General features: G+C 33.9%; 1 protein-coding gene across 6 annotated transcripts; it reads left to right on the top strand.

The window, feature by feature from the left end:
* The first annotated feature begins 4145 nt into the window (after positions 1-4145).
* LOC143241101 (uncharacterized) lies at positions 4146-103797 on the top strand. Of its 6 annotated transcripts, XM_076484648.1 has the most exons (15): positions 4146-4433; positions 8568-8729; positions 8971-9074; positions 14451-14980; positions 39858-40261; positions 54124-54273; positions 59881-60015; positions 75207-75351; positions 83092-83357; positions 85490-85738; positions 86421-86942; positions 89292-89356; positions 90810-90872; positions 99576-99610; positions 102011-103797. In XM_076484648.1, the coding sequence occupies exons 5-15, from the start codon at positions 40014-40016 to the stop codon at positions 102017-102019; spliced, it is 1887 nt and encodes a 628-aa protein (XP_076340763.1). In that variant the 5' UTR covers positions 4146-4433; positions 8568-8729; positions 8971-9074; positions 14451-14980; positions 39858-40013; the 3' UTR covers positions 102020-103797. The 6 variants fall into 6 exon arrangements, 5 of the variants coding, with proteins under 5 accessions (XP_076340763.1, XP_076340765.1, XP_076340761.1 ...); XM_076484650.1 differs by lacking the exon at positions 89292-89356 and having other exon boundaries at positions 102011-102202; XM_076484646.1 differs by lacking the exons at positions 99576-99610; positions 102011-103797 and adding an exon at positions 96911-99568.
* Positions 103798-118269: the final 14472 nt, after the last annotated feature.

Here is a 118269-nt window from a genome sequence, read left to right as displayed (position 1 = left end):
TACGGGTAGGCGTAAATAAGCCACGGCCTGTCCATTTAACATCTGAACTCATCCAATAAGAATCTACGTGATGGTTCCCACGTCTGAAAATGTTTTACTAGACACTTTTCTGTAACTCTCTGTAACTTGTTACTGAATGTTTGTAAACTTCCTGAATGTCCATCATAATTTTGGGACAGCCCAAAGCTTCAAACGTGATTACACCATTGATCTGCACTCTGTCCATCGCCCAGATCTACATAAAATTGCCTAAATCGTCAGGTGGTTAACGCGCTTGACTCGTAATCCGAGGGTCGCGAGTTCGAATCGTCGTCTCACCAAACATGCTCGCTTTTACAGCCGTGGAGGTGTTATAATGTTACGGTCAATCCCACTATTTGTTGGTAAAATAGTAGCCCAAGAGTGGGCGATGGGTGGTGATAACTAACTGCTTTCCCTCTTGTCTTACACTGCTAAAATAGGGGCGGCTAGCGCAAATAGCCCTTGAGTAGCTTTGCGCGAAATTCTAAAACAAGCAAATAAACAATCCATAAAATTTCCAGTGACCAACCAGGGCACTTAAATATCAGAAATGCACTTATGAAAGCCAGACTAGACTCTAGTTATCGCAATCTATATTCCAGTAAAGGTGATTACCTGATAGAATGAATTGAAAGTGTGTGGCTTGCATGCTCAAATTCTGAATCCGTTGAATTATTTTAGTATTGAAGAACAAAGTTACTTGTCTTACTAATGTACCATTTCTATGATCAGTAATAAATGTAAACAATAATAAGTACAAACTAATACAACACCCATTCTGTATTAAACCAAATGTATGAGCATATGCATAAATTTTATTAGACATGTGATTTTGTGTTAATTATAATTCTAACTTATTTTTAAAGTTATATCTTAATTTGTCATTCATTTTTTATACTAGAGTTATTACAGTCCATCTGAAAAGTCAATAATGTGTGTGTGTTGCAGTTAAAATAATATTTAAATTCATTTTACCGTAACAGAAACAGTATACATCTGTAGTGAGATTTATTCAGGTAACTTTTTTAAAAATGTTCGTGTATGTGTTTAGTACTAGGTAACAACATATCTCAAAATATTATTAACCTTTTCACTAAGTTAAAAGTTACACACAGTTATCTCATGGAAACTTCTACTAGTCTATGTCCACTCCAAATGACAGAAAAGGCTTATTTCATTAAGATACATACACTCAGTGGCCACTTTATTAGATACACCTGCTCTCTAACGTAACTAGCCAAACAGCGAATTATGTGGCTACAACTTAATATATAAACCACGTAAACATGGTCAAGAGGTTCTGTTGTTATTCGTCAAACATTAGAATGGAGAAGATGCGTGATTTAAGCAACGTTGACCGTAAACTGATTGTTGGTGCCAGACGTGATGGTTCCAGTATCTTAGAAACTGCTGACCTCCTGGGGTTTTCACGCACTACAGTCTCTGGAGTTTACAGAGAACAGTGAGAAAAACAAAAAAAAAGAAACATCCAATGAACGAAAACACCTTGTTAATGAGAGAGTTTAGAGGAAAATGGTTAGACTCGTTCAAGCTGATAGAAAGGCCATAAATACTCAAATAACCACTTTTTACAACAGTGGTGTGCAGAAAGGTATCTCTGAACACACAACACGTCGAGCCTTGAAGTAAATTGGCTACAATAGCAGAATAATACGCTGGGTTCCACTCCTGACAGCCAAAAACAGGAAGATGAGGCTGCAGTGGGCCCGGAATCACCAAAACTTGACGACTGAAGATTGAAAAAACGTCGCCTGGCTTAAGGAATCTCAATTTCTGTTGCAAAATGCGGATGGTAGGGTAAAAATTTGGCGTAAATAGCATGAACCCATGGATACATCCTATCTTGTGTTAACTGTACAGGCTGCTGGTGGTGGTAAAATGGAGTGGGGAATGTTTTCTTGACACACATTAGGCCCCTTAATACCAATAAAGCATCATTTGAATGCTACAACGTACCTGAGCATTGTTGCTGACCACGTGCATCGTTTTACGGTCACAGTCTACAGTTTTCCAATAGTTACTTCCAGCAGGATAATGCGCAATGCTACACAGATATGACAGTGACTTCAGTGTACTCCAATGTCCTGCACAATTCCCAGATTTCAATCCAATAGAATACCTTTGGTATGAGGTGGAACAGGAGGTTTGCAGCGTGGAATGTTTCCAGCACTTTGTTTAATCCATGCTGCGAAAAATTCAGGCTGTTCTGGAGGCAAAAGAGGGTCCTACCCGGTACTAATTGGGTGTACCTAATAAAGTAGCCACTGAGTGTATACTTGTACAGGCGAATACGAGTAAATTGTTTTACACTGTGCTTATTTCAATTTTTGTGCTTTCATTGTGCTTGCACTAGGATCGTATTCCAGTTATCTGGTGTTATAAGCCCTCAGTCTTGGTGCTGAACTGTTGCGGATAGAGAGGTGGGCGTGCGTTTGATTGCCGTAACTTCCAGAAATATAGCAATTAAATATCAGTATCCTTGAATACTAAGTTAAACAACATTGTTTATTTATTACAAAGGGGAAACAGATAACATTTCGGAATTATACAAATTCCGTCTTTAGTATCTGTAGTATCTAAAGATATCTATCGTTAATAATCTCAACATTCGACGCATGATGATGGCTAGAACAAAATACGTAGCCTAGAAAACTAATGAATGAATGTTTACTGTACAATTCTTAATAATGTTATAAGTGTAACTACCAGTTTGGCCGCCAGTTTTGATTTCATTCCTTTAAGTCACATTCTCAATCCTTTTTAGTTTACGTTTTTCACATCTAAAATGTTTTTAAATACATATCGTGACTTTTTGTTAATACACACCAAGAAACCACAGCATATAGGAATGTAACACTTGATGGTAACCAATATTATCATAAGGATCGTAACCTTGTTATTTGGAACAGACCTCTACTTTACGGAACCTAACAAATTCTTTTTAAAAATGATACTTTCCTCTCTAAAACCGTATTAATACTTTTCTTCATAGTAACGCCATGAAACCTAAATTAATTGTGTTATTTTTTGTCGTAATTTGATACAATCGTATCAAGCTTCATTATTTACGTTAATTGTATAAGCTAATATCACGTGACGCTAAACATTCTTTCATTAGGATAATTTCATAATATTTAGCAAATTTATGTATAAAAGGTGGAAATGAATAATAACCGTCTACCAGCATGATTCTTTTGAAAATTTGAGCTACAAGATGATAATCGAATTTTCTTCGTCTAATAAATACAAATACTTATGTATCTGCACGACCTTTCAACCTATGGTTTTGCTGCTATAAATTAGTTCTATTTATTCAAATGACAAAAACAAAATAACAAAAACACTAAAGACGTCCAGTTTTAGTATTACGTGAAGCTGTAATAAACATTTCATATTGATAGATCATTTGATTTTTTGGTTGAATGTGAGCGGATTTTATTGAATAACTTCGAATATAAGGAAATATATATCAATTTAGATATTTAGCTATTTATTTATACCAAATTTGACATCTAATTGTAGATTGTAAAGATCTATAGGTGTATAAGTTAGGGGAGGGGGGCATCCGTAAAAGTTAAGTTTGTTTTTCTATCAAATAAAGCTTCTGTACTTTTGATATGAATGAAATGGAAAAAAATTAATAAAAATTGCAATTTTTAAACCTTGTGTATTTCTTAACGAATTGCTTTGAAATTAGTTATGTGGAGTAAAGTTCAGTCAAGCAAATCCACTAAAAATATGACAGTTTGTATTACCACATAATGAGCTACAAAATGTGGAAAATCGCTAAGATATTATTCCTGTAGTAATTGTGTAACTAAAATAAGCTGTCCTGCAGATTATTTTGATTGCACGACATACCGTCGTGTGTTTTGATACAAAGTTGTATACACAAATTTGTACTAAAATCAGTAAAATTAAAAATGAGTAAAATTTAATCATCTCTATCTGTTGACATATCTTCATAAGGCTAGAAGCTATGCGATGATAGTCATTAAGTGAAACAGTAACTTTGTCATAAATGAAGAACGTAGCATTTATAACCTTGTAGCTACCATTATATAATATTAACAATAAACAACACTGTTATGTTAATTCAAGTGCAGCATATGGATAAGCAGCATTATCAACATTAACAGCGCCATCTTCATATATTCTTAAGTTCATATTACAACCCTTACAGTAAAATCGAAAATATTTTGTAACCAGAATCAGCTCTAGGAAATAGTACACGGGACATGTATCTCGAATAAGCAGTGTCTTGAAAAAATTGAACAAAAAACTCTCATAGGTGTCGTACTAAAACGCTGAAAATTCCCGCACCTGAATCTGTTAATCATCTAGCGATGACCCATCTTGTCTTTAAAATAATGAAAGCGGAACACAGTTTGGTAAAGAACTCTTTTGTTTCCTTTAAAATATACACTAGTAATCATTCCTTAGAACTGATCATTCATTTTCTGTACTTTTTATCCGTAATCCCACTTTTGACTATTGAATCATAATTATTGATTGTTGAATAACTATATGCATATAGTATTTTACTGTGGATGTAAGTCTTACGTATGGTACTTGGTAATAATAGTAATACTACTTCTGTTAAAGTACTACTGTACGTAAACATTAATAGTAGCATCTTTCTTTCGTAATCTTGTAAGAGAAAGTTACTAGTTAACTTTAATAAAGCTAGCTTTAAGGTTATGAAGGTATATGAGGCCTAATATCTGTTTCAGTTTTTATTTTATATTAATTTTCATGTTAATGTAAAATTTTATTTAAACATAGTTGCCTGATTTATGGATTAGTCGTACTAATCGACCACATGTTGTTGTTAGACTTGTGAAAACAAATACCCATGTTTTTTATATGTATATTTTTATATGCAACTAAAAGTCACATAGAAATATACCAGCATAAAAAAGAAGTTATGACCATGTTTAAAAATTTATCATGATATTTGTCTTCAAATAGGATAATGTTATTTTTCTGAGAGAACAGTTGGCCCTTGCTGCAATGTGCAGAGAACATTAAAAAAGAATGCATGGTCTTATTGACAAAAAGGGCACTTAAAGCAATGTAAGGCAAGTTTGTTTGTTTTTATGGGAATGAGTAGTGTTGGGGGAGGCTATGGGTTGCTTCTGGCACACAAAGGTTGAAAAAGTACAAAACAGATCCTCTTTTATTCTTATTCAATTGAGTTTATAAACAAATTTTAAAAAATAAAATTGAAAGGTCAATTTTTGCATATTAACACTCAATAGCACATCTTTTTTTTTACTATATTGGCATACAAGTCACTGTCTTTGATTCATTTTAAAGCTGAAATTTTTTGTCTAATAACTTAGAGCAAGGAAAGTGTGAAATTTGGTGCATCTTTTCATAGTTGTTGACCACTTTTAAAACTAAGAAAAAAATATTACTTTTAGGATATAAGGGCAGGGATTTGAACCCACCCAGCTACTCTCTCTCCCTCTGCATATTTTATCTTTTTTTTTATTGTTTTTGTCAAGAAAAACATCAGGGTTTGGGAAGAAGGTTCAGAGAGGGCTATTAGGATAATGATACTTCGAGTGGAAAGTTGGTTATACCAAGAAAATTAAGATTTATAAAGAATTACGAGGGATATGATCGAGATTGTTTAAGAGTTTTAAAGGAGTTGATGGTTTCAGTGCATCATATTTTTGTTTGTGCTTAATGGTGAGATGGTAGGAATTAATTGGAAAGAGATATTGATACCCTCTTATACAGACTTATCTGAATTTTTTTTCTACCTAATAACTTAGCGAGTAAAGTATGAAATTAGGTGTATCCTTTAGTAGCTGTTGACAATTTTCATATGACTAAGGAAAAAAAGATACATTTGGGGCATAAGGGCTGGGGCTTAAGCTTGCCCAGCCAATCACATCCTCTGCAATTCTTCTTTTTCAAGATAAAAATGCCTTTGTATTGCAACCTTTCCATCCCAGATTCTTTTTTCACAAGCTTCAATGTTTTTCTTGATTCTGAGAAGCATATTAAGATGATTTTCACATGTATACTTATAAGATGTTTTAAATTATATTTAAAATATTGTATGCTCTTACACAAAAAACAAATACTTTGACCTTTGTCTGACTTTGAAAAAATAATAAACAAGTTTGTTTACTTGAAGTCTTAAATTTATTACATTTTGTGTTGTTTTATCAATAAAGTTTTAGTTTACTTTTAAAATAAAAGTAAACAATTTTTATATGACACTACTGAAAATAAGCCTTTCAAATTTTGACAAATATGTTTGTTTCACTTTGTGATATGCAATATGTTAGAAAGTATATTGTTTTTGTCATTCAGTATTACAAATTTCTTGTTGGTGTTCAGGCAAATTATAAAGTTATGAGTATGTATTTTGTAATAGGACTCCACAATCATTGGGGAGATGGTACTAATGGCTTTTTTCAGAGAAATGTCATTAACTTGAAAAGTGAAAGAGACTCTAAATGCAAAGAAGATGTGAAGAAGCTTTAGGATATAATTAAACAACTAAATGAGATATACTGACCCATAAAAGGAAATGAAAAGTTAAAGTGAAGTGTATGGAAAAGCAAAAATTAATGGAGAAGCAAGGTTAACATTTTTCTTTTCTGAATTATCATAATTTATGAATTTTAAAAGCTTTTTATTGTATTTCTTTTCAATACTAGAAATTATTTAACTTATTCAGATCAGGAAAAAAAAAACTAAATGATTAAGACCTTTCAAGTAATTGCTCTATAAATTTAATGAGCTCAGCATGGCTTATGAAAAACTAAAACATTGTAAGAGAATAAGAAAATTTGAGAGAACTTTCTTGATACAAAGCCATCTAAAACTGTGAGGAAAGAGCATTGAGATTACAGCATATAACACATGGACAACGAGGGAACATTTAGCCCTTTAAGATGCTGTTACACACCTACTCTTAACAAAAAAAAGTGTAAAACACTTTTTTCAAGAAATCTACTTTCTTGGTCAACTTTAGTTCTGGCCTTGTTACATATACAAGACCTTTTAGTGTACAAGTTGTTTAGTTCATTTAGTGATATAATATTTAATGATTATTTAGTTTTTATAACCAGAATGTTAAAAGTAATTATTATAAAGTTGTATGTTGTGTGTGTGGTTCAGTTGTTGTAATTTGACATCACATTATTCAAACTTCTATAATTTTCTTGTTGCCTTGAATGAGTATTGTTATATCAGTGTCTTGAAGTTTATATAAAGTTCTAGGTTTCAGTTGAGCAGTGTATATACACATAGGTGACCAAGTTATTGCAAGAATCTAAATCGGATAATGTTAAGTTAGTGAAGGCAAAGTTAAACCACATGATTGATAGTTTAGCCATAACAGGCCATATCTTAAAGTTTGTTTCTCAGTTTAACAGAGATAAAAACAATAGTGTGTGTTGTTAAAGAGTGTTCTTAAAGTTATTAGTCTTTGTGAACTTTGTTGAAAAGGAGACAATTATTTAAAGTTCTAGATACAACTGTGACAACCCATGGGGTAACATGAATTTTTCACTGTTGTGATAAGAGTGGAGTAGAAATAATTTGTTATATCATTTTGGTTCTAAAGTAACTGAATTAGCTTGTGTGAACTTTTGATAAGAAAAGAGAATTATTTCAGTCTATAAATAGCTGTGATAACCAATATTGTACAGAGGTTTTCTTGTACATTCATTTAACTTGTTTTGAATATATTATTTTAAAATAAGTAGATTGTATGCTGTCTATTTATTGTTTATATTTACTACCAACAAGTCACAGATACCTACTATAAGTAATCCAAACCCATAAATCTGAAAGGCCTCCAATGCTGCTGATGGCATCTTCTTCCATAAGTCAGAAAACCCTGTTACAAAAATAAAATTTGTATAACTAGATTCTAACATGTCTTCTCCATATTTTAAACTTGTGTGCTCTCGTTCTTTTATCTTCAGCATATAAGGCAAAGAGGATAATCTTGTAAAGTATAATGAGATTACCTTTTATCTTCAGTCACCTCTTGCTGTAAACTTTACGTAAAAAAACTTGCAATCTTATACAACTTTTGTTACTATACAATTATCATTAAACAGTTAGTAAACCTGGATGAACTGTTTTTAAATTACCAATATTTTGCATATTGCAAGGTTTCCATTGTCTGATAGGATGAGCTATACTTGGTGCTTTCTGTTCAGGAAGCAGTTGTTTTTGGATGTTGTTGTTTTTTGTTTTTGCTAAAAATAGACTTTTCTGAAGTATATTTATTTTATTTGCCTAATGGTGCTTTCTCTTTTTGATTTAGACTTGTTATTAAACTTTAAGGCATTTGAAAAGGAATTTAATTTTGTTAGAAATCATGTTGTTTATAAAGAGACACGACTTTGTTGCCCTTTGAACATGTTATTTAACAGTGTTATTATCAGACATACTTCTGGCTTTTAAAAATATTTCAAGAATTATATTTAACTGTAGTTACTTTATTAAATAATACAAACAATCACTTTTGTTGATTATTACATGTACAGACGCAAAGGAGATGGAGGATCAAAATATTTTCCTTGTATCAGTATCTGGACAGATTTGTTGAGCCTTGGATGTTTCCTGTCTTTTAATATCTTCACTCTGTAGTGCTGTGTAATAGATTGTCTTTGACTAGTACAAACGTGTACCATTTATGACATTCTGCAGTAAGTTACTAATAAATCCCATGGTTATAAGTGAATTAACTTATTTTGCACAATGTTTTAATTATTTCTGTTTAGTTGTATGTACCATAAGTTTTTGTCATTACAAAAGCAACTTTTGTGTTCAAAAGTGTATGTAGTATACAGAGAAGAGCCTTATAATTTAAAAAGAAAAAAAGCTATACATTTATAATTTTCTTCCCATTTTAGCAAGTTAATAATTTATTGATTTGTGTTTATGCAGTTACTTTCAAGAGGATGAAAAGGTGTCTGTATTCATCCAACATAATTGAAGAAAAGTGAAGTAGGGGAACAGGGTGTTGCTATAGGTAATTCTGTTCAACCAGTGTAAGTTATTTGCTGTTGAAGTAATAGTTTATTTATATACTTTCATACATTATTGTACAATGTTCTATAATGTCTGTATTAAAAACCTTCGACTTATTGCTTGTTTTATAAGATATTATAAATGAATTTAACATGTATGAACTAATTTTTACATGCCTGTTTCGAATAATTTCAGCACATGATGTTGTTGCTTTGTCTTATTTGTTAAATTTAGCTGAGAGCTTATTTAAAAACATATAAAGAAACTAACTGTTCTTTGGTAATTACAGAAATAAGCTGTAAATCCTCAAGTGGCTTAAAGTACAAAAGATAAACAGTGCAAATAAAATTTATAGTACCTCTGATATGCAGTTTGGCTCCATTATGCTATTCTTATTGCCAGTAGGGTCATCATTAAAAAGTTATATTAGGTATGCATGCTTACATGATTACATATATGACCCCAGCCAGGTATGGGGGTTCAATTTGTAATACTGTACTCTGGGTGAGTGTCAAAGTTAAAAACAGCTGAATCTGGGTAATTTAAAATGGCATCTTCTCTCTAATCTTTGTGGCACGTTATGCTTTACTAAAGGTTACAGTCGATAATTGATTTAGTTTAATAAACATGTTCTGAACAAGAGAGGCAGATTATCACTGAAAGTTGCGATTCAGAGAACAGTAGTGGTTGATAAGTATGACTTGAAGTGGGTTTCTAGGCATGGTGGATGTTTAGAGAACAGTAGTGGTTGATAAGTATGACTTGAGGTGGGTTTCTAGGCATGGTGGATGTTTAGAGAACAGTAGGGGTTGATAAGTATGACTTGAAGTGGGTTTCTAGGCATGGTGGATGTTTAGAGAACAGTAGGGGTTGATAAGTATGACTTGAAGTGGGTTTCTAGGCATGGTGGATGTTTAGAGAACAGTAGTGGTTGATAAGTATGACTTGAAGTGGGTTTCTAGGCATGGTGGATGTTCAGAGAACAGTAGGGGTTAGGGTTTCAGAAGTGTGGGCTAGGTGTAATGATTGTAAAAGGTGTTAACATCACTGTTTCTGCTTTTACTTTCACTGGCATCAGAAATCACAAGGAGTTGGTAAGTAATTTTCAATCTTTCTATCCCAATTAAACTTAATTCGAAATTTGTAAGTTTCATTAATTTTCCTCTTTTTTTGTATTAATGGTGTCCCTAGGTTTTTTAACTCAGTTCATCACCACTTCTTGCTGTTACACAAAGTTTACTTTTACCTTCTTTTAGTCAAAATCTTATTTTATTTTATTTTTTAGTAATTTTTCATTTCATTGGTAAACTTGGGCAGCTTGGTCTGGACATATTTTCTGTTGGAAAACAAGATGGATTATGACATCTAAGGGTGGCACTTCACTCAAGATGTTTGAACCAAATATCTGAAAAATCATATTGTTTTGTTTCATGAAGAAGAATTTGCAACCATGCAGAGCAATGAAAACAGGAAAAAGGAGTAAATGTGATGAAGATTTTGCTGCTGAAAACTTGATGGCCAAGAGGAGTAAAACACAAATGATTCAGCAATGTCTTCAGAAGACTAAACCTTTCTCCATTGATGACCTATATGTATTGTTGATTATTTGTGCTCTTAGTGAGAAGATTGTGCATCATAAGCAACCATATTTGGTAGTGAAAAATGAAGGATTACAACGTTTATTTGCCACTATAATGTTGCTGTAATTTATTGATCCAATGTCACTTTTTGGACTTTGCAATCCCAAAACTATGCAATAAAGTTGAAGGAAAATTGAGAATTGTCCTAGTGCCATACATCAGCATCACTATACAAATTACTACATAGACTTCTTACGGCAACCCTGTATCCTATCTCACCATAACCGTACATTGGATTGACAGCTCACACTTCTTTCTCTTAAGTGCCTCCAAGAGTCACACACAGAACTGAACTTATCAAAAGGCTTTCTCAATGTGCTTGTCTCATGCTCTGAGGCAATAGCCACAACATTACAAATGCCGTAAATCTAAGCAACATACCCAATGGTTGCATGGGTCATACTTTGAAACTTGTAATACATAATGGAATGTTAAAGCAGAAGTTTAAGGTTACTTGATTGTGGATGATTTGTTGTTGGTCACTTTAAACATTGATTTTCTGCCTCAGAAAAACTCAGAACTTCAGGCAAACATAAATCTCGTCCAGCACAAATAAATTCAAAATGTGCTAACGAGGTGAAATAGCTCTCACAACATTTTCAAGTTGTTAGATAAGCAAAAAAAGACCCTGATGATCTGTGTTTCATGACTACAACATCTGTACTTTTACTTAATCTCAGTAGTCCATAGCAGAAAATGTTTTTTCTATTCTTGAGTCATCAAACACAAAACAAGGAATTTGAGTCATTAAGTTGCCTATGTGTGTAATGTCATTTTACTAGCTAAGGTTTTAAAAAAAGTATGTTTCTCACCTGAAATTAAACAATCTACTTGCATTGAGAAGTTCTCTATTAGAATCAATGGATAAATGACTCTTCTTCTGTGAAGAAACCAATGTTTATGTGTAACATTTCCATATAGAGAAAGGGAAAGCCTATGCAAAGGCAAAGTTGCTTTCATTCATACAAGCACATGATATCTCTGATCAAAAATCCAAAACCAAGAAGTACCATGATGTTCCAGAGTTAGGTGACCCATGGACAGACTTTGAGTTAAAGGTTCAATGTAAATAATTCTTTATACTTTATTTATCCACCAACACCCCTTCCTCCCTCATCTGCTTCTTTACTGTTTCTTGCCTTTTATTCCACATTACAAATCATTTACCATTTTGGTTTGCTGACGATGAACTAATCTATAATGCATTCATATTGCATTATTTTATTTTTGTGCTTCAGAAAAATAAAAGTTAGTTGAATTTATCTTCTTTTAACAACAGATGCAAATACTAACACTTCAAAATTCCTTGGAATGATATCTTGATGAGCCACAAATTTCCCATTTAAAGAATCCTGATCCACTTTACTTTTGGAAGTCTATTGAATCTAGATTTCCCACAATGGTCAGGATAGCAAGGCATTATCTCTCTCCACACCTCCGACCAATGTAGACAGTGAGCAGGCTTTGAGTGCCATTGGCAATATTATCACACATAAAAGATTAAGGCTTTTACCCAAAAATGCTGAAATGCTACTGTTTTTCAAGTACAATTTAAACAAATTCTAAAATACAGGCATTTTATAAACTGATGCATACATTTTTGCAAGTTAATTTTGAAAATTTAAAGTAAAACTTCAGTAATCTGTTGGTGATTGTTCAGTTAAATGTAATAAACAATTTTTTTTGGTCTAATTTTTGTGTAAATTGTTTGTTGTTGTTTTTTTTGGGTGGAGCAGGGAGTGAACCTAGTCCCAGTTGACACCCAGGTCTGATCAAAATTTAGTGACAGAGTAACACAGACTCAGTATTCAACCAAATTTTACTGCCCATACATCTGTAACATTTGTGTGTGTGTGTGTGTGTCATTTATAAATTGGTTAAAATAAACTTTTCTTACTCTTCAAGGAGCATCACAATAGTTATCTGTCTTAGAATGTAAATGCATTACGAAATAACATTCACGTGTACAACTTTTTATTATAGTTATAAATTATCAAGTTTTATTTCTTTCGTCCAGATAAAGTTGTATTAATTTAAACTTTTTATGTGTAATTTAGAATCCTTGAAAGAAAAAGAAACAGCTGTTTAGTATAAATAATAACTATAATGAAATATAAGTCATAGGATATTTCATGAGATTACCAAAATAAATTAAAAAAACAACTAAGTAAACGGTTTTATTGAACAGTAAAAAGAAATCAGGTGCTAATTATTTTGTGAATACATGTACCAGAAACCCAAAAATATTAATAAAACATGTTGTAATAGTAATGTCTGATTAAAAAAAAACGTAGCTTAAACAGAAAAGATGATAGAGAAAATTAAAATGTATATTTTTATGTAAAAACAAATTAATGTTTTTTTATTCAAATTTGTACTACATTAAAATTGTGCTGAAATAGAACTGTTGAGCAGCTTGAGAAGAACTTTGAGTTGTATATAAGTTATGTGAATAGAAAAACCATTGAAACTACATTGAGAGAGAATGTCTCTAAAGATTACCTAAATGAGAAATTAATCTCTGTTAAGTTCCTCTTCTCTTTTAAAATTTTGGGTGTTAAACCCTCTTACAATGTTCAAAGGAAATCCACAAATATGTGTAAGTCTTCCAACTGTTGATTAAACCATCACTAAAGTCCCTGCTTTGTAAAACTACACTTACAAACACAACACCAACATAACTTATAAAATACAGTACAACAACTGCCATGACTTCTATATTGGAGAAACAAACAGAAAAATGGAAACTAGATTCAAAGAACACAAAAAAACACCTTCACACATGTTTGAACACTGTAAATAAAATAAACACAACCATTGAAAACACCCAGATACTAAGTAAGGAAACAAATATATAGAATGGCAAAATCAAAGAAGTCCTACTTATACAGCAACTAAAACCAAAATTAAACCAATATAAAGGAACATTTTTATACCTGAACTAATTAATAACTTAACATCCAACTGCAACACCCCCTATAATCCTGTACCCATTTATACTCTCATCCCTAAGGCGTGCCTAGCAACGGTCACTTGCAGACTCTTTCCTAACCTGAAGATGACCTAGTAAGGTCAAAACGTTGTTTTGTGCTTATCAGTAAAAGTGTTAATATCTATACCAGCAGTTTTGAGATACAAAGCAATAATTATTGTCATTACTGGAAGTCAAATTTGATAAGGGTTTTTATCTTGAATAAAAAAAATATTTGTCAATTTTGTAAACAATGAGGTCTTAATAAAGCATACTTGATCTTGAAATAGAAAGTTAAAGTAAATTTTTTCATTATTAAAAACAATCTTAGTAGGAAATATGCCTTGAAAGGTGAAAGCAAATCAATTTTTCCACACACAGTATGCAAGTACTTATAAAACAATACATTTGTAAATTACGAAAATGTTAAAAATTTTCTTTTACAAGTTCACATAATATGGATAAAGGAAAAAAAATTTTCATTTTATATGTTCTCTTGTCTTTGACTTAAATCATAAAAGAGTGTAAATTGTTTGACTTGATCATAAACAGTTTACGTTTCATTCTCAGTCGTTCGGTCTTTCATCTTAATATATTTACATTGTTTAACTTTGTACTGTTTTCTATCTTTAACTTCTTTCAGCTTGTCATTATGGGTCATAATCTAAAGAGTGTTGGGTATGTCATGTTAAAATTATTTGTAATATGCAAATCGGGAAGTCATGATAAAAATCTGAATATACGACCATGGTGAAATACATTTAGACATTGTTGGCATTTTGTAGGTAATATGAAGCCATCTAAAATGGTCATGTTCGTGGAGGGTACGTAACAACTCTTTCTGACAAAATATCCATACACTCAGCTCTTAAAGATGTGTTCAGATTTGATATTAGAAAACAAGAAATGTGAATCAACTGGTGGATCCAGAACTACCCAGAAAGAGACCTGTGGTGAGACATACTCCAACTATGAAAATAAAATTCAGCTTATTATAACAGTTTGAGAATCTCTTAACACAAGTCAGTGGCAAAAACTCTCCACATGCTTGAGGCAACATTACACAACATAATTAAGAGGAATATCTGGCTGTAATATGTATACACCTATTGCTTCCATGGCCGACATGTCCATTTAACCATGACATACCTATATAAGCTAAAGAAGAAATAGATACAAATGTTTAATATTTCATATGAAAACATTGTTCCAGTTGCCTTTCTTACGGATTTCTGTGTGATTAGACTGTTTTAACAGGTGCTAAGACACTTGTCTACATCCACCCACCACTATGTCATCAGTTGCTTATGAAACTGTGAGTTAGAATTTGGATTTGTTTTTTCTCTCTGATTCTTTCATTCTAATTCATACACTCTACAGAAAACCAAAAAACTAACTCAAAATGTTTCTGGCTTGATTTTCATCTTGAAAACAAAACTAGTTTTTAGTATAAGCTTGTGTTTATTTTGATACATAATGATTTCTATGAGTTTCTAAATGCTATTTAAATTAAGAAGTATCACCAATTCATGTTTGAATTTTAAAAATAATAAAATATTCAGAAATTATAAGCAATTTCAGTCTGCTCCTATAGAAGAAAGGTTCATCCTCCAATGACCGTAAGACTATCGAATTATATGATGAAATACGGTTTGAATAGTGTTTATTTAGGTATATAAGCATATTTTACGCACTGTTTGCTTAATGTGGAGTTAGCCTTTTCAAACTGGAATTGGTCAATCATTTAATCATTATGTTATTGATACACTTTGCACTCGTTTTTTTGGGGGGAGGGGGGGGGTGAAATAAATAATTTATCCAAGAGAAATTAGTCAAGGGGAAATTATCAGTCTTCCACACGTTTATTGTAGTAAAAGAGCCAACTATTTCAACTACTCGTTAGTTGAAATCAGCTTTTGAGATTCGTATAATATACTATCAGGTAGGGTTTCCATAGCAACCATGTGCATTGTGCGGTTTATACTATTAAATGTTTTATACAAATCAATTGCCAGACTGTGGAAGTTGGTGGAGTTTTTTTGTTATTGTTGTGGTTATTTTTGTGTTTGGACACATGCTGTGATGTATTGTTTAAAATTATTATATAAAAACCATTCTCATATATAAACGCATACTACCCAGAAGTAAAGTGTGACGTGACAGTATCGTGTTGTAGAAAAAAATATCAAATGCAGAAATGTTTCTTCACGCGGTGCTTCTGAATACTGCAGCGGTTGGTATGTATTTAGTGTGCACACGTGCATATAACCAAACCAGAAAGTACAGTTTAAATGAAAATACTACCTATATGTAATGCTGAATTATTAAGTGCAATCATCATAGAGGAAAATAATCATAATAATATAGAATAAAAATAGCGTCATGTCATTTTCCCATGTTTTTTCTCTGGCCTTTAAAAAGGGCATATTTTAAAAATGTAAAATTCAAATATCTCATCTTACAGACAGTAGTTCTCACGTACACTTGTCTCGATCACTTTGTTTTGCAAATTTCATTTAACTTTGTTTAACCAGTTGGGTTTGTTTTATTAGATTATGATGACATTCAAATTATTTAAGGGTGCGGCACTTTGTTTATAAATTTTGGACTAAAATAACCAGTTTTTTTTTTTTTCTGTAATCGTATTTGATTCGACGTGGACGCTATACTTAGTTTTATCTTTAAACAGCACCTCGTAACAGTGCAAACCTTTAAATAACGCTATAACAAATCTAGTGCATAACAACATAAAGTACAACTAAAATTATGGCCAGGTGGTTAGGGTGCTTGACTCGTAATATGAGGGTCACGGATTCGCGTCCTTGTCACATCAAACATTTTCGCCCTTTCAGCCATGGAGAATGTATAATATAACGGCCAATCCTACTCTTCGTTGGTAAAATAGTAGCTCAAGAGTTGACGGTGAGTGGTGATGACTAGCTGCCTTCCCTCTAGGCCTGGCATGGCCTAGCGCGTAAGGCGTGCGACTCGTAATCCGAGGGTCGCGGGTTCGCGCCCGCGTCGCGCTAAATATGCTCGCCCTCCCAGCCGTGGGGGTGTATAATGTGACGGTCAATCCCACTATTCGTTGGTAAAAGAGTAGCCCAAGAGTTGGCGGTGGGTGGTGATGACTAGCTGCCTTCCCTCTAGTCTTACACTGCTAAATTAGGGACGGCTAGCACAGATAGCCCTCGAGTAGCTTTGTGCGAAATTCCAAACAAACAAACAAAACAAACAAGCAAACAAGCCTTCCCTCTAGTCTTATACTGTTAAGTTAGGGATGGCTAAAATTTGCATCATATTTAAAATTCCATACAAGTACTGAGATTAAAGATTGACGTAAACATTGTTATTTATCGCTGTTGAGGTCCTCACTGTTTATTACACTTATATAACAAACTCCGAGCTGGTTGTTGTTTTATATTTGTTTGAAATTATGTTACCCTGCAGTTTGTCTCGATAATTTAAAGTAACTGAAGTTAGAAAGTCATGCGTTTCATGAGAAGTGTTGCTTGATACAGCTTTTGAGGTCGTATTCTAAAATCTATGTAATACGTGAGAACATTAAAAGAAATTTGGCCAAATAATAAAAAATGCAAAGAAAAATGGTTTACCTTCATTAATTTGGGTAAATGTTTTGAAACATGGATGGTATCCGGGTTATTTTATTTAAATGTCTCTTCCCTGACAGTCATGCAACTACAGATGAATTGTTAATAAAGGAGATTGTGTAATTGCAAACCAGCATCATTTTAAAACTGAGCAATTACAAGACAACTCGTACCATTAATTAAACAGCGTAATTGTAAACAAAAACTGTTATGAATAAGACTTTTAAATGTAAACAAAGGAAAACGCGTGTCATAAAAAGTAGTTAGAAACAAATTTACATCGAGAGTGGAAGAACATCTTTATAAAATGATGGCTAGATTCAATATAACACAGAATTTGATAAAATTTAACACACGTGAGTTTGCTGGTTAATAAAATTTAAAAGGTAGAATGGATAGTTGAGAAGCTGTAAAAAGAATAGCGATTTGATTGAATTTAAAATGGCGGAGTGGCTGGTTAATGAGACATAAAAATTGGAATGATTTGTTGATCAAATTAGTTACAGTATTATGATTAACAAAATATATAAGAACAATTTGATTAGTAAAATCATTAACATGAATATTAGTAGACAATAAAATTTAAAAGATTAGAGGAGTTCTTTATTTCTGTGTTAAATACAAATGGCAATTTGAAACGCGTTCGAATTCTTTTTAATATTGACGGATTAGAAATTATGAAATATGTGTAGTGACAAACGTGTTCAGCAAGTATTCACACTTTTAGAAATGGGCATGCATAAATGTTAATAAATACTGATAAAATACACATTTTTAACAGTGGTTATCAGGTGTGAAAGTTTTGATTTTTAACACCTGCTTTAAGACTGATGTATGTGTTAGTTGAAAGTCAGCTTGCTGACTTGTGGGGAAGGAAGTCAGGATTATGTTAAGTTATACAGTTAAGTTTAATTAAAAGCATTATAGTTACTAACGGAGATGCTGCCTCAAGGTCCGGTGTTTGTGCTAGTAATTACTAATTGTAGAAGAAGTGAACATTTTATATTATTTTTTCTGGGAAGTGCTGCACAGAAAAGTGTTAAGATTGTGCTCTTAAGTCATACGCGGCCTGACATGGCCAGGTGGTTAAGGCGTGCGACTCGTAATCTGAGGTTCGCGGGTTCGCATCCCCGTCGCACCAAACATGCTCGCCTTTGGTGATGACTAGTTAGCTGCCTTTCATCTTGTCTTACACTGCTAAATTTGGGACGGTTAGTTCAGGTAGGACTCGTGTAGCTTTGCATGAAATTCAAATACAAACAAACAACACATACATAGTTACTGACATACACGCTATGTCCATTATAGTAAAATTGTTTTTGTCTGTTTTTGGGAGTTTAAAACTAAATACTTTTACTGTTTTCGTCTTACAGTGAGAACTTGAACCTAAATACCTTAATATTTGTTTTAATATCACAGTGAGGACTTTAAACTTAATATTATAATATTTGTTATCGGGGTCTAACACTGAGAACTCGAAACAAAATACCATCGTATTTATTATTATAGTCTAGGGATTTAAATTTTGTTTTATTATTATTATTTCTTGCGATTTATGGCAATGAACCCGGTCATAAAACAAGAGGAATTTCGTTGATGGGGTGTAGCACATATTCATTGTTAAGAAAATGAATGTCTGAGATCCTGATAAACCTCGAGGGAACAAGACGGTTTTAGGTTTCATTCTCGTAATATGAGCTACTAATGTACATGTAGGACCAACAGATTGGAATCATTGTAGCCAGTCTTGTAGTGTATACTGTTGGTAGAAAGTTGCGTGACTGGGTTGGATTTTATATGCTTGTGCATCTTTTCATCTGACATCAGTAGTTTTCTTTGTTATTAAAATCCAAATTTTGAACTAGCTTATAAGCTTTCAACAGGATCAATACACAGATTATGTGGTAAAGCAAGCAAATCATAAAGATTACATAGTTAGACTCATGTCACAATTGCATATTTCCATTTATAGGTGATCTCGAAGTTAACCCTGACGAAAATTCGGTATAGGTTTTCTGTCTCTGAATATTTCTACAGTCACAGTTAGAGGCACATAGCAAGTATATCAGAAATTTTATTTAATACTTTAGAATTAAGATTCCACGCGACACCTAACCATTTAGAACATACTATATACCAGCGTGACTAGTTTTCGTTTTCGGTGACATTTCTTCAGACATTTGACAACAACGAAGTTCACGAAATACTTGGACGTTTAAGCTACTAAAATATTAATTTTTTTTTAATGAAAAGAAACCTTATAGCAACATCCACAAGTAGCAAGTTAGTATTATACCACGGAGAAAGAAGCACATTCATCAATGTATATGTACCAAAGTGTCGTTCGGTCGGTCACACTTGATTTCTTTGGATTTCGTTAGTAACACAAGTTTAATTTTTTTATTCTGTAATACTTCCTATTTTAAGTACCCTTTTCTATTTTAGTTGAATTTAATCGCTAACATAGCACCTAAATTTCGGCACTTTTTTCAGTTATATAAAAGCCTGTCAAGGAAGGCCAAGAACCAAATCAGGAATGGTATCATGCGTAAGACACCACCTTATCCACACCATTATAACTTCAAACTAGCTACAGTCTGAATAGAAAAGTCGGGAAGACTCCCGTGATCGGCAGACTGCAGTGCCTTCATACCTTACCAGTGCCTGTGAAAAATAAGTAAAAGATTAGCATTAATCTGTGCTTGGGAATTATTACAAAGAAACTTTGTTAAAGTCGACTGAATATACTAATTATCTGTAGAGAAGAGCTGGGTGTATGCAGTCATATCACGTGGTTATCGTATGTTTTAATCTTCTATCCAAAGGCACCAGTATGTTGTATGTTTACTCAGTTACGTGTAGTGGATTCAGGAGATTTTACACTAGTTTCAACATCATTCCTGTTGAGTGGGTTTATAACGCCGCTACAAAACATTTTTAACAAGAAATACAGAGTATTAGATCGTCTAGAAGCTTGGAAAAGTATAAGCTAGTGTTGTAAAACAGGCTTTAATCAAAATAAGTACCATTTGCTTCAATACACTTTTGTCAACGTATAGCGATACTGTTTGTGACCCTGCTGTAGAAATAAGAGTTTCTATGGTGAATGAGCTTCCTGAAAGCTTCTTCTGCAGCTGTCTGGTTTTGAAAGCGTTTATTGTTCAACAAGTTGTCAAAGTGCTTGAAAAAATAAAAAATCTGTAGGGGAAAGGTCTTGGGAATAATGTGGATGAGGCAGAACCTCGATTCCCAATTTGTTCAGTTTTTGGAGCGTCATCCTTGACAGGCCTCATAACGCCGATTTTGCTGATCTTCAGTCAGTTCATGCGAACTCCACTCATCCAACTTTTTCGTTTTTCCAATCGCACTCAGGTGGTTGACAATGCTTCTGTCTAGCTTTTCTGCAATCTCATGCACTGTTGTGCGAATATCTGTCTCAACTGCTTCTCTTAATGTGTTTTAATCTAAGGACGGCTTCCTTCAATGACCTTCATGGTCTTCAAACTTTCGTCTCCATATCGAAACCTTTGGAACCAACTGAACTATACACTCAATGATAGATCCATGACCAAATGCCTGGTTGATGTTTCGTGTAGTTTCGGTAGCTTTTCTTCCAAGTCTGAAGTTGTAGAGAGAAATCAGACGAAAGTCCTTCTTGTTCATGCTGTCTTGGTGGTTGCCAAACTTACTCTGAGTAGAGTTGAAACAGCAGACAAACGTTGGATTAAACGAACAAATCAATGATAAGTTACTCAATATTAAGCTTCTAAATGTTCTTGCAAAAATTCTGACATTTATTTCTGGACAACCTAATAGAACTGAATCGACGAAACCCTTTCTAGGGGAATTTTTGGAAGTAATCTAGTGGAAAAATATGTACTGATGTGCTATTTTCATATTTTTATGCACCCCATTGGCACAGCGATATGTCTTCAGACTTACAATGCTAGAAACTTGGTTTCGATGCCCATAGTGGGCAGAACACAGCCCTCTTTGTGTAGCTTTGCGCTCTACTACAAAAAAAAAAGCATATTTTCATTTATTTTTCACGTTAAATGTTTCTTACCTCTTATTAGAATCAACTACGTGCTAGTCATATGCTGTATCAATTGAACTGAATGGTCAGTCCATTAACGTTTACTAATAAGGCATTTTTAGTTACTCATACTGCTACATCCCCCCTTCACAATCAAGGCTTGTTTTCGGGCTTTCCTCATTAGGCTTTTTAGTCCAAATAGTAGTGGCATTTCTTGGGTTTAAATCCGAGGTAAAACACAGTTACGTAAAAATAATTAAATAAAAATAAGAAAGTGCCACAAGTCGATATGAATGTGGAAACTTTAATACTCTATCTTCAGAGTTTATTGTGCAGTTTCTGACGACATAGAAGTACTTACTATCTCTTTCCCAAGGCCCTGCGTTTAGGGCACTCGACTCGTAATCTGAGGGTCGCGGGTTCGAATTCCAGTCACACCAAACATGATCACCCTTTAAGCCATGAGGGTGTTATAATGTTACCATCAATCCCACTATTCGTTGATAAAAGAGTAGCTCAAGAGTTGGTGGTGGGTGGTGATGACTAGCTGCCTTCCCTATGGTCTTACAGTGCAAGTTCAGATAGCCCTCGTATAACTTTGCATGAAAATTCAAAACAAACAAACAGTCTTCTGTTTTAATATGCCAACATGTTACTGCAACAAGTTTTCTTCTGCTTATTCCTTAACTTTGGTTCAGACTTTCACACTTTATTTTCATTGTCTAACATGATTGCAGAAAATTCAGAAAGTTGAAAAGGAAAAGGATGACTGAAGAAGTTAACAACATGATTTTGCTACAGCAACATGATCTCTTTGTTAATATTGGAAGGGAAAATATGTGTTATTGAGTTAAAAGAAATTAATCTTTACTGAAATAATGGCTTATCTTACACGCAAAAGTACTTCCCACGACTAACAGAGAAAGTTTGTGGAAGTGAAAACAACTGAGGCGACGTAGAATTTGGTGCATGTCAAGTCCAAGACAATTTGCAAAGGTCTCCACAGGAACCTTAGGCCATAGACAGAGAAAGACCACAGACAATCAGTCGAGAGGAACTGGGTATGCTATGAGAAGACGATTTGCCTAAGTAAAAGTTATATCTCATTTATTTCAGACAGTGAGTACTCTCTGATCACGGTTAGGGTGATCAGTTGGTTTGGATGACTACTGATCAAAAGGGCGTCGCAAGTCATTGCTTTCCTAGTCATCGAGTGAATTTTCTAATGCGAAAAATCTTCAACTGGCTTGAAGAAATTACTCTCTTAATGTAGTTGAGGGGTGAGAACTCTACAGAGCATACCACATGGTACTCGCTCGAGTTTTGCACCTATTTATCTAGGAAGTGTTTCCTCTGAAAAGCACAACAATCATCATCAGCGTCATGAATTTCATCTCATCGCTAAGAATTTATGATTTTCTTAGTAGTTTCATTACAAGATGCACTATTAAAACATGAAAATGTGGGTTGTATCTATACTAGGAGGGACATTCAGACAGAAGTTCAGGGAAATAGCAGCATTGGAGGATATGAGGTATGTATGTCATCTGTCAGGTGGAAATTTGAAAAAGTTAGGATATCGGAAAATCCTCTAATATACTAGACAAGTTCTACGAGTAAGGATGGACGTGTGTAAACGTTAAGCATGTAAATATGTCGTTCGACCTTTGGAACACACACACCCAGTTGAACTTTAGTATGAAGGATCAATTTCTGAATATCTTGTTTTTGTGATAACCAGCAGTTTGTTTTTTTATTCATTCCTTGGTGGGAATTCCCCAAGTATTTTTCATTGCTTGATAGATCACATGAACAGGTGAAGAACACGATAAAGAGACACCAGTTTGTCTTAAGGTTTCAGCCAAAACAGCCCAGCTAATGGCTAGCCTATTCATCATTCGATTAGTGAAGTATACAACGAGATTAAGATTCAACAGTGTCATCTCAAGAACTGATGTCACGAAGTTGAAGTGCTCTTTCCAGTGTATGTCATGTAAATAAATAAATGTGTGTATATATATATATGTCTTGTAAAGTTATTTTTTTCTGATGTGTGTGTGTGTGTGTGTGGTTATTTTGATAATGTTTTGCCTTTTTGTTAATGAGAGATTTTTACCTTTATTTTTGGACTATATTGAGTTAGTTTATAAAGAGATATCGATGTGTTAATAATGATGGTTTCCCTTACTCTTTTTAACATACACTAAAGAGTTCGATTTTTATGCATTGTGTTTCCATTAAATATTTCACTCTAAAGAGCTGTTTTCTGTAAAAAATATCTCATTTATATTGGTTTTAATTTTATGAACATAAAAGATTTTTTTTTCTCAAGGTTCATTTCTTTGGTATCATACTTGAATCGTTGTTAAAGGATAATTTCGTCTTTGCCTGCAAATCGTTTGTTCTGTATTAAAGGGGTCCCCCGCTAGTACAGCGCTAAGTCTACGGATTTACAACGCTAAAATCAGGGGTTCAGTTCCTCTCAGTGGACACAGCAGATAGCTTGATGTGGCTTTGCTATAAGAAAACACATAAACACACGCGTTAAAGAGTTTTTCTCTCTTTTATGTTTCTTGTATTATATAGTATTCCATTACCCGTTTTTATGTTAATATTGGATTTATTCATTGTTTAAAATTATTTAAATTATGTACAGTGTTTTAAGCCACGTTTTCAAGTGTTTCTTTTTCTTTATTTCGGTTTCGTATGTACTGTTGCATTGTATTTTAAGCTGTAGTTGAAGGTTTCTTCTTTGTATTTTACCTTGTGTGTTTTAAGAACAAAGTATCGTCAACACATTTCTGTCTGACACCACGAGTTTAAAGATAATAGGTTGTAAAGTTAATTTTAGTTGTCAGTATATGGACAAGCCTGAAATGAATGTGATATTCCAAATTATTGATTTAGTTTCTGCACTGTCATGGCGGCAACACATGGGTCAATGTGTCTGCCACTATAGCCACCTGGAACTTGTTTTATTGTTGTTAGATGACGTCTTCTCTCCCTAAGAATATTTCTGAGTATTTTGAGTCCGTATCAAAACAAGTTAAGATGGCAGATTGTACCGATTTTAAGAGATTAAATGCAGAACTATCATGTCTGGCATTGTTTTCTACTGCCACTCCACGTTTGAGAGAAATAGCAACAGAGTTAGACGCCAGAACTTCTCACTTTTCTTTCTTAACCTGCGATATATACGAATCCCAGGCTTTGAAGAGTTTGAAGTATGGTTCTACAATCGACCCTTTAGAATTTAGTACAATGTGTAGGACTGTTGTGTTAGCAACGTGGATGGCATGGTTCAGTGGAAACAGAATAGTCGATTGGTAGGTAATATCCATAGCTGACTACTCCGAATATTACTGTGGGTGTTGTGATAAGTCGATGGTTAAGAGTGCGAAACTGTGATGTTACTGTGCTTACTCTGCCACATGTCGTCAAGACATACATTAATGTGTAATTCTGCCGAGTTTGTCAATATAGCTGTGATAATTTACATATTCAATATTAGTTTAATCAATACTGTAAATGTGTTTATAGATACTACTGTGTATTTCATTTCAGTTTAATAAACTGTTTTTGCAAAGACAAGATCGGCCAAGCATGGCCAGGTGGGTAAGGCGCTCGACTCGTAATACGAAGGGTTCGAATCCCCGTCACACCAAACATTCTTGCCTTTTCAGCCGTCGGGACGTAATAATGTTACGGTCAATCCCACTGGTAAAAGAGTAGCCCAAGAGTTGGCGGTGGGTGATAATGATTGCCTGCCTTCCCTCTAATCTTACACTGGTAGATTAGGGATGGCTAGCTTTCGCGAAATTCAAAACAAACCAAAGACAAGATCTAATATAGATTTTACCGACAATTCCCTTGTTTAATGTTAGGAAGTAAATGAAGTATTATATAAATATATATATATATATTCTGTTTCAATATAGTTGTAAGTAAATCGAGTGTTTTGCCATGTATTCGAACGAGTAATGTGAGTTTGTCTGCTTTTCCAGCTGAGCAATCTCTTTCTGTCTGGTTAGAATGAATCGTTTTATGCTGGAGATTAAACGTGAGCAAATACAGATATTGATAAGTTTGTTCAGTGTGTAGGTTCGTATGAAACTTAATAGTGCCTTTCAGAAATCTACATGCAAAATGACTCTGTAGCTTGACTATTTGAACTCTGTCGTTCAGCAAATAATTTCACTCGATAATATTTTACCGTTTCATCAATGTCTTTGTGAAGTTCGTTTGCCTAGAGGTAAAAAAAGAGAAATTTATGTTGGCCATTCTAGAAGTCAGAAAACTTTCCTTTCTTTGAAGAGTGGAAAAAGTATTTCGTGTTTGGTGCACAGTTTTCTAACTTTCTATCTGCTGTTTGCATCTCTGAAGTCGGTGTTTGTGTTTGTTCGTTTTCCGAATATATGATTACCTACCTTCATATCATGCAGTTAATGCCAGAACGTTTGACTTTTCATCATTTTCTGTCTGGGTAATGCAGCAGTACAACCCATGGAGAAGAAACATTATGCTTAACGTCCAGGGCATCATCCGTGAACCTTAACCTTCTCGAGCAAGGATTCATTGATAGTAACTGCTCACTTTGTTTTTATCTGGTTACCAGAATTAATGGAAACGTTCGGGATCACTTTATTTTAGCACCAGATTTATGGTTAACATGGTAAATGTTCTTATTATACCGGTACAGAAAACGAATGGTCTAATAACATTTTTAGTATGATACAACACAAAATTATAACATTTAACAGATTATTTGCAAGTCTGTAAATCACCGTCTAGTATATTTAATTGTAGAAGGTCCCATCGTTTAAACAGTTTAAATTTTTATACAAGCTTTAATTTGCATAAAACACTCGAATTTCCGAGAACTCCAGTACTGGAAAGATATTCTTTGCCATTTACACATTTTAATGTTTAAGTCACTAATTTTTCTAAAACTCTTTTTGTGATCCAGTATTTCTGCTATCTTGATTAATAATTGTTTCCTAGTTTTGCGTCATGAAGGTTAAGAAGTTTAAATGTATATAGGGTACGCTAAAGTGAAACTTGTAACATTCGTAAATTAATTTTATATGGTTTTTATTTGACATAATTTGTACGTTATTTTAATATAATTGCCAAAAAAACCTTTTGTATTTGTAAATTACAGATTTTACCAAATATTCTTGTTCATCTTTAAACAGTTACGTTTTCAACTAACAGTAAAAGTATAACATCATACTCAGGTCCATTTCAGGGCTCAGTCCATGCATGGACAAGGAGTTTTTTTTTTTTTTTTTTCCATTTAATTTTTTTTTTTGTATTTTCATATATATATATATATATATATATTTTTTGTATTTTTTCTCCTTTTTCTCGATTGAGAGAATGCTACTACTACTTGTAGTAACACAAACACTCACACAGAAAAGAAAGTATTAATAATTATTATTATTCAATACTTGAATAATAATTCAAAAAAGAGAAGAAAATAAAAATAATAATAATGATTAAAAAAGAAAATAATAATTATAAAAATAAAAAAGAAACAAGGACTAAGTGTCTAGTGCATAGTGGCCAGCTTGTGTTACATTTCTTAAATATATGTTAAAAGGGGAGAGGTATTTAGTACCATTTACATCATGTACGTGATATCTGTCGAGATCACACATTAAGTCATTTTGTGCCAATTCTTATTGAAATATTTTAGAGAATTATGCAAGAGTCTTTCAGCTATTGTATCTATGTTTGCATACTTGTGCATGAATGTGGTTGAGGTGCTACGTGGTACTTTGTATGCTGAAGTTAGTACAGAATTTTGTATACGTTGAAGTTTCTGTACATGTGTGGGTGCTATGTTAATCCAGGCAGGTGATGCATATTCTATTGTTGGTCTAATGTACGTTTTGTAGATTTTAAGTATGTTGTCTGGTGATGTTCCTTGATTTTACCTGAAAGACTTCTTGCATAGTTTGCTCTTTTCCAGATTCGTGTCAGTACATTTTAATATGTGGTAGCCACGTTAATTTTGAGTCATAGGTTAGACCTAGAAATTTAGCAGAAGTAGCAGTCAGTAAAAGTGATCCATTCATATAGAGTTTTGGTGGATCTTTTTCAGCTTATTCAGTCTGCTGAATACTATGACTTGGGTTTTGGAATATTAATTTTGATTCTGTATTTCTGGCAGTATTCTTCGATGTTATTTAGGACTGGTTGTAGGTTCGTTGCTGCTATTGACGGAGTGGGGCACTTTTCCAGACTGCTACATCGTCAGCGAACTGTGATGCATAACCTAAATTTAGGTCCGACAGAGGCATATTACTCACGTACATGATAAATAATATAGGGCTAACAACCCCTTCCTGCGGGACTCCTGCTTGGGTGAAAAGGACCCTGAGTGGGCCCCATTTACATTTACTTTACACATTCTGTTATCCAGGAAGTTGGACAGCCAGCGAATAGTTTCCTGGGGTAATGCCATTTCAAGCAATCTATGTCTTAAGTTGTTATGCCACACTGTGTCAAATGCTTTCTCAATGTCGAGAAAGCAAGCTACAGTGCATTCTTTTGTTGAAGCTGTCGGTAATTGATTCTGTAAGTCGAATCAGGTGGTCTGTAGTTTGGCGGTTTTTTCGAAATCCGTTTTGAATTTCTGGTAATTTTGAATTTTCTTCTAAGTAAACTGACAGACGATTACTAATTATCCTCTCTAATACTTTGCCAATACAACTGGTTAAGCTAATCGGGCGGTAGTTGTTTGGTTTATTCGCTGACTTTCCTTCTTTCTGGAACATTAATACTATTGCTTCCTTCCAAGAAACGGGGATATATCCAGCTGATAGTGAGAGATTAAATAGCGCTGTTAGGTGTTCATATAATCTCTGAGTGCCTTGTTTTAGGAGGATAGCTTGAATACCATCTTCTCCAGGAGCTTTGTTTTTGTGTTTTAATAGCAGTTACTACTCTGTAACAGTGATATGTTTTACCAGTTGATGAGTGCTCCAGTCTTTTGTTTTTCTTGGTGTGTAATATTGTTGACTGGAAATTTAGGTGTAAAATGCTTCTGTTTTGGTCAATAAAGTTTGTGACTGTATTATAAAAGTATCTGTTCATGTCTGGTTCATGATGTGTTTTGAACGTGTTTTCTAGGTGTTTTTAAATATCTCGGCTTTTTTCTGTGTTAGTGTATGCTGTTTCTCCATCCAGTTCCAGTGGTGGATATACTGTGTTTGTTGTTCCTGTGTTTGTAAATCTTTTCAAATGTGTCCAGAATTGTTTAGGATCAGTTTTATGATTTAGATCGGAACAGAAGGTGTCCCAGTTTTCTTGTTTCTGTTGTCTGATTAAGTTTCGTATTTTATTTCTTATTGTGTTTATCTGAGTTTTAAGTGTGGGGTTTCGATTTTGAATGTACTGTCTGCGGAGTATACGTCTGTTTTAATTAAGTGTATTATATCTTTATGTGGTTGCCATGAATGAGTTGTTGTGAAGTGTTTTTGTTTCGGTATCGAACTGTTGGCTGCATGTTTTAGACACTCAGAGATGATATGACAGTATGCATCTATATCTGATGCGTCCGCGGCAATATGTAGTACTTCTGAAGGTAAGGTTTCATTTAATATAGTTTGGAAAACTGGCCAATTAGCTTTTTTTGTAGTTCAGTTGGTCTCTCACTATGATTTTATTTAAGTGGGGGGGTGAGATTGAAGATACACCAAACTGGAAGGTGGTCACTATCTATATCGTGACCAACATGAAAATTTACGAATTTGCGACTCATATTTGACGAACACAGGCATAGGTCCAGTATTTCACTGGTGCCATGTGCGTACGAGATATGTGTCGGTGTTGCATCGTTTAATAAAGTCATGTTTGATTCGTCCAGAAATTGATAAAGTAATTTGCCATTTGCGTTTGAGCAACGACAGTTGAATGCTATATGTTTACTGTTTAGGTCGCCGATAATAATAAGATTACAGTTGCTATTATACAATATATTCAATAGATTTACATCTAACACGGTACTAGGCGAGCAGTAGATGCCCGCCACAGTAACGTCTGTCTGATTTTGCGTTTTTACATTAATAACTATAGATTCATTACTGGAAGGGATAGTAAGTTCCTGAACTATAAGTTCAGTCTTATACAATAATAAAAGACCTCTGTTTGGATCTCTATTATCCTTCCTGTCATGTCTAATAGTAGAGTAGCCGTTTAATTTAAATCTATGGTAGTTATATAGAAGAGTTTCACTAATTATGATTACATCAGGTTTTATGGAGCTTGTTGTATCTTCAATCTCATGTTTCTTGGAAGCAAGAGCACCCTGGATATTGATGTGTAGAACTGTGAAGTTATCCATGTCTAGTAGAGTTTATGATGGAGGTTAAAATTTGCGGCAAGAACTTGTGTATGTTTTTCAATATGATTTTAACAATTATGTCTGTGAGACTGTTGGTGTTTGTGGGATTTGTATATTCTGCCATTATTTCCGAGAAGGTGGAAGTTATGGCAGATGTCAATGTTGTTTCAATTGTTGTTGGTTGTGTATTTTGAGGTGGTTTTGGTATTTCCTCTTCACTTGGTAATGGTTTTCATGTCGGATGATGAATTTTAACCACTGCAGCGTATGTGTTTGTCTGTGTAGTTGTACTTTGTGGTGCTGGAGTGGTAGGTGTGGGTTCCTTAATTGTTCGTGGTGGTGGCGGCTTGTTCATGTTGGGATTTTAATTTCGTATAAGTGTGTCTTTATGGATTTATATTTCTGGCAACCTTTATAATTTGCCGTGTGTTCTTCCCCACAATTGCAGCATTTGGGTTTGGGGTTCTGTTTTGTACACTGTGTAATGTGGTGATTCTCCCACAGCCCACACAACGCGCATTTGCTTGGCATGCTGCTGCTACATGTCCAAACCTTTGGCATTGGTAGCACTGTGTGACAACCACTGCTGGTGTTTTTGTTTGTTCTACTGTGTACTTATGATACCACATAGTGATACCATTATTAATGAATTGTGTAATATCCTGGCTGTTGTCTGTGACTACTTTGATTAGGTTTGTGGGTCTTTAGTAATATTTGAAATTATACGCTCAACTGAAATGTGTTTTATGTTTTGTGTACTTAACTCTTCCTTAACGTCTTCTATGTCTATTGAATTATGTACACCTCGTATCACAAAAGATTTCGGTGTTGGTTTAGTTCCTGGTAGGTGTATTGTAATGCTTCCTGTTTTAAATGCGTCTGCAGGCCAAGCTTTTAGTAGACTGTTTAAGTCAGCGGGTTCCTGTCCTTGAACCAGAACACCGCCTCTGGGCAGACGCTTAATATTAGTAATCTTTGTATTAGGTTTGCACCTGTATATTTCTTTGGCCAATTGTGGTTGGTTGTAACTACCAGGAACTCCTTGGATTATAACTGCGTGCTTAGGTGATTTTGGTGCGATTTGTGTATGTGTGTCTGTGGTGGTTGTTCTTTGTTTAATTTGTTTTTTCTGACTTCGAGTCTGCACAAGCGTGAAGCCTTCGTCGTCAGAAAGAACTTCGTCTTTGTCTGAACATGTTTGTTTTTTGAATATCCAGGGTGGGGTTTGGGTTGCTAGTACTGCTAGTTTTTGGCATATTAAAGTCTATAACCGTAGTCCTAGGTACATTGTCTTCACATGCTGAAATCATAATATCTTTTACTAGTTTTCGTTTTTTTCGAGTCCTTACAGTATTTTCTTTAACCGGCGTTAACTTAGCTTTTAGTTCTTTTTCGGCTATGAACATTAAAGATTTTAATTTTAAATTATCATTATCTGTTTGGCCACAGTCACTAGACTTACTTTTTGTCAATGAAACAGACGGGCTTGCTCCCTCAGTCTCAGACGCTACATCGCTTTCCCTGATCTCCGACTCCCCGACCGGCATGTCGCCTCGTTGTTTAGCGAAGGGGTATTTCCTGTCTTGGGCCAATTCAAATCGTAATAAGGTCTTCTGTCTACTGGCGTAAAACTAAAATTCGAAGTGAAAAGTAAAAAACACTAACAAAATATGAAGCAAAATATAACACGTAGAAATCTAGAGCCTTTCAGAGGTATGTCCTTCCTTTACCCTGTCCAAGCGCAGCCATCTCCAAAGGCAGCCATCTAAGCGCAGCCGTTGTATACGGAAGTAATTTTCGTGGTTTGGTTTGAATTTCGCGCAAAGATACACGAGGGCGATATGCGCGAGCTCTCCTTATTTTTGCAGTGTAAGACAAGAGGGAAGGCAGTTAGTCACCACCACCCACTGCCGACTTTTGGTCAACTCTTTTACCAACGAATAGGCCCGGCATGACCAAGTGGACGAAGAGGAACTACAACGTTCCTGAACACACCCCTGCCATGGCTTTCGTTCTTACACACACTGATCTGAAGACGGAGGTTGGAAGACTTTCGAAATGTCGTCCTCTGCACTTGTATCTCTACGACAGGCAGTTGCCGTCCATTCCACAAAGATTCATCATGAATACTCTGCCTAAACAATATATCAAATAATATTGTGTTTCTTGTTGCAAACATACGCTGAATATCAAACTTTGCTATTGATTGTAATATCAAATTGAAATGTGCTTGCACGTGTTATCTTTGTTGTATTTATTTTGAAATATTAAATAAACGTAAGTGGAGATTTTCGCTATATTACAGACCATATAAGGTAAACATATGCTTATTTTCGTTGGTAGTATCGCATTTGAAAAACGTCACATACCAACTGACATCTTCAATCAATCGGGATTTTATTAGCGGCCTTAATTAAAGTGATAAAATTGAAATTGCTACCATGAATTATTACGGGTAGTTCTGCTTTTAAAATGTATATTCTGTTATCAGTCTTAGATTAATTAACAGTATTGATTAAAAAATATGATATATGCTTAATTTTACTTTTTGACATTTTTATTGTAACAATTATTTTACGTTTTAAGCTTGGTATATGGCTTTAGGACTTACTTAATCTGTTAAGCTAGTCGAACCTTATGTGATGTTATTGGGATTACGCCCGAAAATGTAACTGTGAGGGTGCCCAACGTATGAAATAATACATTTTATTAATTTTAAGTGAGGACAATACATATATATGTGGCTAGGTTTATTGCTGGGCTGATTTGAGTTATTATATTTATAACCAGATTATTTTAATTAGAAGTTAACGATAATTAGCAGAAGATGAGCACGATAAAGTACCTTATGTAGGAGGAAACATAAGGTTTCAGTTGCATTATAAATAGATAAAATAAGTTTATGAAAGGTACGTAGTAGTCTTAGATCTTAAATGCTGTTGCTGTTGTAAGGTTGAAATTGTTTGTTTGTTTTTTGAAATTCGCGCAAAGCTACATTAGGGCTATCTGCGCTAGCCGTCACTAATTTAGAAGTGTAAGACTAGGGGGAAGGCAGCTAGTCATCAACACCCACCGCCAACTCTTGGGCTACTCTTTTACCAACGAATAGTAAGATTGACCGTCACATTATAACGCCCCCACATATGAAAGGGCGAGCATGTTTGGTGCGACGGGGATTCGAACCCGCGACCCTCAGATTACGAATCGAGCGCCTTAACCCACCTGGCCATGCCGGGCCAAGGTTGAAATAGCAACATTCCATGCAAATACAGGTGGCGCAATGTAACATTATATAATTGTATTGTGAACGTGAGATGTGTTTTGACAGATGATTGATTACCTAGAGAGTTCAAATGAAAGATTCTCTCACAATACTTTATTAACAGATGCTAACAGTTATTTAGTACTTGAATAAAATAGAATAATACAAAAGATAAAAAGAAACATTATTACATAAGACAAAGAGGGAGTTGTTGTTTTTTAATTTCGCGCAAAGCTATACGAGGGCTGTCTGCGCTAGTCATTCCTAATTTAGCACTGTAAGACCAGAGGGAAGACAACTTGTCATCACCATCCACCGTCAACTCCTGGGCTACTTTTTTTTTTTTATATAAACGAATAGTGGGAGTGACCGTCATATTATAACGCCCCCACGGCTGAAAGGACGAGCATGTGTGGTGTGATGGGGATTCGAGCCCGCGACCCTCGGATTACGAGTTGAATGTCTTTTAAATATTTAATGTTACAGGTTTCCTGTGACTTTGTTGAATTAGAAATCGAAATATTTATTGTTATATGTTAAATTAGTTACATAAATATTTAATATCACGTTTACTGTGGCAAGATTGAATAAGTTATTGATAGACTTAATCTAATAGGTTTACTGTAACAGTGTTGAATTAGTTTCTGATTTTTTTTTATATTACATGTTTGCTGTGGCAGTGTTAAATTAGTTAGTGGACTGGTTAATGCTACATAATTACTGTGACAGTACTGAGTGACTGACAGTAATAGTTTTGAGTAAGTAATTTCAAAGATATGGTTTTTGTTTACAATCTCAAATAAAATATTAGCAGACCTGACACTTGTGTACTATGAATTGTCAAGGTATTTACGTTCTACCAGACGTTAGTGATAATCTTATTGTTTTACTGCATTTGATTTAGGTTTAAAGCTTATATGCTTTAACTAGCAAAACATTAAATTAACGACGTGTTTCTCCTCATCATACAAATTGGTTCAATAATTCGTTATTATTCGATGTGTGTTTTATATATGTATACATATAACTTGCCAGTATTTTAATATATTTAACCTACATTTCTAATTCCTCTCAATCACTACTGTTACTGGTAGCACGCTTCAACAACCTTTTCTAATCCCTCCCTTCCTCTGTAATGTTCGCTTTATCTGTTTGTTGTAGGCCTAATTTATAGTTATAACTAATCATCATGAAGAACGTATGTAAACACTGACATATTTATTAAGTACATTTGAAAAATATTTTGTGTTCAGAGAATTTAGTTGAATTTTATTTTAAAAAGTAAAACACAGAGCATTAAAGGCAAAAATTAATCAAATTGTACTGAAAGTAGAAAAATTTAAATTGTTATAAACAACTAAGGGTATATTACATATTTGTGAACGCAATGCAATATAAATAAAAGAGGCAAGACAGAGAGAGGTTTGTTTGTTGTTTTTAATTTCGTGCAAAGCTACACGAGGGTTATCTGCGTGAGCCGTTCCTAATTTAGCAGTGTAAGACTAGAGGGAAGGCAGCTAGTCATCACCACCCACCGTCAACTATTGAGCTACTCTTTTACCAACGAATAGTGGAATTGACCGTAAAACTATAAAGCCCTCACGGCTGAAAGGGCGAGCATGTTTGGTGTGACGGGGATTCGAACCTACGATCCTCAGATTACGAGTCGAACGCCTTAACCACCTGGCTATGCCGGGCCAGATAAGACAGTATCAAGTTTATGAAATGCTTTCATATAACGTATATGAAACTCCAAATGTAAATTACTAAAGAAAATATCAATTTGCATTTCTGCTAAAAATACAGACGTCTAAAAGACCTATAAATCCGTTGCAAAATCTCAATAAGTCAGGCCTTATTTTAAGCAAAAACATCTGATGAGCTAGATCAGTGTGTATTGTGTGTGTATGTGTGTGTTTTGTTCTTTTTTCTTACAGCAAAGCCACATCGGGCTATCTGCTGTGTACACCGAGAGGATTTTAACCCCTAATTTTAGCGTTATATGAATCCGAAGGCTTACCGCTCTCCCACCGGGGAAATAATCTGTGTCACATACAATCAATATTATGCGTCATTTCTACAAAATGGGTTCAGGGCACTTCGGCTGTTAAGATAATTGGATTACCATGTACACGCTCCACGTTTGGTATTGCTGGCGCTAAAAATATTGCTAAAAAAATAAAAAGAGAAAAAAGGCCTCATTGATTAAAATAGTCCCCCAGTGGCACAATGACATGCTCACGGACTCATAACGTTAAAAACTGGGTTTCGATAACCGAGGTGAACAAAGTAAAGATACCCCTTTGTGTTGTTTTGCGCTTAAAAACAAAACAATCAATCAAACAATAGTATATTAATTTACTTTAGCCTTGCCTAAAAGAATTTCAAGCTCCACAGCTATTGAGGATTCCCTCTTGTTTTCGAAAGAATTGTTTGTTTGTTTTGGAATTTCGCACAAAGCTACTCGAGGGCTATCTGTGCTAGCCGTCCCTAATTTAGCAGTGTAAGACTAGAGGGAAGGCAGCTAGTCATCACCACCCACCGCCAACTCTTGGGGTACTCTTTTACCAACGAATGTTTTCGAAAGAAAGAAATTAAAGAAATCCGCCAACAGTTTATTAATGTATTAATATGATTTTTTAATATTATAAAAATAATAAATAAAACGTATTTGAGCAAAAGCCAATCTAGTTGCGATACGGCCCTTTAACAGTTCATTAAAATAATAAAATGATATAATTATATCATTTTCGTTTTTAATTATATAAAAATGGAAAATAAAATATAATTGAGCAAAAGCCAATTTAGGTGCAATACACTTTTCTATTTGTTTAGCATTGTGTCATCTCACTTATTGATCCCAGTGCCCTGAAGCAGCGTGTTTCTTCCCACGCTTATCCCGTGTACCTCAATGTGTGTCAGTGAATGCTGCTGTTTACTTTATGTTCGAGTTTATAGCTGTTCCTAGTTATTATGTTAGGACAAGGAAAGAAGAGGAAAGCTGATCCTGAATGTCTTGTTTTTAAAGAACTACTTCGTTATTGAATCACGTAACAAAGCGTTTTGCTTAATATGCAACGAAACTATCGCAATGCCAAAATAATACAACATTCGTAGACATTACCTAACCAAGCACTCATCAAACTATTATCAGTTCACGGGAAAGTTATTATGTTTAGACAAATTCGAAACCTTGAAATGTAACTTATCGTCACAGCAGTTTGTGTTTAAGAGAAAGAAAGCCGGGAATAAAACTGCAACAAGAGCAAGTTTCCGAGAGGCACATCTGTTACTCAAGCAAGGAAAACCAGTTACAGATGATGAGCTAATTAAATTATGTATGATTGAAGCAGTCGAAGATATGTACCCAGAAAAAGCAGACTTATTTAAGGCTATTAGCCTTTCGGCGAATACAGTTGCTCGTAGAGTTTAGGACATTGGAAGCAATATTGTGTCTCAGGTGAAAGACAAGGTCAAAGAGTTCGAGTGCTTTTCCATCACTCTTGATGAGTCAACAAGTGTGTCCGACACTTTACAGTTGCTGTTATTTATTCACGGAGCCAATATTAATTTTGAAGTAACTAAAGAATTAGCTTCTGTGCACAGAATGCATGGAACAACCACGGGTGAGGACATTTTCAAAGAGGTCCAAAAATAACTAACACAGTACAATCTGGAATGGAAACAGCTTAAGTGCGTTACAACAGATGATGGTAAAAATATGTTTGGTACAGGAAATGTCATAGTTGGGCAAATTTGCAAAACTGTTGATAGTGTGGGTTGCTCTGCCCATGGTTTGCCACTGTATTATTCATCAGCAGATACTGTGTGGAAAATATCTGGATTTGTCATGTGTCATGGAACTTGTAGTTTCAACAGTGCACTTCATTTGCTCTCTTGGACTCAGCCATCAGCTCCCCAGTGGCTCAGCGGTATGTCTGCGGACTTACAACGCTATAAACAAGGTTTCGATACCCGTGGTGGGTAGAGCACAGATAGCCCATTGTGTAGCTTTGTGCTTAATTCAAAACAACAACAGTTCAATGGCTTAGCTGGGGGAAGTTTATGCCACGATATTTTGAGTTTAGAACTGAGATTGAAATTTTCTTAAATGGAAAGAACCGCCCTCAACTGCTGTGTACAGCGAGGTGAAAGCATTTCGGCAAACACTAATCTTTTTGAGTCCCAGCTGATGAGGAGCTGCTTCACACACTTTTCACGTTGTGAGAAGTTCAAGGAGCGTTTTTCTGATCTTGATGCGAGAGCAACAGAAATAAGGGTCTTCCAAAACCTATTTAATTGTGTTATTGATGAACTGCCACCTGAATTTCAAATGGAAGTGAATGATCTGCAATCCAATGATATGTTGAAGGGCAAATAAAAAGGAGGGAAGCTGATAGAGTTCTATAAATGCCTTCCAAGTGATCAGATCAGTCTTATTTAATGAGCATTTGCAGTCACTTTTGATGAAAGGACTACTAACTCTGAACCTCAATTAAGTGTAATTTTGTCAGAAAAGCACCAGTTTCATGCTTCTCACTAATGCTAAAAAAAGACAATTGTGCATCTTAAATATTTTCATATGTTCTCTTATGAGAAATAAGTCAGTGATGTATTCTGTATGCATCCCTACCTAATTTTACCACGACCCCTCTAGACCGTGAAGCGTAAAAGGTCTACGTCCAAGTCCTTGTCCAAAAAGGTTTGGAGGTTCCTGGAACTCTTGTCAAATGACTTGTGTGGATCATTTACAAAAAAAGAAAAAGAAAAAGTAGATACAAAGATATCTGAGTCTTGAGATGCGTGAATTACTTGTACATAGTTATAGTAATAAATCATTTGTTTTTTATATTACATTTAAGCATTATAATTGTAGATTAACCTTTATTAGAAACACTGTACGGTCCTGGACGTCTGTATGAAAGGTTCATAATCAAGAATCGTTAGTATCAGTGAAATGAGAAAGAAGTTATAGTTTCAAAGTTGAATGTTGTTACCCATATTTGCCTAACACGGTCACATGACAATAGTACGTAACACAAGTTTGTGTTTAACATAATCGCGTAGGAACCTTTCTTATGTATTGCAGCTGCTACTAGAGTAAGTTACAGCGAACGTGTAAATGCGTTTTTGAAATACCGTTTACGCTTATTTTGCTTGGCTCTGTTTCCACTTATTTTTAACTAGACTTGGAAAAATAAACAGTCTAAAAATATTGGTATTTTATACTTAGAAGTTTGTTCTTATTCACAACTTCTTCGTGATTGGTTCAACCACCAGCAGCTGATTCATTAAAGCCAATCAGTGCTACCGAGGGTGTGGCGATTTGCTGTAACGTCGCAGGGAGTGTCAGCTGCTCAACACCCGCCATCAAAGAACTTGAAGACTTTGAAGTACGATATTGTGTTAATATTTGGCACCACTGGACAGTACGGCCTGTAATTTAGATCTTTTTCAAGTCTTCTTGTGACAGCAGACTAGAGATTTTGAATGACTGTAGACCTGAAGTTTCAATTCAAGTAAAATGTAAGATTTCGGATTGCATGGGTATTCACCGTCTATAATGCTTCATCGTAATCTTCTGCAGAGATTAACTTATTTTGTAAGATTGACTTGTCTTCGATATCTTTTTGTTTTGCTTTTTTGACAACAGGCGGAGACATTCATTAAACTTGTGTGAGTATATATATGTGTATGTGTCTACAGGTATGTCAGTCTTCTAGTCTTTCCAACTTGCGAGGAAGTTTGTCACAAGAGAATATTAAGCCGATGATATCAGCTTCCTAGCTTCCCTTGTAAAGTTTCTGTCATTAACATCATGTAACATACAGTTTCACCAGACCATAAACAGGCTAAAATACGCTTGGATCTATATATATGACAAGATAGATTAACTGCTGTGTTTTATGTGGATAATATCCTTATCTATCTATCAGTTGTTCATGAATTGCGTGTTCCCCCCCCAAAAAAAAAAGAAAGCTTTTGCCAGCTCTTAATAAATGTTTATTTTGTCAAACTGTCCATGTAAGTATTGTTTGAGATCATTTTCTGTATACGAAAGCTGAAATTCTCGCTTTTTTATTGTTCGACGTTGATTGATAATCTATGAAAAAACAAGTTATATCTATAATGATATATGGTAAGTTTCTGAATGAAGTCGGAGATATTTTAAGTGTAAGAAGTCTGTAGTTTTGTAACAAATTGTTAAATCGATAACCTACTGAAACAAGTAGCCACTACAAGCTAACGACCACTACATGACACATTTTAATTGAAGTGTACCGTAAATTTAGGACAACATGTACCTTGAGTAAAACTGTCTGAAACCGAAGTTAGCTTAGCGAACAAGAATAGTTTTTTCTTTGTTGATACATTTGTGTCGAATTAACGCTTTTCACAAGAAACTGTGGATAGTTTAACATCTAACTATAAGGAACAATAATATGTTGTAGGGGCGGGTGTTTAGAATTTAACACTGCTACGTACCGAAGTCTTCCATATGACAGCCTTATACGCGTTTTTGTGGTCAAGTGTCCAATCTGTGTCTTCAGTGCAAGACCTCGAGCTTCCTCGTCTTCCAATGAATGTCACATATAATTCTTCCTTCACCTAAACGATGTTTCTTCAGAAAAATCTTTTATATTGTTTAGTAAACCTGGCTGAACATTATTATCGTGGAAACTGTCTTATGAAACTTTTTATATAACATCAGACTACGTAGCTGTTGTTTTTTATTATTGTACTTATCACCTTTTCTCGTATACTGAAAGTAGTTGTTCTCCTAAAAAAAGTAAGTCTTCCAGGTACTTTTACCACCATAAAGTATAACTTGTTTTTATCTATACATCAAATGTGCTAGCTCTTTATATATGGTCAGGGTCGGACTCGGCTCCGGGTTCTGATAGGCTACTATTCTGCGGTAATTTTCAGTACTGCTGTCAGAGTTGTGGACCGAAGCGTTCATGAACCCTTCCCAATAGGACGTGTATAAATTACACTGGACTTGTTTCAGTTCGGATCAAGCTCTACTCTCTTGAATTTGAGGCGTATTCGCCCAAACGTTCTACAGAGTCCGCCGGGAACATTATGGATCGAAGCAGTTTACATTATGCAATGTGGATAGAAGCGACTCGTCGTCTTGTCATCAGAACTGGCATTCATTTTGCATTTAAGGACCACCGTCAGAGACCGCCTCATCTAACCGTAGATAAATTATGGAAAAGAAATATTCCAGCATTTCTCCCACAACAATCTCGAAAGCGTAGGAGGAAAAATAACAGGAGATGGAAATGTTGGGGTCGGAGTTGTGGTAAAAGGCTTCGAAGTGTTGTGAGGTAAGTAGATAACCCTACATGTCATACACAGACTTGTAATGAATGTGTTGTTCCCATTCAAAGAAAGACTTAGGGAGATTTTTATAAAAAGATTGCTTATCAACAAATAATATATCTTTCCTATTTCAAATATAGTATATCGTATACAGTTTTAATAATTTGTGGGGAAAGACTAAACAATACTTGGTGTACAATTTCAATGAAATTGAATATTTTTAACTCACAATTATAAAAATACTTTGAAGAGTTGAAGGTAAAGCAAGTCTTGCATTTTATTGGTATTTATATATCGTTGTCGTGAGACACTCACTAAAGTATTTTAAATGAAGCAGACCAATAGGGAATACTTCGCTAACATAATATATATTAGATGTTGTTGTGAAAAAACAGTTCAAAATAATCTAAATGAAAAAGTTTGTGCAAGTTGTTACTGCACAAAACAGTTTGAAGTAAATGCAACTGCAGTAGTTGCTGTAAACTAGATGGAAATTTGTTCGATGTAGTCTTAATATATTACTTCAAAGTACTTCAGGTTGACCAGATCTACAGGTGGCATTTGACTGAAATGTTCCTAAGTCTTTGCTCTGGTATAGAACACTTTAATGTATCAAAAATAAAATGGGTGGTACAAATGACAGTAAATTTGCTATGAATATTTATGAATTGTTGGTTTATTGAGACACTTTGAAGCATTTTAAGTGATATAAGTCTAAAGTTGGCATTTTACTGAAATCTTTATAGAGGTGTGTAAGTTATTGCCCTCATAAGGCACTTTGAATTAGAGCAAATAAAACAGGCTCTTAGCTGATGTCCTACTGAAATCATCATGGTATTTAGAAGTCATGGTTGTGACATAAGGCACTTTGAAATATTACAGTTATCTGCTTAGACTGACTGATATATAATCTTTGTAGACAACAGTTTTGTGAAACTGAATTTTACAAATCTTTAGATAATCTTGCAACAGTTTCATTAAATGGATTTCTGTATATTATTGTAGACAGCCAATTGCATTTTTATATAGATTAATTTCTCTCTCTCTCTTTATATATATATAAAGGTGGACAAAAAATGGCCTCCATTGAAAATGTTGTTAATTTGTTACATCTTTATTAGATAACAGAAAAATATGTAAAACTACATGCTTTTAGAACACACTTGACAAGATTTGTTCAAATATTATCTCAAATCCTAATTTTAACATTGTCTTTCCTAAATATTTGAACTTTTCATGATTTTAGTCACATTTTGTGATAGAAAGTGTTGTGCACCTCTTGTAGTTTCTATATTCTTACAAGAATCTTGTTACATTGACTTCTGTAAGTTCTTAAAGTGAGTCTTGCAATACTTATTTTTGCAATTTTTGTGGACAGTTTTGTCATAGTCTTGTTAAAATGGCTTACATTCTCGTTTTAGATTAACTTTTCTGTATTTTTGTAGTTAGTCTTAGAAATAAATAGTAAGACTAGTATCTGTTTATCATGGTAGATATTGCCACAAATGGTTATATTGACTTCTTTATTCATACTTTTTTTAATCTTTGCAGATAGTCTTGTAACTGTCTTATTAGTTTAAAACTCTGTGCTTTTTCTCTGGTGTTCTCATAACTCTCTTATTACATTTTGTTGTTTTCTACATTGTTATAAGCCAGTTTGCAGCAATCTGTAGTTAAATTTTTGATTCTGTGTTCTTGTGTATAGTCTTACAACTGTCTTAGGTCTTTTCGTTTGTATCTGTGTGTAAATGGTTTTCAACTATGTTATTAGATATTGCCATGGACAGTTTGAAGGCTGTTTTTCAGCTTTTATTCTTTACATCAATGTAGACAGTCTTACAAGTACAGAATATGAGGTTTTAGAGTCTAGTTTTCTGCATATACAGTGTAATTTTCTTGTTTGTGTAGACAGTCCACTATATCTTCTTTAATTTACGGTTACAGTCCCATAATTTGTTTAGACTGACTTCTTCACATCCTTACTTGGAAATGCCCTAACTGTCAGATTAGATTAATTGTGTTGTATTATTATAACTATTGTTTTTCTATTTTCCAGGTTTGCTGCCCATTTCCATGTTAATTCTTTCACTGACACATTTATAGATAAAAACCAGGTTTATTTTGTATTATATAAATATTTATATCCCCATGAATGTTCTTAGAAATAATTGCCTGAAATATGTCAGAGATGACTTTGTCATATAAAATTATTATTCATGCATTTATTTACAAAATTTACAAATTAATATGCAATATTTGTGAATCTTTAATTATACACTTATTTAATTTATTGTATAGCTACTTCTTAGATTTTGTTTTTATGGTAAACACAAAACTACACAATGAACTATTTGTTCTCTTGACCACCACATGTATCTATAGGGGAACATTTATATGACTATGACAGTAAAAGCAACTGTTCAAAAAGTGGACCTTTCTTTTTCAATGGTAGGGTAATTGAACGAGTGGTATATATAGATGAAGTTTAGTGACATCATGAAGGCCACCCGGTTTTTTTTCCAGAAAACGTAGATATTCACCCCTTCAACTGCCTTTTTTGGTTTCAAAGTATATTTCCATATAGGTATTTATCCTTGGAAATACCTTTTTCATTTTAAAATATGTTCTTGTAGATGTATATATCCTTCAAACTACGTTATTTCGTTTTAAATGTTCTTGTAGATGTCCTTCCAACTCTCCAGTTAAATTTCTTTATATCCAATTACACAGTTTTGAATCTTTATTGTTTAGATTTAAAGCTTATTTTTTTGTAAACAATAATACTTGCTATAAAATATTCGTATTAGACCTATTATATGGGGTAGCACAAAACTATGTTTCCTATTTTAATGTTTAATATTTAAATAATTAAAAAAACTACAACCATGTGGGTTTCAGTATCTTGTAGTCCAATTCAGTTTGTACCATCACGTTTTTGGTGTTTTTTGTTTGTTTGCATGTTTTTTTTCATTCCATTGAATAATATTACCCCTTAAAATAGCAACCATGTAAGAAAAGGCTGAATGCGTCATTTGGCTTTCAGAGTGAGCCAATTTCTTGACCTGCGTATTTGCCAAACATTGCTTCACTATTCTTCTTTCTTTAGGGAAATCTTAAGAACATTGTGTATCCTACATCTGCAGTAAACATGACGAAGCTAAAGAACAGGATAATGGATGTCATCCTCACTGTAACTGTAAACATTTTACAGCGAACATAGACGGAACATGAATATCGGTTAGATATTCTGAGAGCTGCTAATGGTACTCATATGAAAGTCTGCTGGCACATCAATAAAAACTGTATGAGTTTGGCTACAACGTGTTGAAGACTTCACGGTTGTATATATTTTTTTTTAGTCATGTGATTATCACATTTTAAAATAGGAAATATAATTTTGGGCTACCTTGTATTTTTAACACTAAATTTTTTAATTAGGCCCTTAGGGATTTTCAAGAGTTAGAAGAATGTATACAAACAAGAATAACAGTATTCCCACTGTAGTACGTTCGCAATTTTCTGTGCTAACGACCGTTTCTCTCAGGCCATAGCTCCTCAGGCCGACTACGACACAAACAACACAATAGTGGTCAGTGATTGCATATTTGTATAGAAGTTTAGTAACATCATAAAGGCCACCCGTTTTTTTTTTCCAGGAAATGTTTATTTTTCTATGTACTATTGTAAGCGTCTCGTTTCCGCTACAATGTAACCAATGACAGGGTGTATGTGAAACGGTGTTAGGAATATTTTAATTTAGAAAATGGCAAAATATATGTACATTTAAACTATACTTAAGTGTTGAAGTAAAATAACGGTGACACTTGGAGACTGATTTAAAGAAGACATACTAATTAATTTATAAAATCAGGTATTAAAAATTATCCTAAACAAATAGTAAGTTTTAGGAAATTCAGCTTTCATATTACATGAAAAAATAAGCAAAGAAAAAATATTTTTCTTACAGAGATGAAACTAGTGAATGGATATCACTGATTCCTGGATCTAGATTAATTCAGAAAGGTTGAACAGTATTTACATAAGCTTCTTTTATTTCTTTGTCTGCTTTAGTTTTGAATCCTGTTTCAATGCCGATGAGAATAACATCGTTTATGGAATGACCGGGTTGGTTAAAGTGTTGAGAAACAGTGAGATTTTTTTCGTTGTAAATAGAAGATTTATAGTTGTTGAAACGTTCTGTAAGAGTTATGTCCTACACATTGGTGATTGCATTTTTTACATTGTATAAGGTAAATGGTGTTTTTTTTTGTTTCACAAGTGATTTATTTGGATATTTTAAAGTTGTTTTTTTATGAGTCTGGTTTTTATGAACTTGCAGGTTTGACAATGAGCTTTATTGCATGGACGACAATCATTTTTGGGTGGGATGTAACTCACTTTTGTGAGGACAACGATATCTGTTAGAGTTCTGGTTTTTCGGAAGAACACAAAAGGAACTTTTGGAAATATCTGTTTAAGACGATCGTTGAGCTATAGGAGATGAAAATGTTTTTCAGCATTCGTGAAACGTTTCTGAGTTTAAACTTTTAGCTAATAATAATAGAAATTATATTCGAAAGTTTAGTGTGAGTCTGATTTACGATATTTTTTCGCTGAGTGTTGTTAGCCTTTTCAAGTTGTCTGTCGATTTCGGTATCTTTATATCCTCTTTATAACATGGTTTGTTTTAGATGTTTGATGTGTTTCATTTGAGCATAGTTTCTTTGTTCTAAAAACTTGAATGTACGTAATGTTTCGTTTAATGTGACAGGGGTGACAGCTTTTATAATGAAGCTATTGTGGTCTGTCTAGAGGTTTTTGTAAAGTCAATGTGTAAAATCCGTTTTTTAGGAAAACTGTGATGTCAACAAAGCTAATCTGAGTAGGCTAGTAATCGCAGATAAACTTGATTGTTTTGTAAAAGGAGTTTGCATTTGTGATAAATTGTTTAACTAAGTGATTTAAGACCGGCTGTCCAAATGAAAAATGTGTCGGCTACGTAACGTTTTCATATACAGGACTGAGTTTTAAAAGTTGGTTTTCAATGTGACCCATAAAAATGTTGGCATAATTGGAAGCCATTTTGGTACCCATTGCAGTATCGTGAACCTGAATGTAATTTAATAACGAGCATTACATTCAGGTTAACAGTGTTGAAAAGAAACGAAGGACCAACAAGCCAGTATGTTGATATATGGCGAAATATATTATTTAAAAAAGTAGAACAAGGAAAGATGCAAATTACGGTGAAGCAATGTGACAAGAGGTAAAAGTACGTCTTGTAACTCCTGAAGATGACGCTGATCAGGTCGAAACTTGTAGAGTTCCAACTTAAAGTGGAACCAGTGCTGTTTCAGTAGAGTTTTAAATAGCGTCAATATGAAATGTTTTTAATTTATTGTGATTTTAATTATAATTAATTATAATCATGTTCCGCCGTCTTGGAAAAGGTGCTCACAGCATATCAGTTGTAAACTTTCTCAAAACTGTCCAGTTCTATTTATACCCTTACAGACAGCCTGGAAACTTCATAGGTTTTAAGCTCTATATTCTTGTGGACAGTCCAACAACTGTTATGTTATATTGTTTTTGTTGTCGTTTCTCATACCATTGTAGGCAATCTAGTAGCATTACTACCTCTATTATATAGTCTTATAAGAGAGTACCACAACTGTGTGATTAGATTAACATTCCACATTGTTTTGTGACAGTTCTGTAATTTACCGATTATATAGTTTGGCTTGCAGATATAATATTAGGTTTTAGTTTTCATACTCTTAGAGATAGGTTTAGGGTATATTAATAGATTTTATTGTTCATGTTCTCATAGACAAGCTTACAGGCATAAACGCATAATATTAGGTTTTATTGTCCATGTTCTCGTAGACAGGCCCACAGGTATATTAGGTTTTATTGTCCATGTCCTCATCGGCAGGCTCACAGGTATATAAGATTTTATTGTCGACGTTTTGGCGGACAAGCCGCAGGTATATTTTTAGGTTTTATTCTTCTTATCGACAGGCCTACATACAGCCATATGAAAAAATTAAGACACCCTATGAAAGCCTGTGCATTTTTGTAACATTTTTGGATATATAGATATTTAATTTCAATTTTAACAATACTGAGATATCATAGGAATATAACTAAACAATTAAAACTGAAGAAAAGACTTTTCAAGATCTTCTGTAAATGTAATTCTACAAAAATGCATATTCTAATTGAGGAAATGTTAGGACACCCTACCCCCTAATAGCTAGTGTTACCCCCTTGGCTGAAATAACTGCAGTGAGACGCTTCTTGTAGTCATCTACCAGTCTCTGACATCGGTCTAAAGAAAGTTTGCACCACTCCTCAATGCATAATTCTGTCAGCTGTGATATGTTTGAGGGGTTTCTTGCATGTACAGCCCGTTTCAAGTCACCCCACAGCATCTCAATGGGATTAAGATCTGGGTTTTGACTCGGCCATTCCAGGACTCTCCATTTCTTAGTTTTCAGTCAGTCCTTGGAGGATTTATTGGTATGTTTTGGGTCACTGTTGCAGGGTCAAGTTCCGTTTCAGCTTTAATTTCCTTACAGATGGACTCACATGTTCCTCAAGCACCCTCTGATACACAGTAAAATTCATGGTGGATTCTATGATTGTGAGCTGTCCAGGTCCTGCTGCAGCAAAGCAGCACCAAACCATGACACTTCCACCTCCATGCTTTACAGTTGGTATGAGGTTCTTTTCCTGGAATGCTGTATTTGGTTTACTACAAACATGTCCTCTGTTATGGTGTCCAAATAATTCAATTTTGGATTCATCTGTCCAAAGAACATTATTCCAGAAGTCCTGGTCTTTGTCTACATTCTCTCTGGCAAACTTCAGTCTGGCCTTGATGTTTCTCTTAGAGAGCAAAGGTTTCCTCCTTGCACACCTCCCATGCAAGTTACACTTGTGCAGTCTCTTTCTGATTGTAGAGGCATGCACTTTCACATCAACAGTAATCAGAGGCTGCTGTTGGTCCCGTGATGACATTTTAGGGTTTTTGGAGACATCTTTTAGCATCTTGCGGTCTGCTCTCGGGGGGAACTTGCTTGGTCGACCTGGGCATATTGGCAGTTGTTTTGAAAGCCTTCCACTTGTTGACTATTTTCCGGACAGTGGAATGGCTGATTTCAAATTCTTTTGAGATCTTTTTAAATCCCTTACCAGATTCATAAGCTGCTACAATTTTCTTTCTGAAGGCCTCAGACGGCTCTTTTGCTCTCACCATGGTGCTCACTCTCACTTCAACAGTCAGGAGCACACCAAACTAAATGTCTGAGGTTTAAATAGGGCAAGCCTCGTTCACAATGCTGAGTAACGATCTTCTAATCATGTGCACCTGGTGTAATACACCTATGTGTGAGTTTAGCCATTTTAAGTAGCAATAAATGTGGGGGTGTCCTAACTTTTCCTCAGTTAGAATATGCATTTTTTTTAGAATTACATTTTACAGAAGATCTTGAAAAGTCTTTTCTTCAGTTTTAATTGTTTAGTTATATTACTTTAATCTCTCAGTATTGTTACAATTGAGATTAAATATCCATTTATCCAAAATTGTTACAAAAATACACAGGCTTTCATAGGGTGTCCTAATTTTTTCACATGACTGTATATGTTATTAGTTTTTATTGCCCATATTCTTGTAGACAAACCCAAAGGTATATCATTATGTTCTATTGTCCATGTTATCGTAGACAATCAGCATGTGTATTATTAGGTGCTCTATTGTCCAACTTTTGAGAGGCATGCCTGCGTGTAATACATATTACATTACTGTATTAGGTTTTACCGTCCATGTTGTAGATAGCTTTACACATGTTAAAGAGTAACACCAGTTTAAAAAAGAAAGAGAACTGCTTAAGTGAGGACTTGTTCATAAAAGTGGTTCTAATATATGTCGCTTATTGTTAGATGATTTTGTGGGAGTTTGAAGAAACTTAATAAGGTTATTTTTAGAGGCTTTACATGTTACATATATATAAAAATGTTTTATTCAGTCTGTTATAACGGTTATTCACTTTTGAAAACAACAATATACTAACGTCACAGATTATGTATAAATATATTAAATTTAAAAGTTTATTTTTGTAAATTTATGTATATAGGCAAGACGTTTGAAGTGTATGAAAAACAAATCGGTGAGTTTTGTTGATTCTGCACATGGTTTGGGGTTTGTCATTCGTGACCCTTTGCTGGAAAAAAACGCTTTACATATTTGGACTGTAGGTGCGTTTTAAAAACGTTTGTTTGTTTGTTTGTTGTTAAGCGCGAAGTTACACGATGGGCTATCTGTGCTTTGCTTATCTTGGGTATCGAAACCAAATTTTTAGGCTATAATCTCCTAAATTTACTTCTAGCAACTGGGGAGCTTACAAGAGTGACGGTCAGAACCCATTATTGTATTAAACAAGTTAGCGATGAGAAATGAGCGTTTTGACCGGTTTCTTTATCAGTTTGAAACTACGGATGGCTGTGTGTATTGTTTTGTTCAAAAATTGTAAAAGAAAGAAACAAAGTATTTGGCACTTGAACAATATTTTATGTAGTTAAATGTAAAAACATTTACACGTGAGTATGCATCAACATTATTTTTTACTGTTATAATGAAATTAAAACAGTGTCTTGTCATAAATTAATCAAGACCACTTCATTGCTTTAAACCAACTCTTGGTTCATCCATATTAATCCAATTAACCTCAAACTCACTCGCCTTACGTCCTGAAACTCGACTTTCTGTCACGTCCAAAGTGATGAAATATCCACATACGGGGAGGTTTCAATACGTCCGTGTATTGAGCAACGAAGACAAAGCTGCTGAGCAAATTAAAAAGCTGGGAAGTAGGTTGAAACGCTCAATACAGTGACAAATTGATTATTGCGCGAGAGTATATTTGTTTGCCATCTTTTATTTTATGCTGTAATTGACTACATTGTAGGTTCCCCGACAAAGCAGTTGGAGGTAGTTCGATATGGCAATCAGGCCTTATAACGTAACACGTGCGAGAAAAATTATCCCACGAGAGCCATTTTTCACAACTGTCAGGTTAACAAATACACACGTAAGAAGAGAACGCTTTATATATGTGAGTGTGTGTATTTAAAACAAGTGGTATGAGACTTTATTAAGAGTAATGAATAATGTGTCGTCACAAGTTTAATGACAGAAAACAAACCAGTTTAAAAAAAACCCAGCAAAAACACTTTTTTAAGTCATTTTGATGACTGTAATGGTGTCAAAATTTCTTAATGAATTAAAACGAAAACCAGTTATTTGAAGCCAGTTTAATTAACGATAATTGCTACAGAGTTAAAAACTTTATATGCAAAAACGGCTCGTTTGGGTTGAGAAAATATTTTACATAGAAGAGCGAACAACGTTTCGACCTTCTTCGGGCCTTTCATTCTGTTACTACAAAAAATAATGCACTCCGCACATGGGGTAGTGGGTACTCTTAAAAGGGTGATGGTTAAATTTCGCTATTCGATCAGATACGTAAAGGTAGCTCAAGTGTTTGGTATTAGAAACCGTTGATTACCTGTTTTTCTTCTGGTGTACCAGTTCGAAGAGAACAAAAAGAGGAGAAAAACGCAACTTCTAATTGAACACATATTGTCTGTCAGAAAACGTGCCTGATATTTAGAACTCTAAACTTCACATATTTTATTGCTTTTTTTTTTCTCAAGAAATCAATTTTTTAATACTCTGGCCCGCCATGGCCAGTTGATTAAGGCATTCGACTCGTAATCTAGCGGTTTCCAATCCCGGTCGCACCAAACATGCTCGCCCTTTCAGCCGTTGGGGCGTTATAATGTAACGGTCAATCCCACTATTCATTGGTAAAAGAGTAGCTCAAGAGTTGGTGGTGGGTGGTGATGACTAGCTGCCTTCCTTCTAGTCTTATACTGCTAAGTTAGGGACGGCTAGCGCAGATGGTCCTCGTGTAGCTTTGCGCGAAATTCAAACCAAACCTAAACCTTTAATGCTCTATTCACAAATTACGTCAATAAAAATATAATCAAGCCCTAGAGAAAGTCGTGTTCTTGTAGTGAGGAAAGCACTTTTATGTAAAATTGTATTATGCGATAAAGAAATGGTTGTTGCATATACACTAGTTAGTTTTAAAATTGTCTAAATCTTGAATACCCGAAGTGCAAAATGTTTATAATGTTTATTTGTCGTGCAATTGAATAGATGGCGCTACATTATATTTATTATTGCGGTCACATGTATAAATGTTTGTTTTTGAATTTCGCGCAAATCTACACGAGAGCTATTTGCGCTAGCCATTCCTAATTTAGCAGTGTAAGACTAGAGGGAAGGCAGCTAGTCATCACCACCCACTGCCAACTCTTTGGCTACTCTTTTACCAACGAATAATACAACACATTATAATAGTTTAATAAAATATTCTTGTTGTTAGTCGAGATTCTTCACCCACCCACGGCTTAGCAGTAAGCTAGTGCTTATAACACTATAGGGTTATATCCTGTTATTCAGTTTTACATTTAACAGCAAATAAACACAACTAGTGCTCTTCCCCTATTTCTACTATCAGGAAACAGAATTGGTATTTTTTTACTGTAAGCTCTCTAAAACAATAGTACATTTTATGATACAGTGTGTGTTAATCACAGTTCCATGTAGATTATAAATTACAGGGCATATAACTTATGCCTGGTTTGTCCTGTGAATTAATATTATTCTATTGTAAAGTTCCTGCTTCTTTTTATTTCTTTCACTGGTGTGGTTACAATTTTTTATTTGTCATAAAAACTTGTCAACATGTATTTAGTTGATAAGGTTTCAAATTAAAAATTGAACATTTTTTTTTGATAAATAAATATTTGGCAGGCTCATTGTTAGTTAAAAATATTTATGTATATATATGCATGTTTAGATTGTCTACAGATTTTCATATGCAGGAAATCTTTCTTGTGATTCTTTATTTCATGTAATAGTTATATACAGTCAAGGCATGTGCCTCATTTAGGTGTTTTTAAATGTTTCTCATAAAACATATTGGTAGATATTTATTTTCAGATTTTAGTTGTTTGTGTTATTTCTCTGTTGATGTTGACATGTTTAATATTACAAACCAAATCACAGTAGTGGCTCATAAGAGGGATGGTCCATTTGTTCTACTCTTTTTATTATTTTTCTGAGTATTGTAATTAATCCTGGACAACATTACTAAATGCATAATTGTGCATTGTGTACATTAGATTTTAAGTTTATTTGACTACCTAACAAATAACAGTGGCTGTATAATCATTGATACCCAATCATTTTACTGTAGTCTGTGGAATAGATGGGGCCACATAATGTAATATGTGCATATATAGTATAGAACTGCATGGAGACTGCAAATGAAAGCTGGTATTCACATGGCAAGCATGGCACATGTACCATAATAACCATTAACTTATTTTTCCAACTGTGTTAATGCTGCATATTTGTTTGTATATAGGGTTTGAACACTATGTTGCTGACAAGATTACACTTTTTGTTACCATTGTACAAACAATTGTGGTCATGCTACACAAATGTCTAGGCTGTCTCCCACAACAGAAATGTTTAAGCTATAGTTTAGAAAAATTGCTTATATATATATGTGTGTGTGTATAATGACACATTGTATTATATATTTGCTTTGAAAATGTATGCATGCATCTATACAAAGTGATTAATTCATATGATTGTCTATATATATACCACTTGACAACTTATAAAAATTATAATGTCTATACATATGTACATATACTATATTAACATTTTATGTTAATACGTATGTAGGCCTTATGTGGCTACAAAACCAGGCCATGCACTATTCCAGTATAGATCAACAGTTCCTCAAATCCAGTATTTACATAATCCCCATATAGCTACAAGGTATAAATACTGTAGCTCTATATACATATATATATTTACAAACATTTGCATAACATGTGATATGTTGATGGATATGCATTTTAGTAATTATACATCAGGGCCACTATCAATGATACCTTTGTTGTAATGATATCGGAAGCAACAGACATCTAATTTGCATGAAGACAATCTAAATACTGTCATTATTTCCCAAGAGAGCATTGTACACCAACTATATATTTTATTAAACTAAATTGTTTCAAATATGACAGTATTACTAATATGCATATTTATACCAATGATGGGCATGAAAACTGAACAAACAATATTATTACAAATTGTTAATTTAAGAATGGGGAACAGGGATCTTCAAAGAATTATAGAAATAAGACAGGAAGCTTCAAATGAAAATGTTGTTGCTAAAAAACAACAAAAAACTTAAGGTTTGAGATATAGTATTGACATTATTTCTTTAAGCTACAAATTCTGTTTTGACTTCAAGGCTAAAAGCTGTAATATTTAGGATAGTCTAAATAGTGATTTGTAGATTGAGAAAATGTTCTTAGCACTGTGTCTCAAATTTTATGCTTTCCCTATTCCTTTTAAATTAACATTTTTAACAATGTTATTACAGATATCAGGAGGTTAAACTCTATTTTAAATTTTTGAAACAACCAACCAATGATATGGATAGCACTTGCACTTTGAGAGGAATGATTTTATTACTTTTATCTACATGTCATGTGAAAATTCCATGTTACTTTCGTAGTGTAGGCTTCTTTACTACTGTCTGTGATCATTATTTGCTGTTTTCAAACATTTTTAGACATGGGCGATTTATTTAAAGTATATACAGATTTTACAAATACAGATACAAAATTTTTGTGTAGTACTGACTTTAGTTTGTCTTCTAGTTATGCATGTTTAATGAGTGCACCCTCATTTATATCTGTTTTTAGATGTTTCTAATAAGCAGTGTTGGTTAAGGTTTGTTTTTGTATTTTAATTGTGCTTGCTTTCTCTGGTATTATCCTCATCTCTATATTTAGAAATACCTGGAGGTACAACTCTTTCTGTTTTCACTTTCAGAACAAACCAGTAAGTCCTCATGCACTTGGAGAGGGATGATGTTACAGTTTGTGTCAGTGTGTTGTGTGGTCTTAGTATATTATTTCTTTAGATTAAGACAGAAATTTTCAATGACTCTGTCTGTGATTTAAAACACCAGTTGATGTTCTGTGTACTCCTCATTATAGTTGTTTATGCTTGGTGCATAAACATTGAGTTTACTAAGTTTAACACTTTTTCCACTCATTTTTAACTCTATGCTACATATTCTTACTGTTCCTCCTATATTAATTACTACCTGTTTAAATAGACAGACTTTAGAGCACCATATGGTGTCACCCTCTTTGTACTTTTCTTTAAAATCTTCATGAACTGATTTGAAGTCCATTGCTCTTCACACAGTATTTAGCCATGTGTGTAAATAACTTTAGACATAGAATTATATTATGTTATCCATGAATAATTAGATCTCCTTACAATGCATGTAATGTCAAAGTAATAGTAATTTAAAGTTAGTTGTTAGGTTCAGCTTATATATCTAAGATTTAAAAAAAATAGTAGCAATCAGACTAGGTTTATGTATTTCCATTATCCTATGGACATAAGTGGAAAACCTGACAGTAGCGAAATGGACTTGTCAAGACCATCCTTTTTTTCCAGTACCTACAATGTAACACTATTGAATACTACACTTTATTTCTTTGTTTAACAATTTATTCACAAGTCTTTTGGTTTCAATATTATATATAATGCATATGTATATTACCACCATTGTACTTTTTGTACAGTAGCTCTTATTATTATCATTGTATTTAGTCAAGAAAGGTATTTTGCATGAATAATGAAGCCATATATTTATTTATATTAATTTAAAATGGTATATCATAAATTTGTTAGTTGGCCTTCATACAGTGTGAAGGAAAGCCACCAGATGGCTGAAGTTGACAAAGAAAAGAATAACAAATTAAAAGGAGCTTTAAGTATGTGTGAATATTCCAATGAAGATAGACCCTCACACAGACAGGAAAAAGATCAGAAAAAATACATGTAAGTAATGTGTTATGTGTTGATAGGAGTTTAAATTGTTTAAAAGGCATAAATGTTTGAACTAATTAAGAGAAACAGTTTTTATCCATTCTATAAAAGATGTAAATGCTATATTATCCAAAAAAGGTTTCATTTATTTGAATTATAAATAATATATTGAATTAAATTAGACTTGTAAATTATGCATTGGTTATCTTTAAGGCCATCTCTGTACCAGTACTTTTTGTCTTTCTATTACTGTACATTGAAATGTTAATGCTTGAAATATATTGAAATATAAAGCAAGTGATAAAACTCATGATATTCTATTTTGTGATAAACATAGCAGGATTTAGGATTTGTAATTTTAGTTCAATTTATTTTGTTTACATACAGCAAAATCGTACTTTACGTTCATGAAGTAGAAATGCTTCTGTTACAAAACAGATAAACCTGCACTTTTAAGACAGATTACTGATAATTAAGATGATATTTTGCTAATATTGAACTGTGTTTGTTGATGAAATCAGAGGGCCACTCAATTCTGGTTTTGTTTATTGTTTGATTTTCTTTATGGTAATTTGGCTTCTGACTCCATTTGCTCACCTTTCCCAGAAAGAGAGAAAGAAATAAAGGCAACAAAACATGAAGAAAAGTGCATTTAAATTTATGTTTATCTTGATTAAATGCCAATTTTTGGAATAATATAAATAACACAAAACACAAACTAAATTTTGATTTAAAATAAGAAGGTTTAAGTTTTTTCTAGCCCACTGTGATTGTAGATGAAGCAGTTTATACTAATAAACAGTAAATAAAGTATTAACAAAAAATTATTACTAAACACATATTAAACTGTTGTTGTAGAACAATTAGCAATGCAATGATGCCATTATACTCAAAATATACTGATGTAACCAAGTCAAATAACACACTAGCATCAGTACATGGTGATGCAAAAGTTGTGTACCATTATTATTTTTCTATCTCTTCCACTTACTAACAGCTGTCCAAAAAGTATAACCTGTTATTACAGGATTGCTTTTGGAAGCTATTGCAAAGTTAATGATATAACAATCAGTTACTGTAACAAAAGAGCAAGGGAAACACATATATGACTTAGCAAAATCATACTTAGGAAATAAACTAGAATGTCATGGTGTTTAGCATAATAAAAATCAATCAAAAATAAGAGCAGTCAAAGGAAACAAGGTATATTTACATGCAAAAGTGCATACGTGTGTTTATCTCATTTTCATTTGGATCCTTTTTAGTGGTGAGTGTTTCCTGGTCAGGTATGATTTTTTCTAAAATTGCAATACCTACCAGTGAACTGAAAACAAATTTCCTGGAATCAACAAGCTCTGCTTAGATGGGGTGTTCCATAAGGCTAACTTGTGTAGTTTCCAGGTGGTAAACAATTATAAAATAAATAGAAATACACTACTGGCCCACCACTCATATACTGTTATGAGTAAATCTTAAGAAGATTCCTCTGATTCTTGCTGACACCTAGATTGAATAAATTGGGGTCAGTTTGCTTTTCAAAATAAGGAACATGTTTCACCTATTGCACTGTCTTTGAAGCATTGTTCCTTAGGACTCTCAGGTACAAGCATCCCCCATTTATTTTTGTGGAACATAGGAGTTCTTATCACTCCCAGTTTCCACTTGTTGGAGTAGTGGACAAAAGTTTATTCCTGCTGCCCTCCAAAAAATAACCTTGGATGATTTTTCCAGATGTATGGTATGGTAGGAATAGGACCAACCTATGCAAGAGCCTCATAATTCCAGTTCAGAAATAACTCTTTGCTATCCAGTTGAGTTGAGTATGGAACTTCTTTTTGGTCGTTCTCCTCTTTGTGGTAATCATGGAAGAGGTTCTTTGACTCCTCATAATTCTGCAATAGCACATCAATTTCTGTATCATTGGTTGGACGTAGTTTATTCCAAATACCCCTCATATTTCCAGTGTCAAGAGGTGTTGCCTTGCCTCTCAGGTTGAAGAGTTAGGATTTCAGTTCATAATCTCAGGTCAGGTAATCTCTGTTTCTTCAAGTAGAGTGAGATGTGACAGGTTGCATACTTCCAATTTTGGTTTGTTTCATTTTTCACTTCTTCAGAATGGGGCAAGGGTTTGTCTTTTTTTTTGTTGCTTGCCTTCTCTTTGTGATTTCAGTGGCTCAACATGCAGGATTCTGTAACTTTTGGGTTGGCTTCTAATAATACCACATTACTAAATAAGATAAAATAGACATTGGTCTTCATGTCCTAACCACTTCACCTTGGATCTAGATTTGGGCCCACAGTTCTATAATTCCAATGACAAGTCATGGGTCCTTGTCTGCTGGTTGTAGCCTGGATGAATTCATGGTTTTCTTATGATGTTAGAGTTTTATATCTGTGGCTGGTTGGCTTTTACCACCTAGGAATCAACTTTATTGTTGTCTGTGTGAAAAGCATATTTGTTCCAGAAGTAGTGCAGATCTCACTAGTGTGCTATTAATGTATCTCATTTTCTCACACCTCTTTTCTATGCAGACTCTGTCTCCACAGGTCTTGCCATCACTGGCCCCTCTCTCTTGTCAATGTGTAATTTTAACTATGGGAAGCTTATATATGGATCTGGGATAGGTACTTATTGAGTGGGTGGAGAGAATCACAAGATAGTGGAATATAAAGGCTGGAGCAAGTGAAGTAAGATTCATACCAATGCTTACTTGGGCAGAGAAGAGAAACTTTCACTGTGATAAAACTATAGTTTAATGGAAATATTATCAAAATACATTTTCACTGTAGGAAAATGTTAACCTTCCAATCTGAATCTTTATAATCTGAATGTATAAATATTTTGTGTTGAAGAGGGGTGTTACATATCCTTTCCAGAAGCAGTTACTTTTGGTTGCATAATGCTACAAATGCCAAACAATGTCTAAATATAATTCAGATATATTCTGTTCCAACATAACTCATATTGGCTGGTTTCATCATGTTACTTGATGACTTGCATATTAAAAATTATTTCAACGTATTCTACAAAATCTTGGATTTTGCTTCTTTTCTTTCAGCAGTATGAGAAGGATATATGCAGGATATTTTAAGGATCAATGATCACTGTCCAAAACAAAGGATTTTTGTAGTAACATAATTTAAAGAATGCTTTGATAAGGTGATGAAAAGAATGATGGCAGGCATATGACCCTTGGGTGGTCGATTTTGAAACAACTTGTAACAAATTTTAACTTTCTTGAGTAAAACTTATGACTCTGAATTTTCCTTTAACAAAATTTAGTAACTCTAGATCAAGTATTTTTCTAAGATAGAACAATTTTAGATATTAAATTTTCCTTATGATGAACTTGTATCTGTAAATATTGTTTGTTCACTGTATAACAAACACTTTTATAAATTATACTAATTATTAGACTCTGTCTACATTGGGCTTTAGGTCTAATACTTTGTAATCATAAATGGTGTTAATGTTATTTTGGAGCTAACCCATTATAATTTCAAATTAGGCTGTCATGAGAAATGTTTTAGTAGTTTTGGTTCAGTTTTGTATTTTATGAAGGGCATTTTTACAGTTGTTTTGAAATAATAATTGAAATTAATTTATTATGTAAAACTCAAGTTAATTATATTTGATATAAACTTTGTAAATTGAAAAATTTATTGTATAAGAAATAAATTGATGAAATGATGTTATTATATAATAGGAAATTTTGTATATTTTTCTTAATAATTCTTTTTCCTGTTTTTTATGTCTCCTGGTTGCTCAGTCTTAAGCTTTAAGGCTTATAAAACTAATTTGAGATTTAATCTTCTCTGATGGTGACAATTCAAATAAACCATTGTGCACCTTATTGCTAAAATGCACATTTGGTGTTATTTTAGATTTGTAGTTTCTTTTGGTGAATGAGTTTTATGAATTCATTTTTTAAACAATTAATAGAGTAGGTATTTAATAATTGATATAATTTTGTAAATCAAATTCGTTATTTGTTCTATACACTGTTAAGTTGGTTTGAATTATTACAGTTGATTCAGCTGCATTCGTTTATCAGTGTCAACTTAAAAAGCTTATACTTAAAACTTAAATATATTGAACAAATATTTCTCATAAATTGTGATAGACGGATTTTGAGTTTTCCTAGTTAACTTTATTAGTTGTAAATAATAATGTTTATTTATTGCTTTAAGATGATACAAAACTTAGTAATAAAGGTAGCATTCTGTTTCTGTAAACTGGATATTGATGTTACTTTTTAAATGTTATTTTTATGTTTTGTAGTAGTTTTATTCATTCTTCCCAATTTAAAATTAAGTGAGAGGATTTGTTTTTTTATCTTAGAAAATAAAAACATTTTACTGTCTTAAGGTTTTGTTATTTCAGAATCAGGATATTCCAATCACATTGACAAATGCAAAGGTATATAAGTAAATTTAACTTGATTTTTTGTGAAACAGAAACTTTAATATTATTAGCTTTTATTTCATTTAAAAGTATGTATGTTATCTGTAGCTCATTATAACATTTCTAATAACTTTTGTAAGAATTTAAATGTATTTTTAATGCATACAAGGGTGATTTTGTTACAAGAAAAATATTAAGTCTTAATATACAATACAACATTGTAATATATAATATACAATAATAAAATACAACAGTCTTAAGTTAAAAAGCTTCTGTGCTCTTTTTCTGTAGTTCATTTAGCTTTATAATTGTGTTTTTGCACATAGCACATGAAAATATATTGAACCAAGTTAAAGTGTACCTATATTTTCTCTCAACATGAAGGTAAAGCTTCTTGAAAGGATGAAGTTTTCATAATGTTTATAAAAGAGAAGCTTTGAGCTTAATTTGAAAATACAAAGCTTATTAAAGAGTATAAAGCATTTTATTTTTATGTTTTTGTTGTATCTTTTAGTGATATTTGCATGATACACTTAGTACATTTTTGGTTTGTGTGAATTAATGTAACAATGATCATAGGTGTATGATATTTTTCCAGGCATAAATTAGTGAGATTGCCTATTTTAGTGATTGTGAATATGTGTTTTCACTTGGTATGAATGAGTGAGGCTGCCTGTTCCAGTGATTGTTGATGTATTTGTTTCCACTAGGTATGAATTAATTCAACTGCCTGTTCTAGTGATTGTGGATTTATGTATTTCTATTAGGTATTATTAAATGATCGTTGGTGTATATGTTACTACTAGATATGAATTAGTGAGACTGTCTGTTCCAGTGATTGTGGATATGTGTGTTTCTACCAGGTATGAATTAGTGAGACTGCCTGACTCAGTATTGATAGGTGTGTGAGGCATCAGAAGCTGTACATGAATAGTGCAAGAACTAGTGGATAGAAACCACTACAAATTTATAATAATTATTGTATCAGCATTAAATTTAATCTTTATTAACTTAATATCATAAAAGATCTCTATTTTATTTCTGACAGATCAACTTCTATGATATCCTTAAAGGAACAAAAATATTCTGATAAATGCAAGAAAAGCTATAACTTTTTTACTTTTATGAGAAAAAATTGCACTAGTTTTATTCAGCACATAAAAATCATAATTTTTAGATAAATAAATATGAAAATTGAGACTTTCTTGTCCCAGTAGTAAAAATCACAAGAAGCGTAAGAAGTGCAACATATCTTCTTCAGAATCCAGTTATTCTTCAACCTCATCCAGTGATAGCTTAGATAGTAGTCAGTTCAGCTCTGACAGTACAGACAAACCTGATAGTAGCAGGTTAGTATAGATTGCCTGTTGACTTATCATTGCTCGAATTTCCTGTCTTTTTAAGACTCAGAAAGTATTTTAAAGCTAAGGTTTAATTGTTATAATTAAAAGTATTTTGGTAACTTTGTGTGGTTTTGAAATAACTGGTATATAAAGTTCAGTGGATAAAAGCACATTAACTTCAACAGTTAAGACATTTTCATAATATAAGATATCACTATCTTTCTTCAGCAGTTTTCCTATCAAATAATACCTAGAACAGAGTGGTAAGGTACAAGTTACCAAGTTTAGGTTTACCTTTAATTGTGTAACTTATTGCTAAAAGACACATTTGATGCTTTTGTTGATTAGAAGTTTATTTTGGTGAATGATTTTTGTAATACAGTGTTTCAAAATTAAGTTAAGACTTAGTTATATTGTAATGGACTAAAGATGCCTCTACAAAGAAGATAAAATCAATTATGGCATAGTAAAGTATGGAACCTATTTTTTATGGTATCAATACAGAACTATATTTGTGTCAGTTGGACTGAAATAATGTGGAAAATTACCTTCTTAAAAGTTTAAGCTTCTATATAATTTTAGTGTTTATTAGAAAAAAATGAAAAATTTATGTTACAAGATAGGCCAAAGGCTAAGTAGATACAGTCTCTTAAGTTATTGAAGATATTTTTTATAATTATAAAATATCTTAATTTTGTTGCATAATTTTTATCAAGAAGAGTTTGTTGAAATGAAACTGAGCTGTATTAGGTCAGGTTCTGTTAGTAATATCCCCTCGTAGTTCCCATGATGAACATATTACAGAAAGCCCATTATATACTTCTTTACATAAAAGAAACACATTCATTGTTAATGTTGCTACCTGTTTCTGAGTAATTTTGTGTTAGAAGAATTTAAAAATTGTGGTGGTTTGAATATTTATTAAGAAACTGAAAACCTAAGGCTTAGTTATATTGTACCGGGTTAAACAAAACACTGCTACAACAAACAACGATTTATTAGTTTTAACAAGAGAAAAAAAACAAGAAACAACTAGAATAAAAAGTTCATCACTTGAAAAAACAATTAGTAAAGTTTTGCCTGGTCATTGTTAGGTACAAACATTATTAAGCAATATAACATACATCTCAATGTGATACATTTCATTGAATATGAAAAGTATTAGGAAAAAGAACAAATATAATAAAAATTCAGGTTCACCAGAGATTAAAAAAATATTTCAAAATTAAACCATTTTTCAATATTGAGAACAATATAAGGTAATAATTAGTAATTATCCTCTCTAACTATATCTCATGAGCTAACTTGTTTTCAAGATTAAGAAAGGCTTGCTATTTAATGGTTAAAACACAATATTTTGATGCAGTCTGGCCTTCATTCACACAAAGCGATTTCAATCTTCTTTCTGACCTCTAAGCATTGCTAAAAATTTTTTTCTCACTCAGTGCAGTAGATTCAACCAATTATATGCCACTATTAAAGGTACACATTATGTGACTACTCTCTACTAATAGTATTATGCCATCCATATTGGTACATCTATCTTCCTGTGATATTCCTGCTCAATCCTATATCAAGAATATTTTCTGTTATTTATCCTGTTTTTATGTACAGGAAAGAATATGTGCATGTATATGTATATGTATATATACACAATTTATAAACATATGCACACACACCTGGATGTTTGGTTTGCTTTTTAGGCTCTGACCACTAACTGTCATTTTTTTCATCATCACCTCATCTTGTCACTTCTTTGCTTTGGCTGCACATTTCTGAAACTGGCTCTGTAAATGTAATATTGCCAAAACTCATAGTAATAAAAAAACTCCAATCTTCTATGACAAACTTCTGCTCTTCATGAATGGGGCAAAGAAGAATGAAAACATTCTTGAACATCCCAGTTGAGACAGGGACACCTTTAGTGCTCCCTCCTCTAAACTGAAACTTGCTGCAGTTCTGTTCTGTACTCAATGTTCACTTTCTTGAGTGGCACAGCTGCATTTAAATGTGTGTTGTTTTTTACATGTGGCTACCATTCTTTCACCAGTTTTCTTTCATTGTGTTTGCATTCAGTTGTTTCAATGGATTGTATTTGGATTTATTTCTTTTTCATGAATTATGTGAGAACTTCATTTGAATTCTCAATTCAGTGTATTGACTATGGTAGTTTCCTTTACATTTGGCAATGTGACTGATACAACTCTCCGGAACTGGGTTTGACTTTATCTGCTGAAGGGATACAGGCCTTAATTCATAGGGAGCTAGATTCAAATGTTCAACCAACCTCAGTCAGGCCCAGTCTTCTTCTCTTCATCTTTAAGATATAGAGCAAGCAGTCCACAAAGCTGTCACCTCACAGCTTGAGAAGTTCTGTTACTTTCCGGGATGTGGGCTTCCTTGGAAACTTTCATTTCCAAGGGTTGAGCTTGTATGTGTTCTCTTCATTGGACACTTCTTTACCAACGAAACTTCTACCTAGATCCCTTGGATCACACTTTTACACTTGCTTCTTCAGTCAAAGCCAACCTGGTTTGGTGGCCAGACAGGCACCAGACCATAGTGGGGATTCTGCTTCCTTCAGCTCATCCAGATTTACATCTTTTCAAGGGCACATCTTTAGGGTGTTAGAGTGTTTATCAAGACCCTGAAATTTTTCAGTTTCTGGTTGATTGAGGAGCCTTCTCACCACATCAGCATTTTTATCTTTTGGCAGTTCATTGAGCTTCATCTCACTTCCTTCCTCTCCTGCAGTGGAAGATGGTTATGATACATGCTGACCTCTTCACAGTGGTTACTTACATCACCAACCTAGGGAATACCAAATCCAGGTCTCTGTACTTTCAAACCCCAAATCTCCACTTTTGAGCTCACACTTACCACAGGGTGCTGCTAGCTTGCTATGTTCCTGGCCCACTACATCTGGTTGCAGATTGTTTATCTCAACCCAACAAGATTCTCCTCACAGAGTGGTCCTTTGATCCACTGGTTTTTTAGTGTATGTGTTCTCAGCTGGAAACATCTCAGTTTTATGCTTTCGCCACCCATTGGAACAACAAACTTCCTTCCTTTTGGTCCCACATTCCATACCCATCAGCTCTGACAGTTGATGCATTTGAAGGGGTCATTACATTTGTACTTACTCTTCTGTTTGACTCCTCCACAGAAGTCTATCCCTAATTCGAACCATTCCATGTATAGTCCTCCTGGTGACTTTGTATTAGCCAATGCAATCATTTTTTCAACTGCTCTGACTTTTTCTTGTACAATCTCCCCTACCTTTATCTCTGTCTCAGTCTCTACTCTGTCAAACTGTCAGACATCATTCATTTGGACATCACCACTCTCTAGCTTCATGCATCTGACTCCATGTGTTATGTCTTTCCTTTTTTATATCAATGAGACCTTCTTTTATGTATTTTTACCAACAACAATGATCTACCTTCCTCCTACCCTTCTGTTCTTGGTCTTTTTTCAATTATTCACATGGTTGTTTGGCAAAGGCTGCCTATTTTAACTGTGATTAACCCTCAAGTGGCCTTGTCAAACACTTTCCATTTCTCTAAGTTTCATAAGTTTTTGTCATCCATCCTTTTCTGCTCCATTTGAGTCATGTATTCTCTATGTTCCTTTCAGCTGTCTGATTTGAATTTCAGTGTGGTCCTTTATACCCTCTCCCATCCTCTCTTTGAACTTTTGTCGACATATTCCACATATCATCTCTCCTTTTAGACCTATTGTTTTCTCCTTTCTGCTTGGAGGCATCATCAATTAGATGCTAATGTTACCAAACTCCTCTAATGTTCTGCTTATGTAATCCTATATTCAGACTGGTCCATCTTTCCAAAGACCTAAGCTGTTCATGAATGCTTACTTTTGAGGTAAATTTTGATTACTAATTTTTACATCTTTCTACATTCCTTTAAAACTTTCCTATAATGTTTTTATTTCTCGAGGCTTTAAGATTAATCTTCATTTGATTTGATGAAAAAAAACACAAAGATTTATAATAAAAATAACTTTTTACATGACCAAAATTAAAGTTAAGTTGACTTTTTTGTGGTATACTGAGTCCTTCTCCACAAAAAAATCAGGTGATCTGAGAAGAAAAATAAAGTTTGGAAACTAAACATTCTAGGCTTAAATACAAAATGGTTTAACTAAGCCTTCTTCATCTTGTTCCAGCAAAAACATTTATTTTTTTATTGTACTGTTACATCACGATTCAAATAAAGCATAAAAAAGATAAAGCAAGTTTTTGCAAATAAAATAGAAAATTGAAACTTCAGTTATTCTTCAAGCAACATTTCATCAAATTATGCTTTTATCACTTTTTTCTAATATATAAGTTTCCACTGAACTGGAAACCAAAATTGGTTTATACATATGAAAATAACAGAAGAAGATATTTCATTTCATGTTTAGAGTAAGCTATGCACAAAAAGCTAAACTAAAAATCAATTTGGCCATCAGTATAGTTAATTAAACAGTTATAATAAAAATCTTTAATAAAGATAAGTAGTAATTAATTTATACTCAGCCTAACTAGCAAAAGTAATATAGAAAGTTTTAATGCTACAAAAAAGTAAAAACTACAAAAACTTAGTTACTTCAAATTTAAAAATTTATCTCTACTTTGGCAAATCACTGTAATTATGTTAATCTGAGTCAAAGTAGAGGCAAAAAATCTTTAAATTTTAAGTAGTTTAGTTTTATAGTTTTGATTTATTGTTTCAATGTATTTTTTTAGCATTAAAACTTTCTATTTTACTATAGCTAAGTTAGGTATATATTAACCACAACTAAACAAAATTTAAATTTTGTTTATTATAATTGTTTGCTTTCTTTTTATTAGCTTTATTTTTGTGCACCAGCAGTGCAAAGCATGGGCTTCAAGTATACTGAGTTAGATTTTAGTTACTCACTAGGATTTCTATCAACCTCTCCTAAAATCTCATCATGTACCCAAAATAGCATATTATCCATTTTATACAGGGTGTCCATAAAGTTCTTGTGCAGTTTGAATCTTTAATAACTTCATTTCTATATAAGATAGAAACAGTATGTAAAATTAAAAAAAGGGAATTTATTCAAGACTTAGCATATTTATTTAGAAAAATTTTATCTTTCATTATATCAACATATCCACCATTCTTCCAACAACAGTTGGTGAACTTGAATCATGTATGCTCATCTAAGTAATTTTGTTTTGAGAGTTTTGTGAACTGTTGTTTTATGAATACCTAATTCTCATGGAGCCTGTCTTACTGATTTTTGTGGACTATTTCTAAATACTTGCTCTACAGACAACATAGTCTCATAGTTTACTCTTGGTTTTTCTAGTTCGTAACTTATCATTAATGGAACCAGTTCCTTAAATATTTTCATTCAGTTTTGAATTGAATTTCTGTGGGCCACTTTCTTGTTGTAATGAGATCTAAATTTTCTTCTGACATCTGATACAAACTTCAGTTTAGCTTGCCAGAGAATTCAGTTGACCTTTTCTTCAATTGAAGCAATTCAGTATAGTAAAGGGTTTATTATCTGGAAAGTGAAAGAAAGAAATTAAAATAAATGAATCATTAACAATTTTATTTAAATTCTAAGTAAATTTCCTTTTTATTTTATTTTACAGATTGTTTATATCTTATATAGAAGTAAAGTTGTTAAAGATTCAAACTGCACATGGACTTTATGGACACCCTGTTTATACACACATACCCTGGTATCCTTTTCTGTATAAGAAAGGAATCACTGGGACCCCAGATGGAAGAATTATGTAAAAGAATTAGAACAATACAGTTTGTCATTTTTTTTCTAAATGCTTATCAGGAAAAGTCACTTATTTATTTAGATGAAAATTCATTATAATAGTGAAATTTTGATTCATTTTATAAACACATGTATAGAGAGATTTAGGCAATTTTACAAGTATAATAAACTTTAGTTTTACATAGCCAATACTGTGAAGTAGTCTTTGTTAATATTCGAATATTTCAAGGGTGGTTTCAAAAGAGCAATTTTCATGTCTGGCATTTTGTTTTATCACAATCCTTACTATTAAGTACTATGATACTTTATGATATACTTTTCTTATGTATATGCTTATAAAAAATCAGATTGAATTGTTTTGTAAACTCACTTTTAAGAATAGTTTTGGCCATATTAAGGCAATTATATAACCATGATAAATAAGGTTTAGAAACAGTAGATTGGCTAAAATTAATAAAGCTATGCTTATTCAAAACTATTTTATCTTTTTTCCAAGTGACTTTATGAATGATGTATTATGCTCAGAAGAAATTAATGAATTTCAACAATGCTAATGATTTTATAAGAAGCATGCATAAGACAACCACAAATCAAATTATGAAGTCCTCCAGTGGGTCAGTGATAATTTTACAGACTTATAATGCTAAAGCTCATTACTTAATTCTCCACATTGTACAGAATGTAAACAGCACTGTTATGTAGTTATGTAGCTTTGCACTAAAACAAGAAAACAAACTAAAATAAATTTTGCAATTTTTTTCCAATATCTTGTATAATCATAAACATATAAAACTTTTATATGTGACAAATTTCAACTCTGAAGTTGTTTGCTTTGTTCTTTTTAATGTTTGAAAGAACAAATAAAAGTCTTTAAATCAAAAGTGCAATTTTTCTCTCAGCCAAGAGGCTCTGGAAGGCTTGTAGAAAAATTCCATATTGGAGTCTTTCATTTCAACACCAATTATATATTCAAACAACAGTTTGCTGACCATCTTACTTTGTGAGACCTGGGACAAATTGCACCTTTTACAATACCCTATATAAAATTAAATACCCTTTGAATACAACAAAGAAAACTAACAAATATAAAATATATAAATAATATTTAAAAGAATTTTTTGTCTCTCATAGTCTAGCCTAACTAATGAGTTCTGGAAATGAATGAAAAGCTTATTGAAAAATGTCTTACGGGAGACAAAAGAAAAAAACTGATATGTAATTTTTTTTACAGTGTGATTTTGAGCCACAATAGACAAATTAAGAGGAATATTGGAGAAACAAAATATTTGCAATTGACTTGTTTTTATAATTAAACTTTTCAGCCTATTAGTTTTCGCATGTTTGCTGTGCGTGGCAACCCATGAAGGGGAGGAGAGGATCTTGGTGGTTGAGGGAACCAACCCTAACACACCACTTTGGCCTTGAATTCTTGTAGATTGGTGGCCTTAAGGTAGACCCCAGAGTCAATCATCTGGTCTACTTGGGCTAGGGTCAACCAAGTACCTGTGTTGGATGTTCTCAACTGGTGTTGTGGACATTGTGTCTGATGTTGGTATTTAGGTATAGTGCTCATGAAACTCTGGCATTGCTGCAGTGTCCTTGTTTGGCATTGTAGTGAGTCCCCTCACAGGGCTTCTTGGTGGGTGGGGTCAGTGGACATCAAAATATTTTTTCTTTATTATGTACCCCAAAATAAAAATAAAATAGTGAAAAAAACAGACTGTAGGTAAACAACCACATCTTGAAGATTCTGAACAGCAGTCTTCAACACCTGTACCTCATTTTCTGATACCATATTCTCTTTCAGACATATCTTTAGGGCAAATGTCTCCCTTTTTTTATTCAGGAGGGACTGGAGTGTCTTGCTGGCTCTCCTAAGTCAGTCTAAAATCTTCATTCTGATGACATATTGGTAGAAACATCCACTCTTAAACACAGTGAACTCATCTTGCCTTTGAAGGTGATTGAGAATATACCCATTGTGGTTACTCCCCATGCAATTTTGAATTCATCACAAGGAGTTATTGTTGAGAGGGACCTGAAGAATATCCCTGTGTCAGAGATTCTCGCTGGTTTCTCCACCCAAGGAGTTTCTGCAGTGAGGTGTATCTCCACTTGCAAAGGTGGAATTATGATGCTGACCAATGCCCCAGTTTTGACATTTACATCACCACATCCACCTGCCCTCCCTCAAGGCAGGTTATCTAAATTGCATGGCACAGTCTTATATTTCGAACCCTCTTGGATGTTTACAATGTCATCAGTTTGGTCACTCAAAGATATCATATCATGGTTCCTTGACATGTGCTCATTGCAGTGGCAAGGATCACGATACATGTGAGTTTGAAATAGACCCTCATTGTGTTAATTGTAGTGGCTCTAACCCATCTAACTTTTGTTCATACCCTGGGTGGATGAAAAAAAAGAGGTATAACATTTGAAAATGGTTCACAATATTTAATAGCTCGAGGTTCAAAAGTTACTCTCTACCTCACCATCACTTCATTTCACTGCTACAGTGGGAGTACAGACAGATATTACTATGCCTCCAAAAGAATTGTTCTCAAACCATGTGAAAAGTCTTTTGCCATCCATGGTTAAGAAAATTGATGAATCAATGTCAATACCCATCTTTGTTCTTACCATTCCTTTCAGTCGATCTCCAGATCCACCTCCTTTGATTCCAGGTTCAGGCATTTCCTCGGGTCCATCTTTTTCTCCAGCCCCAAGATGCAGAATGATCTTTTGTTCATGTCCTTAATCTCTGGAATCTCTTTCCAACAACAGAGAACTGCTCAATCGAATCAAGGCAGGATTCATGGAGATTGATAGATCTCCTTTGAATAAAGAAAATCAAGAAAAAAGACATGGTCAAAAATGGAAGGGTTTTCTGCCCAATTTGTTTATACATAAATAAAAATGGCCACTTTAATACAATGTAACTGTCAAGGTTTACATTCTTATCTGGATGACATCAAAACTGATTGATTCTTTCCATTCTGTGTGTGTTTCCTTTTTTAGAATGGATAATCTGCCATTGTTCCTTTTGGCCTTTGTATCAAGGCATAGTTGGATGAATTTGGTCTGTCCTTGGATAACATTGCTGTATCCACTGGTCATGGCTTATTACCATCCCTAAGTGTGATCTTACTTACTGAGAAAAGCAGATGCTCCTGATTGGAATTTCCTTTTTTTTTTGCTGAACATCTTTTAAACCATCCTTCCCAACCTATTTATACAGGTGGTTCAAATCAGGTGACTGTGTGGGCTCTGCCATGCTTTGTTGAGGTTTCATGGTTGCCCACAGAATTTCTTCTGTAGTTTCTGTATCCACTGTCAAGCTGTATGCCATTTATTTTGCATTGGATCACATAGAAGCTAATCAGTACTTGATTTATACTATTTATATCGGCTCGCTTAGCTTTCTACTCACCCTGGTATTGCTTCATGTTAGTTCTCACCAATATTCAAAACTGACTGACCTATTTGTCTTTAACATCTATTTCTATTCAGTTCTTCTGGATACCAGGCCATGCTGGTATTCATGTGAATGAGCTCACTTACACAGCAGCTAAGTCTGTCTGCTCTGGTGATATCACTGCTGTATCTGTTTCATACATGAACTATGGGCCTGTTTTCAAGGCTTGGCTCTGCCCCAGTTGGCTGTCGACTTGAAGCAATCAACATGATAAAAAACTTTTCCAGATAAAAACCCTCTATTGGACTTTGACCATCTTGTTTCTGTGAAAATCAGGAGGAGGAAGTTGTCCTAACTAGACTATGCATTGGTCACAGTTTTTTATCTCATTGTTTTATTTCATCTGGGAAAGATGCACCAATGTGTGGCGTGTGTGACATGCCAGTCACAATAGCCCACATTTTACTGTCATGACATTGTAATGACTCTGAATGACAACACCAATTTAGACATGTTTTATCCACAGTTTTTTCCTGACACTGGACAGTGTTTTTGGCAATAGTGACATTGTACACCTTAGAAATGTTTTTAATTTTTTGAGGGCCTTTGGCGTTTTTAATGCTATTTAAGTTTTTAAATAAAAATTTACACTTTGTTTTGTTTTAATATGATTAATTTTACAAATATTAATAATTATGCTTTATTTTTAAGTTTTTACCAGTTGTTTGGTGCAGATAGCCTAATTGCTATGTACTATAAAACATGAAACAACCAACCAACCAAAATAAGGCATAATCTCTTTATACATGAAGGAATGAATAATATTAAAATGTGTTTGAATACACAAATCAGGAAGTCGCAACACAAACGTGGCTAATATAAAGTTACAGTGTATGGGAATGTGTCTGAAATTTTTTTTTCACTGTTTGGCATTTCTTATATAGTGTAAACTCATCAAAATATAACAGTCCTTTCTGAAGCAATGTGTTCATACATCAGATCATAAGGATTCTAAAGATTTAGAATTTCCAAGAGATGTATTTTATACATAAGAGCAGTAGCGATCAAGAGAATATATATGAATCAATATGACCATCGTAAAAAACATCTGTAACAGTTGAGAATCCCCCAAAGTTCAGTGGCAGAAGCTATTCATGTGCCCCAGACAGCAGCGCATAACATAATCAACAAAGATATACACCTAGAAATATACCTCAAGTAGATGGAGAGTAAAATGAGTATTTGTGCTAAATCTTATGAAGACATCAAGTCACAAGGTGCAGCATTTGCAAATTTCTAAGTGATTGAACTGTTAAAATGAGTGCTCTGAATCATTGTTCTTTGTACACTAGATAAATTATAAACATGGTAGGGAGGAAGGCTTTGCTTTGAATTTGACAGATTCACTTGAAACTTTTGTATGATTATTTTATTTCTAACATGCATTTGAAACAATGTTATTTTTTGTTCTGGTCTCTTATTGATAGTCCATGGCTAACATTGATAAATTAGTGCTGGTGTAAATACAGTGTCAACCTTTTTATTGTGGCTGGGATGTGAATTTCCCAGTGCACTGATGAATGTATGTCCCAGCCTCAGTGGAAGAGTTAACAAGTTCTCTTGGTCAACTTCGGTCTACATAAGAGCATAATCTCCATATATTCTCTTACTGCACAATAGCATTGAGATGTTAGTGCTGGTGTCAATATAATGTCAACTCTTTCACTGTAGCTGGGATGTGCACTTCTCAGTGCACTGGTAAGTATATGTCACAGCCTCAGTGGAAAAGTTAACAAGTTCTCTTGGTCAATTTCAGTCCACACAAGAGTGATATTTCTATGTATCATTTTACTGACCAATATTTTTTTCTTGCTTTTAGCATTCCTAGCAGCTTTGTTTTCTATATCTGCATTATTATCAACAATTACTTTCTATCTGTTGTTCAACCCATAAAATGCTCAAAGTTGTCGCTCTGATCAATGTCTGATATGTCATTATTTAATATTTCCATTCTGTATTCCATTTACATCTTTTTATTTACTCTGAGCATTCAAAAATCCACTGTCAACTTGCTGGGCCTGTCACAACTTCACCAGAATACTGTTAGCAATGAAATTTTGAGGTGATTTGGACCAACTTTCATGGTTACCATAACTTGGTTATCACTAACAAATGAATTACTGTACTTTACCTTTAAAATAAGTATTTATTTATTACTGTTATTTTGAACTTTTAATTAATCATTTTTTCATATTTAATTATTTTCTGTAAATGTATATATCAGGTCAACCCATAAGTAATGTTTGAAACTTTAATACTGAAAGTGCATAATTTCTGTGTTTATAGAAGGCTTTAACAATTAAAATATGATGTGTATCAAAATGTTCAGGAAAGTAAAAGTAACTCACCCAACTCCACTTTTTCAAATCTTTAATCATATAAACCCTTATGAAGATGGATGTGTCTGAGGAGCACATTAAACATGCAATGCTTTATGAGTTTAAAAAAGGCAATAGTGCAACCAAAACTACACGAAACATTCAAGGTGTTTATGGTACAGAGTCTCCAAGTGAAAGAAAATTTCGAAGGTAGTTTCAGAAGTTCAGATCAGGTGATTACAGCTTAAGTGATGCGCCACATTCAGGTCATACTGTTGAGTTTAATAATGACTTGCTGCTGGATGCACTTGATGAAGATTGTGCTGTAACAGTTGAAGAACTAGCACAGAAGCTTAATTCAACCCATTCAACGGTTCACCGTCATCTGCAACAGCTTGGAAAGGTGTAAAAACTTGGAATATAGGTCCCCCATGATTTGACAAAAGCCAACCTCAGAATAAAAGTGGACATTTGCACTTCTGTGCACTCTTGTGAATGTAAATCAATTTTATTGAACAGGTTAGTGATTGGATATGAAAAATAGATATATTACAAAATGTTAAGCACCACAAATAATGGCTCAGTGCAGGTAAACTGGCTAAAGCACAGCCCAAAATGGACCTCCACTCTAGGAAAGTCTTCTTAAGCATCTGGTGGGATATTGTTGGTATGATCCACTTTTGAGTTGCTGCCACTCAATGTAATGATTACATCAGACTTCTGTTGTTAACAATTAGAGGGATTTAATGTTGCACTGAAAGAAAAGAGGCCTGCTTTGATCATTCGTAAAGGTGTTGTGTTACACCAGGTTAATGCATGGCCCCATACAGCAAGGATCACATTTGCAAAGACTGAAGAGCTGGACTGGGAAAAATTTCCATATCCTCTTTATTCTCCAGACATTGCCCCATCTGATTATCATCTATATATTTTGAAGTTTGCAGAACTATCTTGATTACAAAGAGATTGGAACACATGAAGATGTCAAAACTTTCTTTTCTACATTCTTTTCCTCCAAACCCCAAGAATTTTATAGAAGTAGCATTCAGAAGCTTGTGAATTGTTGGCTGAAAGTAATTAATAATAATGGAACATACATTATTGATTAAGTAACATTAAAAGCATTTGAAACATTTTCTCTTTTTCTGAACCTAAAATTGGACATTACTCAAGGGATGATCTGATTTATGTATACAATCAGATAATAATTTTCATGTCTTTAGAGAGTTTTATTTATGTATTGCGATGTTTTAGTTAATTAAAACTGTAAAAGCATAAACAGTGAATATCTAATCATATATAAATAAATTTATATAAAATATTTGAATACAAAAAAGGAAATAAGTGACTCAAGATTTGAAATCAAAAATAATCATTCCAATATGCAACTTTTAGGCTTTAATGGTTAACCAAATCTTCTTGTTTGGTGTTAGACTATAAAAGACTATACAGTTTAAGAGTTATCATTTAGTTTATTTAGTGATTTAATATTTAAAGATTATTTAGTTTTCATAATAAGAGCATTAAATGTTAATTATTTTAAAAGCAGTAGTTTTGTTACATAACTTTGTATGTGTTGTTCATTGTATGTAGTTTAATTGTTGTACTCAGCTTTTGTTATATTGTTGACGTTATTTTACTCAAAGCTTTTAAGTTTCTCTCATTGTATGCCATGTTCTTACTAGGGGGCTAGATATTTCTAAATTTTTCTGTTTTGTCTTATAAATACATGTATATACGGAGAGCGAGATAAGTTAATGAAAGTAAAAATGAAGTTAGACTGTGGGATTGTCAATTTAGCTGTAATGAACAATTTATAAAGTGAATTTCACAGCTTATATTGTAATAGCAGATATAGGAGAATAATTTATTTTGTCAAAAGGTATTCTAAAGGAATTGAATCCTCCTGTGTGGACTTTGATTTAAAAAAAGACAGTTGTAATCAGAGCTTTAAATAATTGTGATAACCAACAGTGTAACACCTTTTCTACATATGTTTTGGTTATTTTGAATATGTTATTTTAAAACAAGTACATCGTGTGCTGCCCATTTATTACTGAAATTTACCACCATTAAGTTACAAACACCTTCTGACTGTAGGGAATCCTGTCCATCTACAACCGTAAAAATCTGATATTTAGTTTTTTGACAGTGTTTATTGTACATTTTCACTGTTGTTACTACTTAGAGTTTTTAAGATATAGTAATAGAACCTAAGTTGTTGTTTTTGTGTTAATGAAATATTTTTTGAATTACATCTAAAATTACTTATTTTTTCATTATAGGTGACAACAGTGTAACTTATTGTGAAATACTTGAACTTAATTCTGTACTGGATTGTTTATAACTTAATGTCATCAAAAATATTTTCTTTTGCAGTTTTCTTGGTTTTTTGGATAATTTATTTTTACGTATTTAATATCTCTTTTAGTAATTTTTATTTTCTCCATTCCTTACCTTATCTGATGTGACAGTACTGGGTTTCCTTGTATCTGCTTAACATATACTTCACAGTACTTGGTGAACAACCAAAATATTTTGCAATTCTTTTTAACCTCCATTCAGCATTGTGTAGGTGTTTGATTCTGACTCTCTCAAAGGCTATTAGTTATCCCTGGTTTAGCATTTTATTGGCAGCATCCCATTGCATTAGCTGAGTGGGACAATTTTGATAAAAAACAAATTACCTTTCATATACCTCCCTGTTCCTTGAAATTAAAACTCAATGTTAAAATCTCAAATTTTTGTTAGTAAATATTGGTACAAGAATTAAAGGTAATTTTGTGTAAGAGTGTTACACTGCTTTGTTTATAGATTAGACATCTTTAACAACCTTTAAAAAATCTACTGCACTTTTCACTTCTGGTTATGTGTTGTTTTTCTCTTAAAGTTTCAAATAAATTAAATTTATAACTTCATAAAGTCACAGGTAAAGTGAAAAATCAATAATTTGCATATTTTGATTCCTTTTTCAACATTTTAAAATACAATGGTTCTTGCACAGGCACAACAAATCAAAATTGCATGAGCAATGGGATATTCTAATAAATGTTTACACCACTGTATGTAAACACACACACACACACACACACACACACATATATATATATATATACATATACATAATTAAAGAAGCGTATTATGCTAATATAATAATAGGTAGACAAACAATGATTTATGAGCATAAAGAAGAGTTTTATTGATGGTGAAACATACTACGTTTCAATAGAACAGTGGTCTATCTTCATACCATTATATACTTGTCTATGATTTCTTAGAATTTAAAGTATATTCGAAATGCTTGTTGATTACTTATTTTTGATCTTAAGTTTACTGTGATTTTATTCACCTATTAATAATTTAAAGCTGTTTTAAATTAATGAAAAAATTTCTGAAACATTAATTATCTAAGATATATTCTGAACTGTAGTTACAACTTCACACATTAATCTTTAGCCATATACAGTTAGGCTGGTTGTAGCATATTTTATGCCTGTTTTGGTCTCCTAAAAAATTCTTTGATGTAGTCCTAAGCCTCAAGGAAATGCCTTAAAATGTAATCTCAGAAATTTACTGATATTGATATAGTGATCTTATTTTCTGCCATTGTATTTTCTTGTTCTAACTAGTGACTCTGGAAGCAAACAACACAAGCAGAAGTGTAGTAAACATGTGAAGAAGGGAGCTAGCCATAATAATAAAAAGAAGACAAAAAAAGTGAGAAAACTAGTTAAAGAAGGCAAACATCACAGAAAACAACAAGAATATTCAAATGTATGCTTTTTGTGAAAGAATTGTATAGCTAAGTAACTGATAAAATTTCAGTTTCTGTGTAAGCACTAAAAAAAGATGTTTTTACACTTTCTTTAAAGAAAATTTTTTTTAAATATTAATACATTTATAAAATTTTATTGCATATTGGTTCAATACTTCTCAAGTGATTTTGTTCAGAGTAGATCTCTATAGACAAGTAGTTTATCATTGCACGTAACAAGGTTAAAAGAACTTTTTGTGTAACTTTTCTAAAGCACAGAATGGTGAAATGTAAGTTTCAAGGTGTAACAGATTATTGATTATTGTAGCTCATACAGTACTGTGGAAAAGTGTTATGACAAGAGAATATTTTGTCATTCTTTCCATTTTATGTGGTTAATTCTTCCATGCCATTACAGATTGTAAATTTCAACACTTTAGTAATGCTTTACTGATTTCTATTAAGAACTGAATGAGCCAGGGTGAGAATACTTATTCTTCAGAATTCCCATATATTTGTTGCAATGGCATGTTATAAGGATCCTGCTTGAATGAACATACTGATCAAATATAGAGCTTGAAACACTATATATTAAGTCTTGTTGTCATGCCATGGCCCAAAAAAACATAGTGAATTGTCAGTAGAACAGAGATTACATATAAAAAACTTTACATGATGCTGGTTGGACTCTGAAAAATAGCTGCAGTCCTCAAATGTTCCCCAAACACTGTGAAGTACACCATAGATAAATTTGAAAATAAGAAAGGAAGAGGAAGAACACTTAAATTCAATGATATTGATGTTAAGTATCTTTGTTTATACAGCCTTCAGGACAGAAGGAAGACTGCCACTGATCTCAAGCGTGAGATAAACAACCATGTACCAAATGACATTGAAGTATTTAGATCTACAGTATTAAGAAGACTCAACAAGAGTGGAATATTTGGTCGTGTGGCAGTTTAAAAACCTTTATTTCAATCTCCAAATATTTAACATTTGTAAAAAAGTACAAAACTGTACTGTTGATGTTTGGAAAAGGGTGTTATGGATAGATGAATGCAAGTTTGAAATGTTTGATGCATAGAAAGGCATAAGATACTTGTCTCAATGCATAGCACATACCCTGAAACATGGGAGAGGCAGTGGGATTGTTTGGTCTGCTGAGGCAAGAGGAGATATTTTCAAATTAGATGGAATAATGGATCAGTGCAACTACCAAAAGGATTCTACTGTCAAGATCATAATAACCCCAGACACTCACCCAACTTATGCAGAAATTACTTAGCTAAGAAAGAAGCTGCTCTAATGATTCAAATGATGCAGTGGCACCAAAATAGCTTCAATTTCAACCCAGTTGAGCAGATTTGATAGATCAAAAACTTGACAAGTCAAAAGTTACTTCCAAAGAAACTTTATGGGAGTGTATTAGACACTTTAATTAAATCTGTTTCAACAATACCTAAAAGTATGTCTGCAATTATTAAGGCAATTGAGTGACACACAAAATATTAATTCTTTGCTGAACTCAAGCCCTTCCAGTGAGTTTCTTTTGTACAAAATATAAAAATTCATAAAATGTTGATGTTTCACTCGTGACTTACCTTCCATTATTCTTTGAAAGTAGCTTATTATCTAAATATTGTCTTTGTTCTAACACAGTACTGTATGTTTTGAGAATGTGTGATATTTGTACTATTGTTTACATAAATTATACATGTATTCAAGTCTGCTTTAATCTAATGAATTCTTCAATCTTGTGAGTGAGATGCTTAAAAAGTACTGCTCTTTCTTTTACATGATATATTTGACAAACTGAATACAGTTAGTTACCATGTTTCGTTCAAATCTAAAAGTGAGATTATTAAAATCAAATGTAAAGGTAAAAATAGTGCTAGTTTCCAAATACAGATCTGTTTGCTGTTAGTTCTGAATATACAAGTGATAATATAATATGGCATTTGTTGACTGGAAATACCAATTCTCATTTTTATGACATTGTGGAATACACTCAAAACCATCTTGATTTAAATAACTGTTAAGAATATTGAGATAAGGCTGCCACCTGTAGCTAGGTTTTTTTTTGGTTTTTTTTGTACATGTGTACTCGATGAACAAACACATATCAACAGATTATGGGCCCAGGAATGCTCTAATAGTGCTTAAACAGATGAAAGTGTTTTAAAATTGTTAGTACAAGTAATCCAGGAGATACTGAGGATTACTGTAGAACAGTTTTGGATAACAATTTTTGTTGGATGGCACAGGATTTACATGGATACTTTATCACAAGTGCTAGATGATTCGTTTCCTTTGTCTGAAAGCCATTGTGAAATACCAAGATAAACTGTAAGTAAAATATTGATTGACACTCTATTTTCTCAAGTCATGTAAAGGGAGAAATAGATTTAAATCAAAGAAAGGAGTATTAGAGCTGTGATTGAAATAGTTTGACGATGGAAGATAAAATATCAATTGATAAGTTGGGAGAAAATAAGTGGGCCACATGGAAATTTCAAATGGAACATTTATTGAGAGGAAAAGGATATTGTATATACAGTGGGAGCAATATCAAAATATTGTGCTCAGCCCAACACAGCACATTTGACAGCAGCAAAGAGAATCTTACGTTACTTGAAAGGAGCAGCTGATCTTAGTCTTAAGTTTGAAAAGGTACCAGGAGACGTCATTACTGGTTTCTCAGATGCAGATTTTGCTGGAGACCTGGATGATAGGAAGTCTATATCAGAAAATATCTTCATTCAAGCAGGAGCAGCTGTAAGTTGGATTAGCAAAAAAGCAATCCACAGTGGCCCTGTCCACCTCAGAGGCAGAGTATATAGCCTTGAGTCTTGCAGCACAGTAAGAAGATTACTGCAAGAAATAGGTTTCGAAGTTGATGACCCTGTTTGTATCATGGAAGATAACCAAAGAACAATCGCCATGGTACAGAATCCAGTGAGTCATGCAAGAACAAAGCACATTGATATTTGCCAATGTGTGCAGAATGGATCAGTAAAACTGGAATATTGTCCCACAAACAGTATGACTGCTGACATTCTTACAAAGTCACTTGTTAGAAATGCATTTGAAAGGTTCAGAGATAATATTGGACTGGCACCAATGGATAAATGAACCAGATAAAGTGACGATTTTAATAATAGATTGAAAGTAATTGTAAAACATTTAGAATAACTGTAAGATTATTGACAGTAATTGTAAGTTTGTGCAAAACTTAAAATTAAGTGGGAGTGTTAAGAATATTGAGATAAGTGCTGCCATTTGTAGTTAGAAATAACTTAAGGAGAACATTATTCATGACAGGAACAGGAAGTATTGTGATGTCAAACTTTGTTTTTTTTTTGTACATGTGTATTCAATGAATAAACACATATCAACATCTCCAACATCTATATGTTAGTTTTGTTTTGTCCACAAGGGGTGAGTTTATCAATTCTATGCGTTCCATTTTATCTGGCATCTGCATGTTGCATATTCTATTGGATGATCAGGGCTTATGCTCCACTTTATACATTCTCACAGTCTGTGGTCCCATCATGAGATGGAAAACTTGTTGCTATTGGCTCAGTCCCACCAGAGATCTCATGAGCACACCCACATGCTTTTTAATGCAAATTGTGGCTAGGGTGAGTTGTCTTGTCAAGTTGGAGAAACCTTTTCTTCTTCTGATACGGTGTCTTATCCACTTGGGGGTGTTTTTCAAATCCTATCTCAGCTGGGTCCAGCCTTCTCCACTTCATTTATGGGTGATGGAGCTATTAGTTTTCAAGGTTCTTTCTCTTTTGGGGACTTGAGCTTCCACAGAAGCCTTCATTCCCTTGGGTCATGCTAACATGTGCACTCTTGTGTGAAATCCCTAGCAAGACTCTCTTATCTTCTCCCTCTCTCACTGCACATCAGTTTAGTCTGGTGTTTTAACAGAGACAATATCACAATGGATGTTGCTCTTCCACTTCCCCATCTTTTTACAGATGCTTTTCTGATAGGTTGGGGAACATTTCTGGATGCAAAAGAAATTGCAGGTCATTGGTCTCCAGTTGAGTTGGCTATGCACATCAATGTACTGAGGCTACTTGTAATGCTCTGGATCCATTTCCATTAATACTAGGCAAAGTGGTCATTATATATCAATCAACATGGTGGCACCCATTCAAGTTTTTTTGTTTACAGTTGTTAGAATTCTTATTTCTCTTTTGGGCCTATTCACATCAGGCACACACACACACCTACTGGCATGTCATGTTCCAAGTGCTCTGAATCTTTTTGCCATTTGGAGTGGTCCCTTGATCATCAGGTGTTTTGGTGGTTGTGCTACCAGTGGGCACTCTTCTTCTAAGTGCATTTGCCACCCATCTCAGTACCAAGCAACCTCATTTTTCATCCCTAATCCCACATTCTTTGACTTTTATGAATAATGCCTTTATTCAGGATTGGTCCTACCTTTAACATTATAGCTATCTGTCTCCTTTCCCAAGTTTTGTCCATTATTAGGTCCTTTTCATTGCAGCTTTTTGACCTGTTCAACCTTGGTTTCTGATTCTCATACTTCTTCAGTCAGCACCTCTTTTACTTTTTCTGCTATTCTACTCCTAACTTCAACAACCTCAGTCACCATTGTATCATCTCATGGTCACTTCACCCTGCTTTCACGTGTAGCATTTCCCTTGTCCCTTGCAAGACAGTCTGAACTCTCAGCATTCTTTCTGATTTCCTCTGTACTTCCTCCTTATTGGTGTATCACAGAAAATGGCATGTTTTTCACCAGTAGTCTCTGTGCCATGTTTATGTACCTTTCTGTCCTATTCTTCCTCTTGTTTCTTAATATTTTACCTGTCTGTTTGACAATGGATTTTTCTGTATTTATCATAGCTGACTATAGAAAATCCTGATCCAATATCTTTCATTTCTCCCACTTTCATTGTATGTTTTCCCCTCTCTTTTGTTTGTTTCTCTCAGTCTCCTTCTCCTATGGCTCTTCCTGGTTGAGATTCACTTTGTTTTTCCATGACCTTACAAAACCTTGTTTTGAACCTGTTCTCACCTTTTCCCAATACCACGTGTCCTTCAACACCTATTTTTTGTTCCTTCTTGCCTGTAGGCATTGTAGGTCAAGTTTTTTTTACTTTTAACATATCACATCCTTTATCATCATATTTATGTTCTTCTGTTTCCAGAATATATATTTTCCAAGTCTTTAGTAGCTCATGAAGATGACATCACATCCACTCCTATTTCACCACCTTCCATTTCCCACTTGTGTTTCTGCTCCAGTCCTGTTTATTCTGTCCAATTTTATATTGTCCACACAGCAGTTTATTTATCTACTGCAACTCTTTCTCTCACCATGATATTTCCTCTAACATTATTATGGGATGGATTTGCTAGCTTATCAGATTGGCTTGTTTTTCCTTATCTTCCAATTCCCAATGTTTTAAAGTGTCCTTTCAACAGTTCCAACACCTCTCTTTTTCCCTAACTGCTCATTTCTGTTGTCCATTGGAGGAAATAACTTGAGCTGGCATGTGAACCACACATAACACATTCATCTCCCATTCCCTTCATCATGTAGATGCCTCCTCCTCATCTAGATACTGAATAACACTTACTGCCATTCTCCACACCTCAGTTCAGTTGTGAGTGGGTAAGTTTATGTTTCTTTATTTTCCTTTCAGGATCAGTAGCTTACTTCTTGTATCCTACTCTGTGGTGAATGACTTCTATCTAGCTGTACTAATATATATATTCCCACTGTACAGCCTTTCTCATTTTTGATGCCTACTGTAGGTGCCAAGGTGTTTTACAAGACTGCAAGTAGGTTCATCCTCACAGTGTTTATGGCATAACTATGTCTGTACCAACTCACAGACAGTCGTTAGTAAAGCAGTGTTGGGGTAGTTGTCCATCCCTACAATCCTGGTAGAATAATCTGGCACCAGCTTGCTGTTAAAGAGGTTTTGTGATCACCCATTGCACTTTCTCCAGTGTTGTGTACCTCCAGAATCTCAACAGTATTGTCTTCTACACCTCTTAAAGTGGAGTTTGAGTCCTTGCCACTTAACAGTTCATAGTTGCTGGGATGGTAGAACATGGAGGCACCCTCCACCTACCATGAACTACATGAAAAATACGTGACACCACCTGGTTAAGAACAGAAGATTATCCATCAAAATGCAGCTCATCCCTCTGTCTGAGAACCCCCATCCTATTGCTGCTTGGATGTTGGTTCCCTTGTGGTCTAGCATTGAATTGGAGCTAAAACAGCCAACGTACATCCTCACACATGTGGCTAGTAGGGGGTATTCATCCTATTGAGGAATAGACAATAATTCTCAATGCCATCTGGATTTGAAGTTGTGTGAACCATCACATTGCATTCTTCCTTCCTGTGACTGCCCGGAATCTGGTTTCCAGGGTGGCTTGGTTTTGTTGTGTGCTGGATGTGTATGCATGCTCCCAAACTGGAATGGCAGGAAAGAAACAATTTTTTCATTCTGCTTCCTTGTCGTGAGGTGAAAACAATGGACAAGACAATAATTACTCAATGCTGGTTGATTTTGAACTGGAATTGACCCACCAATTATGTTTTGGTGTTCCCAAGCCATCTACACCATTTAGTGTGTCCAATCAACTGTAGGATGTACTTCTTTTCTGTCTGGATTAGTAACACATATTTTCACAATGGGTGACAAGAATACTTGATTTAGATGTGATGTAGTCTCCCACAGGTGTGTTCCTCTACAGGAAAATGTGAGACTACATGGGCTCTCTTGAGATGCTTTCCAAAGAGTTCTTATCTAGAAAACTTTTGTGCAGGTTTCTCCACCATATCAATGTGGGATTTTAGCTATTATATGAGAGAAGATAAGGTACTGCATCAGAAGATATAATTTTATTATACTTAAAATGTATTTCTGATAGGTACTTACCTCCTCTCACCATTCTTCTTTTTTGCCTAAATAAAAAGCAAAGATAGGGTTCTACAGTATAGAGGGAAGCAGTTATGCCAGAAAGGTGTGTCACACTCCTACTAGTGCAGGTTGTCACATGGTTATTTGCATGTTACTGTAAAGCTGTACCACATTAAACTCATGGAGTAGGTGGGAGTATCAAACCTAATTTTATATGTTTTGTTTCACTGTTTGCTGACTTTCTTCAAACTGTTTCCTATCTTCATTGTTGATTTATAGTACATGGATTTTTCTCTTTTTATTTGAATTTCTTTCAGTATTCTACACTAATGTTTTCAGAAATAATGTATGTTTTTCAAACATTTTTCCATCTTGTACAAATTTAATAAAAGAATCAGATTTTCATTATGTACATAATAACGGCGTATTTAAACATAAATAGAAATATCTTCAAAATATTTAAAACTAGTAAAAACTGAAGTATAAGATATTTTCTTTGTTTATTATTGTGCCTTTGTTACAGTGTATGTTGTGATAACATGTAATGTTTGTATTTGTACTAGCTACTACTATGGAACAATTCTGGTAGTAAGCACTTGAAAAAAATCAGCTTAAATATACTTACTGTTTAAGCTTTTGGATTTATATTTATCATAGGAAAATTTCTCAGAATTAACATCTTTTTAAGGAATTGAACTGCAATTTTATTTTTAAAATTTTATATCACAGGAAATGTTAAAATTTATTTTCTTGCTTAATATAAAATATACATAATATTAATTTCTATTTACTTATAGTAGTTTACATTTCTTTCTTTGTGTTTAATCATCATAGAAGCTTTCAAGATACTTCTCGTTACATGTTCCTCTCTGTCCAAAGTCTTTGCCACATTTCATTGCAAAAGAACACTCACAGTCAGCTAGGAAACATGACTATGGTATCAATGCATGTGTTAAACAAACTAGCTCAAAGAGAGATAGATTAAATTTGGGAGATATGATGCTTTATAAACAGGAAAAGCTAAACGTTTTTTGTTCGAATTCTGAAGAAAAAGAAACTAGAAAAAAAAAGAAAAAGAGAAGAAAGTCTTCTTCATCTTGGTAAGTTACCTTGTTGCTATATTATGCAGTATGTGGCAGTTGTATCAGGTACACATATATATATATATTGTTTCTACAAATAATGATTCAGATAAGCTTGTTTATTTTTATAGGTTCTGTGTAAACAACTAAACAATAAATACACTTTCAAAGGTTAGATACTTGTGGAACATCTTTTAGTAAAAAAAAGAAAAATTAATATTTTTAAGCAAAGCTTCACATTCATTCATTTGAAATGAGAAGTATATTTTATATCTATCAGATTTGTCATTACCTCAGTTTATAGTCTACTGTGTACAAAACAACTTAAAGGTATAAAATTAGAAAAGCAATGGCCAAATCCAGAGGTTAAATATGTTACAATAAATAATAGGACTCAAACTTAAGGTTTAGCAATTTGAAGTCACAAGTAGTTTTGGAACACCTTCTTTAGCCTGGATGTTTCACAGCTACTTTCATTTGTTTTAAAGCTGTTGTCCTGGAAATATTACAATAAGTTTTGATGAGGTAAAGACAAGTAGAATTAATTTAAGCAGTGTGCTGTGATATTGTTTCAGTAATAATCTTTATAGATAATAAAGGGCAAATGCAGTACACAGTTGGCAAAAATGGACAAAACCATATGTTGGCTCATTATTTTAAATAAACAATAACTATATTATGATGAATGTATCACAATATTGTACAGAATAAAATACACGTCTCTAACTGGCTAAAAATAGGAGGAAGTTGAACTACAGTTATGCTTCCTGCAATCTTGGGATAATACAACATTTTTCCTACACGTGTCTGTAATAAATGTGAGCATACCATATTATGCAACAAATTGTAGTCTTTAATCAGACTTGTTCTGAAAGTTAAGATAGCATCAGAAATTGGATTAAAATAGTAGTATTATGGCACTGTTGTTGATCTCTCTGAAGCTAAAGTACTGAAAGGAACATGTATTATTGTTGAACCTTGCTCACTATGTTGTTATATTCCATTCTGCCTGGTCTTCCTGACAACTATGCTTCTTAACAATAGCCATGCAGCATAATTTTTATTGCAAAAGGATTCAACATAACACCCTTGTGTTCATAGCAAACCCCTTCCTCCATCTAGTGTCTCCAGATTATAGTGCATAATTAAATAGTTCAGTTCCACAGAAATTTGTGGGTACTATTTTTGACAACTATGCCATTTTGTCTTTCTGTAATAGAATTGACTAATAACCATTTTATTCACCAGCTATTTGAGTTATGCAGTGATTAAACTGATTATTCATAAAAGCAACTTGTGTATATGTGACTTTTGTCACTTTTCCGAATGAGGATGCTTGAAGAGCCTGGGCGTATATATGAATAGTTTTTGCAACTAACATTTGTGTTCATAGATCCTTATCTATTACAAAACATTGCATTTTGGTTATCATAACTGAGGTAGGAGTTGTTTCAGGTCTCTTTCTGGATGGTCCTGGGCCTGCAAGTCGATTGATATTCCTTTATTTTTTAGTGTTTGTAACTACAAGGAATGTATCTGTTGAAAATGCTATATCTTTAATCTGAACACATCTTTATGACCTGAATGTGTATTGGAAAGAACTGCTGTGTATCCTTCCCAAAAGTGATCAGTTTTCTCCAAAGAATTTCAAGAAATAGTGTTCATACATCTATTTGTCCACAACTTTATATTGACTGTGGTTGTCACATGTGTTACTTGCTACTTTGTGTTTTCAAAGTTATTTTAGTGTTATATACTCAACCTCAGTTTTGAGTGAAAAAATCTATACAAAGAGAAAATAGTTCACTTTGAATTAGATCTAAACTATCAGTCTTGGTAAATAACAAATCATTGAGAGATGACTTTATGATTTATCTCTTTTTCTCCTACAATTTAGTCTCGATATTCAGGAAAACAGTTAACTTGAATAGAGTTTTGATGTGATACATTAAGAACACAAACTATAGTAATTATTTTTCTGAAGATTTTTTTATTTATATGTACTTAAAATTGAAATGTGTAAATTGTGAAGTGAATGCTTTCAAATTTCTGTGGTTACTCTCTTCTGAAATTTAAAATTAATAAGCTGTAAAGTTGTTCTTCTGTAAGTCAGTAAAGATAATTATATCATACTGTTTGCTGACATTCAGTGTACAGGAGTTAAACAAGAAGAAGAATTACAATAAGCATCACAGCAAAAGAAATGAGAGAAAATGCTGCATCAATAATAACAAAGTGCAGAAATCACAAGAAAAGAATAAGACTGAGGAGAGAAAGAAATCTGCAACCCATCAAATGCAACAACATCAACATTCCCATTTCCCAATTTCTAACAGTCAAACCTCATTTGCCAGGAGTCAATCAGAGGCTGTTTCAGCATCTAACTTGAATCTGAAAGGGTAAAAACTATTTTAGTTCAGTATATCTCAGTTGAATAATGAAAATACCAAATATATAAAAGAAATAAAGATTTGTACTGTAGTAATTTAAGCAACCCTCCAGAATAATTATTCATATACTGTCTTAGATATTGGTTTAGATATGTATATGTAAAATCTAAGCACTTTGTACAAGCACATATTTTAAAAGCACTTGGGTTTTATTAATTTTTTTAATGTATTTAGCACTCTTTTCTTAATCCTGTGTGTTTTCTACCCATCTTAGTAATTGGGTAATATTTTGTAACAGAATTATTTGGACAAATTATGTAAATATTTCTTCATGAAGAGGTGTACTCTTATAGCATTATCTTGATAACAATTGTATTATTATATGTGTTGTTTTGTAAATTTGTAAGTATTTTACTTTTTGTTTTGCTATTGTGCTTAAATTTTATAATGAGAACTCTATGATATCATTAACAAATTTATAATGTAAAACGTAGTTTCTTCAAAACCATTTTATAGAAAACTTTTAATTCTACAAAAATTCTTCAATATATAACAATATGCAAGATGAAAGAAGAAAATTTTGTGTTTAAAATTTAAATACAGTATGTATTATATGTATTATCATTTTAACCGTTTTATTTGACAGTATTCACCATAGTTTTTATAATTTAACATTTTTCAAATTACTTAGATGTAGAAGGAAAAAAAACAGAAACCAGGATGAAACTACTGAATCATCACTTCCAGAACAAGGGAAGAAGAAGGCTGAGAAACTAAAGAATTACAGTATCATATCACCACAGTTTGATTACCAGTTTTACTACAGAAAAGGAGAGGCTGATTATATATCTGTGAGAAAAAGCAAAGACCCATCTCCTATAGGAGATAAAAAAGAAACCTACCCATATGCTCAAGAGGTAATCAAGTATCACAAATCTCACAGCATTAGTCATATTGGGAAGAGTGATGAGCTTTACTGTTCATCTTCATTGCCTTCATTATCATCATTGCAAGCAATAGCCCACAACACAAAGAAATTTGCAAAGTCTCATTCTGAAGTAGACAGGAGTCAGCAAACAGTGTCACAAGGCCCAAAAGCTCAAACGAAAATACATTTCAAGTCATTATTGCATTCCACGTTGCAATCTGGGTCAAGTTCAAAATCACAACATTTTTCTGGACATTCAAAGTCAAGAACATCTTCATCTCGAAGGTAAGCCAAAATACAAGTGTATTGAAACTGAGCAGATTTGGACATGTGTTCAGTTGGAACCAGTGAGAACTAGTAGCTATTCATATAATTTGTTTGGAATATTTTCATTGCTTTAAAGTAGAGTTGCAGCTTGCTTTCTCTAAAGTCATTTTTCTTCTAGTTATGTGAATGTTTTAATTATTCGTTTTTATGATTGGAAGCCCTGTTATTACTATGTTTGAAAAAAAAATAATTCAGCAATTATTAAAAGAAGTATAGGCTTGGAGATTCAAAGGGTTCAAATAACCCCATTTCCTGCTGGAAATGAGAGTTCCTTTTCTCAGACCAAGAAAAATGTACCCTTATGAATCATTATTTTTTTATAAGCCAAAAACTTATGTTGGCTTATACTTCAACAGTTTTGCATATGCATTCTACCTATGATAAATAAAATGCCCTTTACATTGTAATTATTTTATATTGTTGTAAGTATCAGTAACAAAAAAATTACAAATGAGTAATTTTCATCAGTATATACAAATTTTTAAAAATAATGTTAATGTTGGATTTTTTTAATTTTTACATATTAGTGTATTAAGTACTAAATACCAATGATATATAAAACTGTCCTGGTAAAAATAATATCCACAAAAGAATTTCATCATAGAATACCAAATATTTGAACAAACATCACAACAGTTTAACCCTGAACAGCAAGAAAAAAAAACAATACATACTAACTATAGTATTACTGAAATTATTAACAATAATTTTAAGTGCTACAAACGTTTCTGAAACATGAATAATAAATCTGTCATATGTCATTTCATCATTGAATTATTGTTTCTTCCAGACTTGGAACATTATTTGTTAAGTTCAGTCCTTGCTAGTCATCAAGAAATAAAATGCAATCTAGACCTCAGCCAAGCTTCTAAATTCTAACTATTGTTTTTCAACTCTGAGGAAGAGTTTTGATCAAAGCTTAAATATGTGCCTATGATATTTCACTCACACATAACATAGATAAATCATCTGTAGGCTCAACAACTTATACACTATACAAATATAGATTTAAATAACAGTTGTTTTGGCCCGGCATAGCCAGGTAGTTAAGGCACTTGACTCGTAATCTGAGGGTTGCAGGTTTTAATCATTGACTAACATGATTGCAGAAAATTCAGAAAGTTAAAAAGGAAAAGGATGACTGAAGAAGTTAACAACATGATTTTGCTACAGGATCTTTTTGATTTTGTTAATATTGGAGGGAAAAATATGTGTTGTTGAGTTAAAAGAAATCAACCCATTAAGGGGAAATTTTATTCTTACTTTAGGTAGAAAAACTGCCCCAGATTTGTGAAATGGAGGTGGATACTATCCAGTGTACCTGCAATAGATCAATTACTGCACTTGCTAAAGTTTTAAAGATATTTACTGCCAAAGCCTTATAATTACCACCCAGCCAACAAACACATATTGGGTAGAGGGGCAAGCCAATTTTTTTTGTGGGGGGGGTGCAAAACAAAACATCTTATACTCACATGTAATTTTAAACAGGCATGTCATCCACCTCTTCCTCCAAAATTTTAGTGTGCTATCTTACATTGAGCTGATGTTGGGTTTAAAAAAAGTTACTTGTATTGAGTTTTGAAGCCCTAAAGCAGTCATGGACCTTGAAAAGGATTGGAAGATTTTTCTGACCATTCTAGCATATCTAGCACTTGATTGATTACTAATGTTCTTTTGAGCATTACCTAATTGAATAAATAATTATTTAGTGCAGTACTACAAAAAAAAAAAAACATAAGGCTATAGGAAATACATATTATTGTAGGATGTATCTAGTTGACTTATATAGTGTGTTCAGAAAGTCACTGTGGTGAGCATACAAATATGTTTTATTATTATACACATTACATTTGTTATATGTACTTAGGGTTGAATTTGAGGGGTGAGAAGAAAGAGTTTTGAGTTGGCAAATGCTTTCATCACCCACCACACTGTAGAGTCAACGTTGAACATAAGGTGGTGATGTTTTTATTCTGTGTTACATTATTTTTTTATTTGTTTATATATTTCAAAGTTATTGTATTAACAATTACACATGATGAGAAGTTATTCTTTTTGGTCCTGAAAAATAATTATTTTACTACTTTTTGCTGTATGCTTGTTTAAACACTTTATATTTTCAAGTAAACATAATTTTTTGTGTAGAATAAGAAAAAAAAAACCTTTTTCAGTTTTCTGTTTCATATGTTATATTTTCTCAAATGCCATGTTGCACAAACATTTAAAACCTGATGTATTATGTACCTTAGGGACCATAGTAACTGTTCAAGAAAATCTGTAACTCATTCATTATCACTAATATAGTCAAGAAGTTCAAGTGAAACTCACCAAAGCAGGAGTAGGAACAGTTCTAGTAGGAAAAGCTCTCGGTAAGCTGTAGGGTAAAAATTTCACTAAGATCAGTAACAAGCAAATCACTTCTTAGATATGATTGCTTTTAGTTATATCAATTATAGTTGGCTTTCTTAAGAACCAAAAACTCTAGCTGAACAGAGTAAAATAATATAATTCACCCCATATGGTTTAAAAAAGGTACAGAAAGCTCTCTAAATTTACTGAATTTTTTAATCATGTTTTTTGTTATATGCACTTATCATATCACAACAGTTACAGGGTCAGTTTTCAAATCATTATTCATTTATAGTATTAAAAAGAAAAATCTTGGCTGAAGGATGGAAATAATATTCATTGAAGATGACAAACTACCTGACATGTTTTGTGACATTCATAGAACTTTGAAAAAGGAATAAGCTGAAACATTGGGTAGAAAAAAAAAACATTTATATGAAGTTGTTTTTTGTTTTCCACTTTTTGTTTTATTATGTTAAAATTATAACTATAATCAACTGAACAGTAAAAGAAAGACCTGTAATGTTTCATATTTTTACCAATTAGTTTACATCCGCAACTAGAAAATTATTTTCCATAGAGCATTTTTCCAAATCAAAGAAGCTCACTGCTAAAAGGCAGTTGTTGTTTGACAAACTTCTTTTTATATCTTTTGTATGAAATATCTCTTAACTTGTGCATGATTTGATTTATATCATGCTTAAAAATGTATAAGACTGGATGTATTGTAAACTTGAAATTAATTTGTTTCAACAACAACAAAAAAAGAAAGAATATGAAGTATACTAACACGCTTTGTTTGAAAGTGTGGATGAGGAGGTAATGATAATGTGGTGATTAAAGTTAGGAGAGAAAAGTATTTGCTGAAGACATATTCAAAGAGGGGTGGTACAGACTTTTGGTAGGTGCTTTTCCTAAGACATGTACGTCAGTCATATTGACTTATTCTAAATAGAAAGGAATACTAACTATTTTATGACTACTTTTTGCCAAGAAAGTCTATGCTTGACTTTAAATAGGCAATAAATATTTTACTTTCATCAGTAATTGAAATAATTTTTAAATATGAAAATAGTTTAAAGAAGAGCTGCTGGTTTATTGATGATGTAGCAATACAAGTTTGTGGTAAAGATATGAACTTGGTAACTTAATATTTCAAAAAAACTTATACTGTTGCAAACATCTTAAGAATTAAAACAATTTTCCTATAACAAAGTTATGAAACTATAAGTAACATTTAATCCAAATATAACCTGTTTACAGCTAATATTAATTCCAGTATTTTAAGTTGTAAAGTATTTAAAAATGATAAAGTTCTACTGAGAAGTGATACATCCAGTTAAATGTGAAATGTTACCAATTTTTCACTATGAAAATATATGTTGTACATCTTTCAGAGCAAGTTCTTCTCATTTGAAATAGTATTTTACTTTTGAGTCATTTTTGCTTAGTTAAGAGGTGAGTTATTTCTAGGAGCCCTTCTATACCAAAACGAAGAGGATCACCAAGTTTTCTGGAGAAACGTCGCATTACAAGGTAGGTGGCTTGTTTTGCATGAAATTTATTAGAAACTAGATATTTAAATGAGCAGACTTGTGTCAGAAATATAAAAAGTCTTCCCTTGTTGATATGCTTATGTGCTGTTAACAGACATGTGACTTACTTAACACACTACAGAACATGTGCCATCATACCCATAATTCTCTACTCTCCCATCGTCTTTGTGACTTTTTGTGGAGGAGATATATAAGCTATGTTTTCTCCCTGTAATCTAGATTTTCTTGTTGACAATCATGCTGCTAACTCTGCAACGATTAATTTGAAAGTCAGTGTTAATTTCAATACAAGTACCTCCAACAATGTTGGAACATTTTTGGAGGCCTTTCTTATGCAGTCTGTCTCTAGAGATGCATAGTTACCCTCTGGCTGCTTTATTGTTCAACATATTCAGACTGTTAATGCTGAGTTATCTGCTGATATCTGTGGCAGTTTTAATGATCACATGGACACTTCAGTTATGGAACATCTGTAATTGGCATTTTGCTCAAACCTATTCACCTTCAGCATAAACAGAGCAGGATTTTTCTGTTTGTCATAATTTTGTAGAAGTTTCTTTTATAATTTCTATTTTCTCTCAACTATGTCCAATTTTAAATCTTGAATCAGTACATGTTACCCTTGAAGGCCCAAGTGTCATATTAAATGATTCAGTGCTTGAATCTTTATTTCTTCCATTTTCTCCTGATATTCAATTTGTTGCTGATGCTTTAGAAATGAAAACAATATTAACCATCTTCATATTTCTCATATCTGTCATGTGAGTGGCCTTTTATAAGGTTTTCTTCCACTACTCATATTAATTCTCAAGTTGTTGACCCTCAAATAAGTTATTTGGAAAAAGTCTCCCTCAAATTCTTCTACTGATACCTATAATTAGTTATCTATTATACTTACAATTATTAGTTATTATTTATTTGTTGTTTTCATTCTTCTGATTCTTTTAATCAGGATCAAAGATCTAAACTTTAGTCTTCATTAACTGTGGGTCTCACTTACATAGTTTCTATAACTACACTGATATATATTATACTCTTTTGACATATACTTTAAACCAATTATGCTGTATTGTAAGCTATTTATCTCCTTTTCAACAGTTCAGCTGACTTTCCTGCTTCATTTTGTCTTTGTAGGTTTTTCACTGAAACTGGTTTTCTATTCAGAAGAAGCACACTAGCAGGGGCTGATTTGAGATTTGGCATCTTGATATCAAATTAAGTGAAATGGGTCTTTGACTGATTTACTCTCTTATGTTCCAGATGACACTTCCTTTCACACTTTTGGGAATTGTCATGGGTTGTTTGTTTTTCTGTGCGACTCTTAGCTTCAAGATCGTTTAATTCAATAGGGCTTTCTATCCTGTCTGTATTTTCACTATTGTTATTGTCTAAGCCTATTTAGTTATGCATTCAAGCATATAGCTTCCATGCCATGCAGTATATCAGTGTACAAGAAACTAATAAAGTTTTCCTGCTTTGATGAAGAAACTACTTATGTGGAATAAGCCAAGCAATAAAACCATAAAGTTAAAAGCAATCAGATGTGAAAAGGTTAACAGTTTTAACCCTATCACAGTGAGTCACAGGTAAAAGGCCATATCATAGCATTTGTTGATTTATATTTAAAATTTTATTGAACTCTCGTTTTATGAACTTATGTCAATAAGTTTGGAATCAAATTGTAGATTACAATTCAAGCTTTAGTATGAGTTAATTTCTTAATTTACAATTAAATATTAAAAGAATCTATTTAAGTATAAATTGTTAGCAAGTCACATGGTATGTTGAATGCAGCATCATTTAAAATTAGATGTTTGTAATGTCAAAATACTAAGTCTATAGTTTCATATATATTAGGAACTCAAATTACCAATATTAACAAGGCAGAATATAAAATTAAGAACCTCGTATCCTTTCATTTTGGTGAGATATGGCTTATGTACTGAATCAAACATAATGGCTACATTATCCTCTTTCCATATTTGAAAAGGATGCCTTATGTACACTTACTTCAATATATGAGATGTGAAAAGCCAATCAAGAGCTTAGAATGTCTCTTTATTCATGTTTCCTCAGCCATTTTAATCTGTTAGAAGGCTTCCTCATTCTTTCGAACAAAGATCTCAAGGAGGTAGGTTACGTTTTTAGTCTACTCGTAATTTCATATTTCTTTAGACCTAAATACAGCTTAGTTACTCAGATTGATAAATTATAGTGAAATTTTGTGGTATCAATATAGTAATTTATGATTTTCTGGTTATCCAGTTGCATACATAAAACGTAAAAATAATATTTCATATCTTACACATGAAATATTAAAAGGCTTAGCAACCTACATCAGCAGTAAGTGAGTTCAAAGGTCATAGCTAGAAGAGATAAGTTTGTTTTACTTCTTTATTTGTTCTATGTTTTAAGAAAAATAAGTTTTTTAATAACATATTTGTAAAGAGTAATAATCTATATCCACATATAATGTATATTAATTGGTATGTGACTGTATATTACAAAATTTTACTTGTCCTCTAAAATACAGCAAAGACAGGATCATTTTGTAAAGACTAAAGGTCAGTTTTATAGTATCGGATATGATAACGTGTGCATGTGCACCATGTCGATGCTAGTTCTGTAATGTTATCCAGGTACGACTGGAAGGTCATTATAATAAAAATATATATAAATGTATAATGTTATGAGATTTATGCTATTTAGTTTAAACATTAGTGTTGTTGAGTAGTAACTTTGTGAATGAAAAAAAGCATAATTTATATTTGTTTCCTAATATATTTTTGATGGTTATAAGGTCAGTCAAATTTACAGACCCCTTATAGTTAGAATAGAGAAAATAACACACAGAATGTAAATTCATACTGAAAACAAACGTTTGAAATGTATTTAGGAGGTTTTAGAGATTACACATATTATTTGAGATTTTCAGGATAAACAGTCATTTTTGAAAATCTCTTCATGATTAAACTAGTAATGAAACAGGCTCAATATTCTCACAAACAAATCTTTAGAAATAATATTTCATTAAAAAATTTGATTTTTTGTGTATTAAGCACTTGCAGTCTTTACTAGAAATCTGTCAAAATTTGTGAGGATATGCACACACTGCATCAAAAGCTATAACATAAATACTTAACATGTATAAATGTGTGTACAAACTTGTGTATATTATAACAAGCTCATCACAAAAGGGTTAAACTGTGAATATCATTCATTGAATATGTGGCATCAAATGATGCCTTCAGAGAATAAAAAAAAAGGGTTATGCATTTTATTTCATGATTCTCATTTCTCTGTAGCTTGATGGTATAGCTGCAGTTAGTATTATGGTAGAGAAAATAACAGACAAGAGATAAAATTATACTGGATAAAACCTTTTATATGCATCAAGGAAGTTCTAGAGTAATGCAAATTAACTATGAAAACTGTAAGGTGAAAAGAACTATTGTTATTTTCAGCATAAAAATCACTTTGCCACTCATATTGATTCAGTACACTTTTAAAAATTCACAGACATGTCTTAATTATAAAAACTTCATTAACTTTTTTGTAAAAGAAACTTGTAATGTTCACTTAAAGCTTGTCAAATTTTGTTCAGGTTCACTCAGTAAATTCAAAATTGTAGTATGTTTAACTTAAATATTCTGGAGCTTTGATGAATAAACTGAGATGTATGCAAAACATTAAGGCTTCTTCTGTAGTATTGCAAACCTTTTAGTGTTATTTTTCTATTCTTCTGTCTTCTATGCCTACTGTTAAGCCATAACTTCTCCCAGAATTATGGCTTCACTTCACAAAGTCATTTCTTTGTAGTATGCTCACATTTGTCATCTACAATAGGACCTTACTTCTCAATGGTGTCTAATTTCAAACCTGATATTATTCAGTGTCACTCATTCATCCATCACTTGAGTTTTTAGTTCTGACAGAATCAAGAGCTCAAAACAGCAAGAACTCCTTTTCTTCCTATTTCTTTTGACCTTCATAGTTTCACAGGTACCTCTTTTATAGGTTGGAATGCTATGTTTGAGAATTGTTATTATTTGGATTCTTGAAGAAGTAAGAGCTCACTTCAACATGATAGGACTTAGAGCTGTTCAACGTACCTGTCTTGAACCTCTGGGATTTCATTTGCCTCCAGTTCTGATTCTTTAAGCCAGAATGAATCCCTATTAGGTAAGTTTTTTTTTATTACCAGCTTATTTACCACTAAAGTCTATACATATGGTCATTAAAGTATTAATATACTACCAACATCCTTTGTTTTTATCAATTACAAGGGTGTTTACAATTGCAGATTCATTAAGTAAAAGAATATACTTTCATTATTAATGAGGAGTCTCCTTAACAATTAAGGGCTCTCATACGCATTTCTGTAATTACCATAAACAACTTTCACCCTCTGTAGTTGTGCTACACAAGAGGGTTATGTCCTCTGGAAACAGACAGAGGATGTCATTTGGTGGCCAGTGATGCCTTGACAAGTACCTTTCCCACCTCCATGTGGGGCCCGACGTGGTCAGGTGGTTGGAGCTCTCAACTCATAATGAGGGCCACAGATTCGAATCCTTTTTGCACCAAACATGTTTGCCTTTTCAGCTGTTGGGGAGTTATAATGAGATGGTCAATCACACTATTCATTGGTAAAAGATTAACCTTAGAGCTGGCAGTGAATAGTAGTGACTAGCTACTTTCCATCTAGTTTTACACTGCAAAATTAGGAATGGCTAGTGTACATCGCCTTTGTGAAGTTTTGTGCAAAATTCAATAAGCAAAACAAAATACCTCCATGTGCATTTCCTTACATAGCATGAGAGGCATTGCAAAAATAGTGGTGTCCCCAGTCCAGGTTGGGTCTATGGGACACCTTACTATTTGATTTTCTTAGCCTATTTGTTGTTTGCATTATAGTATCATATCATACAGTTGTTGAGCCCATCCTGGGACTTGCCTTAGTATTTTAATTATCTTTGGGCACCAGCCACTTGGTTGGTTTCATAATTTTATGGCTTTCTCAGATATTGATGTAGTGGGTGCTAGTCAAAGGTGCAGGTTCAGTTTGTTTTTTTTCAGCTATTACTGGTATACACCTCTGAGAATCTTCCACTATAGCTGCAGGACAATGCATTGCAACTTGACCCCATCTAAGTGTAATGCCATTACCTGTAACCACACCTGAATGTGTTACTGTTCCACAGATAAATAATACTGTTTGACCCCACCTTTTTGATATGTATACATACTATTTAAAAGGTGATGATGGTAAGGTGGTACCCTGCTGAGTTCAATCTTTTAGTCTCTTATGAGGTTGGTCCACACCATACATTCTCTCATTAACAGTCTTTTAAATATACTCTGCTTTGTTACATTTTTTACTTTTATGGCATAAGTTGTTACCTTGCTTCCTAAGAATCAATAATTTGGTCACCAAATGGTCGTTATGAATCTCCCAGTTTCCTCTCCCCTCTCACAGTGTTGGCATTTTGGCTTTTTTTCTAAATTTAAAAAAAACAAGTGTGTATGCTCAGGATTTTACAATATTAGAACTAAAATTAATTTAAAACCTCTGTAATACATTTCCATCTGCCTTCCCACAACAGGAAGATATGTTACTATCACATGCATATTATTTTGATTTAAGCATAGTAGATCATGTGAAAGGTGTGAGAGAGTGAAGAATTCTGGTTAAGTTGATGCTCTATTTGGTGTTAAGGACATTTAGAACTTTAATCAGATATTTATTGACAGTACAAGAGTAAAGAGCAACTCAACAGTGAAAGGTCTTTTGTATTTCAGATATAAGACCTTTTTGAAATTTGTTTTAATTCTAAAAGTATAAAATAAAATTTTTTTTCATGAACCTATTTCTCTGTCTGGTTTCACTTTTTGAACTACATCAAATTTTGTAATTCCCATCCATAGAAAAAAAATCTTCAAATTATTTGTATATTTTCTTTGCCTACTACTTTCGTTCCTATAAAATAATAGTTATTAATGGGCTATTTTTTACAGGTTCAGTGTCAGAAGCAAATCCAGGACACATCACCACCAGTATTCCTGCTCACACATTATATCAGACCAAAACAATTCCAAAAGGAGAGCTAATATAATCATATCACTACTCATATAATCAACATTAATGAGTTCCAAGTACACTATTCACAAAAAATTAAAGGATAATGGGGCTTTGATATGTATTTTTTCAAAATTTGAAGAAAAAAATGCAGAGACATTCAATATTGACAAAAATTATTTATTACAAATATTGCAAGTAAACAGTACCATTAAGTCTAAAAATTAATGCACCAAAAACAAAAAAAGCAAAATTAATGAATAATGTCAATATTTTGCTGCACAACTATCAAAGCAAAAATAATGTATTAAGATGAATAAAATTTACAAAAAAAAGTTACTTAATGCTTTATGTGTGCCTTCTTCTATTGCTTATAACTTCTCTGCACCTGTTACTCATACTGCTGCTGAGATTTTGGATGATATTTTGAGACAGCACAGTTCAATCCTGGATGAGGGCAAACCTAAGCTTCTGGACAATCATAGGAACACGTTGTCTATCTCTTAACTGCTTTCACTTGAAAGCCCCACATATGCTCAACCAGATTCAGATCCAGTGACTTAGCACACCGGTTTAGTACCTCTGTTCCTTCATCCTAAAAAAATTGCTGCTTGTGTGGGGACAAGCATTTATTCTGGTGATACATGAACTCATCTCTAACAACACCAGTGAACAGGTGAACAGTAGGAAGCAGGATTTAATTAATGTGACATGTTGCTGTCAGGGTTTTTCATACACTTCTTAGAGGTCTTTATTCCCATGCCTCCAGATCATAATTGAGTCACCCCAAAAAACATCATGTTGGACAATGTTACAGGCTGAATATCACTCTCCTTCCCACTTACAGACCCTCACTTGTCAATCATTTGAAGATACTTGCTCTTGTCTGTGATCATTAGAGAGGTCCATTAATGAAGGGTCCAGGTGACAAATTTGTATGTAAGTTCTAGCTGGGCTGTTTATTGCTTTGAGGTTAGAACAGGAGATGCAACTGGTATCATGGACTTAAGCCCAGCCTTGTGGAGCCAGTTTTTGACTGTTGAAAATGATACACATATTCCTATTGTTTGATGAATCTCATTCCTGAGGTTTCTGGCACTGCTGGTGCAGTTTCTAAGGGCCAAATTTCACAGGTCATCTTCTATACCTGTAGCCCTTTTGTGACTCTGGCCTGACCTCTTTATATATTCTTCTTTGTCTTGGTATCTGCACCACAATCGAGTAACCATATTTGTGATATCACTGTGACCCATGTCACTTCAGCTGGGTATGGCCTTCTTGTAATGTTGTGATGTTTCTGGCTAGTTCAGTTTCAGTTAATTGATTTCTAACAGGTTGTACATTCTTTGCAAAAAATAAAATAAAATAAAAAATTCCATAAATATAGTATTATCTCAATCAACAATAAACATCTTTTTCAGTTAATCAATGCTAGCCTTTTGATTTACAGAATTAGGGTCATTTTCATAAAGGCTTATTAAATAAGGAATCATCGGTGCATAAGCTTGTGAATTCTAGACAGGATTAGTGTAATCCTCTACAAGACTCATGTGAAATTTGAAAACAATTGGTATTTTAAAAATTTACAAGTTTAAATAAACCTCAATATCCTTTAATTTTTATGAGTAGCATGTGTTGGTCTTGCACATTTTTCTTTTAATCATCACAAACAAATCAATAAAATTTGCCATTGATCATGAACTACTAAAATATTATATAAGATGAAGGAAAATATTTTTTGCAATGAATAGAACTTTAATATAAAATTCTGTACATCAAAAATCTTTAAGAAATATGTTTAGAATATTTTTTAGACATTGCTCTTATTTAGTTGTTCTAGTTTCTTTTCTATCAAATAACCTATTATTTACAAATTCATTTTTAGTTTTCTTTCACCCTGTAATTTTTTTAGTTGATGATAAAAATATCATCCACATGAAATATGGAACACTTTGAGTGTACAATTAACTTCTTCATCTATACCACAAGCTAAATCTGCAGGTTATCATGTTATGTTCTCACATTAAGCAAAACTGAAAGCTCCATTTCGTATCTGTGCTAAACTTGCTTACTAGTCTCAGAAGGTGTTTTCTCGAACTATTGACAAACTTCTGTTGTTTACAATTTTGAAACTTTTCATTTTAGACTTTATTTGATGTAGAAATCAATAAATTAAATAGTTCTGTTCAGTACAATCAGCAAGAGAAAACAGTCGTGATGGTAACTGATCATATGTATTTGTTCTGGATGGAACCAGTGGTTATAACATATAATAAAATGCACTTTGTTGCTCCTACCAAATAAACGAAACTTAATTGTACTTGCTAAACTTAGATAATATAATTCATTAACATTTGGAGAAAATGTTTTCCACAAATATTTCCAAACTTTTTGTTTATTTTCACACTGTTATGAAACTTTTAATTGTTTTGATAATGATAGTCCATAAACACATGGCAATTTTATTTTATAAAGATAGAATCTGTCATGACTCATTTTATACTTAACTTCAAATTAAATATTTCTTTTTTGGTATTGATTGGCACAATTACTTTTTGTCTTATTATTATTTTTATTACTTTTTTTTATTCTTTTGATTTTCAGTTGTACCCTTACAGCTAGCTGTGAGTTCCACACAGGTAATTCATTATCTGTATAAAGTATGTTTTTCTTTTTATATTATGTTTAACATTGGTTTATTTTTGTTTCATATCTGCATTGTGCATGTAAGTGTGAAGATTAGGTGTAAAAAAATCATAAGTTCTATTTACAGTATTATTACATAAACTTCTCTCAAGTATAATAATTAACCAATAAAACATGTTGATAGTTGATGTCAATTGAAAATTTAAATAATTTTTAGTACTGAATTCTAAAAAAAAAAGAGAGAAAAAAGAAAGTAAATTTTCAAGAAAGATTAAATACCACCACAATGAGTGTTATATATTTCCTTTATAAACAAGTTGGGAATAATGATGTAAAATACAATATTAGTTTCCTTAAAATATTTAAACACTGTAAGAGAAATATCAATAGTGATAATATTAGAACTGAAGAAACAATCACATACCAACATTTGATCTTGTACATATAAAATAAATTTTATATTATCAATAACTTACAACCAGAGCAAGCTAATTACATACACCAGGAACAAAAATTAAACCAGTGAATAATGTATCCAATTTATTTTACTGGTCTAACCAGGAATATGAAATTTTGTGGTGAAGTCATTGGTACCATGATTATAAATGAAAAGAAACTCTGGAATTAGGGCTTGAATCCAGGACCTTTAGCTGAGAGAACTAATATTCTACCCAACTGAGCTATCCAAGATTACAAACCATTCCCATCTCTCTTCATACATAACACTTTTTAACTACAAATAAAAAAACGTCTTACTACTTTGTTTTTTTGTGGTCAGGCAATTAGTGGGTTAACTTACCATAACCCTGCCAAATCATAGGAGCCTAACTAGACTCACACGTATATATTTTAATCTTTACTATATTTCTTATTATGAATCAATAAAAGTAAATTTTCTAGCAAATACTATTATGTGTATGAAAGGCATAGACATTCTTTGATCAGAAATTCATAATTTGATGAACCTGATGTTAGAATTTGAAGTTATTAGTGGATAAAAATGGTGGTTATCGATTTCACAATGTGTGTAAATGGGTGAAGTACATGGTCGTTGAAACTCCTGTGTGTTTATAGGCATTTGTTTTTAATTAGTTTGTTTTGCCAATATAGATGGCTTTAAAGTTATCACAAGTGTATTTATAAATGGATCATATATGTAAAGAAGTAAGCAAAAGGTCTTTAGTTTTAAAGAAAAACCAAATTCCAAAGTAAGATTTAAAAAAAACACCTGAAGTTTTATTTATGAATAAAGTTATTCTGATCAAAAACTTTGTGTCTTATATAAATAACACTACTTATATAATAACCTCAGTTCCTTTCTGCTCTCATTGTTTTGAATGTTACATTTTATTTAAATTTGTTCTTAACTTTTGTATATTTTACTTATTTATTTTCCCTTGTATATTCTTCTTCATATTCAAACTTCTACTGTTTATTGTTATATATGTATGTATATATATTTTTTGGTTATAACAAACTTTATATGTTGAATGTAAACATTTAATATTGCTGATAATGGAATATGTAAATTCTGAAATGTCTGAAGATTAGACATGTTTTATTTTACCAAGTTGCTAGTTGATATAATGTGATACAAGTATATGTATATCAGTATTCTTTTTTTTTCTCCTTAAATGTTTTTACTTTATTTTTTATATGTTCTTTTACTATAATAGAAAATGAGCTTTATCATAGCTTTGAGATGGATAAAAGAATCTATTTTAATACTTAGGTTTATGAAGAGCATTTAATCATATATTTTCATGATTGTTTAGCTTCACTGCATGAAATATTGTAAAAGAAACTGAATCATAAGTACCATTAAATAATTTTTTCAGGTTTTTCATCTTTATGTTCCTATGTATGTGCTACTTTTTTACAGTGATAACTTTCAAACAATATTTCTTAATATCACAACTTTAAACAAACATCAATGATAAAAAAGAACTTCTTTGTCATATTTCTTGCTCTAAATCAAGATTACTCAATTTATAAGGATTGATAAAAGTCACTGTTGGACTATAGAAATTTTATGCTCTGAAGTTAAAAAATTCCTAAAAAGCAAAAATTAAGACTGGGTAGGATTCGAACCCTCAAGTTTGCAAACCACCCTTAATAACCAGTGAAATGAAAACATTTTTAATTACCTGGTTTTCAAAACTAATATGTTTTGAGTCACTGTGATTTGATAATTAAAGATTTAATTTGTCTTTTCATTGGTCCATTAAATATAGACCAAAATGTGTTCTATGTTATTTTGATATCTCACTAATGCTCATGTATTCAGTTTGAAGTTTAAAGGGTCTGTTATGAGTCCGTTAGAGGTTTCAAAGGAAGCTTGGCATAGATAATTCTAAAGAGTTTTATTTGTTACTTTTTTTTCAATGTCACAGTGCACGTAAGTGTCCAGTACCCTATCATCGATCACCACCATTAACTCCTAGTAGCCTCAGCTCTTGGTCCTACAAGTCAAAATCAAGAACAAAATCACTTTCTCCTTGTTGCTTACAGTCTTGTTTGAGGTCCAGAAGCATTTCTCATTCTCCCAGATTCAACCACTCTTGGACTGCTTTATCAAGAATCTACAGAAGTGATAGGTTAGATTGTCCTGGAAGACAGTCACCTAATTATAATTCTGTTTCATTCAGTCTGTATTATTAAACTCATAATTTGTTCCTTTTTTTAATAATAGTTCAAGTTTTATGACAATGGTCATAAGTTTTTAAATCCTCATATTTAGATTGAATGTGATTTATGGTCCATATCTTTTTATCTCTTCTGAATTTAAATATATGAAAAAAAAACAACTGTCATTAACTATGTTAGTTCAGTCGATTCAAGCATCTATTTTGTACAAGTTTCTCTGTAAAAATAAAACAGTTAATGACAAAAGTGTAATGTGGCTATACCTTAAAGAGAAGGTAACAAATAAACTGATAATGTCAGCAAGGAACATGAGTAATGTATTTGCACATTCTGTAGTTTTAAACATTGAAAAGAAACTATTTGACACCTGCAGCAGATAAAATAACAAAATATGTTCTTACTTTAATACTGTTAAATGGTTTTCATTTTTGTGACTGAATTCTTGATGATTCCATTTTTTTATGAACCATGTAAGGTTATCCTCTACACTAAAGGAAATATAATTCTACATTTTATTGTGTTTATATGCATGTGGTTTTTCTTCAACACTATTCAGGAAGAATTATCATAATAAATAGAAGAAAAAATTTAGGAGTTTAATGGAATTTTATTTGTCACATGTAGCTTTAAATTTGTACATGGCTATCTTTATGTGATATAAACCTACCACTGTTGTCTTTATCTGATCTAAACCTACCACTGCTGTCTTTATCTGATCTAAACCTACCACTTTTTTTTCACTATAAGTAAGTGAATGATTTTCTGAAATGTGATGTTAAATTCTCACTTTACAAATGTAGAAATTTTAACCACATTTGTTGTCCCTCAGATGTACTACAGTTTCTGCTATGATAAGTTGTGCTACCTGTAATGAGAACACAAGCAAAGGTTAAAACCAGTTTTAATCAAGTTAAAAAAAAATCCATGGAAATCTGTAAGGACTGACCTGAGGTTTTGTCTCTCTCTCTTTTTTTTTCCTTCTTCTTAAACTTGTATCAAGAAATATATCATTATGCCAATTAATCAATAATACCAATTACTTTTTATTCCTGTAAAAATTTTTTTTTTTCATATTTAACATCTTTGTTTGAGTCTTTAGTGAAAATACTGTGTAACTATAGCATACAGCATCAAAAAGTTGATTTTCAACTTTAGTGTAATTGATGCTATATTTGTTTACTTTTATTTCCCATGTTTATTTCTTTAAACATTACTGAGTTACTGTATGGTATAACTGATTTATATTGAATCTTTTTATTTACAGTTAAATTGAACTTTGATCTGTTCGTTATTTATGTCAACTAGAAACAAACTATAGATTTTTTTATAAATCTGTGTGTGTGTGTGTGTGTATATATATAAACATTTTCATTAATTTTATATGATTGCCATCTGTTAAGTTGGGTTGTGAAGTCATCTCGTTTTATTCAGCCCATGCTATGGGTTTTACCATTTCCTCATTGATAACTTGTTATGTGTAAGCTCTGTTTTGAAGCATGTACTTCCACGAAATTAAAATCCATCATTTTTTGCTTTTGATGTCAGATGGTTAGATTTAAATATTAACAACCATGAGCATATTATTATTTTAATTTGTCTCACAGTTGTAAAATCCCTCTCAAATCAAAACTATCAGGCATTTTTGAAGTTTTACTATTCTTCTGTTAGGCATAACAATTAATCATACAACTTGACTGTATAAGGAGAACATTATGTCAAGTCCAATATAATGTCTCAGCAATGCCAAAATGAGAAGAATCAGAAATGCCATGGTCAGTGAATTATGGCTAGATGTAACTGGCTCAAGAGTAAGGTCAGTACAAATCAAAGCCATGTATTTGCATGCTAAACACCAGTTTATGAAAAGTTGTTTTGCAAAAACATGCAAAAGTTCCACCCACTCTCCAGACTGAAACCTTTGTTTCTTTACTGTTTTGTCATGTATATTAGAAATATCTGATCTCTATCTATAGCTGTCACATACTACTGTTGTAGTACAAGGCTTGTACAGATAAATTAAAGCTTGAAAATAGTGTTTACATTTGATTTGATATATTTAACTGATGCTGACTTCAGAAAAAAATGACAAGTTATGAAATTAAAAATTATATAAACTTTTCTGTGCAAATAAATTGTAAATTTCAGATTGGAAACACTTAGAGGTATATACTTAAAAACAGGGGCATAGATTTTTTACACCCAATGGGGAGGATGATTTTTGCAACCACTCATGTGGACTGTTCAATTTGCAAGTTGGTAATCTCTCATTACCTGAACCTAAAAGCTTTAAACATGCAGTCACAGAGTAATCTTGTTGCCATGATACTTCAAGGTTTCCATGAAGGTTTGTATAAGTGAGGTGTTGTGAACAGTTTTCAAAATGTTAATAGAATAAAGACAAATGTGTCACAAATTAACTGCCACATTAATTTATTCCTGCACACTAAACAGTATAAAAGATGGCCATTATACTTGACAAGGTTACTAATAACTTTCATTGCATGAATTATGTTTTCAAATATTAATAAAATTAATAATTACACTTGATAAGTTTATATCTACTGAAACACTGTTCATGTTGTTTGATAAAAATAATTAAAATGTCTTTTTGAACTCTTGAAAGTTACACATCAATACAATGTAGCACATAATTATTCATACTTTTCATTGAAGTAAGATTCGTTTAGTTCTCTAGTCTACATGTGCCCAAACGTAGACCTCCTTTGTGATGATCTGTTTATGAATTATTTCATAAGCTCTTCTATATTTATCTTGTCGACCTCATCTTTGTGAGTGTGACAAACTGCCACATGGTTGAGGCGGCACTGAGACATAGTTGACCTTAACCACGTCTTCAACCTTCTTAAATCAGAAAAGCTGCGTTCACATTCGCAGCTGGATACTGGACATAAAAGCAAACTTTTCATGAGAAGAAACACTTCACTAAACATGTGCTGGCTTGTTTCATGCATTTTACAGTAAGCAACCTCTCAGAGATACTGCTTTTGTTGTTCCTTTGAAAATGGGAAGCTGAAACTCGAGCCGTTGTGCAGGGATTTCTGGATAGAAGTTCATAACCAAGTTGTCAATCTTGGCAGATGTGATCATGTTCTCAAGTGCCAGATATTGCCTCAATTCATTGTTGTCTGCATTGAATCTAGTGGTCAGATGTTCTTTGACTGTGTCCACAAATTCAAAATATTGGCTTCTGTAGTAATCTCTAGCTGTTGCAGAATGGTGTACTGAGCCACCACCTGTGATCCTTCTGGGGAGTCTGCGAATGCGTGGTAGTTCAACAGGCACCAGATCTAGGGAAGTCACCTTTTTATCAGCTTCATCAAATATCTTGTTGTAATTTTCCTCTATTTGCAATACCCGCAATTGCTCAACTGTCATTGCAGATGCTTCAATCATGCCAGATACTGTCACTGATTTTGCTTGGAATGCACGGTTTAGTTCCTCTAATGCAGCTAATGGATGCTGAGCCATCAACAATCATAAAACTGACTTTCCTTTGTCAAATCGGTCCAGCAGACCTCATGCTTTCACTGCTACATCTGATTTTTCATTTGCTAATTCAGACAAAGAATCAACAATGTCACTGTAGTGATCATTAGCACATGTAATTGCAGATAGTCGGCGCAACCAGCGTGTTGGACATAGTGGGCTAATGTATTTAACTCGACCATTGTGGCTGTCTGATGATACAACATTTTCAAAGATTGTCTTGTATTTGCCTGACCTCTGAAGCAAGACACCAAGTTCATGTACCCACTGGATAGAATCACGAACACATTCACAAGTTTCAAGTGCATGTTGCATTATTCAATTAGCCTTGTGTGCTCTGCAGTGAAACAACAAAGCTGGCGGTTGCTTCTCTTTTATTTTTGCCTGGCATCCTCTGTACGCACCACTCATGTTAGTGGTTCCATCATAAGTTTGTGCTCTTAATCCTGACAGTGGTAAATTGAGTCTAGCCAGTATATCAAGTATAGTCGAGAATATTGTTTCACCAGTTGTATTGGAAACATTGTACAAACCAAGAAATGTCTCATGGACATCAAGGTTCTCATTTACGTATCGTACACATATTACTTCCTGTTCAGCACCTGTAACATCTTGAGTGCCATTAACCATTAATGCAAAGATTTTACTTTGCTGCACTTCATGTGCTATGTTCCTCAGTATTTGATGGCTGAACATCTCCATTATTTCATTCTGAGCCTGGGGTGATGTGAATGTGGTTTTCTTTGACAAGTAGGCCGTCAACTTAGGATCTTCCTCTTCCAGGAGCTTCATTAACTACAGGAAGTTCCCTTACATATCAGTATGTCCACGTAATGCTAAACCTTGACGCAGTAAGAAACGTAAACTTCTGAATATTTTGGCTAGACTTCTTTTGCATTCTTCCTGCTGCTTCTTTTTTCCATCATATAGCTGGACAGTCACTGGAGTTACATCAAGTGAACCTTCTGGAGATATAGCAGATCTGTGCTGAGAGGAGGAATGGTGTTCGTTGAATTTCTGTTTGCCTTTTTCCAGTTGCAAAAACCGGTGGATATGAAGGTATACTCCACTGGCCTCTCCAATTTCCCTGTACAAAGACCTCTATTTTTTGCCTTGGCACAATGAAAGCATATGACTTTTTGAGTCTGATTGTTGAAGTAGAGCCATGGGAACTTATCAAACCACTTGACCCGGAAGTTGATATTTTGAGATTTTGCTTTCTTTCATAGTATTAGTTGTGCGTCTGGATGATATGGCTTTCCACACTGTATCTGTGGAGTGTCAGATTTTTCATTACTGCACAAACTTGTTTCACAACTATCTGGTGGTTCATGATGTGCAATAGTTGCACAAGCATTTTCAGACTCGTCCTCTGATGAACATGGTATTTCCTCTGTGTGGCAAGTTTCTATTCCTTTGCTTGAGGTTGTTGGATTATCTGCATCTGTATTGTCACTTGTAGTACTAGTAACTGGCTTGCAGAACTGTCTAATATCAGAAAGTTTCAGACACTTGCTTGCCATAATTGGAATCTGTTTCCCAGATGACTCAACAGGCTAAAATACAGTCTTTATTGAAAAACTATAACGTACAACTTACGAAGATAGAACAGAATGGAAGTAGGAAACGAAAAGAACGAAAATTTCGTGGCAGTTATTTAGTTTTTAAAGGAAGATGAACTTCCCGACTGGAGTGTTCACGGATATTTATATCCCCCTCGCCCCTCTCGCGTTAGAATTTTAATGCTGTCATAAATTGTGTTTAATTTCTCCTGATGATGCAGTATGTCGGATGTTTTAGAAGTTGACATATTGAAAATAGTTTGAAAATAGCTTCAGAGAAAAACAACGAAAAGGCCGGACAAGTGAAGGCAACAGAACGAGAGTAGACCAGGCTGACTCGAAGAAGAACAAAAAAGAAGCGGCAAAATAACAACACGCCAAACGCCCCCTGTTCAGGGCCACCGAGTGGCCGGGATCTATAAATCCAAATACCTCAGAATTTGGTGTGAGGGGAAACGGGAGTACCCCAAGAAAACCCACTTTCACATGACAGGCGCCGAATAATCTACCTGTCTTGTGTCCAGTGCTGGAATTAAAGGAAAGCATCGAATTTTGATTACACAATAAATTAAAATAGTATTTAGTTTAACTGGTTGAGGTCTTGAAGGCTAATCTTCCTGTCTTGAGACCAGAGCTGAAATAAAGAAGAAAAAACTAGTTATTATTCGTCACTCAATTGAAAAATCATGATCAGTTTTACTTTGAGTTCTTGGAAACTAGTTATGCGTTATATGGAGATGTTATTTTGTGTGGGGCGCATGTCATGGTATGTAATTTGGCTGTTAGGGAATTTCGTGTCTCTGCGTTTTTATAGTATTTATGGGCTAGTGTTGTGAAGCGGTCAGTGATAAGAGGTATGTTGCAAATATGTATGTATTTGATAGGAGTGCATATGGGTAGTCTAAGTGCCATTCTTAATACTCTGTTCTGTTTGAAGTGATCTGACTGTGGTATTTTTCATGTTGTATGTGATTGGGGCTCTGTACTCAATTAGAGGACGAATGTAGGCTTTATAAATTTTAATAATGGGTTCGGGTGTGCAGCCTTTGTCACTCCCAGTTAAAAGTTTTAAGTGGTATATTCTATTGCTAACCGATTTGTTGAAGTGTTGTGTCCAGGAGAGTCGCGTGCCAAATGTCATTCCAAGAAATTTGACATATGAACTTAGTTTGATTTTATTGCTTCCTAATTGTATTTTTTTTCAAGTTTTTATGATGTTTATTCAGGCTGTGCCTGAATGCTATGGCAGTGGTTTTGTGAGGGTTTAGTAGGACTCTCCAATCGTTACACCAGTTGATTATGGCATTAAAAGTTTCTTGTATTCTGTTACTAGCGATAATTGGGTTACGCGATACACTATAAATGGCAATGTCGTCAGTGTATTGAGAGAAGTATTTGTAGGTCAGGTCAGGAAAAGGTATGTTGTTCACGAAGATAATGTATAATAGCGGAGATAGAACGGAGCCTTGTGGAACACCAGCAGTGATATTAAATGTCTTAGATATAGTATTGTTTATCTTAATCACTGCAGTGCAGTTAGTTAAGAAGTTCGAGATCAATCTGGTTATTTTTTGATTAATGTTTAAAGAATGAAGTCGATATCTAATGGCGTTGTGCCATACTGAGTCCAAAGCTTTTTTGACATCAAGGAAAACAGCGATCATTGTTTGGTTATTGTTAAAGGACTTGTATATTGATTCTATATTCTCGTTAAGTGATCTGTGGTCTGTCTACCTTTACGTGAGGAGTTTTGGATTTCGGGAATTAGGTTATTCAAGCAGTCTTCTTGAAATTATTCTTTCTAAAAGTTTACCAATGCTGCTCAATAAACTTATGGGCCTGAAGTTGTCCGGGTTATAGTTTCCTGTATTAGTTTTTAGAATAACAGTTATTTTCGCCTTTTTCCAGACATCTGGAAAATATCCAGTTATTAGAGACAAGTTCATTATGTTAAGAAGATGATGTAGAAGGTTAATGGATATCTTTTGTAAGATGATGTTCCTGATACCATCGTCCCCAGGAGAAGAGTTTTTAAGTTTTGAAATATTAGTTTTTAGTTCTCCTATTGTTATTAGTCTGCCATACGTGTCATTGTCCGTGGGTATATTCGTATTATTTTCTGTGATATTGGCCGGAAACAGAGGAGTGTATAAGTTCGGATTACTTGACACATGGTTGTCTATACTGAGTTTGGGTAATTGGTTAAATGTTGGTGAATTGATATCTGCAAAAGAAGTGGTAAAATAGTCAGCAAGTAAATCAGCTTTGTCGACGTCAGTTTTTGCAATAATATTATTGTATTTGATGTGTTGGAATAGTTTACTATTATTCTTTTCTCCCATTAGTGACTTAAATTGTTTCCAGATTTCTTTGGGGTTGTTTCAACTGTTGTATAATATGTTACAGTAATTGGTCCATTTTCTTTTTTCAGAATACTTATGTGGTGTTTGATTAAGGCATGAGTTTTATTTATTTTGGGCTTGAGTGTTTGGTCTCTACTTTTCATGTAGAGTCCCCTGAGTTTCCTGCGTTCTTTAATAAGATTATGTATTTCTGGCGTCAGTGTCCAGGGTTGCGTGGGAGCAGGGGCGTAGATCCTGGGGGAGATGGGTGGGATAATCCCCCCTTCATTTTAAGTGGGGGGGTATGGTGCATACAATCACCCCCCTACAGTTTGGTCTGTTGAATTGTTTTATTGCATTACAGGCCTACGAATTATGTGTTTGTTCTTGTTATTCTTGTGTTCGTACAATCGAATTACATAATTAGGCCTAGATGTACGCTTTTTCAGTAGCCGAAATGTACATCTTTAATATGGGCGTGCTTCTAAACTTTTCGATCTAAGCGATAGTTCGTAAGTATCAGTAAGTAGGCCTAAGTATGCATGCGAGGCTTGCAAGCAATATCACAGAATCTACCCACGTCTTGCACGTAGTGTAAGATAAATAAAATTTTCATCACAACAGATTGAACGGAGCATGAAATTCCAAAATATTTCTCTCAAGCATAAACTCCTCTGATCTAGATCTAGCAGGCCTTTTGTAGCTTGTTGCTGCATCAATCTTATGTGTATATTGTGCAGTTTTCCTACGCCATTTGTTCTAATGCATGTCTAGCCAGTTTTATTGCCAAACGCCTTACTCTCCTCAGCTGTTAAATCCGCTGACCATAGTGTACCTTCAGTGTACAGCTGACAACAGGTTCGGGCGCTTGGATCCAGACGCGGCTACATCACCCCCTCCATTTAGTCTCAGCCTCGATCTTACAACAGGGCTCATTAGAACTGTGTTTGTGGCCCTCATTAATCCATGAAATTTCAGATAATCACCGCCCTCTAATAAAGTGCTGGTGCTTTATGGTAAAAGAACAATATATTCTCTTATCACAGATAGTAAAAATATTGTATTTTCTTGTATAATTAGAACACAAAATGAGCGATTTCAACGGTCTGAAGCCTCTACTCGAATTGTATTGGTAGTTTTTGTTTAGGTGTTTTTATTTAATAGACGTGCTTATAGACATTATATCACAACGTGTTTGCCTTTTGATGAGCTTCAACAGGAATGTAATATATTTATGATTGTTTAAGTATTTTTCGAGAAACGTGCATTTACTTGTATTGTAACTGGCACACATCATTGTCTCAGCGATGCCCAGGCAGTCACTCGGCTCGGTACTCACCGTGAGGTTCGCGCGTTCGACTTAATGAATTGTACAGTTCGGTCCTACTTTCATTCTGTTCTATCTTCGTTCGTTGTACGTTAGAGTTTTTCAATAAAGAGTGTATTTTAGCCTGTTGAGTCATCTGAGAAAAAGATTCCAATTATGACAAGCAAGCATCTGAAACTATCCGATATTAGACAGTTCTGCAAGCCAGTTACTGGTACTACAAGTGACAATGCAGATGCAGATAATCCAACAACCTCTAGGAAAGGAATAGAAACTTGCCATAGAGAGGAAATACCATGTTCATCAGAGGACGAGTCTGTAAATGCTTGTGCAACTACTGCACATCATGAACCACCAGATAGTTGTGAAACAAGTTTGTGCAGTAATGAAAAGTCTGACACTCCACAGATACAGTGTGGAAAGCCATATCATCCATACGCACAACTAATACTATGAAAGAAAGCAAAATCTCGAAATATCAACTTCCAAGGCAAGTGGTTTGACGAGTTCCCATGGCTGCACTTCGACAATCAGACTCAAAAAGTCATATGCTTTCTTTGTGCCAAGGCGGAAAATAGAGGCCTTTTTACAGGGAAACTGGAGAGGTCAGTGGAGTATGCCTTCATATCCACCGATTTTTGCAACTGGAAAAAGGCAAAACAGAAATTCAACGAACACCAATCCTCCTCTCAGCACAGATTTGCTATATCTCCAGAAGGTTCACTTGATGTAACTCCAGTGACTGTCCAGCTATATGATGGAAAAAAGAAGCAGCGGGAAGAATGCAAAAGAAGTCTAGCTAAAATATTCAGAAGTTTACGTTTCTTACTGCTTCAAGGTTTAGCATTACGTGGACATACTGATACGGAGAGAAACTTCCTGCAGTGAATGAAGCTCCTGGAAGAGGAAGATCCTAAGTTGACGGCCTACTTGTCAAAGAAAACCACATTCACATCACCCCAGGCTCAGAATGAAATAATGGAGATGTTCAACCATCAAATGCTAAGAAACATAGCACACGAAGTGCAGCAAAGTAAAATCTTTGCATTAATTGTTGATGGCACTCAAGATGTTATAGGTGCCGAACAGGAAGCAATATGTGTACGATACGTAGATGAGAACCTTGATGTCCATGAGACATTTCTTGGTTTGTACAATGTTTCCAATACAACTGGTGAAACAATATCCTCGACTATACTTGATATACTGGCTAGACTCAATTTACCACTGTCAGGATTAAGAGCACAAACTTATGATGGAGCCGCTAACACGAGTGGTGCGTACAGAGGATGCCAGGCAAAAATAAAAGAGAAGCAACCGCCAGCTTTGTTGTTTCACTGCGGAGCACACAAGGCTAATTGAATAATGCAACATGCACTTGAAACTTGTGAATGTGTTCGTGATTCTATCCAGTGGGTACATGAACTTGGTGTCTTGCTTCAGAGGTCAGGCAAATACAAGACAATCTTTGAAAATATTGTATCATCAGACAGCCATAATGGTCGAGTTAAATACATTAGCCCACTGTGTCCAACACGCTGGTTGCGTCGCCTATCTGTAATTACATGTGCTAATGATCACTACAGTGACATTGTTGATTCTTTGTCTGAATTAGCAAATGAAAAATCAGATGTAGCAGTGAAAGCATGAGGTCTGCTGGACCGATTTGACAAAGAAAAGATAGTTTTAGGATTGTTGATGGCTCAGCATCCATTAGCTGCATTAGAGGAACTAAACTGTGCATTCCAAGCAAAATCAGTGACAGTATCTGGCATGATTGAAGCATCTGCAATGACAGTTGAGCATTTGCGGGTATTGCGAACAGAGGAAAAGTACAACAAGATATTTGATGAAGCTGATAAAAAGGTAACTTCTTTAGATCTGGTGCCTGTTGAACTACCACGCATTCGCAGACTCCCCAGAAGGATCACAGGTGATGGCTCAGTACACCATTCTGCAACAACTAGAGATTACCACAGAAGCCAATATTTTGAATTTGTGGAAACAGTCAAAGAACATCTGACCACTAGATTAAATGCAGACAACAATGAATTGAGGCAATATCTGGCACTTGAGAACATGATCACATCTGCCAAGATTGACAACTTGGTTATGAACTTCTATCCAGAAATCCCTGCACAACGGCTCGAGTTTCAGCTTCCCATTTTCAAAGGAACAACAAAAGCAGTATCTCTGAAAGGTTGCTTACTGTAAAATGCATGAAACAAGCCAGCACATGTTTAGTGAAGTGTTTCTTCTCATGAAAAGTTTGCTTGTATGTCCAGTATCCAGCTGCGAATGTGAACGCAGCTTTTCTGATTTAAGACGGTTGAAGACGTGGTTAAGGTCAACTCTGTCTCAGTGTCGCCTCAACCATGGGGCAGTTTGTCACGCTCACAAAGATGAGGTCGACAAGATAAATATAGAAGAGCTTATGAAATAATTCATAAACAGATCATCACAATTTGTTTTGGAATTTCGCACAAAGCTACTCGAGGGCTATCTGTGCTAGCCGTACCTAATTTTGCAGTGTAAGACTAGAGGGAAGGCAGCTAGTCATCACCACCCACCGCCAACTCTTGGGCTACTCTTTTACCAACGAATAGTGGGATTGACCGTCACATTATACGCCCCCACGGCTGGGAGGGCGAGCATGTTTAGCGCGACGCGGGCGCGAACCCGCGACCCTTGGATTACGAGTCGCACGCCTTATGCGCTTGGCCATGCCGGGCCCGATCATCACAAAGGAGGTCTACGTTTGGGAACATGTAGACTAGAGAACTAAATGAATCTTACTTCAATGAAAAGTATGAATAATTATGTGCTACATTGTATTGATGTGTAATTTTTAAGAGTTCATAAAGATATTTTAATTATTTTTATCAAACAACATGAACAGTGTTTCAGTAGATATACACTTATCAAGTGTAATTATTAATTTTATTAATATTTGAAAACGTAATTCATGCAATGAAAGTTATTAGTAACCTTGTCAAGTATAATGGCCATCTTTTATACTGCGCAGTGTGCAGGAATAAATTCATGTGGCAGCTAATTTGTAACACATTTGTCTGTATTCTATTAACATTTTGAAAACTGTTCACAACACTTCACTTATACAAAGCTACATGGAAACCTTGAAGTATCGTGGCAACAAGATTACTCTGTGACTGCATGTTTACAGCTTTCAGGTTCACGTAATGAGAGATTACCAATTTGCAAAATGAACAGTCCACATAAGTGGAATGATTGTATTCATGACTTTTGAAATAGCATTCGTGACGTCGTTAACGTACTTGTCTGGTTCATGTTTGTTTGTAACACTTGTTATTTCGCTTGGTAAGAATGTGGTTAGGGTGTTATTGAAGGTTATCCAGTCAGTTTTAGTGTAGTTATAGACCCGTTGGAGGTCTGTTGGTACATCCTGTTTGTTGTTCGAAATTTTGAAAGACACTGGAAAATGGTCGCTAGATATGTCAAGGTGAACCTTGAAATGCCGTGTATAAGGTAGAAGATGGTTGGGGACGATTACAAGGTCAAGTACATCGTACGTGTCTGTTGCTACGTGATAGTGGGTGGGAGTGTTGTCGTTTATGACGTGCATGTTATTGTTCTCTAGCATTTTGTGAAGGTCATTGCCTCTGACACGGCCCGGCATGGCCTAGCGCGTAAGGCGTGCGACTCGTAATCCAAGGGTCGCGGGTTCGCGCCCGCGTCGCGCTAAACATGCTCGCCCTCCCAGCCGTGGGGGTGTATAATGTGACGGTCAATCCCACTATTCGTTGGTAAAGAGTAGCCCAAGAGTTGGCGGTGGGTGGCGATGACTAGCTGCCTTCCCTCTAGTCTTACACTGCTAAATTAGGGACGGCTAGCACAGATAGCCCTCGAGTAGCTTTGTGCGAAATTTCCAAAACAAGCCTCTGACATTTGTCTTGTGGCTGCGAAAGTCAGTGTGGGAGGGCATTAAAGTCGCCAACTTGTATAGGGGAGGGTTTTTTGGTTTAAGGAGTTTCGTAAGAAGTGAAGGTCAAGTGGTTTGCGAAGAGAACAATAGATGGCTGGTATGGGAATTGTTCTGTTTTTTGTTAATCTTGAATTTACATAATATGTTTTCATTTGTGTTTGAGAAAATGTCTCTTTCGATTTCTATATGCGGGCTGATGTTATACTTAAAATACATTACAATTCCTCTGGTTTCACTAGTTCTCAGTCTCGAGAATGAGTTTAACCCAGGTAAATTGGCGTTACAGTTATCTTTTGCCAATGTTTCTGATATAATTATTATGTCAGGATTGATTTTGTTATTTAAGTTAATTATTTCGTGATTTTTGGGGTGCAGGCCTCCTTGACAGTTAATGTGTAGAATATGAATTTCTTTGTTTATTGTGATGTTTTACGCTTTCTAGTTTCCATGTGATGTGAATGTGGTGTTGAAATAGTGGCCGGCTAACTGGCAAATGTGTGATATTAACCTGCTAGAGTCTGTTGGCGTTAACGTAGTTTGAGAGATAAATAAGTAGGTTTCAGTGATAAATGTCAGTAAGTTAAGAATGTAATCATTCGGATCCATTAACTTACTTGGGCTAAGTTGTGTTTTGTTAGTTTCTTGCGAAACTTTTGATGAAAATGTGGTACTGTTTGTTGAGGTTGTTTTGTGTGGTTGTGTAGTGCTTGGTGGAATGTGTGTTGGTATTTGAGAAGTGATGGTTTGTGACTTGTCAGGTATGTTATACAAGCGATTTCTAATCCGTTGATACTCAGGGCATGCTGACCCTGGCAGTTCGCGCATCTAACATGCTCTCGGGGTTTGGGACAATTTTCTACTTCATTGGGTCCAGCGCATCTAACACAGCGAGCATTACTAGTGCACTTAGGTTACGAGTGCCCAAATTTCTGGCAATTGAAACAGTGCAGAACTTTCTTGGGGGAAGGTTCACAGGTTCAGTCCTAAGGTTAAGTAGTCATACTCCTGCTTATTGACCAAGGGTGTGACTTGTTTAGTTTTGAAGTATGTTATCCTCTCTAATTTATTACAATGAAAGCCTGTAGCTTCCAGCTCTTCGTGAATTTCCTGATCTTGTATGTCAAATTGTGCGTTTTTAATGACTATTGAGTAGAGCTGGAGCGTGTTGTTAGGGGTATGAATGGAGGTATTACCTCCAAAAGCGCTTTTAGGCCAGTGGGCTAACAGGTGACCACAGTCTTTGTACTGGTCGCATTTTACAACTAGACCCCCTTTGGGTAGTCGTCTGATTTCTGTAAAAAGTGTGCCAGGGAAAAGTTTTTTGAATTCGGCATCGAGTTGAGGTTGTCTCAGGGTGGTGGGTACATCTTCGATAATTAAAGCTGGAATGCGAGGTTTGTTACTAGCGTTAGAGTTTGTAGGTTGCTTAGTGTTTTGTGGTGATTTGGTACTAGTCATGATCAAGTCATTATCATTAGTGTTATTAGTATGTAAAACTTGGTTGTTTTTCTTACCTCTTGTCTTCTTCTTTTCTACTGTCTGAAATCCTTCTTCATTTTTGCTGTTATTATCATCGTTGGAGATATGGTGTGGGCGATCCGTGTTTGTGTCAGAGATTATGGACAGTTTTAGGGATTCATCGTCGGTCGCAGCGTTGTTAACAGATTTTTCCAGTGGAAGTTGTAGTTCAGCGCTAGTAAGCGCCGGTCCAGTGGAACGTGTCGTAACGCCTGGATTGGATTTCAAACTTTTCGACATTACAGTATTTTCTAGTCCTAAAAAGGACTGTGTTTCCACTAGAAGATACTAAGAATTTAAAGGTTTCCTGGGAATATAACAAAAATTTTTCTTGCTGTTGTCTACCTATTCGAGAGTAAAAATTCATTCGACCTCTCTCTCTCTCGCATCTGACTCGAGATTGGGGTGGAAGTAGGAAGCAAACGAATGTGGCAAGGGTTGAGTTTAAAGGGAGAGAAATCAGAAGAATTCTCTCTCCAACTGGCGTGTTCAGAAACGTTGTGGTTCCTCTTCGTCCCGTCACGTGAGAAATTATTAAAATTTTCATGTTGTTTCCTTTACTTTTATTTTGAAATTTTAAAGGTGGAATGGGGTATTTGAGAGTGATACGAAAGACGGGAGAACTGGACGAGGACGGCATAAGTGAAGTGAGCCATGGTCGGAATACGCTGGTGGGTTGATTTAAAATTAACTATAACTGGATAACCTATAACTGAATCAATGGTTCTTTTCAGGTTCAAGTACGAGTATGGCTGGGATCTACAGATCCAATGCCAGAGATTTTAGTGGGGAGGGGGGGAACGGGAGTACCTCGAGAAAACCCACTTTCACGGCCTGGGCGCCGAAAAATCTACCCAGACCGTGCCCAGAAGTAGCTGGGAAGAAACATAGGAATAAAAAGAAAAACTGATGGACTGTGACAGTGGTATACATGGAAACTGCTAGCTGCGGTCTTGTAGACTAAGTAGTAACTTCTTCATGAACTTGTTTTCACACCTGAAGCCCATTGGTGATAGTGAAAAACGTAGTCTTGGTGGTAAAACAACTGGCTGTTCTTCTTTGGTGAGTTGTTCTTCGCTGGTCTGAGATGCTTTGTTTCTTCTTTTACTTTTGGTTTGTGTTTTCTGAGTTGTGGTAGTTTGTTTTCTGTTTGAACTGACGCGTCGATAGTTATCTTGTTGATGGTATGAGTCTGGCTGGTAGTTGAATTCTGTGGAACAGGAACTGATGTCTGGTACTTTTCTTCCTTGGACTGCTAAATCTTGGTGTGTTGTTATCAGAGGGAGTTGACGTCTCCTGGGTCGAGTTATCTGTATCTGCGTTCGTGGTTTTTCTAGTTGGATCTGGACTCGGAGGTATTTTCGTAGTTTCTCGCTGGAAGTTGTTCGTTGGTTGTTTATGATGTCTGGGTGATTTGTTTGACCAAGAGTTGAAGGGTCGTCGATGTGAGCGTTCGGCTCTTAAGTGAAATATCCGTCACGTAAAATACAGTCAGGACTGTACTTCGACGTTGTCACTATATTTATGAAGTGCGAGGTAGATTAGTGTTTTTGGAGAAAATTCGATGAACATCATATACCTTGGCCTGAATTTGAGGTTCTATGGTTTGTTTGATTTCTTCCGGTTGTATTGATGGGTTGACGCCCTTGAGACTGACAGGACTTTTGGTAGGGGAACAACTTACATTAAATTCGGTGTTCCATGGCCGGCACAGATAAATTTGGTCTGCGGTAGTTGCGGGCTGGATGAGAATTCCTCCCTGTCGTAAGATTTGGGTCCTGGACGG

The sequence above is a fragment of the Tachypleus tridentatus genome, chromosome 13 (genome assembly GCF_004210375.1).
Source record: "Tachypleus tridentatus isolate NWPU-2018 chromosome 13, ASM421037v1, whole genome shotgun sequence".
Lineage (NCBI taxonomy): Eukaryota > Metazoa > Arthropoda > Merostomata > Xiphosura > Limulidae > Tachypleus > Tachypleus tridentatus.
The sequence above is the reverse complement of the archived record's forward strand: the minus strand, read 5'-3'. Positions and strand labels throughout refer to the sequence as shown.

What these genes read in the sequence shown, in the direction of transcription:
- LOC143241101 (XM_076484646.1), top strand. Translation starts at nt 40,014, where the DNA reads ATGGATCGAAGCAGTTTACATTATGCAATGTGGATAGAAGCGACTCGT. An exon ending in AAAGATCAGAAAAAATACAT is followed by an intron (nt 54,274 to 59,880) that starts GTAAGTAATGTG and finishes TTCTTGTCCCAG; the next exon opens with TAGTAAAAATCACAAGAAGC. An exon ending in AGAACATCTTCATCTCGAAG is followed by an intron (nt 86,943 to 89,291) that starts GTAAGCCAAAAT and finishes TCACTAATATAG; the next exon opens with TCAAGAAGTTCAAGTGAAAC.